This window comes from Monodelphis domestica, chromosome 2 (genome assembly GCF_027887165.1).
Source record: "Monodelphis domestica isolate mMonDom1 chromosome 2, mMonDom1.pri, whole genome shotgun sequence".
Taxonomy (NCBI): Eukaryota; Metazoa; Chordata; class Mammalia; order Didelphimorphia; family Didelphidae; genus Monodelphis; species Monodelphis domestica.
The window spans coordinates 514786900-514904184 of record NC_077228.1 but is presented as its reverse complement, the minus strand read 5'-3'; the positions used below and the strand labels follow the sequence as shown (position 1 = coordinate 514904184).

Genomic DNA, 117285 nt, shown 5'->3' with positions numbered 1-117285 from the left:
TGACCCTACTTAGGGTTTTCTCAGCACAGATACTGGATCAGTTTGTCATTTCCTTCCCCAGCTCATTTGACATATGGGGAAACTGAGGCAAACAGAATGACATGACCAACCCAGGATTCCACAGCTAGGAAGTATAATCCTTTCATAAAAATGTTAAACAACAGATCCCTGGGATACTTCACTGGAGACCTTTCAAGTTAATATTATGATTTCAAACATTTAACCAATTCTGAATCCACCCAACTGTGCTATGGTTGAGACCACATCTTATTTTTTCCACAAGCATAATATGAAAGACTTTGTTAAATGCTTCATTAAAATCTAGGTAAATCAAATCCAATTCTATCTCTAGCACTCTCTACCATTCTGGGACCCCCGTTAGAAAAGGAAATAAGCTTAGTCTGTTTTTGATTGAGCCCCTATGGTGTTCTGGGATCACTGTTTGCTTTCCTGAATGTTTTCTGACTGTTCCTTCCCTCCCTCCCTCTCTCCCTCCCTTCCTTCTGTAAGGATGGCAAGGAATCTTGACAGGCCCCTGTGTTAAGATCTTACCTTATTTCCCTCCAACAACAGGGTATACCAATCTCCTGACATCCCTGTTTCACTTGGTCCTCCCAGCCCTTTCACTGGTATTAAATCCTAACCAGTGAGACAAACCAACTGTCTCTCCAAGTTATAAAAAGAAGGAAAGCCTCCTTCTTTTTTATCCTTCCTTCCTTCCTTCCTTCCTTCCTTCCTTCCTTCCTTCCTTCCTTCCTTCCTTCCTTCCTTCTTCCTTCCTTCCTTCCTTCCTTCCTTCCTTCTTCCTTTCCTTCTCTCTCTCTCTCTCTCTCTCTCTCTCTCTCTCTCTCTCTCTCTCTCTCTCTCTCTCTCTCCTCTCTCTCTCTCTCTCTCTCTCTCTCTCTCCTCTGCAAGAACATAAACCCCATAAGCTAGGGGCCTTGTAATTTTTTTTAGAATTTACTTTGTTGTTCAGTTGTTTTCAATCATGTCTGACTCTTTTTGACTCCATTCTTATTCTCTTGGGAAAGATACTGGAATGGTTTGCCATTTCCTTTTCTTGCTCATTTTAAAGATGAGGAAACAGAGGCAAACAGAGTTAAGTGACTTCAAAAAGTAACTGAGCTCAATCTTGATATTCTTTTTTTTTTAAATCCTTACCTTCTTTCTGTATTGTTCCAAGGCAGAAGTGTGGTAAGGGCTAGGCACTGGCAGTTAAGTGACTTGCCCAAGGTCACCCATCTGGGAAGTGTCTGAGGTCAAATTTGAAACCAGGACCTCCTGTTTCTAGGCCTGACTCTCAATCCACTGAGCCACTCAGCTGCCTCTGATTGTTTTTTTTTTAACCAAAATTCTACCTTACTTCCACATTGTGGGATGGAAAGGCCTGAAGTTGAGTGTGAGAGGGATTCAGTGGCGTGTCCAGGATCTCACAGGGAGTTCATGGATCTGCAGAGGGATTAGAACCCAGGTATATTTTGAAAGCCTCGTCCTGGTCAACAAAGGCCACTTGTTGGGAAAGACAAGAAGGAAGACTTTCCACAAAATCCAGTCTCTAAGTTCTTCCAACTCAGCGTTAGCACAAACTCTAAAGTACAAAGTGCTGTCCTCAGTGACCTGCCTGCAAATGACCACCAGTCAATAACAGGGTACTTCGGGAGCGGCAGAGCGGACCAAAGGGCTCTCCCCATCCACACATCACCTCCCACACCCTTCCACGTGGTGGAGGAAAGAATGGTAGAACGGTGAGTCACCCGGAGCCCCGACACCACCCGGGACTCTCTCTGTCTCCCAGGCTCTGGCAAGAGGGAGCTTTTCCCATTGCCAAGACCGACTCCCTTCCTGCCCCCAAAGGGCGTCCCCTTTTCTCCCCTACAATCATTCTCTGCCCTTTCTCCAGGCTTCATCCTCTACCAACTGAGTCCTTCCCTACTGCCTTCAAGCACGCTTAAACTTCCCCCATCCTAAAACAGGTCTTCCCTAAACCATCTGCTCCCTTCAGCTATCAGTCTACATTATATCTCTCCTTCCTTCCCAGAGGAACCCTCACTAAAGGAATTGTCCAGACTCACTCCTAAGGCTGCAGGGCGGCCCTCAGCTGGAGCTCTCCAGTTAGGAGATTTCCTGATTGCCAAATATGGTGGTCTTTTCTAGTCCTCACACTCCCTTATGCCTGTGGTTTCTCACACCATTGACCCCTCAAGGATACTTGCTCCCTTCTGGGTCTTAGTGACACTCCTTTATCTGGTTTCCTTCATTCCTTTCTGACATCTTCTCAGCCTTCTTTGGAGGCTCATTATTTTTATCATGCCTCCTCCCTGTGGTGTTCTCCAAGGTTCTGTTATAGAACTTTCTCCCTCCCTCTCCCTCTCTCTCTCCCTCCCTCTCTGTCTCCCACTCTCTCTCTTTCCCTCCCTCCCTCCCTCTCTCTCCCTCTCTCTCTTCCCCCCTCTCTTTCCCCCCTCTCTCTCCCTTCCTCCTCTCTCTCTCTCCCTCCCTCCCTCTCTCTCTCCCTCTCTCTCTTCCCCCTCTCTCTCCCTCCCTCTCTCTCCTTCCTCTCTCTCTCTCTCTCTCTCTCTCTCTCTCTCTCCTCTCTCTCTCTCTCTCTCTCTCTCTCTCTTCCTCTCCCTCTCCCTCTCTCCCCCCTCTCTTTCCTTCTTTCCCTTCCTCTCTCTCTCTCCCTCCTTCCCTCTGTCTCTCTCTTTTTCCTCTCTCTGTCTGTCTCTTTCCCTCTTTCTGTCTCTCCTTTCTCTCTCTCTGTCTCTCCCTCTCTCTCTGTCTCTCTGTCTCTCCTTCTCTCTCTACCTTCTTCCCTCTCTCTGTCTCTCTCTTTTTTCCTCTCTCTGTCTATCTGTCTCTTTCCCTCTTTCTGTCTCTCCTTTCTCTCTCTCTTTCTCTGTCTCTCTCTCTGTCTCTCTCTTCTCTCTATCTCTCTCTCCCTCTCTCCCCCCTCTCTTTTCTTCTTTTCCTTCCTCTCTCTCTCTCCCTCCCGCTCTCTACCTCCTTCCCTCTCTCTGTCTCTCTCTTTTTTCCTCTCTCTGTCTATCTGTCTCTTTCCCTCTTTCTGTCTCTCCTTTCTCTCTCTCTCTGTCTCTCTCTCTGTCTCCCTCTGTCCCTCTCTCTCTGTCTCTCTCCTCTCTTTGTCTCTCTCTCCCTCTCTCTCTGTCTCCCTCTGTCCCTCTCTCTCTGTCTCTCTCCTCCCTCCCTCCCTCCCTCCCTCCCTCTGTCTCTGTCTCTCTCTCTCTCTCTCTCCCTCTCTCTCTGTCTCCCTCTGTCCCTCTCTCTCTGTCTCTCTCCTCCCTCCCTCCCTCCCTCTGTCTCTCTCTCTCCCTCTCTCCCTCCCCCCCCTCCCTCCCTCCCTCTCTTTTTCGGGGCACTCAACCTCCAATTTTATCAATTCTCACAGATCTAATAATTATTTCTATACTCCCAGATATACATGTCCACTCTTGGTCTCTCCAACAGCTGACTTGTTTTTCTTCTAATCAAAAAAGTTTTTTTTACCCATTACAAATTTCCACATGAGTTTTCCAATGTTACATGATCAAACATAGCTCCCTTCCTCCCTTCTCTTTCCCCTCCCAGAGCTGGCAAGTGATTCGATCTGGGTTATACAAGTATTATTGTTGTGGGGGACTTGAGGTGAGCTTCTGGGGTTCGGGAAGGGCACCCTTTACAAGAATGCAAGAATGCAAAACTTAGCTTAAAAATAAAGAGAAAAATGTATTCATTTGGAAGGCAATGTTGAATCTGGCCAGGAGGAAGTATAGGTGGAAGGCTGCCTCCTGGGAGGACAGCATGGATGGAAGGCTGTTTCCAGATAACATCAATTCTGGGGTTTTTATACTCTTTACAACAGTGAAGACATGACTCTAGAGTGGTAAGCACTGAAGCAAGGGTGGGGGAGGTTGGCCTGCAGGCATGGGGTGGCCCTCCTAGTTTGGAGGACTGATGGATGTCTGAGATACAGCTTGATGATATGGAGGCACAGCCTGGAGGTGTCTCTCTGTCCATCTCAAGTCTAAAGGATGATCCAAGGAGGAGAGTCCTCTCACGGTCAGATGTTTGGGGTTAGGAGTCACAAGGATAGAAGGGAGCAAAGGAATCCCTGCTTAACGTTTGCCTGAAACACTTCTATGTGTACAATGCCCATGCCATTATCATGCAAAACATTTCCACATGGTTCATTTATTTACTTTTTACCAATTACATGTAAAAACAATCTTCCACATAAGTTTTCCAAAGTTATAAATTCCAAATTGTCTCCTTCCCTCCCCCTTTCTGGGGCTGGCAAGCAATTCATTCTGGATTATACATGAATTATCACACAAAACACAGTTCCATTTTGTTCATTTTTGTAAGCAAATAATCATGTAAAACAAAACCCCTAAACATAAACCCAAATAAACAAGTGAAAAACGGTCTGCTTTCATCAGCATTCTGACTCCCACAATTCTTTCTCTGGAGGTGGATAGAATTCTTTGCCATAAGCCCCTCAGATTTGCCCTGAATCATTGTGTTGCTAAGAGAGTAGCTGGATTTATCACAGTTGATCATCCTGTAAATATTGCAGATACTGTATACATTGTTCTCCTGGTTTTGCTCCTTTCACTCTGCATCACTTCCTGGAGGTCGTCCCAGTTCACATGGAGTCCCTCCAGTTTATTATTCCTTTGAGCACAACAGTATTCCATCACCATCATATATCACAATTTGCTCAGCCATTCCCCAATTGAAGGGCATCCCCTCATTTTCCATTTCTTTGTTGCCACAAAAAGAGCTGTTACACATATTTTTGTACAAGTCAGTCCTTTCCCCCAATCTCCCCCCTTTTTTTAAATTAATAAAACCCTTACCTTCTGTCTTGGAGTCAATACTATGTGTTGGCTCCAAGGCAGAAGAGTGATAAGGGCTAGGCTATGGGGGTCAGGTGACTTGCCCAGGGTCACACAGCTGGGAAGTGTCTGAGGCCAGATTTGAACCCAGGACCTCTGGTCTCTAGGCATGGCTCTCAATCCACTGAGCTACCCAGCTGCCCCCAAATCATTGGGTTTTTTAACCTTAAAAATGATTCTCGGGTCAATCCTTGTCTCTCCACTCACACTGCCATCAGTCTCCTTCATTCCCTTCCTACCTCTTCCCTGGCCATGGCCACTACTCTGTCTCCCTTAACATTCTCCCCACTCAGGTCTGAGATCCCAGATCTGAGCATGGATTTCCTCCACAAAGCCAATTCTCGAATTCTTAGCCAAGCCTCAGGACGGTGGGGGGAGGAGGGCGGCCAACTAGGTGGCTCACTGGTTAGAGCACCAGGCCTGGGACCTGCAGAAGGAAAGAGGTTAAAAAAATAGCCTCTGGGATCACATGGAAATTCCTCAGTTTAGCTTTTAAAGCCCTAAATAGTCTTTCCAGGCCCAGGAGTCCTCCTGCATTCTGAGAATCAGCCAAACCGGCCTTGTCTGGGATAAGTGAGCAATCTCACTCTTATCTGGCTTCTTCCTCTAGGAATGCAGCACCTCCTCCCCTGGGCCAGTGCATTCTGCCCTGGCAGCAGCTCCCGGATCCCCCCCCTCCTGGGACCCTGGCCTGGGGCAGGCCCTCCGTCCTGCACTGGAGTGCAAACTCCAGGCCTCCCAGGCCTCTGGGGGAAAGGGGGAAGCCCTGCTTGGCCTTCAAAGCCCTTCCTCCTCGAACCTGAATCCTGGCCCTCCTTTCCTGTTTTTACACCTCATTCCCCAACACTTCTGGATCCAGAGACCTCTCTGTCTCTCTGCCTCTGGCCTCTAAGGCCCAGGGAGGATCTCAGCTCCCAACATCTCCTCCCTCCCGCGCCTTCCCGGTTTCCTTTATACCCTGTCTATGTGTGCCTAGACATACATGTAGGCACACACGTGTGCACAGAAGCACACATGTTACATACAAAATGTACCTATAAACATAGAATACAAATAGGTTTATATATGTATTTATATGTTATTGGATAACATGAATATATAGTGTTTATATGTACATATTCATATATAATATACAAATACATTTATATATGTATTCATATAGTACATGATATATACACAAATGTGTTTGTATGTGTTCATATATTATGTGATAATCTACAAATATATGTGTTTATTTATATATATGATAATATGAAAATGTATTAATATGTTTATACATATTTATATGTTATAACATACTAATTGTTACAAGGGAATCACTTTAAAAGACTGATATATATTAATTTAAGGTCGCCAAGGAATCAGCAATGTAAAAATATATTTGCATATTATATTATATTACGCAAATATATAAATGTGTTTGTTTATGCATGTTTATAACATATACATTTTATAAGCATATATGATAATATACAGCTATAGAAATGTGTTTATATGTGTTCGTATATTATACGATAACATGCAAATATATAAATGTGTTTGTTTATGCATATTCATATGCTAAACAAATATATAAACATGTTTGAATATATGTATTCACACATGATAATATAGATATAGAAATGTGTTTATGTATATGTGTTCATATATAATAATCTAAAAATAGAAACACGTTTATATATACATATTTATGTGTACATATACATATTTATATATACACACATGCACATATGTATATGTAATGTTTTCCAATAACTTGTAAGCTTTTTCTTGCTATTTAGTTGTTTTAGTCATGTTTGACTCTTCATGATCTCATTTGGGGTTTTCTTAGTGAAAAAAACCAAGGCTGGATTTGAATTCACGTCTTCTGACTACAAACCTGGCACTTTATCCACTGCACCATTTAGCTGCCCTGTAACTTTTTCTTTAAAGAAACAAAACAAAAAATCCTTTCCCTTCTATCTTAGAATCAATACTATCTACTAGTTCCCAGGCAAAAGAGGGGTAAGGGCTAGCAATGGGGGTTAAGTGACTTGTCCAGGGTCACACAGATGGAGAGTGTCTGGGACCAGATTTGAACTCAGGAGTTCCTGTCTCTAGACCTGAGGGACCTAGTTACTTCTCCTTCCTAGTTTTTTGAGCTGTGCCTTAAATAAAGAGAGGGACCCTATGAAGTAGAAGTGAGAAAGGAAAGCCTTCTAGGCAAGTGCAAAAGATCTCTTAGGTTTACAAAGTAAAGTAATTCATTTGATCCTCACTATGGAATGGGGGTGTGTAGGGGGCAGCTAGGTAGAGCAGTGGATAGAGCCGGGGGTGGGGAGGCTGGAGTCAGGAAGGCTTGAGTTCAAATCCAGCCTCAGACACTTTCCAGCTATGTGATCCTGGGCAAGAAACTTAATTTTATTTGCCTCAGTTTCCTCAACTGTAAAATGGACCAGAGAAGGGAATGGCAAACCATTCCAGTATCTGTGCCAAGGAAACCTCACATGGGGTCATGGAAAGTTAAGACACGACCGAACGACAGAACTACCCTGGGCATTTTTGTTCCTGCTGATTTCCTATGATCTGTTTCTTTATACATTTCATTTCCCATCTGGCATCAGTCTAAAGATCCTGATTCAGTATCTTCAAGCCCAGACCAACCTGGAGATAGCATGGCTAGAAGGGAAACCCAGAGCCAATGCAGTGTGGAGAACTGAGGGCGGATGGGCTGGACCCAAGGCGACGACAGCCATTGACCAAACGCAAGGTGGTAAGTGATGGCAGATGCCTGAAACAGGTGGAGAGGAGCACAAACGACTTCAGGCGTCCAGCTGGATTCCGTTCATCAGAGACAGACGCAGAGCTCCAGCTGAATTCCTCTTTTCAGTGGTTGGTGGTTTCTTCCAAACAAGGGCCCCAAGTTTCCTCCCATGTCGGGCTTTGGACAAAGGACGCCTTTCCTTGAACTAAAATGGGTGATGAAGAAAGACGCTCCGTATTGTCAAAGCATGTTGATGCATCCAGGACAGTAACTGCTCAATTCTTCTGGCTGTCCACTTTGCCTGAGTGGCTCCCCAGTCCATTCTGATGAGCCCCGCTTTTTTCAAAGGGAACAACGCAGGCAATAATAGCTGCGTTGGTTTGGACACTTGCATTTTCCTCAGGGAAAAGTTCAAAGTGGTGGCAGTGGCTTTGGGAGGATGAAGTGTTAGATCACTGCTTCCTTGCTGAGGAAACGTGGCAGGCCAAGAGGATGGGGCTCAGTGGGCACGAAGGAGCCTGAAATCTCCCAATGGAAACAAAGAAATGATGGAAGCAAGGACTGAGAAAGATACTGGACTCAAACGCAGAAATTGTCTTCCCCTTCTCCAAAGTGCTTTCTTGTGTTTTTTTTTTTTGCACCCTGGAAACCACAAGGAGTATGTGACAAGGAAATCACTTTAAAAGACTGATATATATTAATTTAAGGTCGCCAAGGAATTCAGCTATGTAATTACTTAATGAAAACTCAAGTCAGCAGTCAACCTTTTATGGAGTTTAATTACAAACAGGAGGAAGAAAGGTATTAGAGAGAGAGAGAGAGAGAGAGAGAGAGAGAGAGAGAGAGAGAGAGAGAGAGAGAGAGAGAGAGAGAGAAGGGGAGAGAAGGGAATAGGGCTTAAATACCCCCTCTGTTTAGGCTGGGCCAAAAGGCCCAAGCCCTTAGATAGCTGAGGCAAAGAAAAGAGATCAGTCCCTATCACTCACGTGACCAAAATGGAGAAACAGTCTCAGGGGCCTCCACCTCCAGCTTCCTTCAGAGCCAGCTTCTCAGAGCACAACCTCTCAGAGCAAAACCTCTCCAACCACAACCTCCTCTAGTCCCCAGACCCCGCTATCTTTAAGAAAACCATCCAAGTTCCCTTCCCTCAGTTCTCACATCTACCAATCACTGTCCATGTCTTCCCTGTGCCAATGGTGGCTCTAGCTTAACCCAGGACCGCCCAGAGGTCTGTGGCTTTGCACATGTCTGTTGAAGGTCATATTCTCAAATAATTAAATCTTGATCCTTTGCTGCAGCCCTTCCTAAATCCTGTTACCCTAAGTAGGGTGGAGATTGGAAGTTCCAAGACCTGGTTCTGTCATCCAAGTATCTCTATTGTATCAATTCTAAAATCAATCATGACTCAAAGAACTTCCTGTTCTATGCTTAAGCATAGGTCAAAGCCCTTTCCATTGTTTAGCAAAAGGTTTCTGTCCTAAAGTAGTCTTAGGTAGGGAGGAGAAGGACCCTCCCTACCTAATGTTGGAAATGGGGAAATTTCCAACATTCATAAGTCTAAGAAATTTTAAGGTTTACAAGTAGCATCAGAGTTTTTGTATTATTAACCAGGACTTCTTTTTTTTTTTCCAGAGTAGAACTAGACAAAAAAAAAATTACCTCCTAAAATCTCATCTCTCCTAACCCTGACTCCTTATTCTCTCTCCTCTTTTTTTCTCTCCCCCAAACCCTTACCTTGTCTTAGTGTCCATTCTAAGACAGAAAAGAGGTAAGGGCTAGACAATGGGAGTTAAGTGTCCAGGGTCACACAGCTATTAAGTGTCTGAAGCCAGATTTGAACCCACTTCCTCTCAACTCCAGGTCTGGCTCTCTTTCCATTTTGTTATCTAGCTGACCGAACTTCCTATTCTCTTGACATTTTTCTAGTGGAGCCACTCTGAGATAGATAGATGGATGGATAGATAGATAGATAGATAGATAGATAGATAGATAGATAGATAGATAGATGGATGGATAGATGGATGGATAGATAGATAGATGGATGGATGGATAGATAAATAGATGGATGGATGGATAGATAGACAGACAGATGGAAATACAGAAAGATAGATAGATAGATAGACAGATAGAGAGAGATAGATGGATAGAGAGATGGATAGAGAGATGGATGGATGGATGGATAGATAGATAGATAGATAGATAGATAGATAAATAGATAGATAGATGGATGGATAGATAGATAGATGGATGGATGGATAGATAAATAGATGGATAGATGGATAGATAGACAGACAGATAGAAATACAGAAAGAGATAGATAGATAGATAGACAGAGAGAGAGAGATGGATGAGAGATGGATGGATGGATGGATAGATGGATGGATGGATGGATGGATGGATGGATAGATAGACAGACAGATAGAAAGACAGAAAGATGGATAGATATACAGACATATATAGATGGATAGGTAAATAGATAGCTAGAGAATAAAAAGATAGACATAGATAGAGAGATAAATAGATGGATAGAGAGATGGATGGATGGATGGATAGATGGATGGATGGATGGATGGATAGATAGACAGATAGAAAGACAGAAAGATAGATAGATATACAGACATATATAGATAGATAGATAAATAGATAGCTAGAGAATAAAAAGATAGATGGATGGATAGATAGATAGATAGATAGCTATAACTAGCTAGAGCCTATTTATTAAACAGTCTATACTATGTGCCAGATACTGTGCTAAGTCCTGGGGAAACAAAATGAGCAAAGCAAGATGACCCCTGCTCTCAAGGATGTCACATTCTAATTTTTGTTCACTTGATTTCAGTTGAATCTAACTCTGTGGCCCCCTTGGGGTTTTCTTGGCAGAGATGCTGGGGTGGTTTACCATTTCCTTATCCAGCTCATTTGACTAATGAGGAAACTAAGGCAAACAGGGTTAAGTGAGTTGCCCAAGGTCACACAGATAGTAAGTGTCTGAGACCAAATTTGAACCCAGGAAGATGTCTTCTTGATTCCAAGCTCAGAGCTCTAGCCACTGTGCCACATAGCTGCCCCTTATTAGGAAAGACAAAACATAGAGGGGAGCTTAAAAAGTTGGAGAGGGGAAAAAGGAGACCCCAGGCAGCTGGTATGGAGGTGGGACAGATTGGAAGGTGAGCAGCATGCCTCAAGAAAAACAAAACAAAACACCACAGGGCAGAGTCTTCCTTTTGTGGGCAGGGTGCCAAGATGGAGCCAACTCAGAACAAATCAAAGGGCTGGCTTCCCTCTAGTCATCTTTTTTTCCAACAGGATCTTGGAGCCTTATTTTCTCTCTGGCAATGTCATACTTCCCTCCCCTCCCCTCCCCACCCAAGATTACCTTTTACATGAACCTTTCCTTCATATAAAGAATATAAGTTAGCCAATTGTGAAGTCTGGCTTCCTTCAAGTCTCAGCTAAAGTCCCAGCCTTTTCCAAGCTCCCTTAATACAAGTAATCTTCTCTGTCGATTATCTCATTTATCCTGCCCATAGCTTGTTTGTATGTAGTTGGTTTTATGTGGCCTTCCTCTGTTTTCCTAGAGCTCCTATCAGTCCAGTAGCCGAGGAAGTAAAGGAGAGACAACCAGAAGTGAACCTGGTGGTGGAGAGTGTTAGTAATCTGGGTCTGCTCTCCTAGAAGCCAAAAGGACCCTAGAGAGAGACCTCCTCATTGGGGAAGGTTCTTATTCTTTCATTCTTTTTATACCTCCTCAGTAAATATCACCTTGTAAAACCATTAGCTGCTAATTGATTAAATGCTATTGGGATAATACAAATGACTTATTATTGAGAGTGAAGACAAAATTATGTTGGGGCCATAATCAGTGATTAGCAAATATTAAAGAGAGACCAACTGGAGAAACGATTACTAGTGATTTCTATTGTAGGATATACTCTATGGGGGCTCGTGATCAATCTGAAGAACGGTTCTAATTTCCTCCGGATTATCCCAAAGGAGAGAAATAGGTAGACATGCTCTGGGGGTCTTACCCGATAGTGGGGATGAGGAGTGGGGATTGGTAGAGGGGAACCCAGAGCCTGTGAGATGTCGATGAGTATTTGTATATCTACATATGTGTCTGCCTATGTCCTGTAGACCTGCATATATATGTATATACACATATATAGGTTTAAAGTCATGCAACTAGTTAGTGAGAGAGCCACAATATCAGAGAAACTGAGGTTCCACTATGAGAATGAGAAGAAAGAAAGAGATGGAAAAACTGGGACCAAAGAGAGTCACGAGAGTGTCAGAACTCAAAAGGAATTTAGACGTCATCGAGCCCATCCCCCTTGCTTGTACAGAGGAGGAAACCCAGGAGTTTAGGACCTGGGCTAGGCCATTGGCAGCCTTTGCCCTCCAAAACAAACAAGAACGAATGGCCTGAGAGTTCCTTCATTAGATTACACTGCTAACGAGCTTATACAAGTAGAGAGTTGAGAAATGTGGCTGGCCAGGGTACAAAAGGCAAGGGACAAGCTAGTTGTCATCAGAGCTGAAGAAATAAATGACTGCTTTCTCTAGAGCTGTTCCATCTTGGACTATGCTCTCTAAAGTTGGCTGGATCAATGTGTTCCATTGGGGGCCTTTCATGATTGTGTAAGAAATGTATATTATTAAGGCATAAAATAGGGTTGTTGTTTTTTCATTCTTTTTTAAATAAAAAATTCATTCATTTATTTATTTAATTCATTTAGAATATTTTTCCATGGTTACATGATTCATGTTCATTCCCTCCCTTCCTCCCTCCCCCTTCCCATAGTTTTACATGTGTCATTGATCAAGACCTATTTCCATATTATTAATATTTGCAATAGGGTGTTTGTTCAGAGTCTACATCCCCAATCATGTTCCCATCAACCCATGTGATCAAGCAGTTGTTTTTCTTCTGTGTTTCTACTCCCACGGTTCTTTCTCTAGATGTGGAGAGCGTTCTTTCTCATAAGTTAGGGTTGTTTTTTTAAACAACCATACGTTTAAATAGTCACCCTCTTTAGACTATAAATTCTTTGAGAACAGTTTATGTTCTATCTCTCTTGACATATATCCCTAGTGTAGAAAGACCACAGGCTTTATTGGGATGAATTTTCAATGAGTTCTATTGTGTAATTAGAAATCTTGTCCCTCTGAACTACCTTTCCCAGGAGCCCATTGACTTTCTGTCATTAGGTGCTGACATAGATAGGAGATAAATTGGGTGGTCTTCTGTGGCTAGTTCTCTTTCCTTCCTATGGGCTTGTAGCTGTGAATGAGGGCTTTTTGAGCAGGTAGATTAGCCATGGGCACGTGGCTTTACTTTGTTACTTCTAGTGATTATTAATAAACCCTATAAAATAAAGTATTTTAATTTATTGTATATTAATTTTAATTTTTACACTATCTTTTGCATGAAAGTTATCCATGCAAATGTGTTACAGCCAGTTTACATCCATGGTATGTTTTTTTTTCTTTTTTTAAATATATTTTTCTTTTTTTTCCCCATGGTTACATGATTCAGGTTGTCTCCCTTCCCTCTTCCCTCACCCTCCTGAAGTTGACAAGCAATTTCACTGGGTTGTTCATATATTATCATTCAAAATCCATTTCCATATTATTCATTTTTGTAATAGAGTCACATTTTAAAACCTAAACCTCATATCATATATCCATATAAACAAGAGATAAGTCATATGTTTTCCTTATTCCACAGTTCTTTCTCTTGATATGGATGGCATTCTTTCTCATAAGTTTCTCAGAATTGTCCTATATCACTGCATTGCTATTAGTAGCAAAGTCTCTTACATTTGATCGTCCCACAATATTGCTGTTACTGTGTACAATGTTCTCCTGGTTCTGCTTACTTCACTCTGCATCAGTTTACGGAGGTCTTTCCAGTTCACATAGAAATCAAGCAGTTCATCATTCCTTATAGCATAATAATATTCCATCACCATCATATACTACAATTTGTTCAGCCATTTCCCAATGGTGGGACAACCCCTCATTTTCCAATTTTTTGTCACATGGTGTGTTTTTCCATGGTTCTTTGAGTTTATTATTATTACTAAGTATCAATTCTATTATTTAAGCCCTTACCTTTCATCTTAGAATCACTGCTGTGTATTTGTTCCAAGGCAGGAGAGTGGTAAGGGCTAGGCAATGGGAGTTAAGTGACTTGCCCAGGGTCACACAACTAGGAAGTTTCTGAGGCCAGATAGGACCTCCCATCTCTAGGCCTGGCTCTCAATCCACTAGTCACCCAGCTGCCTCCTGAGTTAATTATTTTGATTCATATTAGATTATGTTCTGGGGCAGCTAAGTGGCTCAATGGATAGGCAGCCAACTGTGGAATTTGGAAGATTTGGGTTCAAATGTGATGTCAGACACTCCCTAGCTGTGTGACTCTGGGCAAGTTACTTGACCATGTCTGCCTAACCCTTGCCCTTCTGCCTTAGAGTTGTTACTAAGACAAGAAAGTAAGAGCTAAAAAAATTATGTTCTGTGATTTTAAAAAAATCATGTGACTAAGAAAGTAGTAGTTTCTTGGTAACCGAGGATGACGATTGTCTTTGTGCGTTTTCATCTATGGTGTATAGATGAGTGTACACAAAGACACTTGTGCCTGAAGGAGATTTAAGTGGAAGAGTCGATGCACAGAGACAGTCCCACTTTCTTGGTGTTGGAAGCCTGGGTCCAGTGGTACGAAAGGTCTTTACACCTGGAGACTTCCTCAGCTGCATTGGATGGCCGTGTTGTCCTTTGTGCTCCAACACGCCCTAAGCACTCCACAGTGCTTTGCTGCATCGCCATCTCAGCCGTTGAACCTTCTTATTGGTTTCTTCCGTCTGTTCAGCCGAAGTAGTCTTCACATGCTGACTAAGAAAATTATGGAATTAAATCAATGGGCTTTTCCAGGAGTCTGGTGGAATCATTGTAGGCCCTGCCCTGCTTCAAGTCATCTGTGGCAAAGGAGTTGGAGTACCTTAGCCACAAAGTTAATGATAAACAACCCAAGAACCATCAGACTGATTTGTAAATAATTTCAAGATACAAAAAAAGAGTAGGAAGGCTGTCATCATTCTCTCTCTGCAGATTCTTAATGGTGGATTTAGGACAAACCATGGGAAGAATTATACAGAGTTTGGGGAGAGATTATCTATGTTGGAGGAAGTACCAAAGTGACAAAGCTGTTAGATTTTTCATCTTGTTGATGTCCTGTATCCCCTTGCCAGTAAGGGGAAGCCTGTGTACTCCTACTCAGAATGATATCTTTAAATACATCAAAGAAAATACATGGGATCATAACAGAAACCAATTCTATTGAAATGTACTCATCCATGTATTTATTTAAAATAACAAGTTTATAGACCCCAGATTAAGAAATCCTAATTTAGATGTAACAAATATACAACTAAACAAGGGTTGACCTCTTGGAGGTAGCCACCTCTGAAAGACTTCACACTTGTTCTAACTGTGCCTTTCGTGCAAACGTTATTTATTTTTAAAACTCTTACTTTTTGACCTAGTAACAACTTTAAGACAGAAGGGCAAGGGCTAGGCAAACCAGGTCAAGTGACTTGCCCAGGATCACACAGCTAGGAAGTGTCTGAGGTCAGATTTGAACCCAGGACTTCCCATCTATGGGCCTGGCTCTCAATTCATGGAACCATGTAGCTTCCCCTTTCACTGATGATTTTGATGTAAATCTTGGGTTTTAGGGATGAAACTAGAAACTCTGATTTCAATTTACAGGTCATACCAATGTTATCCATGGTGCAGGGGGTGCCCTCTCTCACAAGGGGTTTTGCTCTGGGAACCCATGAAGCAGATTTAGGCCTAACTTGTCTGACCCCAAATAAAGGGCATTATTAGGCTTTTCTCTCATAGTCTAGCTTCTACCTCCATATCAGAGTTCCAATAGACAAAGCTTAGGTATGTACCTTGTCCAAGGTCTCTCCTAGGAGAGATTAACAGAGTACTTTCTAGAAAAGGTTGTTCATCCTCCATTTTCCAGGGGACCAATGACATCATGTAAAGATTAAAATTTAGGGGAGACTGAGGCATCTGAGGCAGGTAGAAATTAGTTTCTCTCTGCAAGGAGTATTATATTTTTTAGAGGTTTATTAAAGTTAAGGATTAAAGAAAATACAGGATAAGCAAAACGTGCCTAGGCCAGAGAGGCCTAGACAAGACCTCATCTACATTATGGAAAGAGCCACGTCTGCTCCAAAACGGAAGTCCAAAAGAGACCACAAAAGCCTTTGCAATCAGCTTAAATTCCTTCTTCAATCTCGGCCCACGTGAGAATACAAAGCATTCTGGGGAAGTGGAGCAAGGGCTTCTGGGGATTGAAGTCCAGAGTTCGAGTCTATTTTTACAATCACAGAGTGATGACTTGGGTATGAATTAGATTTAAGGGAGGCAGAGTTGAACAAAGCCATCAACCTCACTCTCAGTCATCCAAGTCCAGTGACAACTGGTGATGGCCTGGGATGCAGTGGAAGACTGTGGTTTCTTCCATGTCTGGCCCATTTCTAAGTGCTCCATAGCACCTGCTTCAACTGCTTTTGTGACTGCTGGAACAAATTGTTCTCAGCTTCCCATTCCAAGGGAGGAAGTTTTCTCGTGCTTGGGGTAGACGTCCCCCCAACTCGCCACCAGACACATCTGAGGCGTGTCAGTTAATCTCAATCTGGTTTAGCCTGTCTGCCTAGATGGTTTGAACAGGGTGTGCTGCAGCTTCTTGGAGCCACAGGTGAGAGCTGGGTGGCACTAAAGGTGGAAAAACAACCCTGAAAAAGGCTTGGCAAGCCCTCACACCAGGTGCTCGTCCTTCCTGAAGACCCCGCACACCTCCTAAAAAAAATCAACTTAGGAAAGTTACTCAGGAGAGACAGCGAACACGAAAGAAATACTTACAATATAAACACTCATAGCATGAAGTAGCAAAACGAGAACCCTTCAAACTTCTTGTCCTGAAGTTGGAGGGGCTCTGTGGGGCTCTGAATTGGAGAATTCACTTTTATCTCAGATGGGTCTGCCTGAGCAGCTCCCAAGGTCTCCTGGCTGCCATCTATGACTTAGCGTCTAGCCCATGGCTGCAGAATCCTCCTGATGGTGGATTCTTCTCATCTTCTCAATCCTCCTCTTCTCATCGGAGCTGCTGTGAAAATCATCTCCTGATGGCCAAGCCACATCTTTCAAAAGAACTTCTAACCTCTCAAACTCCTGAGGTTACTGGAAAGGCTAGATGGGTAATACACACACACACACACACACACACACACACACACACACACACACACACACACACACACACTCGAAGAGTCTGTCATGGTCTCAAAACCTTGTCTTGGAGTCATTTAGACAAGCATATATTGACTGCCATTGACACAAGCTCATATCACAAGTTTCCAGGGATGCTGGGGTTGGGGGTGTAAGGGAAAGAAATGCAAGGAAGATCAGAGGAACAATATGTTCCAAAATAGTCAGAGCACAATGGCAAGACACCAGAGTGCCTCAGTTCCCTAACGGGAGTTGCATCCGTCTGTCAAGAGCCAGGGGCTTCTCTGCCAATTACCTCTGTTGAGAATATGAGAATACCATATTTTATAATTAATAATTAATATACAATCATTATATTATTTTTAATTAATTAAATTAATTTCTAATTTAAATTAACTTAATATAATAATATATAATATAATTAATAATATGATTTTTCTCCAAAATGTGTTAATTTCTTTGGAAAGATGGGAATAAATGTCAAGTTTCTCCTTTTTCTACATAAATCACTTGGGATTATATGGAATGATCTTTGAAGAAATATTGCTTATATTCAACTTACCTTTTAAATGAGTCAGAATATTTTTTTTTTTAAACCTTTACCTTCCGTCTTGGAGTCAATACTGTGTATTGGCTCCAAGGCAGAAGAGTGGTAAGGGCTAGGCAATGGGGGTCAAGTGACTTGCCCAGGGTCACACAGCTGGGAAGTGTCTGAGGCCAGATTTGAACCTAGGACCTCCCGTCTCTAGGCTTGGCTCTCAATCCACTGAGCTATCCAGCTTCCCCCTGAGTCAGAGTATTTCTTTATCTAAATTGACCTTTTTAGTCATTATTATCACAGTTAATAACAGATTTATTATTCCTGTGAGTAATTGATCAAATGATAACTTCATGGAACATTGTGGACACGTTTCCTAACTTCCTTTAAAAATTATTTTTATTATGAACAAATATGAAGTTTCAGTGTACAGAGGAACAAAAAAGAGGCTTGAATATGAAACCACAAAATTGTATTAAGTACAATTTTTTGAAAGTATATCTTATTTATTTAAAAACCAATAACCTTATCTTCTGCCTTAGAATGAACTAATATTGTGTATTGGTTCCAAGGCAGAAGAGTGGTAAGAGGTAGGCAAAGGGGATTAAGTGATTTCCCCAGGGTCACATAGCTAGGAAGTGTCTGGGGTCAGATTTGAACCCAGGACTTCCTATTTCAAAACCTGACTCTCTATCTATTGAGCCCCCTGCCTTCCCCTGAAAGTTTATTTTAAATTAAACATGTTCACTATCCTCCTCAAGCCATTTGTGCCAAGTGAAAACTCTCTTACCATTACTTCATCTTCATATGCTTCTGTTAATATTTAGAATGCTATATCTACAAGTATGAAAACTTATTTAAGGGGGAGAGCTAGGTGGCTCAGTGGACTGAGAGCCAGGCTTAGAGATGTGAGGTTCTGAATTCAAATCTGTCCTCAGACACTTCCTAGCTTTGTGACCTTGGGTAAGTCACTTGACTCCCATTGCTTAGCCCTTATCATTCTCCTACCTTGGAACCAGTACCACAGTACTGATTCTAAGACAGAAAGTAAGGGTTAAAAAAACAACACCACCTTATTTAATATCATGAGAAATTTGGTATTCATTGCTTTAAATAATGATAATTCATTATAAAATAACATTCATTTTTGTGTGTCATAGCTATTGGCACAAGGCTGACTAGATGACCTTAAAAATGATGCAGCTACAAGTGGAAACCTTGCAATATGTTTCTATTTTCTTTTCTTCTTTTACAAATCAATACAATTTTTGATAGCTGCTTTCTGACATTTTGTGATCCATGTTCTTTCTCTCCCTCCCATCTCTATGCCTCCCCAAGATGGCAGGTAATATGATATAGGTTGTACAAGTGTTATCGTACAATATATATTTTCATGTTAAATCTGTTGTGAAACAAGATGCACACGTCTCTACTATGAGCATTCTTCACATGTGCGTGCACGCATGCATGCACACAAAGGGAGTCTTTTGTAACTTTATGTTGACATCTCAGATGGTCTTTGACCTGCAACTCAGAATTGTCATTTTGAAAATCCAATGGGCCATCTCATCCTATTGATATTCTCTCCATTGTTCTATGCCTTCTCACTCTGTGTAGCACTTGTCTATTTCTTCCACTGGATCTGTTCCAGGAAGTCCATCCACCATCCTGGCAACTTTTGCTACCTTTCTTGACTCTTACTAGTACTGAAATACAAATGAGTGCACAGTCTATATCCACTGGTCACCCCAACACATGGTCATGTACATTTTCATTTTCATGGTTTCATGAATATAACCCTCTCATGAGGTCCCTTACACGGCTTCCTTCTCCTGTGAACAGTTTCAGTTATAACGAATCATGAAAGTATTAAAGATATATTCAGGGGGCAGCTGGGTGGCTCAGTGGTTGGAGAGCCAGGCCTAGAGATGGGAGGTCCTGGGTTCAAATCTGGCCTCAGAGACTTCCCAACTGTGTGACTCTGGGCAAGTCACTGGACCCCCATTGCCTAGCCCTTACCACTCTTCTGCCTTGGAGCCAATACATAGTATTGATTCCAAGTCGGAAGGTAAGAGTTTAAACAGCAACAAAAAAAGATATATTCACAAGCTGACTAATGAGCAAAGTGCTCATGGACCAGACTTCTAATGTTTCACATGATTGATTTCTGAATCCTTTTTTTTTTTAAAACCCTTACCTTCCGTCTTGGAGTCAATACTGTGTATTGGCTCCAAGGCAGAAGAGTGGTAAGGGCTAGGCAATGGGGGTCAAGTGACTTGCCCAGGGTCACACAGCTGGGAAGTGGCTGAGGCCAGATTTGAACCTAGGACCTCCCGTCTCTAGGCCTGGTTCTCAATCCACTGAGCTACCCAGCTGCCCCCTGATTTCTGAATCCTTAAATCAGATGGGACTTAAATTTTCATTGATCTTTAAAAAATTAAGCCTCTGTTACTATCTGCAGTCTGGAAACTAGCAGACAATTTGTAAAGATCCTTTGCGATGTCCAAGACCTACACATAACATATAAATAAGTTGGGTGCCAGTGGTCTGGGAAGGAGAAGGTTGGTCAAAGTTGGCAAGGACTTTGAAATGAGCTTCTTTCATGGGTACCCTGCTGCTGGAGGCTATTATACCCTGACTAGCTGACAAGGTCACAGTCTGAGGAAAGCAGACCCCAGAATGGGGGCCTCCTGCTGATCCCCCTCTGTGACTTCTCTCCCCCAATTTTCCCTACTAATGGACTTGTTATGATTATTATTCTCTCCCTAATACAGGAGAAATAATATGAGAGCAAATACTTATAGGATCAATATATATATATATATATATATATTTACATATATATGCATTTCTTTAAGCCCTCTAGATTAGTACCCCAAAAAGATTATAATTACAGAATCAAAGCCCAAAGATTACTGCCCATGACCCCTCCTTTCTCAAGCACAAGACACGCTCCAAGGCCCTACAATAAACACTGGCCAAAAGCTTGAGCACTAATAAATCTTTTCCTACAGTTATTACACTCCCATGAATTTGTTGATGAACAGTAGCCAAGCAGCATTGCTAGGCTTCAAAGTAACACAAGAAAAACAACTTGTAAATTGAGCAAAACCCCCAAACTGGTCTGCTTTAAGTCCTTACACTTATATACGAAGATGTTTTGTTGTTCATTTCTGAAGCAATTATGATGGATAGTGAAAGCTGACCAAAAAGCACAATGGTCCTCTCAGCAGGTCAAGGCGTACTAACCTACAAATGGCTTTATTCCCATTAATCATATTTGTCACAGAGTGTTGTAGAAACCTAGATCACAGAATTCTTTGTTGTAGTAACATCACAAGAGTGTTTTTTAGGTGATTGGATAATATTCAATCAAATTGTAGAATGTCACAGACGTAGAAGATTGATTGTGTGTCAAAGAAGCATGTACCAAAAAGCCTATATAATAAACAAACCACAATACTATGGCAGAGCACTGAGTGTGATGCCTGCATACGTGGGTTGAATGCACGGTGTATCTCATCTCCTTATTCTGACTGTGACGTCACATCTGGGCAGAGAAACCTTGGATCCTCCAAGAGGCTGCTGGACAGACCTCTATGCCCTACTGTACAATTGTGTTGATATCCGTTTCTTTATTGTATAATTGGTTGTCAATATTATGATAATACTTCTATTGTTTTACTTGTTTGATTGACATTCCCACAACCCTCTATCCCAGAATCCTGAATAAAAAAAGTTCGGCTCACTCATTCATTCACTCTCTCTTTGACCTTTTGAGGAGGAACTGACTGGCTGACATGATGATCTCTTTGTCTTATGTTTTCTTGATCTATGCCTTTCCTCCCTCAATCTTTAAACCTCACATCCATATTCTCCCAGCTTTTGGCTCTCCTTCCAGGTAATTAGACCCACAGAAGAACTCCGTGAAGGGGCTGGTACCCTTTACTCCTGTGCAGTTCTTCAGTGGGCTTATAATATAGTTCAGTGTTGGTGAAGGTTTTCAAGTTCGTGTGCCTAGATTGCAATTTCAAGCTGCCTGAGTGTCCCCCATTTTACCCCAAAGAGCAATGAATAGTTAACAAGGCACATATATGAAAGGCAAAAGGGAATTTTGGGATGAGGACAGAATGCTGGGAGATGAAGTCCAAAGGATACAAAATTTCCACTTGTACAGCAGGAGGAGGAAGGGCTCACTTTAGGCAAGTGGACAGAGGGGCAGGGCATGCCAAAAATGTTTGTGGGTGCTGGGAAGAGGAACTGAGCAGCTTTCCAAGCACCAGCTCTGCACGAGTGCCAATACTTTGCCAAGGCTGATATAGGTTATTCATGCCTGCTATTTCTCCATGGGTGATTCATAGCTTCAATTCTTCAGTGCCTATGATATATTCCATGCCTCAGAGTCATATAATATCACCTGTAGGGCAGAATTCATTAAAAATTAGGGCCAAATGTTGTCTGATCATGCTTCCCTTCAGGGTTGACTTTCACTGTTGATTTTTGCAGCCAAGTGTAGAATCCTCATCAGAAGTAAAGGTATATGTGTGGGGGCAGCTGGATGGCTCAGTGGATTGGGAGTCAGGCCCAATGATGGGAGATCCTGGGTTCAAATTTGACCTCAGATACCTCAGCTATGTGACCCTGGGCAAGTCACTTAACTCCCATTGTCTAGCCCTTACCACTCTTCTGCCTTAGAAGCAATATATAGTATTGATTCCAAGATGGAAGGTAAGGGCTTAAAAAAAAAAGTAAAGGTAGGGGGAAGATATGGCTGGTCAATAGTTTATGTAGCAAAAACCCAAATCTGGTGGTTTTAACAGATTGCAAGTCACATTATGAGTCAGCAGTGTGACATGGTAGCCAAAAGCTGAAGTTATTTTAAGAAAGGGAATTTTAACCTTTTTTTGCGTCATTGACCCTCCTTAATAGTCTGGTAAAACCAAGGTGATATTTTTATGCATAAAGTTAATTTCATAGAATGACAAAGGAAACCAATTCAAGTGAAAGTTACCGAAATATCTATTTTAAAATTCATAGGTCCCCTGACATCTCTCCGGGGTTCTTAGAGGACCCCAGTTCTAGGTCCATTGAGGGAACCAGTATGCAGAGAAGTAGTTCAAACATTTAAAAAAATTTTGCAAATGGCACAGAATTATTTGCAGAGAGGAATTATGGCATATTGAACATCTAAATTGGTAACACAATGGGGGCAGTTGGGAGATTCTTTAATGTGAATTTCTCTTTAGGAAAGGCATGTTTTACTGAGTTCTTCAGAAGTTCAAAGTCTGAGGTGGTTTGAGGTTCCCGTGAGCATTTAATAGATGAGTTTTATTTATCTTGCAAATACTATACTCCCTCTAATACAAATGCTTGTAAAATTTAGAGTAAACAAAACTACTCACACATTTTCTTACTCACAATGAGATCCAAAATTTCATGGCATGCTTAGTGAAACTCATGGCATGAGACACCTTTGAGATCCCCTTGTATAGAACACGGGAGGTGATAGTTGGGGTCCTCTGCCTGGAGAGCTGGATGTCACTTTTTTTTTTTAAACCCTTACCTTCCATCTTGGAGTCAATACTGTGTATTGGCTCCAAGGCAGAAGAGTGGTAAGGGCTAGGCAATGGGGGTCAAGTGACTTGTCCAGGGTCACACAGCTAGGAAGTGACTGAGGCCAGATTTGAACCTAGGACCTCCCATCTCTAGGCCTGGTTCTCAATCCACTGAGCTACCCAGCTGCCCCCCTGGGGCATCTTTCTTAGGTCTCCCAATCAGAGATAACGTGCCTTCCCTCCCTCCCTCTCCTCTGTCTCTGTCTCTGTCTGTCTGTCTCTTTCTGTCTCTCTCTGTCTCTCTCTCTGTCTCTCTATCTCTGTCTCTGTCTCCCTCTCAATAAAGCCTTATATTTTAAATGATTGATTTCCATGGTCATATATTTTTAATAGGTGGTAAAAAAGGGTGAACTTTGAAATTTCCAAGGGCCCCTCAATTTCCACCCCACACAGTTGGAATGCATTGGAATTATGATGGCCAAGATAGTAAGAGGATTGGAAAAACATGCCATACAAGAATCTATGAGATATTCAGCTTGGAAGGGTGAAGACAGGGTAACATGAGAGCATTTGAAGTATTGAAAAAAAAAGGACTTTGCATTCATATATGTATATATATATATATATATATATATATATATATACTTTCTCTCTCTCTTTCTGTCTCTCTCTCTCTGCCCTCCTCTCTCTCTCTGTCTCTCTCTCTGTCTCTCTCTGTCTCTCTCTCTCTCTCTCCTCTTCCTTTAGAGTGTAGGGCTTGGGGGCAGTGGGTCTAAATTGAAAAGAGACAGTTTTAGGGGAAATTTCCTAAAAATGAAAGATCCCAGAGAGGAAAAGGATTTCTTGAGGGAGTTCATCTCACTGGTGTTCCTTACGTTAAGCCTGAATAATGACTGAAATTGGTTCTTGATCACATGTGGATTGAATGTGATGGTCCCAAGGTCTCTTTCAAGAGAAATTCTTCAATTCTGTAATTTTGTTCAGGATAGTTGAAAGCAGTAGGGATATCTCTGTGATAACTCCTACATTTAGAGTCTTTTCTATATAGGACGATTAAAAATTCTCCTTGAGAATAATAAAGTGGAGGAATTCCATGGGAATTGGAACAACCTCCAGGAAGTGATGCAGAGCGAGAGGAGCAGAGCCAGGAGAACATTGTACACAGAGACTGAGACACTGGTACAATTGAAGGTAACAGACTTCTCCATTAGTGGCAATGCAGTGATAGAGGACAAATTTGAGGGACTTAGAAGAAAGAACTGTGGGAGTGGAAACACAGAAGAAAAACAACTGCTTGATTACATGGGTCAATGTAATCTAGAGAGACTCTAAATGAACATCCTAGAGTAAACAACAAGGAAATAGGTTCTGATCAAAGACATGTAATACCCAGTGGAACTGCACATTGGCTATGGGAGGGGGTGGAGGGAGGGGAGGGAGGGATAGAATATGATTTTTGTAACCAAGGAATAATGTTTGAAATTGACCCAACAAAATTAATTAATTAAAATTCTCCTTAAGGTTTTTCTTTGATTCATTGATCCATCTTTCTTTTTATTTTGTTAATAACCTTATTTTGTCTTAGAATTGATCCTAGGTACTGATTCTAAAGCAGTAAGGGCTAGGGAATTGGGATTATGTGACTTGCTTAGGTGTCACACAGCTAGGAAGTCTCTGAGGACATATTGAAACCAAGGCCTCCAGCCTCAAGGCCTGGCTCTCTATCCACTGGGCTACCTAGCTATCCCTTTTTGCTTTTTTTTTTTTTTTAAGACTAGTGGAAACACAGAATCAGAGTTAAGAGGAAACTTAACCAACTTCTTTCATGTTATTTTAAAATTTGATTAAAATTTAAAAAATTTAATGAACAAAAACTGATTTCCTCTACCTTTCTCCCTATCTCCATAAATATTTGTGGTTGAGAAAAACAAATTCCCACACTCGCTATGTCCAGTATGGACTCATTCTGCATCATGAGTTCAACACTCCTCTGTTAGGTTATAGGTAGCATGTTTCATTATTGGTCCTTTGGAATCCTCAGTCGTTTCATTTGATCTTCATCCATCCATCCATCCATCCATCCATCCATCCATCCATCCATCCATCCATCTATCTGTCCATCCATCCGTTCATCCAATCTATCAACTGGTCTCCTCATCTGGCTCAGACTAGAAGTACTGGAATTCCTAATGGGTCCCAACCCAGTATTGATCAGTAATAATACCTTTGACCTCCATTTTCAACCTGGGCCTACTGAGGCATGCTTGTGGTCACCCTCTGCCTTGCTCTTTGGGGCTGATCTTATTGATGCCAAACTTAGTGGAGAGGGGCAGCTAGGGGGCTCAATGGATAGAGCACCAAACCTGGAGACAGTAGGTCCTGGGTTCAAATGTGACCTCAGATACTTCCTGACTCTGTAACCCTGGGCAAGTCACTTAACCCCAGTTGCCTAGCTCTTACCTGGTTTCTGTCTTAGAAGTAATACTTAATATCTATTTTAAGTTAGAAGGTAAGGGTTTAAAACAAAACAAAACAAAATAAACTTAGTGGTGACTCCCATTCAGCAAGTCCACTATATCCAGCCAACAGTTTATTTTATAGATAAGGAAACAGGAGGTTCAGAGTGGTATGATATACAGCTTGCTAATGGCAGATCTTTTTTTTCTCAATTTAATTTAATTTTTTTTTTTTGCTATCAGAGCACATTACCTCTGTAATTAAAAAAAATTCTTACCTTATTTTTTTTACCCCTTACCTTCTGTCTTGGAATCAATTGATTCCAAGGCAGAAGAGCAATAAGGGGTAGGCAATGGGGGTCAAGTGACTTGCCCAGGGTCACACAGCTAGGAAGTGTCTGAGGTCATATTTGAACCCAGGACCTCCCAGCTCTAGGCCTGGCTCTCAATCCACTGAGCTACCCAGCTGCCCCTTTACCTTATGTTTTAATATCACTTCCAAGACAAAAGAGCAGCAAGAACTAGGCATTTAGAATGAAGTGATTTGCCCAGGGATGTACAGCTAGCAATTATATGAGGTCACATTTGAACCCAGGTCCTCCAGACCCCAGCACTGGTGCTCTATCCATTGGGCTACCTAGCTGCCCTGTCTCTGTAATTTTAAAAGTCCTTATATCCCAAATGACCAGTATCTTGATTTGGAAAAAGAAAGGGCACATCCCCATTGAGCCCTGGTTTGCTAACATGTGAACTCCCAGAGAGGTCTGGGTGCCGCGTCCATGTGAATGAGCTGAACAGACCTCCAGGGGCAGGCAAGTGGTTCACAAATAGAATTTTAGAGAAGCCCCATGGAATTGTTCATCCCCTGAGTCCTTGAGTGGCTTAATTATGTTCTGGAATAGATCTAAAGGGAAATGGTAACTGGGCTACTTCAATTCCCAAAGACATTTCTGGCATTAAGGAATCCACGGCATAACGTTTTCCTAAAAATCTGACATTTGGGGTAATTTGGGAGTGGCTTGTTGCATTATTCCTTGATTTTTTTTTTAACCCTTACCTTCCAAAGTCTTGGAGTCAATACTGTGTATTGGCTCCAAGGCAGAAGAGTGGTAAGGGCTAGGCAATGGGGGTCAAGTGACTTGCCCAGGGTCACACAGCTAAGAAGTGTCTGAGGCCAGATTTGAACCTAGGACCTCCCATCTCTAGGGCTAGCTCTCAATCCACTGAGCTACCCAGCTGCCCCCATTCCTTGATTTTTGAACCCAGTTGGATATACTGTGGGCAGGACCCTACCTATAACGTCTGGATTTAATGGGGCATCCAGTTAATTTGACCGAACGCCAATCAGCGGTAGAAATGTCCAGGTGACATTTTCTAGTTCCATCAAAGAGACCGGAGCCTTTGGGGACATTTAAGGAATTGGTCCAGCCTTGTCCTTGTTAAAGATGTCTTTGTGATTTCTTCCTCAAAGAGAAGAGCTGCTAGCACAGCCTGTGATGCCCGCACAGGAATCCAACGGGAGACACATCTGAGAAAACAAGTTTCAAGTGTAGTAACATTAACTGTCCATGGAAAAAGGATGAACTAGATTATAAAAGGAGACCAAGTATTTGTTAGTGAATTTTAGCCAACGTACTCTCAGGCCTTTTGTGAATTGTTGAGGAGTTAGATAGGCTTTCTAAGGAGAATTTCATTAGGATGTTGTTAAGACAAACAAAATGATGAAAAATTCATCGACGTTCTTTTGGCAGACAAATGTTTATAACACATTATCCCCAAAAGGAATTCGGTGTTTTGGAAGAATTTAATTTGGTTTGTGCTCTGCTTTATTTTTATTTTTTTTAATCCATATTTTCTGTCTTAAGATCCATACTAAGTGTTGATTCTAAGGCAGAATTCTAAGGCAGGAGCCAGGTAAGAAGTAGGCAATTGGGGGTAAGTGACTTGCCCAGGGCCACATAGCTAGGAACTATCTGAAGTCAGATTTGAACCCAGGTCCTTTGACTCCAGGCCTGGCATTCTATCTACTGTGCTCTTTACCTGCCCCACGTGTTCTACTTTATTTATTACTTTTTAAACTCTTACCTTCTGTCTTAGAATCAATACTGTGTATTAGTTCTATATCAATACTGTGTAATACTGTGTATTAGTTCTAAGGCAGAAGAGTGATAAGGGCTAGGCAATAGGGGTCAAGTGACTTGCCCAGGGTCACACAGCTAGGAAGTGTCTGAGGGCAGATTTGAACCTAGGACCTCCCAACTCTCGGCCTGGTTCTCAATTCACTGAGCCACCCAGCTGCCCCCTCCATGTGCTCTACTTTAAACACACTATGTTTTCTTTAGTTTAGATGTCCTTTTTTTTTTTAGAATAAAGTTCTTATTGTCTTAAAAACTCGAGAAACATCATTTTAAAAAATATCAACCTATCATAGCAACATTGTTTTAATTTTTCCATACAGTGAATCATTACTATTCTGTTTATTCTTTCATCAGAAGTTAGCACTTTTCTTAAACAAGAAGGATTGCTGAGGCATAGAAACATTTCCCCCCACTAGTGTGGAACCAAGAACCCAAGTGCTTACCCAAAGGCTGGAAAGAGCTGAGAATGAGCAAGTCTAGTTCTTTAGGGGCTCCCAAGACAGCCTAAAGACCTCCAAGACAAGGGCCACATAAGTGTACAAGGTGAGATACAAATGATGAAGGAAATAAAGTCAGGCACTTCAGTCAAAGCAAAATAAAGCAAAGCTCGAACCTCCAATCTTTTGAGGGATATTCTAGGATGTGTTCTTTGTGTGTGTGTTTTTTAAGTGTGTCAAAGAGTCTCATTTCTGTAGTATCTGAGATAGTGAGAACTGTAGTGAGCCTCCCAAGCTCAGAAGAGTCTCCCCAGCTTCATCATGGCAATTCCTGGCTTCAGTTGACAATCTACCAGTAGTGACCAGTGACAGGCAGAGCAAGCACACCAGTCTTTGAAATGGGTAATTTAGCAGACAGGATGATAAAGTGGGTCCTTAATGATGCTTCACTGAAACAGGAGATGCCCTGGAATATGAAGTATGATAATTAATGTTGTTCATGACTAGAATAGTAACAATGATGAAATCATTCATCTTTTTTTTTAACATATATTTTTTATTTTTTTTTTAAATATATTTTATTTGATCATTTCCAAGCATTATTCGTTAAAGACATAGATCATTTTCTTTTCCTCCCCCAGCCCCCCACCCCCCATAGCCGACGCGTGAGTCCACTGGGCATTAGATGTTTTCTTGATTTGAACCCATTGCTATGTTGATAATATTTGCATTAGAGTGTTCATTTAGAGTCTATCCTCTGTCAGGTCCCCTCAACCTCTGTATTCAGGCAGTTGCTTTTCCTCAGTGTTTCCACTCCCACAGTTTATCCTTTGCTTATGAATGGTGTTTTTTTCTCCTGGATCCCTGCAAGTTGTTCAGGGACATTACACTGCCACTAATGGAGAAGTCCATTACGTTCGATTATACCACAGTGTATCAGTCTCTGTGTACAATGTTCTCCTGGTTCTGCTCCTCTCGCTCTGCATCACTTCCTGGAGGTTGTTCCAGTCTCCATGGAACTTCTCCACTTTATTATTCCTTTTAGCACAATAGTACTCCATCACCAACATATACCACAGTTTGTTCAGCCATTCCCCAATTGATGGGCATCCCCTCGTTTTCCAGTTTTGGGCCACCACAAAGAGCGCAGCTATGTCATTCATCTTTTTAGACAATTTAGGGGATAGTTTGTTGGGCTGTCATTTCAGTCTTGTCTGATTCTTCATGACCCCATTTGGAGATTTTTAAAAAATTTTATAATATTTTATTTGATCATTTCCAAGCATTATTCATTAAAGACATAGATCATTTTCTTTTCCTCCCCCCACCCCCCATAGCCGATGCGTGATTCCACTGGGTATCACATGTGTTCTTGATTCAAACCCATTGCCATGTTAATATTTGCATTAGAGTGTTCGTTTAGAGTCTCTCCTCTGTCATGTCCCCTCAACCGCTGTAATCAGGCAGTTGCTTTTCCTCGGTGTTTCCACTCCCACAGTTTGTCCTCTGCTTATGAATAGTGTTTTTTCTCCTAGATCCCTGCAGATTGTTCAGGGACATTACACCGCCACTAATGGAGAAGTCCATTATGTTTGATTATACCACAGTGTATCAGTCTCTGTGTACAGTGTTCTCCTGGTTCTGCTCCTCTCGCTCTACATCACTTCCTGGAGGTTGTTCCAGTCTCCATGGAACTCCTCCACTTTATTATTCCTTTTAGCACAATAGTATTCCATCACCAACATATACCACAATTTGCTCAGCCATTCCCCAATTGATGGGCATCCCCTCGTTTTCCAGTTTTTGGCCACCACAAAGAGCACAGGTATGAATATTCTTGTACAAATCTTTTTCTCCATTATCTCTTTGGGGTACAGACCCAGCAGTGCTATGGCTGGACATTTGGAGATTTCTTGGCAAAATTACTGGAACAATTTGCCATTTCTTTCTCCAGTTCCTTTTATAAGTAAGGAAACAGAGGCAAATAGAGTTAAATGACTTGTCCAAGGTCACATAAGCTAGTATGTCTGAGCCTGAATTTGAACCTGGTTCTTCCTGACTCCAGTCCCATCTTGCTGCCATCTGACCAGCATCTATGAGGAAAAGAGAGGATCTTTCCTTTTCTTCTTCCTTCCTTCCTTCCTTCCTTCCTTCCTTCCTTCCTTCCTTCCTTCCTTCCTTCCTTCCTTCCTTCCTTTCTTTCTTTCTTTCTTTCTTTCTTTCTTTCTTTCTTTCTTTCTTTCTTTCTTTCTTTCTTTCTTTCTTTCTTTCTTTCTTTCTTTCTTTCTTTCTTTCTTTCTTTCTTTCTTTCTTTCTTTCTTTCTTTCTTTCTTTCTTTCTTTCTTTCTTTCTTTCTTTCTTTCTTTCCCTTTACCTTCTGTCTTGGAATCAATACTGACTTGGAATCAAGTGATTTGCCCAGGTTCACACACAGCCAGGAAGTGTCTGAGGCCACATTTGAACCCAGGACCTCCCATCTCTGGGCCTGACTCTCAATCCACTAAGCTACCTAGCTGCCCCCAGTATCTTTTAAAAGAGGATCTGGCTTTTAAACCAGAATATTGGTGGGGTGGGCAGGACAAGGAAACATCACCTGGATGACAGAAGACAGAACAACTGACCAGAATGAAGAGGGCTAACTTCCCTGCAGGTGTCCTACTTATCACAATTCAATCATAATTGTACCACTGGCCACCCTGCTCCCTAACAATGAAGGAACAAAAGTGGAATGTCTTTTCCTTGGCATGGGGAGATGCCATTTGGACCTACTGTCTGTGAGACCCCCATAGCCCTTTGCAGTTGGTGGCTGTCTATTTTCTAGGGCTATAGGTAGGAGGATTTTTCCATGGCTCTGTAGCCTCATAGGCATGTGGACAGGCAGCTGACAAGCCTCCAGCTGATTGCCACACCCTTAAGTTGACCCTTGCAGGCATTCTTAGTAGAAAATGCTTGGCAGGCAGCTTTCCCTAAAGGCCAAACCAATGGAACCAGAGGTCGTGGCTTCATTGTGAATTAGGGGAAGGGAACAGCATTTATTAATCATCTACTATTTTTTAGAAAAAGATTCTGACTTGTATACTCCTTTTCAGCCTCTCCCTCTATCTCTCTCTCTCTCTCTCTCTCTCTCTTCCTCTCTCTCTTCCTTTCCCTCTTTCTTCCTCTCTTTCTCTGTCTGTCTCTCTGTCTCTGTCTCTGTCTGTCTGTCTCTCTCCACCCCCCTTTCTAATAACTTTTCCTGTCCAAGCCTCATACATTCATTTATAGAGTGTCCCTAAATATGCTCTTGAAGATGGCAGTGGAACCTCAGAAAACTCCATTTGACATATAAATTAAAAAGTAGGACAGTTCTCCACTAAGCAAGCCCTCCAGATGGTAAGTTCCTCAAAGGAAAAAAAACCCAAGCCTGATTTCTGAGTCTTTGGTTGGGCTGCTGTGTTCAGGGAGCTCAAAGGCATTGATTGTGAATGCATGTTGTATGACCATTGTCTTCACGTTTCTCGCTTTAAAATGTGACCTCCTCCAAGTGTTTACCTTTCTCCAGACTTGGCCCAGTACTTGGCACACGGCAGGTGCCTAATAAATGCCCCTACTTCCCTGAGGTTGTTTGTGAGGATCGAGTGGGCTAGCCTGTAAAGCACGGCCAGGGAGGCGATCTCAGAGGGAAGGCACTAGGGCTAAGGGGATTGGGAAAGGCTTCGTCTTGTAGATGAGCTGAGACTTGAAGGGCAGTCAGGAAGGGGAATGATTGCCAGGCATGGGGCACAGCCAGGGCAAGGGCAAGGAGTAGAGGTCGTCTAGGAGCCTAGGGTCATTGGATCCTGGGGTCCGTGTAAGGTTTTGCAGGTGAGGAAGCTGAGGCTGAACAGGATTAAGCGGCTTTCTGGGAGTCGCTCAGATAGTGTCTGAGGCAGGGTCTGAATTCAGGGCTTCCCCACCGGCTTTCTAGCCCGCCCAGGAGCGAAGGTGCCTAAGAGACAGTGACTCGCCAAAGGCCGTACAGTAGAGGGTCAGTCCCAGGGGGAGGAGGCTTCCAGGCTCGAGGCTCTAAACCCTGGACGTGGGCTGCGGGGATGCTCTGGAGAGGGAGGATGCGGGTGGGGATAGGTGGTGGCTTGGGATGTTATGGAGGTGAGGATGGGGAAGGGGGGAGGTGTCAGGGATGCTCAAGAAGGATGGAGCGGTGGGGGAGGGGGTGGACTGGGATGCTATGTTAGTGAGCAATGGGATGGGGTGAGGGATACTCTGGAGGGGGAGGGGATACTTGGGAGGGAAGAAGGGTGCGCCTGCGGCCCCGAGGGTCCCCATTCATTTCTGGGTAAGGACACGGACTCCCGTGGGCGGGGAACAGCGAACTGTGTCGTCCTCTCCGGGGATTGGGTCCCGCAGCTGGGGTAGTGAAGTCGCGCGGGCATTGGTGCAGTACGGCCCCCGCCCTCGTCCCAGTACTGCCCGCCCCTCGGGCGCGCGCCCCCTAGCCGCAGCCCCTCCCAACGGCCTCTCCCTCTCTTGGGCGGAGCCGCGCTGGGCCAGAGCTGCAGGGCGGGGGCGGGCGCAGGGAGGAGCGAGGCGCGCGCTGCCCACTTCTTCCCCCTCCCATCTTTCTTCTTCCCTCCCTCCCCGCCCCGCGGGCCCGTCCCGTCCGCGCGCCGTCAGGGGGCGGGGCCCGGCGGCGGCGGCTGAGCCAATGGGGCGCGGCGGCGGCGGTGGCGGCGGCGTGCGGCGGCGGCGGCAACGGCGGCCGCGGAGGAGGCGGTAGAGGCGGCGGCGGCCGAGGAGGCGGCGGCGGCGGCTGGGGCGGGGGCTGGCGCTGGGGCTGAGGCTGGATCGGGCCCCGGCGGGCGGCGGCGGCGGCGGTGGCGGCGGCGGCTGAGACGGAGGGGAGCGGCGGCTGAGGCGGCCGAGGAGGATCGGGCGGCGGAAGATGGCGGCGCCCGTGCTGCGGGTGTCGGTGCCGCGCTGGGAGCGGGCGGCCCGGTGCGCCGTGTGCGCCGCCGGCATCCTGCTCTCCCTGTACGCCTACCACGTGGAGCGCGAGAAGGAGCAGGACCCCAAGGCGCAGGCCCTGTGCGACTTGGGGGCCTGGGTGCGCTGCTCCGCCGCTCTCTTGTCCAGGTATGCGGCCCGAGCTGGCGGGAGAGGAGGAGGAGGAGGAGGAGGAGGAGGCGGCGGCCCCTGGAGGGGGAGGGGAAGGGGCGACTGGATCGCGCCGTAAGGGGCCCCCTACCCGGACAGGTGGCCCCTCCCTGTGCCGCCGCAGGGGGCGCCGGGCCGTGGGTGGGGTGCGGGGCGCCGCGAGTATCCTAGGCTCTTCTTGTCTGAGGACGCCCCAAGAAGCTGAACCTGCCTCCCACCCGCGAGCGTGACCTTGCCCCTCCACGACACTCCCCTCATCTCCTGTAGTCGCGGTTGTCTTGGCAGGAGGGATCGAGGGAGACTATAGCGGCGGGGACCCCTGGGGTAGGGGCTCCCCTCTCATTTTCCCTACGTAGATTGTGAGCAAGTTCTCCTGATGGACAGTGAAGACGATACCAACTTGAGAGGAGGAGCCCAGGTGTGGGTGGTAAGGGTGGCACCGAAGCTGGCCCGGTCCCTGCTGGGATTCCTGGCTCCGATCTCCCTCTGAGCCACAGACATTGGGATCTGGGGTGGATCCTAACCTTCACACGAGTTTCAGTAGTATTCTCCAGCATTGCGTTCCCCATAACTGCTGGGCACCTACACTGTCTGGAGTACCCGAGAGGGGCCACGTAGAGAACTGAATTCTGACGTCCTGGGCGCTGGCTTTGTCTCGAGTTCTGCTCCACGGGAGTAGATTTAACTTCTCAGGAGAAGATTCCCTAGCAGGTTACTCTTTGGGAGAATTGGCTAAGGTGTCTAAAAGGAAATTAGCCAGCCTTTGCTTTTGCCCTTTTTTCCCCCATTTATTTTTTATTTTGTACTTACTAGGAATTGACCACTGAAAAGGAATGACCATATGTTGGAGGAGTGGTCTACTTCTAAGTGAAGGTGTATCCTTGGGAGAGAAAGGATGTGGGGCAGTGGAAGGAGGCAGCGCTTTGAGTTTGGGTTGGGGTTCTTCATCTATCAAATGGAATTGGACTGACTGGCTTTTGAGGGCCCTTCTGCCCTAAATCCAGAAAACTTTGGAATGTAGGTTTGTTGTGGCTGAAACTAAGGTTACAGAATTAGATGTATGGGAAAGATGAAGTTCTATGGGTTAAAGAATGAGTAAACCCTCTAGTAGGGAGAGGAATGTTTAGATCCAGGAAAGAGATGAATGTTGTTTTACTTGCCATAGAGATGATATAGGTTGTAAATAATTTCATTTTTTTTAACCCCTATTTTCTTGGTTCTAAGGCAGAAGCTTGGTTTTCAATCTACTGAGCCACCTAACTGCTTTCTATAAATAATTTCTAATAAAAAAGATTTATTAAAGGTCATGTATGATAGTCAGTGACTTGATATATAATTTTTCTTTGTAGTTAGTGTGGAGAATTTAGAAGCTTGAACCTAAGTTTTAATTATCTCTTAGTAGTTAATGTGGCTAAGAGTTTTGCCAAGGTAGAAATACATACAAACATCTGTTTCATACTTCCAGTTATATTTTTTTTTGTCATTTGATTCAGATATATTGTCACCCCGCAGAAGTATTAACAGTATTACTAGTATAGAAGAATAAGTTTGAGCTTTTATTAGACTAATAAAATTGGAGAATGAAGGTGAGGAAGAGTAAGATTTTTTTCTCTCTTAGACTCAAAATAATAACTTCATGACAGAAAGGCAAGGGCTAGGAAATGAGGTTAAGTGACTGGCTCAGGGTCACAGTCAGGAAGTGTCTGGGATCATATTTGAACCCAGGTCCTCTAAACTCCAGACCTGGAGGTCTATCCACTATGCTACTTAGCTGCCAGTAAGGGTAAGATTTTTTAAGAAGACTCAAGTTTTTTTCCCTTCTCCTATATTAACTCATGTGACCGAGTTGCTTAATCTCTTGAACCCAGTTTCTCAGTATATAGGTATACTAAGTTGAATAAGTATGATATAGGGATTAGAAAGATTCTTAGGATTATTATTTTTTAAACCTTACCTTTTGCTTTAGAATCAATACTGTGTATTGGTTCTAAGGCAGAAGAGTGATAAGGGTGAGGGAGTGGGAATTAGATGAACTGCTCAGAATTGTACAGCTAGAAGTATCAAGAGTCCAGATTTGAACTCAGAATCTTCTCTAGGCCTGGCCTTCTATCTGCTGAGCTACCTAGCTGCTCCTAAGATAATATTTTTTTAAACATCAAAATAGGTGGTCTGTAAAAGCCAGCCTTTCTGTAGAGGGCATAGAATGAATCATAGAATCTTCAGTTATTTAAGTTTTTTCTTCCTTAAGATGACAGGGCCTGCACATTGCATCAAAACTGTTCACATGCTGTTCAATTCCTACCCTTTGACACTAAATAAGAATTTAGCTAAAGGCCATTTAAAGCTATTTCTGAGGAGTGACAGGAGAAAAAAATGGGTGATACTGAAATCACTTTATATAAAAACAGTACCAAGTGATCTACCTCTTGAGAGAATATAGTTGTTATAGATCTGACAATTTTGCAGTGCTATGGGATAGTCTTGGGTTGCAAAATTTGTATTAGATTAGTCATCCCCTCCATATCTTGCCCAAACAAAGTAATTGGAAGAGAAAGTGTGATCCATGAAATTCCTTTTGGCCTTGGTGCCCTTTGGCCTTTGATGATCATGGTTAGAAAAGATTTTAAATCATCTAGCCCAGCCCCCTTATATGAGGAAACTAAGGCCTAAGGGAGTGAATAATAATAATAATAATAATAATAATAATAATAATAATAGTGATGATGATTGTGATTGTGTATTTGACAGATTTACCTAGCATTTATGGTTTAACAACACTGAATTTGCTCAGTGTCTCCCTTTGACTTGGTGGTACTCAGGACCAGAACTAACCAAACAGGACTTAAAATGTTGTAAACCCATATCCCTGTGGGATCTCTTCTACCAGTTCCTGGTAATAAATACACAAAAATGAAACATTCTTGTCCTCTAGGAACTTCTATTTTATCGTAGGGGAGGGAACAATAAGAACAAATGAAATACAAAGTAATTTCGGAGGGTGGAAGGTAGAGATAGGTAGAAACAGCTTGGGACACCAGGAATGGCCCTCCTGTGTAGAAGGCTTAGGATGAGCAGAGCCTGGAAGGAAGGCTGGGATCATGATGTGTCTGTGTCTGCTTAGATGTGAGCAGGGATCAGCATGGTGGCATGAATAGAAGAGCTGGCCTGGGAGGCCTGACAAGGGCTTCAAGTGTCACCTCTGCTACCTGCCCTGAGCAGCTGCAGCTAGAATTAAGGCACTGCTGCTCTGCAGTGAGAGACAGTGTTCCTGATACCAGTAAAGTCACAGAGCCAGATTTCTAAAAAAACCCGTGCTAGGGAATTCCAGCTTGGAGAAAGGATTTCTCTTTGATTTAACCATCAAAGTGGCATAGTGTAGCAGTCTGGTCGATGACCCCTTACTCAGGATAATGCTTATAGGCAATTGGAGGAGATACTACATTTCAGGAGAGGTTAGTCACAATTAAAATATTCTCCCCATCTGAGTTCATAGATTCTCTGAAATCTATGCATGGACTCCAGAGTAAGAATCTCAGAACTAGAGGCTGGAAGCCATAAATTCCAATCCTACCTCAGATATTAGCAGTGTGACCCTGGGTAGGTATTTAACCTTTGGGTGCTTCAGTTTCCTCGTCTGTAAATTGAAGGAATTTGAGTTCCTTCTATCTCTAAACCTGTGATCACATGGAAATGTGAATACTTGTTCTAGTTGTAACTTTGACAAAAATTAATTTAGATTATACATATGTATTGGGAAAGGAGAGCAGCTAGGTTGGAGCGGTGGACAGATTGCTGGACCTGGAGTCAGGAAAACTTCTCTTACTGAGCTGTGTGACCCTGGAAAACTCACTTCACCCCACTTGCCTCAGTTTCTCCAGCTGTCAAATGAGCTGGAGAAGGATATGACAATCTACTCCAGTATCTCTGCCAAGAAAAGCCCAAAGGGTGTCATAGACTGAAATGACTGAACAACATGTGTATATAGATACATATGTATGTCGGTATTATGCAACCCTTGTTTTTTGAAATGGAAACTAGAGGGGGAAAAACCTAAGGAATTCTACAATTTTAATGTTAGGAGACTTCAACATGAAGAAGGTCATACAATCAGATCTATAGCTGAAAGGGAACTTGGAGACAGTTAGACAGTTAAGAACTTAATCCTTTTTTTTGATTGATGAGGTCAAAGGATTTGCCCCAAGTTACCCAGGAGGCTGTTATTGTGAAAGGTGGGTTGGGAGAACCTGACCTCCAGCACACAAGCCAGTGCTCTTCCCACTGTGGGGTGTAATAATAGCTGAATTTTTTTACACTATTAGATTTAGAAAGCCTAATACACTGACTCCTGGATATAATGAAGAAATGCTGTGAATTAATGTTTCATTTCTTGGGTTCATTGCATTTCAGAACTTGTCTTTTAGGGAATTATTACTAAAAAATGTCAAACTAACATAATCTTAACATTGAAAGTAGAAGTTGAGGGTGGCTGGGTGGTTCAGTGGATTGAGAGCCAGGTCTAGAGATGGCAGGTCCTGGGTTCAAATGTAGCCTTAAGCACTTCCTAGTTGTGTGACCCTGGCCAAGGCACTTAATCCGCTCTTCTACCTTGGAACCTATAAATAGTGTTGATTCTAAGGCGGAAGGTAAGGGTTTAAAAAAGAAAGTAGAAGTTGTACTCTGCAGTTTATCATTTCTCCATACAGAATATAGCAATCCTGTTGCTTTCAAATTTTATTATAAGTAAAAGTGATAATCTTTACAGATACAGATATTTGAAACCTGAGTTAGTTTTTGTTTAATTTAAAAATATCTCTTCCATTTGTAGACCACATCTACACATCTAAGTATTTTACTTTACCCTTATAGTAACTCTGTGAGGTAGGTAGGACAAATACTATCCTTATTTTTTTACAGATGGGAAAATGAAGGTCCACAAATAAGTCAGAGTTACTGGCTCTTAGAACTAGAATCCAGGCCTCCTGACTCTTCAACCCAATATTCTTTCTACCCTATCACATTTTCCCCATGAATATATACAGTGAATAGAATAAGAATTATTAGTCGAAATAAGCTAATATTATATAGAATTGAATAATTGCCGTCCTGGCTCTTTCCAGCAATTCCTTTTTAGAACCATTTACTAGCCTAGATTTGGGCCATTTGGTACTTGATAAAGGTAGAATACATCGATTTTGAATGGTTCAGAACATCCTCATTGTTCCTGAATTTTCGGTGATCCTTGGTTTTCGTGACATTGCAGTAGTGTAGTATTAAGCAATATCTTTAATATCGGGATCGAAAGGAGATTCACTGGTAGCCTCTCTTGCCTGTTCCCTCCTAGCAGGAGAAATATATATTCTTCAGTTAATATTTATTAAGTGCTCATCAGCCTTGCAGGATTGAAAGGAACTTCATATGGGGACCAAGTTTGACAGGTGTGAGACATCTTTTGTATTTCAAGACCTAGGATAGTATCTTTCTGGTAATCTTAGTCTTATTTCTCTCCTAGGAGAATCAGTGCAGTTATTTCTTGCCTTTTAAAGAGGAGGAAACTAGGATTGAATGTCTACCCATTTCCCATACTTTGAATAAAAATCATAACCAGAGCTGTCAAACTCCAGTAGAAATCTATATATAAGGATCCTTGTCCTCAATATTGACTTAGTTTTTAAAAGGTAATGTTACCTATGAATTATTGTATTTATTTTGTTGACTATTTCCCAGTTACATTTTAATCTTGTTCAGCCTATAATTGAGTTGCCTGCTCTGTGTTGGTCCCTTCTAGACTAGGGGACCCAAGTGTATAAATAGGTCGTGGAGAGTGCAATGGACATTGGATTTGAAGGCAGAAAACTTGGGTTTGAATTTGGACCCTGTTACTTACAGTATGACCTTGGACATGCTGTTTATCATTATCTAGGCCAGTTTCCTTATCTTTAAAGTGCAGGTTGTTTGCAAATTAATATAGTGGAAGCTTCACCAGTACCCATCCAATTGGCCCACGTGATAAAATTAATGCTGGAGGGCAGTTAGAATACAGGAATACTAATATACAAGTAGGAGAACCATGAATGGGCCCAAACATTCTGGAAAACAGTTTGGCATTATGGGAAAAATAGTTGATAATATGTTTTGCTATATATTATCCATGCCATGTACATGGTAGGTACTTCAAGGAATTCAGTCAGGATAGGCTTCAGATATCAAAATATTCGCAGCAAAACATGGTAGCAAAAAACTGGAAGAAAAGGCAAATGCCGATTTTGGCAGGGAAGAGTAGAGAATGAACACATTGAAATGTGCATAGTTTGAAATATTATTGGGCCTTGAGAAATGGGGACTTAGAAACATATGGGCTGATTTTTAAGTGATAGAGACTACAGCAAAACCAGAAGATAATAGGCACAAGGATGACAGGTTCATCCTGTGAAAAGATCTTTAGGCACACCTATCTCTGATTAAATGCTTGTAATCACCATTGATTTCAAAGGATCTGGGAGTAATTAAGACCCTGACCCTCAAGTGTACAAGGAAGATCAGGGCTACAGGTGGGGAGTTCTGGTAGATTCTCACAGGGTTGTGTGTCTATGTGTATGTAACCTGTATCTGGAAATGATTAATTATATCTTTTTTAAACAAAAGTCTTCAATAAACTTTAAAAGCTTGAGGTGACTTCCAATTTCCTTTCCAGCTCTTTAGTCCTGTGATCCATTAAATTCTGTACTTTCCATACCACTTCTTCCATTATTAAACTGGACTTCCTGCTGTTCCTGGTTCTCAGCAGGCTATTATCTCCCACCCATGCATGGACACTAGTCTGGAATGTGCCCCCTTGCCAGCTTTACTAACTTCGTGATCTGTCTGCCTTCAAGGCTCTCAGCTCAGCTCAGTGCCACCACTTCCCTCCAGAAAGCCTTCCTTGAGAAAAAGTCTCTCCTCTGACTTGGGGAGAGGACTTGTCTGGAACTGTACTTCTGACCCATGGATTGTCTTGCATTAATACTATCTGTGCATAAATCTCTTCAAGTAAAGCAAGAGTAAGTTAAAATAAGACTGTGTGCAAAGTCTGGTCTCCAGGTTTAAAAGGCATTCCTTCCTTCCTTCCACCTTGTAGAATTCCTTGCTCTCTTTAAGTCTTATCTCCAGCGCAATCACTAAATGAGGCTCATACTATTAGCTCAATTGCCTGGTGCTTGCCAGAAGGCATCAATTTATTTTTAAGAACAAACTATTTAGTTTATGTATATTTTGAATATATGCATGTATACACACATATTTGTATATATTGTAGCATATCTACTTCTCTATTTTCTTGTTGATTCCTACCTCCCCAAAGTAAGCTCTTTGAGAGCAGGGATTCTTCTGTTTTTTCTTTGCATCTCCAGTATCTAGCAGTGTGCATGACACATAGTAGGTGCTTAATAAATGTTCCCTGAATGGACATTGTTAGTGAAATACAGTATTCATTGTGATTGACACCTATGAACATTTCATAATCTTGAAGAGTGATTTGGTTTTGATAGCACCTCTTTGGCACTCTCACTTGCCTCTTCCCTTTGACTTGGAGGGCGGAACAATATCTACTCTTACTTGAATTTTCATTGTCACTGAATGTATCCTCTAGTTCATGGCCCCCAGCTTCCTCTTTTGTGTTGTCCTTCCTTGTTAGATTGTGAGCACCTGAAGGGCAGGGACTGACTTTATTTTTCTAATCTGTAATACCAGTGCTTGAGTCCCATCACATAATAAGTACTTCTTCAATATTTATGATGACTGATTGACTGACTTCTAGAACATATTCCTAGATTTCTTAATTTAGTAATTGAAAAGTTGTTTCAATTACATCTAATTCAATTTTAAAAAATGAAATCAAAGATTATTTTGCCTACTGCCTTTGTAAATATTATTCTATATATGTGCTAATTTCCTGTGATTATTGATGACCTGATGTCATTCAGTATATCATTTTGAAAAGTAATTTTTTAGCACTTCAATATTGAGGTGACCTAAGTTGATACCTTTAAAACATTTTACTAGAGAGATTCCTAGGGAAGGACTCTGAAGGATTTAAAGAATCATGAGTTCTTGACTTTGGTTCAAGTCCTTGCTTTTCCACTTGTTGCTTTTGTGACCTTACACAATTCATTTACCTTTTCTGCATTCAGTTTCTATATCTGTAAAATAAAAGGTTGGACTAGAAAGAACTTGTGAGGTTCCTTTTTTTTTTAACCCATACCTTCCGTTTTAGAACCATGCTGTGTATTGGTTCTCAGGCAGAAGAGCGGTAAGGGCTGGCATTGGGGGTTAAGCAACTTGCCCAGGGTCACACAGCTAGGAACTCAGGACTTCCTGTCTCTAGGCCTGTTCTCTCTATCCACTGAGCCACCTTGGGTGAGGGGTCCTGCCCCCAACCTCCCCTGAGGTTCCTTTTGGCCTTAAATCATGAACTAAGCTCTTATTTCTGACCCACACTGGCTATGTGGCCTCAGATAAGTCACTTACCCACATAACCTTAGGCAGCAGGGGATGACTGTTAAGGTAGAGTTAGAGGCTCATGTTTTCCTCTAGGACAGTGATGGTGAACCTTTTAGAGATGGAATGCTGGGCCCTGCCCCATCCCACCCCCCAGATTGAGTATCTTGACCCCCTTCCCCTTCCCTCAGACAAGAGAGGGAGGAAGTACTCCCATTGGGCTGCTGGGCAGGGGGCAGGTGATAAGAGGTGTGCATGGAGAGGGGGAGGAGATTGGCCCCAGTGCTCTGCTCCCCTCCAGGTATATGCCACATTGGGAGCTCTGCTCCCCTCAAACCAAGATCCTTTCCAACCCCACCACAGGAATCATCTTCACCACAGACACAACAGGCTACCTTCTGCACTGCACCCTCATGCAGCATGTGAACTCTGTCCCCCTGTTCCCCCCCCCCCCCCCCCCCCCCCCCCAGTGCCTTACCCCAGATAGGAGAAGGAAGATGCTCTTCTATTGAGCTGCTGGGCAGAGGGGTGGGGGGAGTGAGGAATGTCCTCAGGAGCATGGAGAGGGATAGGGGAACAGCTCTGCCCCGAGTTCCTCTGGCTTTCTGTTAAGGAACTCTGGCCTCCCGTCTTTGGCCTTGCAAGAAGGGCCACTTCTTATAAGAGTTGTGGAAAGGAGGAGATAGTAGGGAATGCAGAGAGAAGATGGAGTTCATAGTAAATGGCTTGAATTTTTCTTAGTAAAGTTCTCTGCAGAAAGAGGAGGGGAGACGTCGAGGTAGAGGCCTAAGCATCTTTGAATGAGATTGGAGACAATTGGAGAGGATTAAAAAGGATCACCTTGCTGCAGTGAAGGCAGTTGTTTGGTATCCCAGTCATCATGGTTACAAGACTTGCTCTGGGTTTCATTCAGCAGTATGATGGTGGAAGTAAGACAGAGCTGAGACTTGACAAGGGATGAGTGCTAATAGGACAAGGGGATAAGAGTGACTCCAGGGGAGAGTGGAGTCATGCGGTTGAGTTGGTAACTGTTGACTTAAGATTGGAAATGGAGAAAAATACTCTTAAGGGATGGAGGAATTGTCTCTCTTGGTTGAAGGTGAAGAAGGCTTAGGAGGGATGAGGCCTCAGGAGAGGAGGATTGCAGGGAGAGTTTAGGCAGCCAGAGGAATAGCAAACAGTAGTGACATCTTCCTCTGACCATCCCTGTGCTTAGCTAAGGGAGAGTAGAAAAGCTGGCCCAAGATTTGAGGAAGGCAAAGTGTTGCAGCCAGCATCATTCAATGTGTATGGTTGCTGAATTTACGGTATTCAGGGCTAGAGAATACTCATAAAAAAAGAACCCCCAAATAAAACCAGAGATGAGCTAATATGGAGGGCAGTATGCTTTGGTCTGCATTCCGACTCCAGCAGTTCTTTCTCTTGAGGTAGATAGCATTGTCACAAGTCCCTCAGAATTGTCCTGGATCATTGTATTGCTGAGAATAGCTAAGTCCATCACAATTGATCATACCACAATATTGCTGTACCATGTTGTCCTGGTTTTGCTTATTTCACTCCGCATCAGTTCATGTAGGTCTTTCCAGTTCTTTCTGAAGTCCTCCTGTTCATCATCATATCACAATAGTATTCCATCACCACCCTATACCATAATTTGTTTAGCCATTCCCTAATTGATGGACATTCCTTCATTTCAATTCTTTGCCACCACAGAAAGCAGCTATAAATATTTTTGAACAGGTAGGTCCTTTTCTCTCTCTTTTTAATTAATTCTTTGGGATATAGACCCAGTAGTGGTATTACAGGATCAAAGGATATGCACAGTTCCATGCCCTTTGGATTTAGTTCTAAATTGCCCTCCAGAATGGTTGGATCAGCATTGTGACACATTTTCATAAATCCTGGTCTCTTGATTCTTCTCTTTCTCCCATACCGTGCGATTCTGTCTTGTTTGTTTTAACACCAGTCACTTGCAAGTTCACTTTGCATGATATATGGTGTCTGTCATTGACTATCCAAATCCAGACTGTTTGATTAGAATTAACTTAGTGGTCTTTTAGGCTGAAGTTATCAGGATACTTAGATCTCTTATAACTTTTTAAAAAGTTTTTTTAGTTAAAGCTAACTAAAATCATTTTCTCCCTTTAAAGTGGGTAGGGGCAGCTATGTAGCTTTGTGAATAGAGAGAGAATAGAGAACCAAGCTTGGAGTTGGGGAGTCTGGAGTTCAAATTTGATTCTAAGGCAGGGTTTTAAATGAATGAATGAAGTGAATGGAGATTACAAAAGCTTTTTTGGTTGAATACCTAGCCAGATATTTATAGGTTGCTTTCATTTCTATTCTAGGACAATTCTGTGGAATTTTGTTTAGTAAATTTGAGTCTAAATTAAGACCATTTGATGATAATTCTTTTATAAGCTTCCTATGTCAGTGGTTGTTGACTGGCTGTGTGACTGGCATTGTACCTTGGAAACTGACAGTATTTGTAAATAGTGCATATGAAGAGAAACCAGTAGTTGATAAAAGGGCTTTCAGAATAGGATATCTTGTGGCTCATTGAGAAGTTATCTTTATGCTGAGGTTTTGGAAGTTACTCAGTTTAGCAATCCCAGAACATTACTGTGAGCCAATGTACTTTAGACAAAGGGATCAGAACTTTACATTTTTATTTATTCTCTTTGGAACTAGATACTTAAAGACTTACCTTCTTACACAGGCTTTTGGGAGGAAAGTTGGAGTTTGCTTATGATCAGAGATACTACTAAAAATGTTGATGAAATAAATCAACATGGGCTAATCTGTCTACTGATCAATATGGGCTCTTTGTTCGCAGGCTGTGGTAGAGCCTTCTGAGCTTGTGGTCTGATCAGCCAAGATTGGACACTGTATGATGACCACGAAATAGTGATGTCATTTTAGACCTTTGAGTATGAAGGACAAACCCCAGCCAGCTGTTTACTAGACACTGAGAGTTAGTCCTTGCCCTTGAGGAACTTCCATTCCTCTTACGGGAAGACAGCTCATTCAGAGAGAAATAAAGATATCTAGGAAAGGATTTTGAGCAGTCATTAACAACTGAGAAAACCCGAAAAGGCTGCCTTTTGAAGAATGTGGCCTTTGAGCTAAATACTGAATTAGACCTAGGGGTTTGAAGATAAAGGGAGACTACCCTTTATCTTCAACACAGGTTGAAGACCTGACCACCTGTGCAAATGCACCCAGAGGGAGATGGAATATTATAGCTAGAGAACAGTAGCAAACGGTGCAGCTAGGGGGAGACATAATGCATAGGTTGCTGGGCCTGGGCTCTGAAAAGCCTTGCATTCAAATCCAGCACCAGCCACTTACTAGCAGTGTGGCTCAGGGCAAGTCATTTGCTTCAGTTTCCTGATCTGTCAAATGAGCTGAAGAAAGAGATGGCAAAATCTGCCAAGAAAACCCCAAATGGAGTCACAAGGAGTTGGATATGGCTGAACAACAAAGCAGATAGGCCAGTTTAATTGGATTTGGATCTAGAAAATAGATTTAGTCCTTATTCTTTAGGAATTTAAAGTATAGTATAAATTATCTTATATCCCTCTCATCCCCAATGCTAAATCCTATCCCTTCTGCCTTCATAATATACTCTTCTCTCCCTTCCCCTTGTCTCTACACTGATTATCTCACTCTGCTCCCTTTCCCAAACTCACCTTCTTTTGTATTTCTCTAATCTTGCTATTTCTTCTTCCCTAAGTGTCTCCTATCCAGTCCCTTCTCTCTAGGCAAATGGATTGTACCCTATTTCCTACCCTCATAATTTTGCTTTTGGACTATTTCAGTAGCCTAATTGTCTACACAACTGCTAAAATCATTTTCCTAAACTGGAGATCTGGTCCTATCACTCTTCTTGCTTCATAAATTCCAGTAGTTCTCTGTGCCTCTACATAAATAGTCCAGTATCTTCTGTTTGTAGCCATGTCCTGGTCCTAATTTATCTTTCTTCCCTAAGAGTCAAGCCATTGTTCCTCAAACTTGGGGTTTTGTCTTGGTTGTTGGATCCCTCCACTCTACCTCTCAGAATACTCTTTATTCCTTCAAGACATATTTAAGAGCATAGCCCTTTCTTTTATAAGATGAAGCTCAGAACCAGAGATTCAGGTGATTTTTCCATTGTCCACCTAGATCAAGGCTTAAAGGTTTTCCTTTGGCTCTAGGAATTGACCCCCACAGCTTTGTAGGAGGAGCCTGATCTATCTTCTGCCTCTTAAAGAGTGAAAACTCAAAACAGTGAAGGTTCACTGCAGTAAGCCACTGATTTCCAGTCTTAGTTGGAGATACAAATGAAGGTCACTGATGCTATACAGAAAGATCTGCTCCTGAAAAGGCTCCAAAAGGAACTTGAATATGTGGCCACAGGACCTCAGGCTTCTGTACTCCTCATCTCTCCTTTCCCCTTTGGGAAATTAGAGTCTGAACTGGACCAGGTGCCTTAGAATCTTTTTTTTTTTTACATATGAAATTAATAAGTTTTTGCACAAATGAAATCAATACAACCAAATTAGAATAAAAGCCAAAAGCCAGGGAAAATTTTATAGTAAGTATCTCTGACAAAGGCCCTACCTCTCAAATACATAAGAGAACTGAGTCAAACTAAGAATAAAAGTCATTACCCAGTTGACAAATGGCCAAAGGACATGATAAAGCAATTTTCAGATAAAGAAATCAAGGTAAGGGGGAAAAGGTGTTAATTTTTAAAGGGAAAAGACTTGATTATTTAAGAGTTTGGTCATCAGGAATTTTAATTAATTCCAAAGAGATTTTATTTACAATTTATATACAAAATGTAGAAAGAGTGAAGTAAGAAATCAGAGAGAGAGGATAAGGTAAGCCTAAACACTAAATAATTTACTCCCAGCCCCTGGCTCAAAACTAGGACCCAGAGAGTTGGTCCTTAGCTGGCCTCAACAAAGCCTAGGACTTGGGGAAGTCTCTCCTGAGGCTAGTCTCTTTAGAAAATATCCTGGAAAGAGCCAGCTTTTTCACTAGGTGCCTTGGAATCTTGAGAAGCCTTCCCTCCTCTCCCATATATGCATATCAAGATAACCTTTCCTGGGCTTTGGAATCACACTGCAGGGCATCTATCTAGTCTTTTGCTAACCAAGAATCCTCTCAAAAACAGGCTAGGAAGTTTTCCCAACTCTAGAGCCTAAAGCCTGGGTGGACACCTCATTGTTTCTAGTCTGAGTTAAGCAACCCTCTTCCACATGACAGCTCTTGGACACTTGGAGACTACTCTCATCTTCTCCCCAAGTTTCTTCTGCATGCTTCACATTCTCCATTCCTTATACATTCTCTTAACTGCATGGTCTTCTGTCCCCTCCCTGCCTTCTTGCTCTCTGTGCCCCTGGGAATGTAAAGGCAAACCAGTACCTTCCTTCCAAGAGTTTACATTCTGTGGGGGTGGGTGAGGGGACATGTACATAGAATATGAAATTAAAAATAGATGCAGGGGGCAGCTGGGTGGCTTAGTGGATTGAGGGCCAGGCCTAGAGAAAGGAGGTCCTAGGTTCAAACCTGACTTCAGAAACTTCCTAGCTGTGTGACCCTGGGCAAGTCACTTGACTCCCATTAACGTCCCTACCACACTTCTGCCTTGGAACCAATACATAGTATTGATTCCAAGATGGAAGGTAAAGGTTATTTAAAAAAAAAAGTAGATAACAATCTGATTTCTTGGAGGTAGAATCAGAGTAGACTTCCTCTAGGAGGTGGCACTGTAGAGGGGATTGAGGGAGCCCCCTCCATGTCTATGGAATAATCTAGGCAAGGATATGGAGGCTGGAGATAGAAGGTCACTTTTGGGAAGTAGCAAGCAGGGCCAGTGTGACTGGAATGTTAAATGTGGGAAGAGCAATAATGCACAGAGAACCTGGATACAGATTATGAAGGCCCTTTAAAGCCAAATAGGCGAACCTTCATTTTTTTTATCCTTGTGGAAAGATAGAGGGACTCCCCTGAGGCTTCTTGAGCAAGTCAAGGACCTGGTCAGACCCATGCTTTAGGCCTGTCTCCCTAGTAACTGTGTGGCCTGCATGCAAGGAGACCAATTAAAAGGCTCTTGCAGTAATTCAGGTCAGAGGTGATGAGAACTTGAACTAGAATGGTAGCCTTGTGTTGTGAATGGGGAGAAAGTGATCCACGAGACACACACTGTGGAGGTAGAATTAATCAGATTTGGCAAAGATGCAATGGAAGGGGGAAGGAAGGGCCAGTGTTGTGAACCTGGAAGAATGAAGATGTATTCATCAGTAAAGCAAAAATCAGGAAGAAGGCAGCTGGGGGGGGGGGGGGGAGGGGGAGATGATGTGTTCTCCAGGACATTCTGTTGGAGATGGGCTTTGGTAATACAAGGATGGAGGGAGATAAGCAGAGAGAGATGTAGGACCACTGCAGCCCATCAGTGCCCTTAAATTCTGGTGCTCCAAACTGAGTACACACCTATAGGTGTGGTCTGACAAGACTTTGTCATCACCATCTGGGAGCTATCACTTCCCTTGTTCTGGACAAATTACTTCTCTTAATGTCATCTCAGAGAGGCATTGGGCCTTGATAGAGACCTCACCTTATATATAGTCAAGAGGACCTGGGTTCAGGTTTGGCCTCCGACACTTCCTGTGATCCTGGACAGATTACTTAACTGCAATTACTTGGTCCTTGCTGTCTTAGAATTGAAACTAAGATAAAAGGTAAGGGTTTAAAGGGAAAAAAAGAGGAGCTGCCTCCCTTGGTGAGGAGGAGTTTCATCCCCCAGGATTCTGTCTGTTATTGAAATCCTAAACCTGTCTCTGCAATGGTCTGAGGTTTGAGGCTTTTCCTCTTTCCAGTTTCCTTGATGGTAAAGCAGAAGCATGCCTCAGTAGCTTTTGCTTCTGTAGTTCTTATAGGGAAGACCATCCAGAAAGTAATACACTTGGGGGCTGCTAGGTGACTGAGTGGCTAGGCCTAGAAACCAGAGGTCCTGGGTTCAAATGTGGCCTCAGACTCTTTCTAGCTGGGTGACCCTGGGCAAGTCAGTTAACCCACTTGTCTAGCTCTTACTACTGCTCTTCTGCCTTGGAATTGATAATATTGATTCTAAGACAGAAAGAAGGTAAGGGTTTAAAAAGAAAAAAGAAAGTAACACACTCTGTAATGATGTCCTGCTTCATCAGATAGTTTTTTGGTCATCACCTTACCTGGTCTTTACTGGGTGTTTATATTGAGAAGTGATAGAAAGTCCTTCCTTTACTCAGGGGAGAACATCTAATTTTGTCAGAGCCAGGCCTCCTGGCTGTTTAAAAACCAACCTTGGAGCTGATCGATTCTTTTTGATTTTTCTTTATTGATCAGCAATTGTTTTATTATGTTCCAGGAGAAGGTAAGGCAGTCTCTGCCCTCAAGGAACTTAACATTCAATTCCAGTTCCAATTTCCTTTGAGTTCCTCCTAGGCTTATTTATCACTTGCTCCTACTCTAAGGTTAGTAGATTATTGGGATACTTTGATTTAGAAATAGCTTTGTAGTGAAATAATTTTCATTTAAAAAAATTTTATTTAATTGATTAATTAAGAAAAATTTTCCATGGTTACATGATTCATGTTCTTCCCCTCCCTCTCCCACCTCCTTCCCCATAGCCAATGCTCAATTCCACTGGGTTTTACATGTGTCTTTGATCAAGACCTATTTCCATATTATTGACATTTGTACTAGGGTGATCATTTAGAGTCTACATCCCCAATTATTGTTTTTCTTCTCTGTTTCCGCTCCCACAGTTCTTTCTCTGGATGTGGATAGTATCCCTTCTCATAAGTCCCTCAGAATTGTCCTGGATCATTGCATTGCTGCTAGTAGAGAAGTCCATTACATTGGATTGTACCACAGTGTATCCATCTCTGGGTATAATATTCTCTTGGTTTAGTTGGTTTATTTTATTTTATTTATATATATATTTATATATATATTATATATAATTATTTAATTGGTCAATTTAGAACATTATTCCTTGGTTACAAGAATCCTATTCTTTCCCTTCCCTCCCCTATCCCCCTTCCCATAACTGACTCGCAATTCCACTGGATTTTACATGTATCTTTGGCCAAAAACTTTTTTCATGTTGTTGATGTTTACACTAGGATGATCATTTGGAGTCTACATCCCCAATCATATCCCCATCAATCCATGTAATCAAGCAGTTGTTTTCTTTTGTGTTTTTGCTCCCTTTTGTATTTTTCCTCTGAATGTGGATAGTGTTCTTTCTCGTAAATCCCTCTGAGTTGTTCAGGATCACTGCATTGTCACTAATGGAGAAGTCCATTACATTGGATTGTGCCACAGTGTATCAGTCTCTGTGTATAATAATGTTCTCCTGGTTTTGCTCCTTTCACTCTGCATCAATTCCTGGAGGTTGTTCCAGTCCACATGGGATTCCTCCAGTTCATTATTCCTTTGAGCATAATAGTATTCCATCACCAACATATACCATAGTTTGTTCAGCCATTCCCCAATTGGAGGGCATCCCCTCATTTTCCAATTTTTTGCTACCACAAAGAGCGCAGCTGTGAATATTCTATACAGGTCTTTTTCCTTATCTCTTTGGGGTATAAACCCAGCAGTGCTATGACTGGATCAAAAGGCAGACAGTCTTTTAGTACCCTTTGGGCATAGTTCCAAATTGCCCTCCAGAATGGTTGGATCAATTCACAACTCTACCAGCAATGCATTAATGTCCTAACTTTGCCACATCCTCTCCAGCATTCATTACTTCCATTTGCTGTCATGGTAGCCAATCTGCTAGGTGTGAAGTGGTACCTCAGAGTTGTTTTGATTTGCATTTCTCTAATTATAAGAGATTTAGAACACTTTTTCATGTGCTTATTGATAGTTTTGATTTCTTTATCTGAAAATTGCCCATTCATGTCCCTTGCCCATTTATCAATTGGGGAATGGCTTATTTTTTTGTACAATTGATTTAACTCTTTATATATTTGAGTAATTAGACCTTTGTCAGGTTTTTGCTATAAAGATCCCCCCCCCCCCCAATTTGTTGCTTCCCTTCTAATTTTGGTTGCATTGGTTTTGTTTGTACAAAAACGTTTTAACTTAATATAATCAAAATAATTTATTTTATATTTTGTAATTTTTTTTCTACCTCTTGCTTGGTCTTGAAATCTTTCCTTTCCCAAAGATCTGACAGGTATACTCTTCTGTGTTCACCTAATTTACTTAGAGAATAATTTTCATTTTTAAAAAATGAGCAGAACTATCTTTTGTAGCAGGTGTCGCAGGCATTTCAGACACATCTTCTGTTTCTTCTAATTTGAAAGTGAATGAGGCCAACCTTAGGCAAAGTTGGGAAGGTTTTTAAGTCAGTTTAGCTCCTTCTATACCCTTCTACTCCACAAAAAAAATCATTCAGATTCAAACTCTTTACTTTGTTTCTTTGTAAAACAAAAGAATCTGAAACCCATTTCTGGACTTGTTGCTTAATTGGCTGGTTGTGCTTTAATGGAACTCATTCATATTAATAATGTGCATTTTAAGGCTTTACTAACTTAATTTAGATATAAGAATGACAAATTTAAGCTTTTCCCTGTGGTAGAGGAATTTTGGGCTTCATATGTGGGTATTATAGAAGGGCCCAAAAAGTGTTACATACACACAAAAGTGTTCCACACACACACACACACACACTCTCTCTCTCTCTCTCTCTGTCTCTGTCTCTCTCTCTCTCTCTCTCTCTCTCTGTCTCTGTCTCTCTCTCTCTCTCTCTCTCTCTCATCTCATCTCATCTCATCTCATCTCATCTCATCTCATCTCATCTCATCTCATCTCATCTCATCTCATCTCATCTACAGTTGGCCTAGTGAGTGGCTGTCTGCAGCAGTACATTCCACATTTGCATACCTAGGAGGAGTTGAGATGGTTTTCCCCCTTTTATTAAGCCAAGATCAGCACCTGTACTTTCTTCTTCTTTTTTTCCCCCTTAGGCTGCCCTCTGGGATCATTGTAAACAAGATTTATTCTTCTCTGAAGTCTTCTCTCCAAGAGCTCATTTAGGTGTTTTTTTCTTTGGGGGGGGGGGTGTTTTCTCTTATCCTTTCTGTTTGACAAAGCATCTGGCACATAGCCATTTTAATAAAAACTTGTTGAATTGAATAGAATGGTGGCAGCTTTTCTAGCTCCTCCTCCACTTCGATTGGTCACCCTCCTCTGGACCTGTGGCCTTCCTAATAATTTCTTGCTTAGACCTGAACCCAGGAATCCAAATATGATCTGTCCAGGGTCTTCTCTCCTCCTTTTTTCTGGCCACATCTACTAGCAGACGCCAACATGCATTCTCTCTTTGGACTGCGCTGTCATAATGACATATCATATTAGCTCATCTTGGCAGACCCTGTGGGTAAAACTGCTGACAGTTCTTTGAGATATGTCATCCTAGTGGGGCTAGGATAATGCAATGGATTCCAAGCTATCCGTAAGATGATGTTGGAAATGGATGAATCTGTGTTCCTTACTCACTAGCTTGATCTTTTTCCATAACCTGGAATTATCTCTGCCCTTTTCCTCTTCCTTCTCTCCCATTACTCCCTCCAGAGTTTCCTTCATTTTGCCCTGACCCAAAGTTTTCCTGCCTCTCTCCAGGCTCAGTTTCTGCCCTTCCTCTTTCATGAACCTAACTCAACCTTCCTCTCCATTTGCTGTAAGCCTCTGATTCATGATGAATGTTTTGGGCACATTTCAGTTTAGCTTGTTTTTCTTAATATTTTTTTGTAGAGATGCGATGTCAAAAGATCATAGAGTTAGAAAGGGACCTTAGAGCTCATCTGGTAGGTCTTTTCATTTTACCAGTGATGAACCTAATAAGGGGCTTGTCCAAGGACCTAGAATTTGGAGCAAACACCAACCCAAATTGCTTCCCTGTTTCTATTTATCTCTAAGTCACTTCTTTGAGTGATTAGGAAAGTTCTGATGAAGTGTATCACTGGAATGATTGCATCTTTTTTCTTTAATAGAGTAGTTACTGGACATATATTTCTTTGGACTTTGGTTTCTTTTGGCTCAGGTTGTAATGCTTTAAATTATTTAATAAACTCATAAAAATTATTTTGAGATAGGTATCCCTTGATTTAAGCACAATTCCATATAAAACAAAATAAAATCCTATATATTCAACCATACACTTTTAAAAGTCATGTTGAAATAGGCTTAACACCACCTGCTTCACAGGGAGTAGGAGGCTGTGTTTCATGGCCTTAGCTCTAGGCTCTTCTGCCCAGAGTTTTGATGGTTACAGCAGAAAATGCCATGGGGTCACTTAACTACCAGGACAAATGATCCCTGACTGCAGACTCAGTAGACCTGACTACCTGTCTCCTTCTATAGCACTGAAATAATTGGGAAGGTTGCAGCTCCAACCTACTGATACAGAAAAGGTCTACTCTGGGAATTTGGATCTTAGGGGGTTAGTTAAGCAAGGAATTGAAGTCAGATTGTAATAAATACAATGGAATTATGTTTTGGGATCTTTTCACTTAGGCTGTTTTGTGAGTTGCAGCAGGCTGGATCTGGAGATAAGAGGAGCAATCAGGATTGAAATTTTAGAGACAGGCTGTTTGGAGGTGGCTGGTCATTTGTATTAACTCACTTGGACTTCATTTCTAAAAACGTTCACCTCTAAGCACCCCTTTAGCTCTAAATCTTTGATCCTTTTTATTTCCTGTTTAAATTCAGATTCTTAGGTTTAGGTTGCCTAAATCTTGAGGGGCAGTAGACATTAAAATCATTGGCTAATTTTGCAGCATTTTAAGAGGTTGTTTTCAATAACTAGATTCTGAAAATATATGTGTAATGGTTCTCCCCCCAGCCCCCCAATAGTTTAAGCCATTCAGTATTGATTGGTTTTAGATTACATACATGTGGCATTCTCATTGTTTTTCCACCTTGTTCTTTTCAAATATAAAACTGTCATTGATAGCTTTTGGTTCTATATCACCTTTATTTACCATTTTCCTCCCTTTGTTGGCCCCCATCCAGGGTACCTTCCCTTATATAGCAAAGAAAATCATTCAGCAAATCTGTCAAGTGCCTCCTAAATGCAGTGTTCCATCATCATTTCCCCATTTAATCAAAGCAGAATTGAGGTGCTTCTTTCTAGGTCTTTGAAGCCAAGCTAGGTCACTGTAATTTCACAGAGTTCAGTTTTAAGTTATGATTGTTTATGTTGTTTGCCTGGTTTTGCTGACTTGATTTTGCAGAAATTCATAAAAATTTTCACATGCTTTTCTATAGACTTTCATATTCATCATTTCTTATGATGCAGTAATATTCCATTATGCTTCAGAATATTCAGGTATGAAAAAAAGAATATTCACTTATACCACAATTTGTTTAGTTATGATGGACATCTACTTTATTTCCAGTTTTTTGCTACAATAAAAAAAAAGCCTGCTATGAATATTTTGTTTAAATATGGGTTACTTTCTTTGACTTCTTTGCCTAGGAGTGGAACAACTGAGTCAAAAGGCCATGGATCCTCTTAATTGCTTGCTTTAGTATAATTGCTTTTCAGAGTGGTTGGATCAGATTAATGTATTATTGGGTCTTTCTTTCCACCCTTAACTCCACACATGGACCTCTCTCATCTTTTGTCCTGAAATCTTTGATTCATCTGTTTTTTATTCATTCCTCTTCATGTTGACTAGGAGAGGTCTTTGGTGTGATGGCCTATAGTAGGCATTTCTTTTGAGGACTGTTCATATCCTTTGACTTCTTTACCATTGGGTAATGGCTTTTTTTTTTTAACCCTTACCTACCATCTTGGTGTCAATACTGTGTATTGGCTCCAAGGCCAGAAGAGTGGTAAGGGCTAGGCAATGGGGGTTAAGTGACTTGCCCAGGGTCACACAGCTGGGAAGTGTCTGAAGCCAGATTTGAACCTAAGACCTCCCATCTCTAGGCCTAGCTCTCAATCCACTGAGCTACCCAGCTGCCCCCTGGGTAATGGCTTTTGGTCTTGTCTATTTGTGTTGTTTCCTGGTGACTGTTTGAACATAGGTCCTGGAATTAGCTCAAATTCTTGGCTTTTTCTGATGTAAGCCATTTATAACTGACTCTTTAATAATTAAATTATGTTGCTATTGAGAAACCTTGGAATCATGCTTTGTAACCACTCTTACATGGCAGATCCATTCTGTAATCAACTTGAGTGTTAACTCCATTTTTTATAATCAACTGGTAGTATAAATTAAATCCTTCTAGCACAAGTTAGTTTTACAAGCAAAATGAAGCTGTGTAACTTATTGCTAAAAGATGGACCCCCGAATAAACCACCTGCTATGGTGGATTGACTTTTTGTAATTTGGAGAATATATTACTGTTGTTAAATTCTTTGAAAGTATGTAGTTAGTATTATAGAGAAATGTACGGGTTCTTTGGCTACTAGGTGGTTCAGTGGATAAAGTGCCAGGTCTGAAATTGGGAAGAGTCATTTTCCTGGCTTAAATCTGGCCTCAGACACTCACTAGCTATGTGACTTTAGGCAAGTCACTCCTGATTGCCTTAGTTTCCTCATCTGTAAAATGAGTTAGAGAAGGAAATGGCAAATCACTCCAGTATCTTTGCCAAGAAAATCCCATATGGGGTCATGAAGAGTGGGAATGGACTGAAAGGACTCAGACCTATCAACAACTAAGAATTCTTTCTTTTTTTGAAAAATTTTATTTAATAATTAATTTAGAATATTTTTCCATGGTTACATGATTCATGTTCTTTCTCTCCCCTCCCCTGCCTCCCTCCCCTAGCTGACTCACCAATTCCACTTCGTTTTACATGTGTCATTGATCAAGATAAGGGTTCTTTCTTGTCTACATTTCCAGGTTTATTAGTGTTCACAACTTACAAACAGTGTAATAGACCCCTTTATCTTTTGATAAGAGGAAATTTGGGGTTGGTGTAAATCAGTTTCCATCAGGATCAATACTGATTCTTGAACTTTCCATTTATTCTTTATTTTAAGACCTTCTGAACCCCCAATTTATCTTAGTATTCTAAATGGATACTGATCTTCTGATTTTTAATCGGTAGAAAAAGTTCTACATCCTTGAGGTTTGAAGATGATTCTTGTGCATTTTGCAAGTTTTTTTTTTTTAAGTGTCCCTGATATACTTTGGGAAGTAGATGTATTTTTAGCATACTTATTTTTACTACTATTACTAGTTCTACTACTACTACTACTACTACTACTACTACTACTACTACTACTACTACTACTACTACTACTACTACTACTACTACTGATGATGATGATGATAATTCATAGTGTTTTCCCTTTTAAAAAATAAACTATCTTTAAAAATATCCTTAGCCAATATCCTCATGAGAAAGGTAGGGCAGGTGTTATCCCTATTTTACATATGAGGAAACTGAAGCATGCAGATGTTAAATGACCTCAACAAAGTTAAGGTGCTATCAGTATAGGCTTAACAAAGACTGCAGCAGTCATCATGAAATATTTAAAGATTTAATAGTAGCTTACATCTTTGTGGTTGTCATCTGTTAGTGAAATAACAGATCTCAAAGCATTTATTAAGTTAAATAGGATTAGAGTTTATGTTAGAAGGTCAGGTTTTTTTTTTTTAATAACTTCGTGTTTTTAGGAAGAGAGGTGACTTTGACCAAAGATTTAATAAGAGTTTGTGTTTCTACTATTAAAGTCTCACATTTATTGAGGTCATAGGGCACTTGTCATTGGGAGACAATGAAAGTCTTTTCCTTGTTTGAAAGGATTTGATAGACTTAAAAATCTATAGGAATTTTGTGGTCCCTTTGCGTTGTTCAGAAGTATGGGTTCTTTTTGGAAATCTTGCAGTGCTCCTCTTCTTTCTTTTCATGCTAATGCACATCATTCGGGATTGCTGGGCCTCCTCCTCTAGATTTGTAGTTATGAAGCAAAAGGATTCTCTGCATACTTTCTCTGTGCTCTGCTGAATTGTTGTAAAGACATTTCATATTAATCAGAAGTGGGAAGTGTAACAAGCACTCTTTTCCCATCTAAGGTTACTTGGAAGCTAGATGGCTGGAACGTGAGAGTTATTGATGGTGCTTCATCCCAAAGAGAGATGAGGCCAAAATATGTGGCAGTTGGGGTGTGTGTGTGGTGATTTCAGTTTATTTATTTTACTTGTTGCTCATTTCAGATTTAGCTCTCCCTGGAATGAGCAATTACAGTGAGCATGTTGTTCAAAACAAAGGTAGAAATATAGATATTGTTTAAAGAAATCTTAAATGCTTGTAAGCAACATAAGCAGAAGTAGAAGAGCTCCATTGAAACAAAGGTGGTACATTATTCTCTTACACCAATACAGAGAATATCATCATCTAAATTGGGAAGATCTTTTTTTTTTCTGCTACATTTAATGAAGTTTCCCATGATCAAGGCAGCAGAACACTAGGTCGGGAGTCAGAAAGACCTGAATTCAATTGTGACCTCAGACACTTATTAGTGGTGTGATCTTGAGCAATGCGACTTAATCACTGTCTGCCTCAATTTCCTTAACTGTAAAATGGAGATAATAGCATCTCTTCTGCAGGGTGGATAAGATAAAGTGAGATGATATTTGTAAGGACTTTACAAACTTAAAGTGCTCTTTTGCTGTTATCATAAACTAATATAAAAATAGCATGGTTAAATATGGGACTAAATAAAATTTTTGCTGAAAGACCTTGAGATATAATCATTTTTAACTCTTTAACTTTGGGAAAGTCACATGTCCTTTTCTAAGCTTCATTTTCCCTCCCCATCTAATAAGGGGTTTGATCTGATAAAGTGGTGATTCAAGTCAAGATACTGAATGAGGCAGTCATTTGTAGACTTGGTCAATTTGAGGATTTGTGTTGCTTAATGAAAATTGTTATAAGGGTTTTGTTGTTAATTTCTTCTAATTGGTGGGGGTGGGAGGAGTGAGAGGGAAAGAAAATAATTGTTAACTGAAAAATTTTAAAGGGGGGGGTATGATTAAAAGGATTTTTGTTTGTTAGGGACCTTACTATTCAGGGTTATTCCTAAAACTTACTAAGAAAAATGTGAAGTAGAATTAGAAGGTACTGTCAGTCAAGATGAACAGAAGTTTGTGCCCCTAAGGAATAAAATATTAAGTTGTTTGGGTTTTGAACATTGAAAATTTGACTTAGAAGCATCAGAGCCCCTCCACTCTCCCACCCCCCCCCCTTTTAGTTTCATGTGCAGGTGGTTTATAGTGTAATTGCCTATAATTGTGTTTTAAACTGCTTAAAGTATACTTCTCCTCCTTATTTCTCCTCTCCCCCCTCCCCCCTTTCTTTTCCCCTTATTCCTCCTCTCTGGGTTCGAGGACTAGTCTATCTACTACTTTTTGACTACATAGCCTTGGACTCATTTTCTTATCTATGAAATGCATGACATCTCTTCTGCAGAGAGTTGTGAAGATCAAATTAAAATGCTTTTGAAATTATAAAATTCTGTTTTAAATAAATTTTTATTGATTACCCTTAAACAGCATTTAAAAAGGTAAATAACACTTATTGATTTTTAAAAAAATATTGTTTCTACAACTGATTCAAGAGAATGTTTTCTTATAATAAAGAAATATCCTTTAACAAAATAGATGAACAGTGAACAGCAAAAGGCCAGTTTGACTGAAATATATAGCAAGTGGGGGGGAATACATACTGAGTCTGGTAATGGAGTCTTCAACCATACAGATGGTAAAGGACTTTAAATATCCAACAGAAAAATTCTTATTTTATTTATTTTTTTATTTAGAGAGAGGCTAGAAGAGCCACTGGAGTTTCTAAAATAGGGAAGTAGCACCACACCTTCTTGGGCCTTAATAGTGCCCATTCTGAAATTCTGGAGGATAGATTAGAAAAGGGAAAGGTTAGTGGCAAAGAGAATTTTTTAAAGAGGTCTATGAGAGCAGAAAGGAGGGAGTCTCTTGGAAAGATGGTAGAGAAGTCAATTGACAAGACATAGCTACTGACTGTCTCTTTGGGCTGGGGAAGTATGACAATTCAAAGCTGTTCAATGATGGTGAAATTTTTGCCTTCCTCCTCTTGAGAGGTGATACATTACAGGTGAGAAAGAAAGCATACAGAGCCAATTTGGTTGATTAGAGGCAACCCAGCTGAACTCTCAACATTCTTCTCCAAATAACTTGAAAGTAACACCTCAAATCAAAGTGGCAGAATCAACAAAAAAGCTCAGGGTAAGAAAATTTTCCAGCCTAAGAAAATTTATGAAATTGGCAGAAATTTGTGACACTGGGGTGGACACTTGTCCAGAGCCCACATATGTGGCATCAGTGATAGGGGCTGAAGCAGCAGCATTGAGAGCTGTTAGCTAAGTGATGTCAAGGGGGTTGGATAGCTGGTCAGAAAGAGATTACAGGGGACCCTTTTCTGGTACTGGGTACAACTGACACTGATTGGAAACTCTATTACCCATACATAGTCTGGGTGGCAGTTCCAGGGTGGAGACTTGGGGGTTGGTCACAAGTGAACAAGGGTCCTAGTTGGAATTCTGAGGCAGAAAGTGTTAGGACTCAGGGCTACAGTAAATTGGGGGCCCTTCCTGGGTAAAGCCAGAATGTATACCAGGAGAGCAGTGACCAAACCTCTCTCAGGATCATACCACCTTGGAAGCATCAAAAAGTTACAGACCCCTAGAACTAGCTCTAAAAACAGCCTGAAAAAGCCCAAAGCTTGAGACAATGACTCCCCACCCCCACCAGATGAGTGGATCCCAAGTTTTAACATAAAGGTTAAAGTCAAGAAATAGGAACTTTGGAAAATAGGAAAATGTGCAAACAAATAGAATTTGATCATAAAAAGCTACTGTGGTAGCAGGGGAGAAACCAAGATATAAACTAGACAACAGGGTGAAAACAGCTACAAATATATTCTCAAAAAAAAAAATGCTAGTTGGACCCAAGCTCATTAAGAATTCTTGAAAGAGTTAAGAGTGAAGAGTGGTAAACTAAAAAAATTTCAATAAGAGAATTAACAGCTTGGTAAAAGAGGCACCAAAATAACTGAAGAAAATAACATCTTAAAAAATAGAATTGGCCTAACAGGAAAAGTGATACAAAACTCACTGAAGAAAATAATTTCTTAAAAATTAAAATTGGGTAAATGGGAAGTAATGACTCAATGAGTCATCAAGAAACAAAGCTAAGACAAAAGAATTTTTAAAAATAGAAAAAATGAAATATCTCATTGCAAAATTAACTGATCTAGAAAAAAGATTGAGGAGAAATAATTTAAGAATTATTGAACTACCTGAAAAACATGGTCAAAGAAAGAACCTAGACCTTTCTGGAAATTACCAAGGAAAACTGCTCCAATATCTTCAGTCCAGAGAGTAAAATAGAAATGGAAAGAATCTACTGATCATCTCCTGAAAGAAATCCCAGAGTGAAAACTCCCGGGAATATTATAGCCAAATTCTGGAACTCCTAGGCCAAAGAAAGAATACTTCAAGCAGCCAGAAAGAAACAATTTAAATATTGTCACAGTTAGTATCATACAAGATTCAATGACTTCTACATTAAAGGAATGGAAGGTTTGGAATATGGTATTCTAAAAGAATATCCAAAATAATCCAAAATAACTGGGATTATAACCACAAATAGGCTATCCAACAACAAAACTGAATGTTTCTTTTATCAGTAACAAATTAATAAATTAATGAGAATCTTTTTTAAAAAAGCATATATTCAGGGGGCAGCTGGGTAGCTCAGTGGATTGAGAGCCAGGCCTAGAGATGGGAGGTCCTAGGTTCAAATCTGACCTCAGGCACTTCCCAGCTGTGTGACCCTGGGCAAGTCACTTGACCCCCATTGCCTAGCCCTTACCACTCTTCTGCTTTGGAGCCAATACACAGTATTGACTCCAAGATGGTAGGTAAGGGTTTAAAAAAAAAAAAAAGCATACATTGTTGGATGTTTTGGTTTGTTTTGCTTAATTGCATTTCTTTAAGAAAGCCTTCTCTAAAGGACATGGCAACAATGTGGAAAGAACCAATGAGATAAGTTTTGTTTAAGGGAAATTACCAGTCTTATATGCAACAAATTATATTTCTAAATTCCCTTTTCACCCACCCCATGTGGGTTATAACTAAAATTTCCATGAGATCACAGAATTCAAATGCACTTCTGGGCATAAAAATAGTTTCAACTCTGTTCCTTTTCTTTTTAAAGAAGTCTGATCTTTGCCTCTGAGAAGTCATATTTTATGGAAATAAATCAATACATCAACCACAATATTCTTGAAATATTCAATGTTGCTTTTCTTTTATTAGGGGACTTAAATTTACATAGTTCTTTAAGATTTACCAAGTGCCTTGTATACATGATCTCATCTGATAATTATAATTTCATGTATGGGGTAATTCCTGTCTTGCCCTATAAACTCATAGGAAATATCTTCATTCTTAGTTGAAGAAATTGAGTCTAGAGAAAAGTTAACGTGAACAATGATACAATGGAAGCCAGTGCAAGAACCAGGCCTAGAACTAAGCTCTCCTGTCCTCACAACCAGATTCAATCCAGTGTGCCATCAGATTTTCCATGGAGGAAGAGAGCAACTTTGAAACTGTCTTCTACTATTCACTATCCTCCAGAGTTTCCTGAATCCTTTCTCTTCTCTCAGTATTCATAAGTCTCCCCTCTCTTGTGTTTCTTCCCAACTGATTGCACCTCATTATATTTTTAGAGCATCTTCCCCCATGATATTCCTCCTAAACATGAGTCTGCCCCAAGCACCCTGCCTTGAGCTTTCTTCTCTATGTGCTCTCACTTGATATTTCCATGGTTTGAGTTCTCTCTAAGAAAATGACTCCTAGATCTATACATCCTCCCCTAGTCTCTTTCCCGAGTTCTAGTTTCACTAACTGCCTGTTAAATCATTTAAACTAGATGTCCTAGAAATGGCTCAAACGCAGATATTTAACATGGACCTAGTTATCTTTTCTGTAAACCTTCCCTTCTGGTCTCCCAGGTTCACCAACTTGGGCGCCTTACTTTACTCTTCCTGTTCCATAGCACTACTGTGCTGATCTGCTTGCTATTTTTCACATAAGCTCCCTTCTCTGTCCCTTCATGTAAACTGCTGTCAGTATTCTCCTTCCTCACCTTCCCTTCCTTAGAATCCTTTCAGATTCTATTCAAATCCCACCTACTACTAGTGCCATCTGTGCTACAAGTACTCGTGTGTGTGTGTGTGTGTGTGTGTGTGTGTGTGTGTGTGTGTGTGTGTATGCGAATATATATATATAACTGTCCTACAGAGTAAAGGACCAAGAGAAACTGATACTACTTGGAGGCACATATAATTTTAAAGAGAGAAAAATAGCAGGTTAGCAAGATATCAACAGTGGCTTATAGTAAATTCATTCTTCCACAATAAAAATTTTTCACCTCTACAAAGATGGGAGGGAGGTACATTTTCTCAGCTTCTTTCTGGGGCCGAAGTTTGTTTATTATAGTGACAAAGCTTTCAGCTTTGTTTTTTTGTTCTTTCTTTTGGCACACTTTTAAAGGCTTTTCTAAAATAGAAAATTACACTAGGGAAAAAGTCTCCAGCAGAAATGTGGGACAGTCACCCAATTAACACAAAGAGATAGTTGTATTACATAAAAAGAAGAAGCCGTGATAACATTAGAAGGTGGGTCTTATGCATAGATAAGTTTTGTAAATTTTCATTTATAGGGTTTATAGACCTAGAACTACTGGAAGGGCTCTCAGAAACCTTCTGATCCAACCCCTTAGAATGGGGGGTGGGGAACCAGAGATGGAAAGTACTGAAGTACCTCACTAAGTTACTTTAGCTTCCTAAATAGCTAACAAATGTTATTTATAAAATATCTAGATAATAAGTACAAAACTGTAAAAGATCGCTAATTCACTAAATTGCAGAGGATTAGGCCAAAACTATGAAGCTAATTAAACAAGATTAAATTTAACAAGGAAAAATAGAAATTCCTAAATTCAAGTTTTAAAATCTAATTATCAGAAATAACTTGTGAGAAAACACATCAACATAACAGGTTATCCTATAGAAATAGCAAATAACAATCTTATAAAAAAACATTTTTTTTTGAAGTTACAGATTTACAGAGAAATTTTTTTATAATTCTGAAAGGCAGGTATTGCCAACAATCCTTACTTTTCATTGATAAGGTCAAGTGATTTCCCCAAATGTCACAACTTCTTTCTCCAGAATTTTAACTTGAGATTCTGACTCCATTTCCACAGAGGAAAGAATACAAAGAAATATGGAAATATTTATGGACATAGCTGAATAGCACAGAAAATAAAATTAGACGACTATGCATATTGGCTATAATTAATTTTTTAAAACAACAACAGAAACAAAATGTTTCTAGTTATACCAAAAAGATATTGAAAGAAGTCACAAACCAGATAGATGTCACAAGCCGAATTTCTATTTTCTGAAGATTTATTTAGTGCAAAAAAAAAAAAAAAAGAATTCTTTGAAGTAATTGTATTATTTGAATTCCCACTGCATATTTCCATGGGGCTGGATCTAGTTATGCTTTTACATAGTTTTAAGTTTGAATATTTGTAATAAGTTCAGGAGATCCATGATTCTAACTGGGTCCTGGCTGTATGTGGTTTTATTTGGAATTTTAGTCCCTTCCTGTCCCTGGTGTGCCCCCTAACCACCCCCCCCCCCCCATTTGTTGATTACCTGTATGTGCAAAATAGAGACAACAGCTTCTGTGGGAAAAAAAGTTTGGGAGTTTTAGCTGAACAGAAAGACAAAATTTGGTAGAGTTGCCAAGAAAGCCGAAACAATTGTTTATCAATCAATAGTCAGTAAGTCTAGGGCACGATGGTGAACCTATGGCATGTATGTCAAAGATGGCACACAGACCTCTCTGTGGGCACATGCCATCCACTATAATTGGTTACTAGAGGGGGCAGCTGGGTAGCTCAGTGGATTGAAAGCCAGGCCTAGAGATGGGAGGTCCTGGGTTCAAATTTAGCCTCAGACACTTCCCAGCTGTGTGACCCTGGGCAAGTCACTTAACCCCCATTGTCTAGCCCTTACCACTCTTCTGCCTTGGAGCCAATATACAATACTGGTTCCAAGACAGAAGGTAAAGGTTTAAAAAAAAAAAAAGAATCAGTTACTAGAAATGCAGAGGGACTCCATGGAGCTTCTTCCTGCCTCCTCTCCACCCTTCTGCTCAGCTTACTCCCTCCCCTGAGCAGAGTGCCTGAACCACTCCCTTTCTCCCTCCCTTGTCTGGGGTAAGGTGGTGAGCCCAGGGGTGGGGGGTAGGCATGGCATGCAGTCTCTTTTAGATTCTAAAAGGGTTGCCATCGCTGGTCTGTGGGTTCTGTGTGGCCTATAAAGGCCATGTCAGACGATCTAAGTCTTTTTCTCACCTGGAATTTCTCACCTTTCAAATGGAGGAAGAAAATGCTTTGCCATACTGAATAGTGTTGACCCTTCATTGTTCCTCAGGCACAGGGATAGTCAATAGCTGTGTCTTGTCAAAGCAACCTCCCTACCATCTCCCCAGTCAACCCCCTCCTCTCTACTCACACGTACCTCTTCACTTTTGCTATGGTTTATAAAACCTTTCCTCCTACCATTTCTAATTTCCAATCCATCCTCTACAAAGCTTCATAATGGGCACTGCTAAAGCCCAAGATGGGTGGTGCCACTTCCCTCTTCTAGAAACTCCAGTGGCTCTTCTGGCCTCTTTCTAGGATAAAATAGACTTTTCTGTTGAGTATTCAAAGCCCGTTACCATCCATATGACTGTAGATACCCTTTCTGGGTTCAGTACCCATTTCTCCCCTTTTCCACTCTTATACTTCAGCCAAAGGGACCTATTGCTATTTTCCATGCATAGTTTTCCTTCTGCCACTTTTGGGACTTTGTACTGGCTATGCTACATGCCAAGGATGCTTTCTCTCCTTGGCTTCTCTCACTTTGGAACCTTTATCTCCCTTCAAGGCTCAGCCCAAGTCCCAATTTTCTACCTCTTAGTACCCCTTTTCAGATCACTAGATTTATTTCATTTATATCTATATCTGTTCACCATCTCCCTAATTTAAATGTAAGTGAAAGCTCTTTGAGGGTAAAGTCTATTTAATTTTCTTCTATTTATCCCTAGTGCTCAACATTGTACCTGATACTATAAAATTTAAATTAATATGCAATAATATATTTTGAGAGATTTATTAATGATCATTAGAAATACAGGAATAAAAGAGATACAAATAAAAAAGACCACATGCCCATGGCTATTTAGCCTGTTGAAAATCCTGCTCACTGCCATTGTGCCAAGATGCCAAAGCCACCTGAGAGGACCCCCCACTCGCTAATATTCTCTGTCTACAGGAAGTACATAACGACAGGAAGTCAGTGGGCTCCCTGGAAATGTGGTTCTTTTTTAGGGTAACAGATGTTCAATTATACATTCCCCCTGAGATCCACTGGAAGACAGGTCTCTCCAATGGTTGGGGATAAAAGGAAAAGGACAAAACCCATGATTTCTAGGCGCATTTACAAAAAGCCAGTTAGGGGGCAGCCCCCTTCGGCATAAGAGTATACATACAAAACAAATGCATTCAACCTCACACAGTTCAAATCACCACATCCCAAAGTTCACTCTGGATCTTCTGGTGCAGTGTGTGGTCTGTCTAGGCATCTTAATGGTGCCTACTCCAAACATTTCACTCTCTGGATTCAGAGAGGTAGCATTTCGGAGAGGTAGTTCCTTATCCTAAAATTACTCTCAAGGGGGCAGCTGGGTAGCTCAGTGGATTGAGAACCAGGCCTAGAGACGGGAGGTCCTGGGTTCAAATCCGGCCTCAGCCACTTCCTAGCTGTGTGACCCTGGGCAAGTCACTTGACCCCCATTGCCTAGCCCTTACCACTCTTCTGCCTTGGAGCCAATACACAGTATTGACTCCAAGACGGAAGGTAAGGGTTTAAAAAAAAATTACTCTCAAAAAGAAACATATGCTTCAATAAATGCTAATTTATTTATTCTATTGGTCAGAGTACTGATGTTTATTTTGAACACTTAAACACTTATTTTTTAATTAAAAAATTTTTTATTGATTAATTAATTTAGAATATTTTTCCATGGTTACATGATTCATGTTCTTTCCCTCCCCTTTTTGCCCCCCCCCCCCCACAACGAGAAATTCCACTGGGTTTTATGTGTATCATTGTTCAAAGTTAGTATCCCCAATCATATACCTATTGAACCATGTGATCAATCATGTTTTTCTTCTGCATTAAACATTTATTCTGAGGAAGGAACTTTCTTACTCATTTGCTGTAGTCATTCATCATATATTTAGTCTTTTTTAGGGATGGGCTGGTTAATGGAGAAAAAATTTTAAGATGAAAAGAGGGTGAAATTTTTTGTTGCTGAAATCTATTACATTTTCTTGGACATTGATACTATTCATCTTTCAGTTCACTTGTATATGACTTATCTTTAAAGAATATTTGGGGGGCAGCTGGGTGACTCAGTGGATTGAGAGTCAGGCGTAGAGACGGGAGGTCCTAGGTTCAAAGGTGGCCTCAGACACTTCCTAGCTGTGTGACCCTGGGCAAGTCCCTTAACCCCCATTGCCTAGTCCTTACTGCTCTTCTGCCTTGGAGCCAATACACAGTATTGACTCCAAGATGGAAGGTCAGGGTTTATAAAAAAAAAAGAATGTAAGAATATAAAAAGTTGCTAAAATATCCATACTTCTGGGTTTATTAACCCCTAAAAGGTCACAAACAGAAAGAGAAAAGTCCCATACATACCACAATATTAATCAAGGCACTTTTTGTAGTAGCAAAGAACTAGACAAAAGTAGATGCTCACCGATTAGAGGGAATAGGCCAAACAAATAATGATACACACATGTAATGGACTATTACAGCACTGTAAGAATGATGAATATGAAGAATTCAGGGAATTCTTGTATGGACCGATTTAGAATAAAGTAAGTAGAACCAGGGAACTCCACACAATGACCACAACAATATAAATGGAAAGAACAGAAAAATGCAGTGGAAGTTTGTGTAATTAAAATAGCTGCACTCAATCTCAGAGAAATACTGAAGAAATTAATCTCCTTCCTTTCATTACAGAAGTGGGGAGACTGGGTATGGAATATTTCCTATATGGTCAGACACGATCGGTTTGTGAGTTAATTTTGATGACCAGCTTTTCTCATTTAAAAACCTGTTTTTATTAGGAATGTATTGCTGGGTGAAAAGGGATATATTTTGAAAGAATGTATTATGAGAACAAAAGGCATCATTAAAATTAAGTTAATTTTTTTTTTGAAGTACAGAAGGACTGTAACAAAACCCAAGTTATTTTGAATGTAGCCAACTGGCTAATTAAGCTTTGGATTTTATTGTTAAGGAGAAAGGGTCACATAGAGTATGCATATTGAAAAATGTCCTAGCAGCCAGTAGAAGCAAGATGTAATCTTTTCCCTTTAGTTTCAGGCCTGGATAAAGAAGCTTTTCTCTGTCTGTCTGTCTGTCTGTCTGTCTGTCTGTCTGTCTGTCTGTCTCTCTGTCTGTCTGTCTCTCTGTCTCTCTGTCTCTCTCTCTCCCCGTCTCTCCTCCCCCCCGCTTTTATCCAACTTAATTGACTCCTACCACAATTCATAATTAAAAAAAACCCCAAAACATTGGGAAGAGTCACTGTAAATTACATTATATCAAGCCACTAACTTCTCCCCTAGTTCACTTTTTAAAATGAAATTTATGAAAATGTGCTTTATGCAGCTTTTCAGTGTGGTGTCATTTAATCACATGACTTCATACGGTTTGAATACATTAAATACATTAAAATTGAATATGTTTCATGAAAGCCACCCCTTCTTCTAATGCCTGAATTCTCCATCTGTGGTAGGGATGAGGGCTTTGCAGTGGGGCCATGGGGTAGGGGAAGGACGACCCTTCAGATAGTGTGGTCAGAATCTTGGCCTTGGAGTCAGACAAACTTGGGTTTGACTCAGTGCCATGGGAAAGTCATGACACCTCTGTGAGCCTCAACTTTCTTATCTCTAAAGTGGGAACAAGACTACCCATTTACCTCGTGTTTTATCCAGGCTCAAATTAGATAATATATGTCAAGGGTTTTTCAAATATCAACTATTATTAGTAGGTTTATTTATGCCTCTTAAGTATCTGAACCCTATTTGGGCACTTGAAGGCTAGAGTCCCTACATTTTGTTCTTATCTGCTATAACTTCACTTAAGGACCCTAATTCTCCCCTCTACCGAATAATTATCTTTTTCACCTTGTAAGAAATGCAAATATATTATTCAACTTGCTTGCAATTGCTAGGATTCTTAGGATCTTTTGTTCCCATGTAAAAGAGGCAATTTATTCTAATCTGTAGAATGTGGGGTCTGGAAGTCAAGAACCCTGAGTTCAGATCATGCCTTTGACAAATACTGGCCTAGCTGTGTGACCCTGGGCAAGTCAATGAACTTTCAAGTGTTCTAAGCACTTCTCCCAAGACTCTTAAAACCTCTTTCTTAATATCAGTTCTAGAGAGTGTCTGAGGCCAGATTTGACTCCCAAGACTTCTTATCTCTGTGCCTGGTTCTCTGTCCCCTTTGCTGCCTAGCTGCCCCTGAGATCTGGATTCTCGTTGCAGTGGCCACATTAAGCAGATTCTAGTGAGGCCTGGATGAAGTGCCTGAACTCTTTGGTTTCTCCATATATAAAGTGGGAGACACAAGGCCTGCTTGCCCCACCACCCAAGGTTGTTAATGGGATCAAGTGAATCCATGTGTATGAATGGGACCAAAAAGTAGCAGCCCTGGTTGTACTTAATAGTCAAAAACTGATTTATACCTCTGTGCCTTTTTAAAAGAATTATTATTTATTTCTACATTTTTATTTCACCTTAATCTGCCTGGCAAAGACTATTTAGTACTTGTTAGCATGACTTTTGAAACAGATCTAGGTACAAAAATCATGTTAGAAATAGGCACTAGGCCTGTGTTTTTAGTATCTTGAGGATATTCCATTCCCTCTAGTAATGCATGCAGTTGCATCCTTTCAGCAATTTATAGGTTTCAGTGATCTGGCCAAGGTCACAGGAGCGTCTGTATCATAACTGATCCCAGGACTTGCTGGCTTTATATCTGCCTCTTGGAAGTCGTTTCTCATGTGTTCATTGTGGGTAGAGCATAGCTCAGTGCAGCATTTTCAGCAAATTTCCATAAAATCGTAATGATGGGGGCCGTGAGCTACTTTAGAAAAGAGCTCAAAGTGTGCAATAACTGGCTCATACTGGACACTTGTTGGAAGTAATCCTGATTCTTTTCCTTTGCCATTGGGAAGGGCTGAAGTTGTAATTTGTGCAGGGGGCTAGCCGTGCTTGGTAGCAGTTTGAGGGTGTGAATTTCTGGGGCAGAGATCAAGTTGTATTCTCCATAATGTGACTATTTAGATTGAGTCTATGATCAAACTGTCAGTTTATAGGTGGCTGTTGGGTCTGGCTCCCATGCCATCATGGGAAATGTCTTCTACTCTATTTGTAAATAAAAGCTACCACCCAAGTGTGATTCATAAAGCAGACTTTCCATCATAAGACTGAGAGTTGGAAAGGACCTTGAAAATCAGCAAACTCCTTTAGGAAAACTATTGCCCCATTTTTATCTTTGTTTCCCCAGTGCATGGAGCATGGAAGAAGCATTTCATAAATTCTTGTTGGTGGAGTGATCATCTGGTTCAGTCCCATCACTTTTTATATAAAGGAACTGAGAACTAGAAAGGTTAACCTACCCGAGGCCACTAACTGAGATACACTCTGGTGCCCTGACTCTAAATTCTGGACTGGTTTCCCTTATACCACATTGCTACCTTTTTTTGACATTATCTGTGTTTAGGGCCACATTTAGGTTTTAAAATGTTTGAATACTGATTTATGATCTTTTCTGATTGGTGTTAGCAAAGAGGGAATTTGCACGCAGTTACAGAGTCCTTTTATTCAACATAATTTTTGAGTTTGAAGATTATTAAAAAAATGCAGTCAGGTTAGATCAAGCTTAAGGTCAGATTATACTGTATCAAAAATTCAATATCTCTTTTCCTTCCAAAATGAGATAATATTAAAGGATTTAATTCAAGTCTTAAAATAATCATTAAACTGTCTAGCATACCAAAGATAGATGAATGGGTGAATGAAGAGTATGTAATAGTTTTGCCTTTTAAAATTATACTTTAAAAAGTAGTCATTTCTATTTTATCTCTTGAGAACCCAGAAGTTTCTATGCTTGTTTTCTTTATGAAGAGATCATAGTGGGGGGAGCTGGGTGGTTCAGTGGATTGAGAGCCAGGCCTAGAGATGAGAGGTCCTAGGTTCAAATTTGGCCTCAGGCACTTCCTAGCTGTGTAACTCTGGGCAAGTCATTTGACTCCCATTGACTAGCCCTTACCACTCTTCTGCCTTGGAGGTAATATATAGTATTGATTCTAAGATGAAAGGTAAGGACTTAAAATAAAATATGAGAGAGAGAGAGAGGAAGAGGGAGAGGGAGGGAGACAGACAGACCGAGAGAGGGAGAAACTTTGAAGCTCAAAGAGATTAAAATGACTTATCCAGGGTCCTACAACTAGCAGTCATCAGAAGCAAGTCTTCTGCCTCCCAAGTCCAACATACTATCCATTAGGCAATAGTGTTTTTCCTACATTCTAATATACATCATATTGACACCAACAATGAGGAAGCTTTATAAGCTTAGAACCACAAATGCATTATGGTATTTGACCCATTTATCAGTTTTCAGTGTACAACCTTGGATGAGTTTAGTTAGTGTAACTGGAGAAAAGATTTCACTAATAATATTGATAATGAAAATGACATCCCCATCAAGAAATTACTTTGTTCCTGCTATTAGACGGCAAGAGATGCTGAAGTTAGCATAACACAGTTTCAAAACTCAGTGTGTCTAGTGTGTCATCCAGGTATGTCTACAGATTGGCATTTTTAAGTGTATTAATTTTCAAGATTAGATTTAAACTGGTGCTCCCATTTAGTATTATACTAATTTATTTGGCACAAAACTTAAAAAATAATTTTCCTCTTGTGGATAGATGACTCAGCTTTTAAAAATAGTCAGTGCACAAACATTTATAACAAGAATGTGATTAAATAGTTGTTGGTTTTTAAAAATAAAATGGTGTTTGGAGATTATTTTAGATGAAAACTATGTGGAAATTAAAATATGGTATTATTGATGTTCCTTCTTTTACAGATGGGGTCAAGGATTTGGTCTTTTGGGGTCCATCTTTGGAAAGGACAGTGCAATAAACCAGCCAAACAGTGTTTTTGGACTTACATTTTATATACTACAGCTGTTACTTGGTAAGTATTTAATCAGTACTATAAAATCCATTTGTTGTCACTTAGTGTGTTGGGCCAGAAAACTACTTTTAATGTATGAAAACGAGTGATTTACTAAACAGTGCTTTATTACTAACAACCCACATTTTGCAACGCCTTAAGGCAGTTATTAAACCTTGGAATTAGTTCAGTCAGCATCTGATATGAATATAGCAGAACTCATATATATTTAAACTAAATAAGGGTTTTCAGATTCTAATATCTAGCGTAATCTTTCCAAAGTTATAGAAAATCTTCCTAATACCATAAATAATGACATAATACTAGAAACTGTTCCCCAAAACTGTTATTTTACAGTGTACATTTCAGAATTTGATTATTTTGTTTTATAAGATGGTTGACATGAAGTTATCATTTCAAATGAAAAAATGATTCTCTAGAAGATTGTAGGACCTTGCCACCAAGAGGCAGTATATATGTTAGTACCTGTATCTAGCACGGTTCATCTCTTGCAACCTGAATGAGGCTTTTTCCTTTTGGAGTGATAATGCTCTTCCTGGTTATTGATTGGCCCAGAGAACCCTAGCTCAAATTTCTCCTCCCTGATGCTGCTTCCTAGTGGGCCATGTTGACAAGGACTTCATGGAAGGGCCCACCCGTGGGGTTATAGGCCCCTTCAAACTATGTACTGGAGTATGCTTATTGAATATTTATTCTGTGTTGTGGCTAAGTCCTTATAGTAATCTTTTTAAAATAAACATGCCATAATTCCAGATTTTTTTTTGCTTATTAGGTGGTAGATTCCTTATGATTTATCTAGATTAGATTGTAGTTGGTAGCACACTGGACACAGAATCCCTGTTCCATATTGGGGTTTTTGGTTTGTTTTGGTTTTTGACCTGAAGCTGTGATTTCAGAACTCCCCATTAGAAAGCTTCCTTTAAATAATAAAGATTGGCAACTGTTCACAAATTGGAATAATACACCATTGAAGCAGGTGTAATTTGAGCCTTAGCCCTTGGATCTATCAGATCCTAGGAGCAGCTTTGTCACCTTATGGGCTGGGGGTGAGGGTGGGGCCCTGAGATTAGTTAACTTGCCCAGGGAAAGATCACCTATATGTGTCTGAGGAGAGACTTCAACCAGGAGTGTCTGACTCAATCATAGTTTCTTATCTGCTGCTTGCTCTTGGCTGCCTTTCACTTCATTAACTACTAGTTGACTAATCTTATGCTCGTGGGAAGCAGTAGTGTAGAATGCAAGAGTATAAGCAATGTAAGAATTTCTACACTGGATTAAAACTACATCTGACAAGTACTATCTTCAGAAAGGTCATGAGTATTTGATTATGCTTTTGACCTCTTGGGGCTTCAGTTCCCACATCTATAAAATGAGGGGCTTACATGCATAGACCTCAAAGGAACCCACGACGTCTAGCTTTAAGTTTTTGATAATGTGCTTTTGCTAAGACCTCGACCTTCAGAAATCGGGGACAGACCCCAAATTATCTGTTATTTCTCTTACTAACTTGCAGTGGATCTTGCCTCCATGACTTCATCTAGATGTTCTTTGTGCACATTTGTTTTCAGTCTATCCCTTCTTTTAGGAAAACTTCTAGGACTTGATTATTCGCAGTATAAATGAATACTTGCATTTATTGTTCAAGAATGAACTCCTTAAAGCTTCCTTGGATGCTCCCTAGTTATCTAGTGTTCCAAGAGTTGTTGGGGAAGAAAATCTGTTTACCCTTACTTACTGATTTAGATCTTACTTTCTTTTATATTTCCCTTCTCATAAGGAAGTGTTTTGATCCTTTTAGCTTGTCCTCTATAGCCTCTTTTATCTCCTTTAGGTGTAGTACTTGTGAACTACACTGATTTTGGCTGTAGACACACTATGAGTGTGTATAAAGATGGATGTTTTTAGACCTTTCTATGGTAATTGACCAGTCAGTGGCAAGCCTTCTGGCCACCATAGTGCACTAAAGAGATCTCTGAAGGGGGCAGACTACAGTGACCCCAGGTCCCTTTCCTGTGCCCTCGATAAACTAGATTCATTGTCTTTGAAGCATATCTTTCCCCAGACCCCATGACCTTTTTTGTTTGGGCTGGGGGATGTGTTACTTTTGTGTCCATGCCTACAGCAAGGGGATTTCTCTTCTCTATATCTGTTTTGTCTTCAGAAGAGCTTATTATTGCCTATAAGCATATACATTTATTTTTTTCACACACTGTTCCACATGATACATCATAGTTTCAGTCGTTCAAGTTCTTGTACCATTTTTAACATTTTTGGTCTGCTTTACACACTTCTTTATCTGGAAATGTAACTGTTCATTAGACTCTCTACGACACTTCTTATCCATAGGAATCATAGAATTTTTAGAGATGCAAGGAAGCCATTTAACTTAACTCTCCCATTTTATAGATGAAGAAAATAGGCCCAGAAAGGGTGAGAGTACTTTGACCAAGATCAAACATTTATACCACGACTTTGATCTTCTTCTTAAGCCATTGCTGTTTCCTGCATATATGCCTGCCATCCCTGCCAATCAGGTTGTTTTTAATCATCTTTGGTGTATTGAGCATTAGTCAGGGCTTTTTCAGAGTTTCAGTAGACTACATCCACCTTGTTCCTGTTTGGCCCCTTTCTTACTTTACTTTCAAAAGAATTCTACGTGAGGCAGGCACAATTCCTCCCAGCTGACATCGAGGTGCCTCTCTCCCAAGTCAGCTAGTGCTGAGGAAAGCTGCCAGCTGGCTATGATACCCTCTCTCTTCTAATGTTTATGTTGTAATATATTAAAAGTGCCTGGGATAGATGACAGTTGCCCAGTGATATGAGATGACAGTGTGTGCGTTAGGCTGCATTTTGGAGCTTTGAGGGCATGTGCTGCATGAGAGACCCCTTGAGTGCTACATTGGTAAGTCACATCCCATAAACCTCAAGCTTTTGGTTACCACAGATAGATTTCCTACACGATTCCCCCAACTTCACATTCAGGTTCATGGGGATGGGTTGATATCATTGAAAGCATATTAAGATGCTAACCATCTCTTGGCATGTCAGTCCTCTAAATACTATGATTTCATATAAAACATTGGCACCATAACAGCTCACATGGGCTTGTTGGCCCAGAGGAGGCTGAACCCTTGTTACCTAACGCAAGTTATCAGTACTAATATACTGGTGCTACTGTATGCCTTTCTTCTGTCTCTTCCTTCCCCAGATCTATTCCTTTCTTATTTTATTCCCTGTCTCTGAGCTTTGTTCTGCTAAAGAATTTCTCAATGTAAAAGGTGATTAATTGGAAGTCCTGTTATTCAAAGAGGACTACACGGCATGATGACTTGTTTATGAATTGGATTTAAGTGGGGCAGACTTGCGTAAGGTCATCTGCCCCATTTCCTCTTCTGGAGTCATTGAAATCCTTTGGCAAGTCAAAAGTCAGTATGGCTGTTCATGGCCTAGGATGCAATGGGCGACTTTGGCATCTTTGATGTCTGCTCAAGCTCTAGGTGCCCCACAGTGCCAGCTTCACTTGCCTTCATGGCCAGTCTGTTCCATTGAGGGAACTCTTCACTTCTGTGGCGGACATCTCCCCAAGTCACAGCAGGTTAGACGTCTGTCTCCTCAACCTGGTTTAGTCCAACTGCTGAGATGGCTTTTACTGGGGTGTGGCTATAGCCTCTTGGAACCACAAGTGAGAGCTGGGTGACAGGTAGACACCAAAGGTGAATGAGTAGCCCTGAAAGGACCGCACGAGAGGCCTTCCTTCACATCCTGTACACTCCAGTGAGGGCCTGGAAACGATGTGTATATAACTTGTAGAAATCTGGCCATATTAGAAATGTGAAAGGCCAGTGAGGCATAGTAAATAGAGTTGGCTTCACAGCTGCGGCGATGTGGGCTCCAGGCCTGGTTTTGACACATCCTGAGCAAGTGACTAAACCTCTCTGTGACCCAAGCGTAACTTTCTAAAAGTAGAAGTTGTAGGGCAGGTGCAGGGTTCACTACATTGGTAGAGATGGCTTCCTTCCCTGGGGACCTCCCATGAAATCCCAGGCCTGGTCTCCTTTTATATTCTATTGGAAATTCATTGAAAGGTTTTCTATTACAGGGAATCTTGTAGTGATTTCATTAAATAATCACCCTTTATTTTTCCTTGAATTTTCATATATTGTGCTTCATCAAAAATAGAAAATATCTATTATAGATAGTAGGCCGTCTCCCAGAGTTCTGTGAGATTTAGATTTCCTGTAATGTATTTGAGACACTTGTTTTTGTCTTGATGCTACCCGTGTCTTTTGGAAAGAGTGCTTTGATTTAAAAAAAGATGGGGGTAGGTGGGAACATTATTAATATATGAAGAATGAGGTGGACAGTATAGCCTATATAGTATATTGCCTTGAAGAACCTCATTAAAACTTAATGGCCATCCATGGATTCCTAGCAGAAGAGTTCCTGAAGATCCTCACCCTGAGAAAATGATTGCTAGACTATGGAGAGTTCACTATCACTATTTTTCTTGCCAAGTGACTTACCTATGCTAAAAATGCAGCAAAAGAGAGTAAGAGCAAAGTAAGGAAGTGATCTTGGCAACCCCTGAGCTAAAAAAGTAAAATACAAAATGGCTGTTTTCTCAACTCTAGATTGAGTGTTCTGTTCTTTGTCATTCTGGAAAACAAAAGCATCTGGAAGCAGGTATGGGTTTGGGAAAAGGGAAATGGAAGGCATTTTGAAGTTACTTTCCCTGCAAAATTGACAGCCCCCAAAGGGAGTGGTGTAAATGGGGATGGTATGTGCAGAAGCAGCTCCATTTGACCAGCCTACTCTGTGGTTTGTGTGCTGATGGTTTTAAATGGCAAACTGCCAAGCTCATGGTCATCTCCATGTCCTCTGTATAAAGCCCGGGGCCTGGGCAGCTGCTTTCTCAGGGGGACCTGAAGGCACCATTGATTGACTGACTGGTACTGCTCTCTCTCTCTCTTGCAGGCATGACGGCCAGTGCAGTGGCAGCTTTAATCCTCATGACATCCTCCATAGTGTCTGTGTTAGGGTCCCTATACCTGGCCTACATTCTGTACTTTGTGCTGAAGGAAATTTGCATTCTCTCTTTTGTCACATACCTGCTGAACTTCATTCTCCTTATCGTCAACTACAAACGACTCGTTTACTTGAACGAAGCCTGGAAACGGCAGCTGCATGTGAAACAGCACTGACCCAGCCTGGCGAGCTCTGAACGGACTGTCTGGAGACCCTTTGTCCATTCAGTTTATTTTGCAGTCATTTTTTTTTATTCTTCACATCAGACACTTTCCCTAAGAATCTTCAACTGATTTTTAAAAAATCCTGTCAATTAGAAGGGGCCCTATCTATTTTCTGTGTCAATCTTCCGTTTAAATATGGAAACAAAAGAGGATACTCCGAGCCAATCAAAGACAAGCTTTAACTTTCCTTTGAAGATGTTTCTGAAATAACAAAGTATAGTTTTTTCCCCCCAATCCCCTATTGTCAAGTGAAGCAACAGTTGCTAGTAATTCTCTTACATGTATAAATTCAGTTTCAGGTATTAAAAATGTGATCATGACATGAAAATATTTTAGAATAGAGATACTGTATTAAATATTGCCATGTTTACAGTATGTAATACATTTTTAGCCGATGGATTGAAACATGTAGATTCAACTAGAATCCATTTATGTGATATTGTCAATAAAGGTAGAAATATTGGATCCATCCCTGCAGAGCTCACTCTACAGTTTAGTTTAAAGTGTAGCAATGAAGAATTTTCAGCTCATAGTTGACTAACGAAATAGTGGAAGGAGTCAGGAAGCCCAGCCACGTAGGTAGCATCTCAACAAAAGCACTAGTAGCTGTGGCTGCAGGGTGAATTAGCCAGCATATGGACCCTAGGGGTGTTGGGCCCCTTCCCTGCACCTCTTCTTTAAGGAAGAAACTGAAGTTGAAAGAAAGCCCCATTCAAGCTTGTACGAAGTCATGAAATGGGACCGATTGTTACCTACACAGGATGAGTGACAGAACTTGGCCACAAGGAAGGTGTCTCTGGGACATGAAGGATGATGGCAAGGGGAGTGGGGCAGCAGGGCTCCTTTAAGAAAGGTCGAAGGTATTAACTTCTTAGGGGTCCTTAGGGGCTTTGTTTCTCCCAAAGGTTGAGTTTTCCTGCAGACATTTTTCATTTGATTTGGTGCCAGACAGCCAAGCAGTGTTATGACTCACTGGTGACAGGTATATGGGTAAGCCCAAGGACTGCAGAGGAGAATGACAGAGGAGAAGCTCATGTGGCTTCAGAGTGATTTCCTGAGTGGCTGAGTTCTGCACTAACTAAAGAGCCCCAGAGTTGATCTGGTTTAGAATCTCAGATTTGTGCTATATTTAGAAGTGAACTTTGGGCCCGACACCCTGCACTTCACAGGAGACTCAGTCTACTTAGTAGGGGAAAGAAAGTTCTGTAGGTAATGAAGGGAGGGAGGCTTCAGAAGTGCTGGCATGGCTCTAGGAGCCATGAAAAGTGCAGGGTGAAGAAGTTTTTAAAAAGCTGATTTGAATAAATCCAATGGAAATTGTGACAGTGTGTTTCTATGGTCAACATCCTAAAACAATATTAAAAGTGCCTTCTGTCTTCAATCCTTAAACCAAATATTTTGTGTGTTGAACTCGGCAGGCAGAAGTGTCCTTGCTTCCCCCTCCCCCCCACCCCCATGAATGGATTAGAAAAACTCGGAAGTATGTAGAGAAGCATTCCAGGTGGTCATTCTGGTCCTTAGGCTGAATGGTAGCAATAGCATTGGTTCTAGTTCCATTAGCCATCACGTCCAAGTGGAGCTGACCAGCCTTGGGGAATTAATGCATGATGACTTGATTTGCTCTCTCAGTGAAGGGAGGGCAGACAGCAGGCTTAGGAAGCCAAAATCTGGAGAGTCAGCAACAATGTGGTTGGTTGGCTTTTTGTGTGTTTGTTTTCAACTAAAATCTCAAAGTTCATAAAAACCTATAGCGTTTTCTTCCCTACAAGCAGATATATTAGGGATCTGGATGGTATACTCTAAATTACTAACCATTTTATTTTAAAGTGGCCCTAATCCAGTTGAAACAGAAACTTCCTTTTCCTGTGAATGTGAATGTTGAAAGAACAAGTATCATATATAAGTTTCTTGTACTCTAATGGTTTAAGAACACTAGAAGACAACGATGCTTGAATGTCAACGATATTTTTTTGGGAGGAGAGTATTGATCAATTTGTGGGAAATCGTTCCAGTTTACTAAGGCAATTCATTAGTTCTCTTATCTGAGATTTGGGCGATGGTCTAATGCTTGAGAGTGCTGCGGTGAAAGTGGCATCACTTAGGAAGCATTCTGAAGGTTCTTGTCCCAACTTTTTCCATCTCCTTTTGTATGAACCAACAGCATACAGTTCAAGCTTGTCTTGATTTTAGTTCTCTCTCAGACACCTTGAACTTTGCCAAGAGGACGTGAGTCTAACATCAACTGGGACCCTTACGGCTTTCCTTTCTTCTCATAAGCCTTAGGGGCAACACCACTGGTTAATATGTTGTATAGAAGTTATTTTGATACATTCCTGTGACTAGTAGACTTAATGTACTTTTTTTCTCCACAAAAGAGATGAATATGTGCTGCCTGGTGTGTGAGCTTAGCCTTCATTGTAACTGTCCTCATAAACACCTATACTCAGAGTAAGAATCTTGATTTTGTGATTTTTATTTTTTGCCCTCAGTTGCCTGCCCTACACACTGCTCCCCCAAAGGCCGCTGTATTTGTCAAATTTAAATGTTGCTGTAGACTGAAAAAGCATTTTGGATTCGGTATAATGTTTTAGCCTGCTAACTCATTTTGCCAACAGCTTTGAAGAATGGGTTAGGGAAAAGATAATTTTAAAAACTTTCTTAGTTTTTTTTTTTTAGCAAGATCTTTTATAGTTCTTTATTGGTGAATTGACTCAGAACAAATGAAGTTCTCTTACACACTTTTTGTAAGTCTTGAATGTAATTTGATGAAATGATAAAACCAAGTTGAGGTTGGATTACAAATTCTAGGGGGGCTGGGGGAGGTTTGGGATTATTTTGTTTTCCTTTCTGTTTGTGTCATCTGATGTCGTCTGGGGTGAAAACCTTTTCTCTTCTGGTGAAATAGCTCAGGGTTAACCAGTTGTGTGCCAGGAATTGTACTTGTATTTCATGCAACTTCTCATTAAATCCGTTATTACTAAGAGTCCCAAAGTGTGTGGACTTGACTATTTTCAGACAGAAGAGCAAAAAATTAATCAAAAATCAGCTGCCAGAAATCTTTGGATTTCATGGGCCACAGGCACATAGGAGAAGGCAGAGAGGTGGGAAATGATGAAGACTATACCCTGACCATCTTCATCTCTTGTGGCTTTCTGTTTCACATGGATGAGCAACAACAAAAAGCTTCAAGAGTGTCTTCAGTTCTTTTAGAATCTTGAATTTGTTCTTTGAGCTTGTGGTGGAATAGGAAGGGTTTGGGGGAAATTTCCAGACTGACAGTTACTGTTGGCTGGACAAGTTCCAGCTGAAGATCAGTGTTAGACTAATCCCGACAGATTTGAAAGGAACAGACACTCTCCCTCCTTCCACCTTCGATGCCTCTTTAAGGGATCTACTCACACCTGGAAGAGGCAACATAAAGATGGACCTCTACTGACCGTCAGAATTGTCCCATTTGATGCTTCAGCCAACCATGGGGGCTTTGAACTTCAATAAATCGTCTGATAATACTTGACTCTGATTTGGCCAACCTTGTTTAATTACACACGATCCTGACACATTAGTCCAGAGAAGGCGAAAAGTTCCGTTTCTATAAAACAGGCTTAAAGCATGGCCTCTCAATATTAGGCATGGGTTGATTTGTATAGTGTGTTCCATCTGAAATATTTATTACTAGTGCTTTATTCTCCAAAGTAAACATTCAAAGTGGAGTCACTGGGCAGATATTCCTTTGAGCAACATTGATTTCTAATATTCCAAGAAAAGAGATTTGGGACACAATTTTTCTAACTGGTAGAAAAAAAACAGCAACCCTGTAAATATGTAAGAATGTTTATTTGTTGCACAGAACTTTTTGGTATAAAATAAATGTAGACATTTCCTGTGGAAGTCTTTGCTGCAATCATTCTTAGCCTGTAGTTTTGCATTTCATATCTGGCGCTTGAATGAACCCAAACACAGAAGCCTTTGGGGCCTCCAGCTGAGCCTTAGAGACTTTTAAAGAAATGTCGATACTTTTCTAGAAGCGTACTGAATTGTGGTTATTCATAAAAAAATTAATTTGTATGTATTCAAGTTCCTGGAATTCCTGTGATTTTTTTATGTGGGTATTTGGTTGTCTAGAATCAAGAATCAATGACTTCAATGGTTTAACTTTACAATACTTCAAGCCTACAAAAATGTGTTAATTGCTTTTCTATTTTTAGTTTCATAGCTTTGGTTTCATGCAACTTGTATAGTATTACAGTCTTCTAAAGTGGTAATGTAGTAAAAAATGCTGTGGCATTTCAGCAAGGAAAAAAAAACGCATTTTGAAACCTATGCTAAAAACATTCATCCTCAGGAGGTGGAATGGTTGTGGGTTTTACTCCTGATGGATGCTTCAGGTCCAATGAAATGGGCCAACTTCTTAATTTATAAAACATTCATCATATCCGTTGTAAGTGGAGTCATTTTTGATGTGGCTCTTGTAGGCTAATGGTTTTATGTGTGACCTTGTCCGTGTTGATGCTCTTTGAGAATCTTAAAGCCATTATGTCACCGTTGACAGAAGAAATGGATGGTTCACTAGGGGACCAATTAAGTGCCATTTGAATGGGGCTGATTTGATGGGGGCAGGGCGCTTTGTTTAGAAGGGCTAGACAGCAGAGTAAATAGGTCACTGCTTTGGTAAGAGCTGGAAAGCAAGGCTAAGTGGGTATCCAGGAAGACTGGCTTCATTCGCCATGTCACTTTTCGTTCTGAATGTTACTTCACTGTCTTTTTGACGATCTGGGGGAAGCGAGGCCCATCCTTCATCTAGTCAGAGCCCCTCAGTGTATAGATGAGCAGACTGAGGCCTCTTGCCGTGTCTCCTTAAAGACTGGAGTTGGGGCAAGTAGCCCCCATCCAGCAGATTATTCTACATGAGCGAGTCAGTCATCCTGGATACAGACTGAAGCCTTAGGCTCATCTTCTGATCTTCCTCCCAATCACTAAATAGAGCAGTGCTGGTGATGACCATAGAGGCTTCTGTGTACTAAAGGAGGCCAGTGAAGAGGCGTCCAGGAATCAAAAGGCAGGTGGAAGGGAAGGATGGTGTGGAGCCCACCATTGGGAAGATGTGAGTTCACGACTTACCTTAGACCCTTGCTAGCTTTGTGACTTTAGGCAGGACACTTATCCTGTCTGGGTCTGTTTCTTCATCTGAAATGTTGGGCTCTGGACTTCCAGCTCTAAATCTATGGTCTTATAACTGTGGAGAATCCCCTTTCCAATCCTCATTTTCCCTAATCTGTAAAAAGAAGATAATAATCACCTCCTGTAGTTGTTGCGAGGAAGAGTGATTCTAATTCAACACTCTTCTGTTACTGGCCTTCAAGAGGGACAGAACGGGCGGCTTTTACTGCTGAGTAATTCTAGTAAGGAGGCTGGGGCCTCATTAACTACAATGTGAAATCAGTGTTCCCCTTCACATTATACATTTGGAGGGGCAGCTGGGTAGCTCAGTGGATTGAGAACCAGGCCCAGAGATAGGAGGTCCTGGGTTCAAATCTGGCCTCAGACACATCCTAGCTGTGTGACCCTGGGCAAGTCACTTAACCCCCACTGCCTAGCCCTTACTACTCTTCTGCCTTAGAACCAATACACAGTATTCATTCTAAGGTGGAAGGTCAGGGTTCTTAAAAAAAAAATAGTTCTTATATATGTTTGGGGGTGTTAGTCCTCATGAAGCCATTGTCTCCTGTGTTACTTTGATTCTCACTTCATCCTGGCTGCTCTGGTGCTGTCCAGGGTGGAAGAAAAGGCACTACCTCTGTGTTAAGGAACTAGACTGTGCTTGTTAGTACAGGGCTATTGTTGGGAAAGCATACAACTTTGTAACCACTGTAATATGATTTATTGTGTAGTCATGAAAACACCCAGATTTAAAGAGGCTGATTGAACGAGGGACACAAGGCACATTCATCTGTCCAAATAGTTTCCAATTCTTTTCAGGCATATTTTTTCATGTCGGTCCTCCGGCTTAGGGATAGCCAATTCTTACAACTTGCATTCTTCTGCTGGAAAAAGGTCTCGTTTCACATTTGACAGTATCTCATTTTGCAGAACCTTCCCCAAAGCTCTGCAGCTCCTCTATCCCGTCCTCCCGGGTAAATCAAGCAGCCATCACACATACTTCTTGGGAGGTTTCTTCCCCTGATCCATGGAAACCGTCCTTATCCTTAGTTCAAGGAATAAAAAAGCTGGTTTTCCACACACTGTGTAACCATGGCTAAATGAGGGTGCCTGGTTTCGTTGGCAATTCTCCAGTATCTTTCTCTCAGAAGGAATGCTGAACCTTTGGGTTGTCGCTGCCGGGTGAAGATTCCCTTCTTGTTCCCCATTACTCTCATTACGGCTGAAAACAAGGCAGAAAGAGCAGAGTGAAGTGCTTTTAGTTGATTCCCCGTTGTTTCGTACGCGGGGAGCCACCAGACTTAGAACTGAATGGGGTAGGGACCCTTTCAAGCTTAGAAAAGGGTCTAGACATGCAATGCCTAAGAAGTCTACCAAGTTAGGTCGTGTTGAGATCAACTGTAGGCCTAGTTATGTGAGGGCCCCCAAATCAGCACAAGAGTAGCACATTCTAATCTGGTCCCTTGGGCAGAAACTTCCGATCTCCCAGGGGGCACTGCTCCATGCACCACCCTCAGGATTTTTGTTGTGAACGGAGTAAACTGGCACTACTCAGATGTGAGACTGTGAGCATCAGCTTGAGAATCAATTCATTGAAAAGCGGCTGCTCTCCATCAAAAGGCCGGGGACTAATGATTGATCCAGAAGCTACTTAAGCTGGGATCCTTTTCTATCTTTTCCCTCTCTGTTCTCCTGGCCGTTTTGTATCCTTCCTTCATCTCCCCTTCCTCTCTTAGCTGAGCTTGAATATTTAAAATGTGCTTTGTCTACTCTGTGATAGATCATAGAATATCCGAGCTAGAAATATCCAAGGAATTGGCAAGTAGGAGTGACTTTCCCAGAATATTTAACCAAAACTCCAATTTTATACCCTTGCTAGGGAAAAACATGCGGATATAGTCATGGGTACATACTCCGTTCTCTTTGTTTTGAACAGGGTCTATTCAGCTGAAAAGAAGACATTTCTTTGAAAACACATCTTTGTCAAACACGTGACTAGCCCTTCCGTTAAGCTTTGGGGAATGGACTGATATATTTTTCCAAACTCATAGTATTCCAAGACATAAGAGCAATAAAGACTAAGCATTTGGGGTTGTCACTTGGGTGTCAGATTCGAACCCAAATGCTCCTGAATCCTGTTCTCCATCTCCTGTGCTACCTAACTGCCCCTGCACTGCCTATTTTCCATGCAGTGTTGAACACTGGTGTATCTTAGAGGAGAGGAGTGTGTTCTAGTGTATAGTCAGCCAAGGCAACATCTAGGTTCAAAGCCTGCCTTTGACTGGCCGTGTAACCCTTGGCAAGCACTTAGCTCTCCCTCCCCAGGCAGAACAGGATATGCGCTAGGAAGAGGGGGTTTCCATACTATGTTACATTGGTAGAGATTTTCTTTTTCTTTTTTGATTTGAAAAATTATATTCCCATGGTTCCATGATTCATGCTCTTTCCCTCCCCTTCTGTTGCCGATGTGCAATGCCACTGGGTTTTACTTGAGTCATTGATCAAGATCTATTTCCATATTATTGATATTTGCACCAGGGTGATCATTTAGAGTCTCCATCCCCAACCATATCCCCCTCGACCCATGTGATCAAGCAGTCTTCTGTGTTTCTACTCTCACAGTTGAGAGATTTTCTAAAATAAAAGATTATAGCCCCCCCCCCCCCCCAAGTCCCCCCAAAACCCCGAACTGGAGCTTGTAGTAGAAAGGATGCTATTCCAGGTAACCTCTGACTCATTTCTCCCACGCCATATCTGCTTCCCACCAAAAAAGGGGGGAAAGTCAGCGGGATGTGTTGGCTTCTGAATTTGGTTTCATTGTTAAAGCGTTGGGACGATGGGTGTGTTCTAAAAAGTATGTTAAATGACAGCTGAATTTAGTAATGACTCACATTAGTGTCACTGAATGACGGACTGTGACTAATACTTGCTTTTTCTACCCTTAAATGGGTTTGAGCTTAGTTAAAGGTTTACAGTCCCAGTTACAGAGAAAGTGTCTCCGATTCCCAGCTCTTCCTAGCAACTTCTTGCAGTCAAATGGGTCATCGTCCCCTCCCATGACTTGTCAGCACCCTGTGCTAAGGAAAGGCAGAGGTCACAAAAGCCAGGCAGGGCCACTTACACTGGTCCGTCATGAAGTCGGCGAAATTCCAAATGAGCTCTCCAATCACGTAGTCCTTGCGTTTTTGGTCCAGAGCCAAATGATACTGCTGCAGCACTACTTTCTGGTATTCTTCACTAAACATTTTAGGAGGGTCCTAAATAGTGGAACCAGAGAGAGAGGAAGGAAGAACGTGGAGGTTATTGGAGAGAGCTGGCAAGGCCTCTCAGTATGTGTGAAAGTTGGTGGGGCTGCATCAGTGGCGAGGCTTCAGCCTTGGCCAGGCTGGCCACCAGGATCTGGGGTGCAGAGGCATTCCTTTGGATGCTGGGCCATCCCTCTCTCCATGGGCCTCACCCCTAAGGCTCCATTCAGTTTTCTGGTTCTGCTCAGAAGGTATATGTGAAAGCAGGAAGAATGTCCAAATGTACCCAACTAGTGTTTGTGTCAGAATTCAAGGCATCCATCACCACTTGACAAACTGAGAAAGTCTGGACTTCAGACTGCCTGTCTGCCATGAATTGACCGACTTTAAGAAGTATGGGCAAGTTAACCCCAGCAATGGTTCCTCTAGGGCCACTTTGGAGAATCTATGGCCCACATGCCAGAGCCTGCTGGACGGAGCTGCTCTCTCCTTCACACCCCTGAGCACATTTCTCTCATCACCTGCTCCCTCTGCCCAGCTGCCCAGTAGGAGCTCTTCCTCCCATTTGGGGTAAGAGGGAGGGTGTCACATGCTGCATGAGGGTTGCAGTTTGGGCACTTGGTCTCTAAAAGGTTCGCCATTACTGCTCTAGGGTGTTGGTTGCCAGGGTATTTCCTGGAAATATGTGACTGCTGTCAATGGGTGAAGAGCAGCTGTCTGCAAGCAGACCAGGGAAGGTGGTGGTCCTCCATAAAACAACTTGCTCAACCATGACTATGGATGGTTTTCAGGAGATTGTTGGGGTTTCCCAGAACTATTATAACCTCTTAGGTCCTGATGGTGAGGGAGCCAGATGCATTTGCTAAGAGAAATGCTGGAATGCCAAGATCCTAACTAACTTGGCTTCCTGGCAGCCAACAGTGTTGACTGTCTGCTACCCCTCTGCCCATATATCTAGACATGTCTAGACAATTCTCTAGCCCCCCAAATGACAAAAGCTGCAAACCTGTATTGGCAGAGGGAGTTTCTGTGCCTGGGAGTTCTCAAGACAATAAACAAAAAGCATAGGTTGGGCCAGTGGCCTAATCTCAGAAACAAAATCTAACTGGATTATTCAATGGAATTATGTGTGGTAAGGCAGCAAAATGGGTCCGAGTTTAGAGGAAGAAATTTTAGAGAACCCTATTTTCTACATCATTTCTTCCCTTCCCTCATCCCCCCAAAGGGCAGATGGAAAACGAGATGCTAAGCAAAAGCCAAAAGAGCCTGTGGAGAATAGAGAATTCTTCATCTGAGATCCAAGAGTGCCAAGATTTTGGGGGAACTCGGAGAACTTAGATGGGACAAGAATTACATCTTTACGCTAATCTTTGGTTTCTTCTGTAATACCATGTAATTAGGCATTTTAAAACATTCTGAGAAGGGGTCCATGACTAAAAAGGTTGAGACCCACACTCCCTCCTCTGCCACGAGGGAAAATTGTAGGCTTTAGTTCCTGGAACACTGCTATTTGGGGGCCACATGGTCACAGGGATGGGTACCTTGGTGCATCACCATCACGTGTTTACAGGGCTGGATAAATGGGAGGTGTTAGACGTGGTCCATATGAACACTGGAGGTATTTTTAAAAATCCCCATCGGAAATAGGGTCTGCCTGTCTCTCGGTGTAGGGATGCTAGCTTGAAAAGAAGGGAATCTCTTCTCAGTTATCAATCCTAAGGGTGTTCAGAGGGAGAACTGCAGGGATGCCATCATTGTAGCCAAAGGAGGAATTCCCTGACCTTTGGGTAGGGTCTTTGAGGGAGAGAAGGAGGAGAATCGTGGGCTGGACCCCAACAACTGTCATCATAAGAGACTCGACAGAAGAGGCCACCTCGTGCTGGGGTTGGGACACGACAGCGCTCACTGGAGAGAAGGAAAGTTGGCGACGAGCCCTCGCCCCGATACAAAGAAGGAGCCCAGGAGGGCTTCCCCCCCAAGACTGCCACTGACTCACCTGGTGAAACCCAGGGATGGTGTCTGCTCCGTACTCACTTTGGATAATCGGCTTCTGGTATAACTGATTCCAGTTCTCAAATGTAGTGCTGACCTGCAGCTGAATCACTTCAAGGTGCCCGGAATCGTGGTACCAGGAGTAATAACTGTTTATACAGATCACATCCACGTATGGAGCCTACAAGAGATTGTGAAAGCTCACTTGTAGCTGGGGCGTTGGGGTGCGCCCGGAGCCTCAGCTCCCAAGGAGGCTGAGGAGGGAGCTGGCAGGCCTGTCGAGGCAAGGAGGTCAGAGTTGGACTGGGCAGGCCAAGGTGCCTCAGACAATCAGCCTCCAGCGGGGAGACCCAGTCTTTAAAGAGCAAAACAAGAAAGGTCATTGCTTTCAAACCCACAAAGTGTGAGGTGGGTTCAGAGTTCCTTTAGCGCTAAATCCACCCCTCCACACAGAAGATGGGCAGTTTGGCCAGGTGACTTGAGCCAAGTAGTTTTCCTTCCCAAATTCTACTCCGAAAGACCTGCCCGAGTGGGTAGCAAATATCAATGAAGGGCTAAAATTAACCTCACTCGTTCTTCCCCCTTGGGCTGGCCATCGAGCCATCCTTGACCTTGGGGAGGGTCAGGCCAGGAGGAGCAGTGGCAGGATTTAGGAGGTGTTCAGGCCCAGTTTCACCGGCAGGATTTTCTCCAGGGAATGCCAACAAGGCAGCCCACCTTTCTCTGGGGATAGTGTTCCACGTTGGAGCTTGGTAAGGTTTCTGAGCTGGGAGTCTGATGCACTTGTGAACGGAAGGGGGGAACCCTGGGGAGATGGGCAGGAGGGAAAAACCAAGCGGAAATGGTGTCCTGAGGAGGAACGCTTGATGGGTGACCATCCAGTGTCATCTCTTTGTAATAAAAATCCTCTCTGACCCTATTTGTCCCGACGTGATGTTTGCTCCAAACGATTGCGGTTCTTCCCTGACTTCTCGTGGCAAGGTGGTGGGAAGGGTTTAGGGGAGCCCGAGGTGTTTGGGGGGGCTACTAGCGCTGAAGCCCAAGTGCCTTTGGAATCAGGCGACGTTAGGAGGGCCAGCTTGGAACCAGGCTACCCTCTTCATGAGAATGTTTGACTAGGAAGGGCCTGAGAAGGAGCGAGACACGGAATCGGGCATTTTCGGTGCATTCTCAACAGAGCACGTCTCTGTGGTCCCTTCGACTCTGCACTCTGGGCCATACGTAGGCACGAGAAATGGACAAACGACTTTCTCCTTAGAGAGATACACAAAACGAGGACTTGGCAACGGGCGTGACTTCTGCTGTCTGACCTCCTCCTAACTTGAGTGACCTTTCAGGGGGCGACACCGTACAGGAGGGAGGTTTCTATCCCCTTCTCCAGAAAGGCTGGCTTGTATGCAGGGTGGAAGAAGCAAATGGCGATCCAGTCCAATATCATTGTCAAGAGAACCCCAGATAGGATCACAGAGTCAGACAGGACTGAAAAAAATGACTCGACAACACCAAACGCAGGATCAATGAGGGACCATCTTCCCCACCCTGCTTTTATGGGTAGGTAGCTGCAGTGAGCGAGCAGGAAATACTGGTGGACTTTTAGGCAAGAAGCAAGACATCAAGTTGTGGCTCCGTCACTGGCCAGTTGTGTGACTGGCAACTCACTGTCTGCTTCCTCTTAAAATGCAGGGACAGGCCAGGTGGTTTGTCCCTTTCAGCCAAACATTCTATGAATGGGCTCAGCATAGGAACTGGGTGGCCTTGGACTAGGCTAGGTCTCCCAGTGCCCAGTTTGAGTCCTGGTCATTTGGATCCACTCTAAACCATGGGCTAATTGGAGAATAAGCCCACCACAATGGAAGAACCAGAGCTGTTCCTTAGACTTCAATTGGGTGGGGTGTCAATGAGCTGACATGTCCAGGCTGGCAGTTGGATTTTAGCCCATGCCACCAAGCAAAGAGGAGCAAGAAGCAGAAAAAAATGAAGACATCCCAGCACTTACCCCATTATCTGCTTCAGGCCTGGAGTTAGATACAAAGGTCACAGGTCGGGTGGGGTCCAGAGCTTTGGTGTGGGCAATCAGGGTCCTATATATAGCAGAATACACATGGCCCATCAGAAAGGGGAAGGGCTATGGGTCACTGCTCCCCTATATGCCTTTTTGAGGGTGAGTCAACAGTCCTTGCTCCTTTGTTCCCCTCCTTTGCTTCCAGGAGTAGGCAAAGACCTTCCTCCTGGAACAGATTCTAGTGCTGTGTTGGCGAGCCTATGGCACGCATGCTGGAGGGGGCTGCTCCCTTTTTTCTCTCCATGCCCACATGATGCCATTTCTCACATTACCTGCCCCTCTGCCCAGCAGCCCAATGGGAGCACTTCCTTCCTCCCCTGTCTGGGGTAATGTGAGGGGCTCCCATGCGGCATGAGGCAGTTTGGGCACTCAGTCTAAAACACTGAGGTTTGCCATCACTGTTCTAGTGCATGTGTTGGTTGGGGAGGGGAAAAAAGAGGATGTTCTGATTTCTTAGAGTGGAAGCATGGCTTATGGAGGTGAGCCAAAAGAGAAAAGTGGTCCCAGGGTTGGCTAGGTTCTAGGAAAAATCAAATTTGGAATTTTTCAAAATTCCTCTGATTTGGTATTATTCTCTGCTTGATGCTGCTTGGTCCTCATAGATAGAGCCTAATCAGTGGACTTTGATCAGCAGTTCTGACAAAGGGAGCTGCTCCTGCTCCCCTTGGGCCAACAACCACCTCCCTCCTTCCTCTGACTGGCCTTCAGTCTCCTGTGTCTCTTTGCTGATCATGTAGTGTCTGGCCTAGGAGTTTTTAGGGAGCCTCTGGTCCATCCCCCTGCATTTTTGCATAAGGTGATGCCTGCCTGCCTGCTTGCCTGTCTGCCTTCCTTCCTTCCTACCTCCCTCCCTTCCTTCCCTCCTTCCTCTCTTCCTACCTCCCTCCCTTCCTTCCCTCCTTCCTCTCTTCCTACCTCCCTCCCTTCCTTCCCTCCTTCCTCTCTTCCCTCCTTCATTTTATTTTTATTGATAGCTTTTGTTTTTCCATCATATTTATTTTCCAAATACATCCCTTTCTTACCCCATAAGTCCACCTTTGTAACAAGGAATAAAAACAAGCAGAGGCCCTTGAGAGGCAGTGTGATCAAGTGGGAAGAGTTCTGGCTCTGGAGCTACAGCCTGGGTTCAAATCCTGCAAGTCCAAGGCCAGTCCCTTCCCCTCTTTGGATCAGTTTCCTTTTCTCCCAAATGAGAGGACAACTTGATGACCTCTGGGGGCCCCTCGTCATTTCCCTCTGTGAAATGAGTTAGACCAGTTACCTTGGGAGGCCCTTTGCCCTTGGAATCTGTGATCCTGACTTAACCACGGCGTCTTGGTACTCACTTGAAATAGTAGGCAGCAGGTGGCAGCCAGGAAGCGGGCTCATTGGCCACAGACCACATGACCACTGATGGGTGGTTCTTGTCCCTCTGGACTAGCTCCTCCATCACCTCTAGATGGTGATTCAGAGAGATATTCCCAAAGCTCTCCCTGGGGGCAGAAGAAGAGAGAGACGTCCGCATCGGCCTTACTCTTATCCTTGGATCACAGATGCAGAACGCAAGGACCTCAATTCACTTTACAGATGAGGAAGCAGACCCAGGGAGGTTAAATAAGGGACTCGTCTCAGGTGCCAGGGCTGGGAGGGAGCAGAGGCTGCCGCTGGGCCGAGTAGCTCGGGAGAGACTCACCACTGCACAATCCCCACGCCGGGCGCCTCGTCGATGACCACGATCCCGTAGCGGTCACACAGCTGCATCACCTCCTCGGCGTAGGGGTAGTGGCTCGTCCGGAAGGAGTTTGCCCCCAGCCATCGGAGCAGGTTGAAATCCTTGACCAGTAGCGCCCAGTCGAACCCTTTCCCGCGGATCTAGGGACGAAAAGGGTGGGAGAAGTCTACGTCCTTTCCGGGAAGGGGACGTGGTGGGGAAGTTAAGGAAACGGCCCTCGTCTTCCTTTTCCACGGAGGTGGGAGGACGTGGAGCCTTCTGTGCTCTCCCAGATGTCCCCCGACCTCAGCTCGTCCCAGACACTGGCCTCCCTGCACATCTGCTCAGCATGGATGGTCCTGGCTGCGCTGTGGCCCCCCACGGCATGCGCTCCGGGCTTCGCGCTTGCTCCCAGGGCTCTCTCTGGGCTCTTCTCCCAGCCTCCTAATTGGGCTCCCGGCCTCTCATCCGTCCCTCCACACCACTCCCCAAAGGCTCTCCCTAAAGCAATGAGACGGGCAGCCTTCATTCCGTCCCCACTGCGTGCCAGGCACCGGGCTAAGCTCTGAACACACAAAGAAGGGGGAAGGCCCTTGACTACGTGAGGGGAAGTCAGGCAGGCCGAGTCGGGAACGCGGCGTGGAGCTGGGTGGCGGAGAGCGCGGCGGCAGAGGGAGTGACGGGGCGAGGCTCAGCTCTACGGAGGAAGGCTTGGAGAGGGGAGAGTCATCTGCAGGGCGATGCTCATCCCCCAAACGCGTCCTTCCTGGCTTGGGATCGCATCTAGGATAGGAGGGCCGTAAGGGCTTGGCAGCTGGTGCAGGGCTCGTCACACCGCGAGGACGTATCCGAGGCCACAGCTGAGCCCAGATCCTCCACGGCCAGGCCGAGCCCTCGGGCCACCGGGCTGCCCCTCCAGAGCTGATGAGGTCACAGGGAGTGGAGAGAGGACGGGGCACAGCTCTGACCTGTCCCTCACGTCCTCAGCCTGGCTCAAGGCCCTCCGCCGGCTGGCTCCCACCCGCCCTGGGCCTCGGAGGCACCCTCCTCTCTGCCCGCCCTCTTGGCGAAGGCTTTCCTTCCGCCTCGGATCCCGGGCCGACGTCTCCTTTGCCCCTTCCTCTCTGGGGTCCGCCTGACAGGAGAAGGGAAGCCCCGCGGGGGCAGGGCCTGGGTGTGTCGGGTGGGTGGGCCACAGCCCGGGGGACAGACAGATGGCTCTGCTGCCAGACTGACCCCCCGCCTGGCCCGGAGCCGGCGCTTACGTCCGAGTCCTCGTGCTTGTTGACCCCGTGGAAATAGAAGGGTTTCCCGTTGATGAGGAACTGGTTGTGCGTGACCGTCACGGTGCGGATGCCCACGGGGAGGGTGTAGACGTCGGACACGGTCCCGGCTCCCGTCTGGACCACCAGAGTCACCTGCCATCCCCAAGCACAGGACACGAGGGTCAGCGGGCCCCCCCGGGCAGCGTCGCCCACTACAAGGAGGCCCAGCCCCGGCCCTGGGCCCCAAAGGCCAGGCTTTGGTGGGCCTCCCAGGCCAGATGCAAAGGAATCAGACAACCGTGCTCTTCCCCTGCTCTGATCCTGGCGCCATCTTGGGCACGCGGTGCCCAAGGGCAAAGGAGGGAGACAGGCAGCATGGCCTGCTGAGAAGCTGGATGGATGTCGAGTCAGGAGAGACCCGGGTTCAAATTCTGGCTCTGATATTTGCTGGCTGGGTAACCGTGGACGAGTCACTTAGGCTTTAGCCTCAGTTTTCTCAACCATCAAATGAAGGGGTTGGACATGCACCCCAGCAACAGGGTTAAACGCGAGTCCCAGAGGCCCTCGCTAGAACCTCCAGAACCAGATGAAAATGTTACTGGTGGCGGGGCAGCTGGGTAGCTCGGTGGATGGGGAGCCAGACCCAGAGATGGAAGGTCCTGGGTTCAAATCTGGCCTCAGACACTTCCCAGCTGGGTGACCCTGGGCAAGTCACTAAACCCCCACTGCCCAGCCCTTCCTGCTTTTCTGCCTTGGAACCAATATACAATGGGAACAATATACAATCAATTCTAAGACGGAAGGTAAAGGTTTAACATGTTTTAAATAAAATAACTATGAAATAAAAAATAAAAAATGAAGTAGGAAATAAAATAAAAACTTAAATAAAGAAGCTGGTCTAGACAACCTCTGCCTCCGAAAGGATCATCTGGTGACTAACCTGCCTGTCTTCAGTTTCCTCCCCTGGGGTAGGAATATGCCGAATTTCTTAGATTTTGGCATGAGAGATGCGTGTGTGTGCGTGAGAGTGTGTGTGCATGCATGCGTGTATGTGCATGTGTGCATGTGCGTGTGTGCATGTGTATGTGCGTGTATGCGTGCGTGTGGGGGGGCCATCGCTGTCACATGTCTTCCGTGACCCGTCTAGGCTGGGGGTTGTTGGCCAGAAGGCCTCCCTGAGGGCCTCCCTTCTCTAGGGAGCCTCTTCCCGGGCCTCAGACTGGCCTCCTCACCTCCAGGGAGTACAGGTAGGCGGGCTGCTCGTGCATCAGGTAGGGCCACCAGAGCTGGGCGTCGGGCACTTGCAGCTGGCCCCGGGCCCCCGTGCCCTTGGCCACGGCTCTCCCCTCCTTGTCCCAGAGGAGGACGTCCAGCTCGAAGTTCTCGCTGCCGTGGACGACGATCTCGTAGTTCACCAGCCCTGGAGGAGGCGGAGACGCAGATGGAGTCCTGTCAGCCTCGGAGGGGGGGTGACGGCCCCGACGCCCGGGCCGCCAGCAGACAAAGCAAGACGCCTTTCCGGGTCTGCCTCTGGCCTCGGACCTTAGCAGGGGAGCCCGGGCGGCCTCGGACCGTCTTAGCGGGGGAGCCCGGGCGGCCTCGGACCGTCTTAGCGGGGGAGCCCGGGCGGCCTCGGACCGTCTCGGGGGGGCCCGGGCGGCCTCGGACCGTCTTAGCGGGGGAGCCCGGGCGGCCTCGGACCGTCTTAGCGGGGGGGCCCGGGCGGCCTCGGACCGTCTTAGCGGGGGGGCCCGGGCGGCCTCGGACCGTCTTAGCGGGGGGGCCCGGGCGGCCTCGGACCGTCTTAGCGGGGGGGCCCGGGCGGCCTCGGACCGTCTTAGCGGGGGGGCCCGGGCGGCCTCGGACCGTCTTAGCGGGGGGGGCCCGGGCGGCCTCGGACCGTCTTAGCGGGGGGGCCCGGGCGGCCTCGGACCGTCTTAGCGGGGGGGCCCGGGCGGCCTCGGACCGTCTTAGCGGGGGGGCCCGGGCGGCCTCGGACCGTCTTAGCGGGGGGGCCCGGGCGGCCTCGGACCGTCTTAGCGGGGGGGCCCGGGCGGCCTCGGACCGTCTTAGCGGGGGGGCCCGGGCGGCCTCGGACCGTCTTAGCGGGGGGGCCCGGGCGGCCTCGGACCGTCTTAGCGGGGGGGCCCGGGCGGCCTCGGACCGTCTTAGCGGGGGGGCCCGGGCGGCCTCGGACCGTCTTAGCGGGGGGGGCCCGGGCGGCCTCGGACCGTCTTAGCGGGGGGGCCCGGGCGGCCTCGGACCGTCTTAGCGGGGGGGCCCGGGCGGCCTCGGACCGTCTTAGCGGGGGGGCCCGGGCGGCCTCGGACCGTCTCGGGGGGGCCCGGGCGGCCTCGGACCGTCTCGGGGGGGCCCGGGCGGCCTCGGACCGTCTCGGGGAGCCTGGGCGGCCTCGGACCGTCTCGGGGGGGCCCGGGAGGCCTCGGACCGTCTTAGCGGGGGGGCCCGGGAGGCCTCGGACCGTCTTAGCGGGGGGGCCCGGGCGGCCTCGGACCGTCTCGGGGGGGCCCGGGCGGCCTCGGACTGTCTCGGGGGGGCCCGGGCGGCCTCGGACCGTCTCGGGGAGCCTGGGCGGCCTCGGACCGTCTCGGGGGGGCCCGGGAGGCCTCGGACCGTCTTAGCGGGGGAGCCCGGGCGAGTCGCTCCGCCCCACGAGCCGGAGAAGGAAACCGTCCCTGGATGCTTGTCAGTAAGCCCCGAAGCGGGCCGTGCGGGGGCGCCAGACGAGCCCCCCCGCCCCCTCACCCGTGCTCTGGGCCACCTCGGGGGTGACGCTGATGTCCTCGATGTAGGAGGCCGGCGTGGTGTAGAGGAAGACGGGACGGTGCAGCCCGGCGTAGTTGAAGAAGTCGAAGTGGGTCAGCTGAATGAAGTAGTTCTTGGGGTACCTGCTCGAGGGGACGCGCAGAGCAGCTCTCAGGAGGGGCCTCCCAGCCGGCCCCGGGCGCCCGCCCTCCCCGCGGGTTGGCTGCCTACGTCCCTCGGGCGAGTCCCCGGACCAGGCGGCCCCGCTTACCGCAGTCGGTCGGTCTTGTACTCGATCTGGCCTGGAGGCAGCGTGTGGGGGGTCAGCGTGTTGTTGATGGCGACGGTGACCCGACACGGCTCCCCGGCATCGGATCGCAGCAGCCTGCTGATGTCCGCCTCGAAGGGGAGGTGGCCGCCCTCGTGCTCGGCCACGTGGACCCCATTCACCCACTGCAAGCAACCGGGGAGGGGAGAGGCTGAGCGGGGCAAGGACACGGGAGGGGCCTGGACGCAGGGGGTCCCGCTCTGGGCACGCACAGGCCCGTCTGGCGGCCATAACCACACCGACCGAAGAGGGGCGAAGCGGCGGGACAGGAACATTTCCGTCCTGGTCAGGGCAGCGCGGGGAGGCTCAGGGACCCCGAGGCACCCCGAGGGAGGACGCGCTGCTCAGGCGGGCTCCCCTCTTTGTGCCCTCTCGGGGGCTGGCTTTTCTTTTCTTATATCATTACCAATTACATGGAATAACACATTTCCACGTTTTCCCAAGTTATGGGATCAAACTTATCTCCCTCCCTTCCCCCTCCCAGTGCGGCAGGCAATTCGATCTGGATTATACGCGTGCTGCCACGCAAAGCATATTTCCAGAGTGTTCATTTTTGTAAGGAGTAAACTTATAAAACCAAAATTCCAAAACAGAAACCAGGGTTTTGCTTTTTTTTGGCAGAGATGGCTTACATTTCCTTCTCAAGCTCATTTAATAGAAAAGGAAACTGAGGCAGACAGAAGTGTCTGAGGCCTGATCTAAACCAAAGTATGGCTCTCCATCCACTCAGCCACCCAGCTGCTCCCAGATCCTTTCTTACAAGGGACAACTCCCAGGATGGGAGAAAAGGAGGGACATATTTGAAAATTAAAGAGATGTAAAAATAGAAGCTATTTATGTATCTATCCTGTCTGTTGTCTGTCCATCCATCTATCCATCTTTCTCTCTATCTCGCTCTGTCCATCCATCTATTCATCTATCTATCTATCCATCCATCCATCTATCCATTGATCCATCTATTCGTCTATCTATCTGTCTGTCTGTCCATCTATCCATTGATCCATCTATTTATCTGTCTATCCATCTATCTATCCATCCATCTGTCTGTCTATCCATCCATCTGTCTGTTTGTCTGTCTGTCCATCCATCCATCTATTCATTGACCCATCTATTTATCTGTATGTCCATCCATCTATCCATCTATCTATCTGTCTGTCTATCTATTTGTCTATCCATCCATCTATCCGTCTATCTATCTGTCTATCCATCCATTTATCCATCCACTACCTACCCATCTATCTGTCTATCTATGTATCTGTCTGTCTATCCATTCATCTATCCATCCATCCATCCATCCACCATCTATCTATCTATCCATCTACCCATCCTTCTATCCATCCTTCTATCATCTATCCATCCGTCCATCCATCCATCCATCCATCTATCATCTGTCTATCTGCCCGTCTGTCCATCCATCTATCATCTATCTATCCATCTATCCATCCATCCAGCTATCCATCCATCCATCTATCATCTATCTATCCGTCTATCCATCCATCCATCCACCATCTATCTATCTATCCATCTACCCATCCTTCTATCTATCCATCTATTCATCCATCCATCTATCATTTATCTATCCATCTATCTATCCATCCATCTATCTATCCATCCATCCCTCTATCATCTCTCTATCCATCTGTCTGTCTGCCCATCCGTCCATCCATCCATCTATCATCTATCCATCCATCCATCTATCATCTATCTATCCATCCATCCATCTATCTGTCTATCTATCCATCTATCCATCCATCTATCTATCATCTATCTATCCATCCATCCATCTATCTATCATCTATCTATCCATTTATCTATCCATCCATCCATCTATCTATCATCTATCTATCCATCTATCTATCTATCCATCTATCTGTCTGTCTGCCCGTCCGTCCATCCATCTATCCATCTATCTACCTATCTATCTATCTATTTGTCTATCCATCCATCTATCCGTCTATCTATCTGTCTATCCATCCATTTATCCATCTACTACCTACCCATCTATCTGTCTATCTATGTATCTGTCTGTCTATCCATCCATCCATCCACCATCTATCTATCCATCTACCCATCCTTCTATCCATCCTTTTATCCATCTATCCATCCATCCATCTATCTATCATCTATCTATCCATCTATCTATCTGTCTGTCTGCCCGTCCGTCCATCCATCTATCCATCCATCTATCTATCTATCCATCCCCTCTTATCTCTCTCTCTAGGACACAGTAACTCACCCCTTCAGGAATTTAAGGGCTCCCCAAAGATTCTCCTGCCCAGCGTGACTTTCCAGAGTTTCTTACATTCAACGACTCTTTAAGGGGAAGGTGGGTCTGGGGGGAGGCCTAGGCGAGGGGAGACCCTGAGCTCAGAGCAGGTCCTGGGGAGCGGCAGGATTCCGGTGTGAGGGATTCGCCCAGGGAGGCCAGGGTGGGCCCCTGGGCAGCTAGACGGGAGTGCTCTGAGGCTCTGAGGTAGTTAAAAAAAAGACAAGACCTGGGAGTGAAAGCCAAACCCGGTGCCCTTCCCACTCTTGCCCCTGGGCAGCATTAGAAACCTCTGCCTTGGAAGCCTTGCAATGGAGAGACTTGCTTAGAGTCCCTCGGCTAGTAGGTGCCAGGAGTAGGACGGACACGCACGCACAGCTGGTACCATCACCGCTGTGGCCAGCTGTCCTGGCATTCAGTGCTCCCTCACATAGCCCTCATTCCCCTGCCCCCACCCCTGGTACTGACCACAATCGCATAGTAGTGGGCGCTGCCAATTCTTAGCATCACTCTGGTGCCCGGGTCCCGGGCCCAGCTCTGAGGCACCATCACTTGCCGCTCATACCACACCCAGCCGATGAAGTTCTGAAGTTTGGCATCCTGGCCCACGTCGTTAAAGCTGGCAGGGACTGGCATATCCAGGACAGGGCCCGTCTGGTGGGAGGCAGAGAGGAAGAAAGAGATTCTGATGACTCTCTTTGTCCAGGAGGAGTAGCCCGAGACTCAAAAGGCCTCCTGGATTAATGTCAAAAGATCTGGGTTCAAATCCTCTATTTTGCTACCTTGGGGACTCTCTCAATAAAGGTTCTGAACTTTTGGGCAGCAGTTTGGGGAGACTCGCAGAACAGCTGCTCAGAATCTGAGTTTTAAATGCATAAAATAAAACTGTAACCAACTGTATTGAAATATAGCTTTCAAAAAGATATTTTTTTAAAGTTCATGGAGCCACACCCAGGGATGGAAGGTCCTGGGTTCGAATTTGACCACAGACACTTTCTACTTGAGTGACACTGAGCTGGTCCCTTAACCACCATTGCCTAGCCCTTGCCACATGGCACAGTCTTGATTCCAAGAGGGAAGGTATGGATTTAAATAAAAAAAGTTCCCAGAACCTCAGGTTAAAACCCCAGGGCTAGAGGATCTCTAAGCTCCCTTCCAGCCCTCTGTTTTACAGGGTAATCTATCTGGGAGATCTGACCCCAGTCCTGAGGCTAGATTTCTATCTGTCCCCCCTAAGGGTCTTTCCATGAACCTAGAGCTTACAGCCTGGGGAAAAGGTTCAGGAGGGGCCAATTGAGATAAGGCACCCCAGATGCAGATGCAGATGGGCCCTTTAGGATGCTGGGATCCCAGCTCAGCTGGCCAGTCTGGGAAGGAAATCAAGGCAGCCAGGCTCGGGGGAGCAAGCTGGGGCTTGCCCTGAGGTAGTAACAGAAGAGAACCAGGCCATGGAAGGCAGCCCCGAGGGGAGGCGGGTAGCTCCACTGCTGAAACTAAGGCGGAGGCCAAAGACATTTTCTTGGCCCAGTTACATGCCAGAAAGGTTCCTGCAATGGACCGAGCACTGGGTTTGGAGCCAGGAAGATCAGGATTAGAATTCTGCCCCACATTATTGGCTGTGTACACTTCTGTGGGCCCATAATAACGCTCTCGTGAGTATCACTTGCCTAGCCCTTGCCACTCTTCTAGAACCGATACTAAGACAGAAGGTTAAGAAGACAAAAAACCCCAGACTGCCTTACAGGCATGAATCAGCCACCCAGAAGAGTCTTGGACTTGTTTCAGGCACTCTGTGCCTAGTCCTATGCCTAGAATTTTGGACTTCAGCTTCCTCTTTTATTAGGAGAAATTGGAAGGAGAAAATATCAAAAGTCCTTCTAGGTCCAATATTCTGTACTTCTCTGGCTAATGGCTTCCTGGCACACAGTAGGCCTTTCATGTTGTCTTCTGGTTGGAATCGGACCAATGATATCATGGAATGTTTACTGACTGACTGTAAACCTCAAAATTGATTTCCTTGTCACATGACCGACTGGCCTCCCTGTCCGAGAGAGGGGGGGTTACAGAGCAGATGGGGTTTTCTACTGCAACTCTCAAAGCTGGTCTCTGGAAATAACGAGCAGTAAATAGGACTGAGTCAGGAAGGAAGACTTCCTCTCCTCCAGCACACACCATCCCCTCCTTCCTCTCTTCGTCATCAAGGACAAGTGGAAGGAAAAGCCTCACTGGAGCCAGTGAGTGTGCTAAAAAGTACCATCCTAGGGAAGGTCCTGGAGGTAAAACCTGGGCAGTCCTTGGCAAGTGCTCTGGGCTTCCCCTCCTCCCCTGTAAAATGCCAGAAGAGCAAACTCTGCTTCTGATCTGGGCCTCAGTTTCCTCCTCTGTGAGATGGCTAAGGTGGCCTCTAAGGCACATCCTGGCTCTGACATTCTAAGGCTCTCTGTGGAAATTCCATGCTCTGCCTCCCATCTTGGGGGAAAGGATGCCGGGCTCCTGGGAGTCCAAAGGGCAGTCTCTTGACTTTTTTCTGGGTTCCTCAGCCTCCTTCACTCCCATCTCATCTTTGTTTCTACCCCTCTCATGCTCTCTTCCTCCTCTCACTTCCTCTTTCTTCCTTCCTTCCTTCTCTGCCATCTGCCTCCCCTACAGACCCTGCTCTCATGATTCATCTCTCCAAGGCTCCTAGAGATAACCAAGTCCATTTTAAAGAGAAGAAAAGGGAGACCAAGGAAGCAGTGGCCCAGTTGGAAGCAGAAGTCCTGGATCCCGGGCAAGGTCTCCTTTGGTGGTATCCCACCTATAGAGCATGGGGGGCTTTTTACAGGAAGCTGGGGTGGGAGCCAGAAAAGGGGCCGACCCTGGAGAGGACGGAAAGTCAGCAATGGGCATGCAGTTTCTGGAAAGCAGGGCCCAGCGGCTCCATGCCAAATGCCAACCCAGGGAGTGGGGCCCTTCCCACTGTGCGCAGGCGTCTCTAGATTGTCTAAGCTTGTTGGAAACATCTGATAGGAGCTTCTCTGGGAAACCTAGTGGATCAAAGATCACAGAATCATAATGTGGAGATGAAAGGCACTTCCACTGCCATCTAGCTCAACTCCCTCATTTGCCAGAGGAGAAAACTAGGTTCATTCAGATGGCAAGATTCGAACTCAAACTCTGGGACTCCACATTCAGAGCCATGCCAAGCGCTCAGATTTGGAAGGAAATAAAATCTGGCCAAACCAAGGCAAAGGGGGGGCGCTTAGGACCCTCTGGCGCTGGAGGCTCTAGCTGGTCTATCTACTGTCCAGCATGGCGTGGAGAGAGCCCGGGCCCTTAGGATCTCAATAGCCACAGGACTTCCTGCTTCCCTAGGGCTGGCATCTCCCAGGAGTGGCAGAGAAGCTCCCCCTCCCTTCCCCGGCATCCCAGGTGCCTGCCAGCCCCGCTCCCCAGAGAGCTCGGCTCCCCCTCCCCCCTCCGCGCTCCGGCCGCCGGTGCCCAGGCGTCAGGAGAGGGAGTCACCTCCCGCAGAGGGCTCTGGTACCACCGCTCCCGAAAGCCCTGGTTCCTGTCCTCAGAGAAGTCAGCTCGGAAGTCCCAGAGGCCGCTGAGGTCCTTGCGCTCCCGGCTCGGGGTCTCCTGGGGGTAGAGCATCCCTCCCGCCAGGACCAGTGCCCGGCTGCCGAGTGCCGCTACCCATGCCACCCAGAGCCAACAAGCCATGACTTCCAAGACTCCGCAGGCTCCCGCTCCCACATTCAGCCCCAAGTCCGTCCTCCTTATTTGCTTGGGGAGGAGGAGGAGGAGCCACGGCGGGAGGGCGAGGAGGGTCACGTGGACCGCTGGCGGGCCATCTTGGTTAAGGGCAGCCGTCTGGCCCAGGGAGAGCTGGCCTCCGGGAGATGCCTCCTCTGGCCACTAGAGGGGGCAGCGGCCGCAGAGCCAGACTCACAGGGCCTGAACTGGCCAAGACGGGCTCCGCAGACCCTGCCTATAACGGAGGAGCACCTCCTCCCGGCCTTGGCAGTGTGGGTCCCTCCATGAACGAGTCCGTCCCTGGCATGTCCCCCGGCCCCGGGGACACAGTGCCTGGTCTCAGTGGAGGCGCCAGCTGGAAAGAGGAAATAGCGACCAGCGGGAAGGCTGGAATTCCTGGGGGAGCCGGGATTTCAGCTGGGCCCTAACAGAACCAGGGAGGTCGGGAGGCAGAGCCTTCGAGGCCGGAGGAGAGCCAGAGAGAATGCCGGGAGCTAGAGAGTCGAGGGTCTTGGTGGAGCAGCTGGGAGGTCAGTCCCTGGATCTGAGAGCAGAAATTGGGGAGAGGCATCGGAAGGCGGTCCGGGCAGGAGCGCTGGGTAGTGAAGGGCTGCATTGCCCCGGGGCGATGGGGGGCCATTAGAGTTTACTGGCTGGGCTAGCAAGACGGGACCTGAGATGGGGGAAATCGCTTTAGTGACTGAGCCGGCGAGACACCTGGGGAGGAGATGAGAATCTGCCCCAAGAGAGCGGCTCTGTTAGAGGAGGGAAGGGAGTGTCATCGAGAGTGGGGCTTGAGTGAATCCAGGAGGATCCCTAGCTTGGGAGCCTGAGGCATTGCTGGGTGAGCAGGCCGGCTAAATATCCCGCTGGTGATAGCCGAAAGAGTGGCAGATGGGAGATTGCAGTCGGGTAGGCAGTTCTGAGAATCAGCAACGGAGAGCTGGTAATTAAGTCCGTGGCCCTGATGAGATGGAGGGGTTGTAGTCCCCAGGGAGAAGAAGGGTCCGGAAAGGGACACCTGTGGCTAGAAGGCTTGGTCTGGAGGAGGATCTGATAAGGGAGACAGAGAGGTGGAGATCCAGGAAAGAGTGGAGCCCTGAAAGCCCAAGAGAGCGCCGACGAGGCTCCAGATCCCATCGACACTGGCCCGGGTAGAGGAGAATCAGGATGGAGAAAAGGCCATTGGCATTGGCAGCGGAGGAGGTCAGCAGGCTGACTCTCAGGGGTTCTGAAGAAAGAGGGAAAGAGAGGACGTGGAGGCACCCTACAAAAGGCAAAAGATGGCAGCCATGGAAAGGTGGAGGTTAGGGTGGGGGGCTCAGCATAGGAGACCCATCGGCATGTTTGTGGGCAGTAAAGAACGAGCCAGGAAGAGATTGAAAGGAGAAACAGAGGGGATGACAGAGGGAAGCCTGATAGAGGAGACAGGATGAATGGGGGGGGGGGAGTTGAGAGGCAGAGGGGTCAACCTTGGTAAGGATTAAAGCCAACCTCATCACTTGTGAGAGACCTTGTGAAGGAGGAGGCATCTGAGTGACAGGAGATAAGGAAGAAGGAAGAGAGAGTTCACAGCGAATGGCCTTGGTTTTTTCCTCTAAAATACAAGACTCAGTGGAGTGAGCTGGAGAAGGGAGAACCCTGGGAGGTTTGAAAAGGAATGAGGAGTTCCTAGCTGTGTGACCCTGGGCAAGTCACTTAACCCTCATTGCCTAGCCCTTCCCACTCTTCTGCCTTAAAACCAATATTAGTTCTAAGACAGAAAGTAAGGGTTATTAAAAAAAAAAAAGGATCAGGAGGTTTAGAAGAACCTCTGTGGAGAGTGGGAGGGTCAGTTGATAGGGGAGGCATAGCAGGACTGCCAGGCAGCAGCGAGGACCCAGTCAGAGTGCCCATATGATTCCTCCATCTTCATTCTATGTAGGACTGAAATGTGGTGAATGGTGGGAGTGATCTGAAGCTGAGGGATTTGTGGGAGGAGAACTGGGTGAAGTTGAATTGGTTCATCAGGGAGTCAAGATGGGAACAGGAGGAGTGCATGGGAGATGGGCTGGGAGAGAATTGAGGGGTCACAGTGCAGATAAAGACTAGGGTTATATAAGGAAAGGGAGAGCTTTGATCTTTGCCACCCCTTATCATTACGTAAATGTGTTACATAACAATTCTTATTATTTTTTAGAAGATGGAGCTTACTTGAGAACTAAAGGAAAACAAATACCAAGAGGCAGAGGTGGGAGGGGAATGTATCCCAAATATGTGAGATCTCCTCCACAAAAGCACATAGTAGGCATTAATACATGCTTGTGTTCCGACTATCTGGAGACATAAAATGCAAGGCCATGTGTTAGGAAAAGCAAGATCAGATGGAACAAACCATTGAGTTCCGTAATAGAAATATGAACCTAGGAAGGGGCCAGGGTATTAAAGGTATTACTAATGTATTTGATTCTAGAGACAAAAGGGACCATGGAAATTTCTTGAACAGGGAAACAATGTGAAGGATAGATTGGAGAAAAGAGAAATTTGAGGCAGGATGTCTGGAGTAGAGAATTCAACCACAAAGTGAATTGAGACTCCCATTTGTTGGCGAATGTTCAACAAATATTTATTCAGCCAATTATGGGTGGTGCACTGTGTGCCCAAGACGGTTAATATTCCGTGACTCTCTTAATCTATCTCACAAATTATTTTCAAGGTATAATTTATATCTTTAAACAATAGACAATTACATATTAAAGTAAATTATAGTTGTTGTTATTGTTCAATGTTCAATTGTGTTTGACCCTTCCTAACCCCCAGGTGTTCTTGGCAGAGATACTAGAGTGGTTTGCCATTTCCACCTGCAGCTCATTTTACAGGTGAGGAAACTGAGACAAACAGGACTAAGTGATTTGCCCTGTGTCATATACTTTAATAAGTGTCTGAGGCTGAGTTTTGTTTTGTTGGGATTTGGGGTGAGGAAAGAAGAAGAAGGAACATTTAAATAAAATCAAATTTATTGGTTGGGAAGGGTAGGAAGGAACAAGGTTTTAGGATTAAACTATACCTATATTTATCTTAAAAGCTAATATCTATAACTAACTAAACTATCTAATTAAACTAAGCATTAACTTCCCAATATCCAAGTTTCACACCAGGAGACCAATCAAATAGGGTCAGGATCTTAAGTTGGTAGATGTCCACGTAGGTCCAGAGATCTTCCCACTGATGCTGCCAGCAGCCAGATCCAGAAAACCCCTTTCCTCTGTTGGTCACAGGAGAAAACCTCTTAAAGCCTTAGGTCCTTCCAGGAGAGCAGACTCTGAGATGAAGCACCATTGGTCATAGAATTTTCCCAGATCCCAAGGCTCAGGCTCCCATGTGACCCTTAGTCACATGCTCCTGTCAATCATTTTCTGAGGTTTGCATCTCTAAGTTTTTGCAAACCTTTTATCCTTTATCACAGTTTGAACATAGATCTTCCTGACTCCAGGCCCAGTGCTCTATCCACTGCACCACTTAGTTGCCGCTTTTGTGACATGACCACTGTCTTATCTCTCCTTCTTACAACTCCTAGTAAAAGCTAGATATACTAATTCTGTTTTTCCTCTCTCTTTTCTAAAATCTTTTGCAGACTGGCTTCTGATCACTCACTCAAGAGAAACTGCTCTCTCTCCATAGTTGCCAACAATCTTTTAATTGCCCAATCTGTTGGTATTTCCTCAACTCTCATGCTTTTTTTGATCTCTGTCATATTTGACTTGGTTGACTCATCAATTCAAGAAACTTTTTTTAAGGACTTACTTTGTCCTAGACACCTCCAAACTCTGGAAATACAAACAAGAAAAAGAAAGACAGTTCTTTCCCTCAAGGAGCTTACGGTCTAATGGGGAAGTTTATAATTAGAATCTGCTCCCCAGAACTTCAATTCCCAGCATCCCACTTTCAGTCTCACATTATGTTCTTACATTTTGGAGATAAAGTTTGTGTGTGACTATGCCTCTTTTTTTTCCCCATGAACTCGGGTGGGAAAACTTTACTCAAGGTTTTTACTTTTGCCCTTTTATTTCTTCTATTTCAAGTGATTATTAATAAATATTATAAAATATAATACGTGGCATTATAGGATATTAATTTTAATCTTACAGAAGACAATTCACAAAAGGAAGCTAAAAAGGGTTGGGGAGTGGGGTACCAAGTGGTAACTAGTACAGTGGCATGATGTTCCGTGGAATGGAGCCCAGAGCCTTGAGTAGAAAATGGAGAGTTACCAGCAAAGTTCTGAACCTTCTATTAAGGAAGCCTTTGGGGAGATAGTTGAGGGACTTGAAGTGTTAAGTATAGCATGGTGATGAAGCAAAAGACAGTTCCTGTCCTCAAGGAGCTTAGAATCTAATGGAAGAATTGACAGGCAAACAAATATATACAAAGCAAGCTTTATGTTGTCGTTCCCCAGAGGGAAGACACTGGAATTAAGATGAGTTGGGGAAGGTCTTCCTCTATACTCTCTCCTCCATGGGTCCCCTAAAGGACACCCTCTTTGTAGAGAAAGCAAAGAATTAAATCTTCTTTGCCATGTTCCCCTCCCCTCTAGCATTCGTGAGTAAGGTCAGGCAAGGGATACAACCTCAGAGAAGAGCAAGTTTGAGATAGGGTGACTGAGGTAACCAAGGTCTTTGCTCAAGATGTCCATCTGTTTACTGTAAGAAGAAAATAACGAGTTTCTAGAATCCTAAGAAAACACTTCTCAGAATCCATTTTCATTATTGCTTAGTTTCTCATTCTTGGTAGGTTTGAGTTCTTATGGGTCAAAAACTTTATCTTGGCTACTGTGGCTGCTGGGTAGGAGAGTGGGTGGATTAAATCATGAAATGCTGAACTTCTAAGAGTGAGTGCTTTCATTTCCCAATTGCGGTATCTTGCCCGAGAGATGCTTCTGCTCCCAATACCTCTTGTCTGATGCTTCTCTTGTCTCCACAGACCTTCTTTCAAAATCCTAGCTTCTAATTGTGCATGTTCCCCAAGTCTCTCTCTTGGGCTCGCTTCCCTTCTCTCTCTCTCTCTCTCTCTCTCTCTCTCTCTCTCACTCTCTCTCTCTCTCTCTCTCTCTCTCTCTCTCTCTCTCTCTCTCTCTCTCTCTCACTCACTCTCTCTCTCTCTCAGGTCTTATTCTGGGGTCTCTTTTAAGATAACTGTTTTGGGGCAACAAGGTAGCACAGTGGATAGAGCTCCAGGCCTGGAGTCCAGAGGACATGGGTTCAGATCTGGCCTCAGACACTTACTAGCTGGGTAACCCTAAGCAAGTCACTTAAACCCAAATGCCTAGCCCTTATGGCCCTTCTGCATTAGACTCAAATACTTAGTATATTCTGAAACAGAAGGTAAGGATTTGGTGTGTGGGGGGGGAAGATCATTATTTCAAAATGATTGGCTTCCTTTGTAAGATTTTATTTGATGCCTTTAAAAACATCATCCTGAGAAGTTGTCCATTAGTTTCATGAGACTGTCAAATAAATCATTTAACATCCAAAAGGCTGAGAATTCCTGTTCTAAACCCTCCCTCCTCGTCTTACTCACTTCTAAGGTTCAATTAGCATGACAGATGACAGATGGCACCCAAAACTCTTTACTGAGCCTTAGTTTCTTTCCTGAATTCCATTCCTATATTTCTTCCTGGAATGTTCCATTGGCATCCTAAACTCAACATACCCCAAAGAGAATCCCTTATCTCCCCATCCTACCCCACAAACCCACTCCTTTTTCTTTCAAGACAATGACCAGTCCTCAGTCAACCTCAGCTTTTATATCCACCCAGATACCAAGTCTTATTGATTCTATCTCCTTAACATGTCTTGGTTTGTATTCCCTGGTTTCCATTAAAATACAGTCACGACCCTAGTTCAGGACCTTCATCACTTGCCACCTAAACTTTTTTTTTTTCAAATCCTTACCTTCCATCTTAGAATCAATATTGTCTATTGGTTCCAAGGCAGAAGAGTGGTAAGAGTGAGGCAATAGGAGTTAAGTGACTTGCCCAGGGTCACACAGCCAGGAAGTATCTGAGGCCAAATTTGAACCTAGGACCTCCCATCTCTAGGCCTGGCTCTCAATCCACTGAGAGATCCAGCTTCCCCTATATTTACTTTTTGTAAAGGCTACCTTCCATGCCTGGTATTTATTTACTCATCTCTGTCTCTTTGAATCCTTAAAAGCTCTTAAAATATCCTAGTTACTGTCTCTTAGAATTCTTAAAAATTGTTAAAAACAAACAAAACTCTCACTTCTATCTCTTAGAATTCTTGAAAACTCTTAAAAAATCCTTAGAACCTCTGATCAAGGGGTAGCTAGGTGACTAAGTGGACAGAATGCCAGGTATGGAGTCAGAGGGACCTGGGTTTAGATGTGACCTCAGATACATCTCAGCTGGGTGACCCTGGACAAGTGTAAGAGTTAAAAAATTAAGTTTGGACTAAATATATGAGAATGTGATTGCCAAAATGAATATATCTCAAGTGAAATGACTTTTTAGCAGTATTTATTTATAAAATAGAGGGAAAGAATGAAAGTAGATAAATGAGAAAGAGGGTAGAGAAAGTATCTATCCTATCACACTAGATAATTACTCTGGCCCACTTCGAACTGGACAGGGCCTGTTAAGCCTCTACCAGAGGACCATGAGTTAGAGGGGCCAGTGGTGAATAAAGCAAGGGTTCTAGCTATGAGGCCTCCTCCAAGACAGGGACCTCTCTGGAAGCTAGTCCCTCCAGGAGCCAGGAAAGGAGTCAGCTTTTTCACTCACCCACGTGATAGTCCAAAGAGAAGATCTTAAGAGCAGTCTTACCAGAAACAGTCTGAGGTCCCAAGCCAGAACTCTTCCAAGGCCAAGTTCAAAGGAGAAAAACCTGGTCACAGGAAGTTGCAACTACTTTTAAAGACCCCTTCTTTGTGTTACTTCCTGTGCCTTCCTACCACTTTATGGGGACCAGTCACAGTTTTAGAATTTTCTTGGGCCTGCCCAGGGGGCAGTCAGTCATTTCTGAGTTGTCACCCATTTTAGCATGTGGGTTGTGGACCTCCCCTCACTAAAGGAAATGTGGGGGTACATACACCTTCTGGTGATTAAATCTAAAAGTGTGTGGGTGAGAGTTAATCCCATCTTCCTACAAGTCACTTAAACCCAAATGCCTATCCCTTAGCACTCTTCTGTCTTAGAACCAATACTCTATCAATTCTAAGAAGATGGTAAGGATTTTTTTTAACCTTTACTTTATGTCTTAGAATCAATACTGTATAATGGTTCCAAGGAAGAAGAGCAGTTAGGGCTAGGCAATGGGGATTAAGTGACTGTGCCAGGGTCACACAGTCAGGAAGTCTCTGAGTTCAGACCTGAACTCAGGACCTACCTTCTGTAGGCCTGGCTCTTAATCCTCTGAACTCTCTAGCTGCCCTAGAAAGTAAGGCTTTTTAAAAAAACAAACAAAAAAACTCACTCTGATCAATTCAATGACCAGCCATAATTCCAGAGAACCAGTAATGAAGGACGCTACTCACCACCTAACAGAGAAGATGCTGGACTCAAGATGAAGAAGGAAACATATTATTTGCAGACATGGACAGCATAGAAATGTGTTTTGCCTGAATGCATATTCATTATAAGGATTTTATTTTTGTTTTTAATTTTCAATTGGATGGAGGAAGAGAAAATAAAATTTTATTATTTAAAAAATTAAGTTAAATTAAAAAAAGATTAGTTCCAATATCACTTTCTATATGCTTTTTGAGATCTCCTCAATTTACTCTATTTTGTATTTATGTATAAATACACATTGCTGAATATATGTACATATATAATATATACACATATAAAGTAGATATCTTGTTCCTTACTTCCCTCCTAGAGACTATAAGCTCCTTGAGGATCAGGTTTGTTTTTGTCTTTGTACCCTTCCACCTTCCCAGCATATAGTAAGTACATCACAAATGCTTGATGATTGGTTGATTTGTCTTGTAAACTATGGGAAGACAGGGCTTATGTCCCATGAGAAACCTAGGACATTGCACAGTGTATGGCTTCAAATAAGTGTTGGTTGAATGAGTGAATGGATAAATGGATTAATGGATATATAATATATATATATATTATATATGTATAATATATATATAGACACTAGTAATTAAGTAAAAGAAGATAAAAGAATATTTTAGAGGACAGTAAGACTGTAGAAATCTTTGAAGTACTTTTTTCCACTTTGGATCACAATACTTGGAGGTAGATTTAGAGGACCTCTTTGAACTTCCCAAGGCTGGTTCTTGGACAACAGACATGTTCTTTCCCTGGCTCTCTGTTGGGAGGCTTGCTGGGACTAGCCAGGGCTTGAATTCCATATTCATGTTCCAGTCTTGGAGAATTCAAGGTCCCCCAAATCACAAAGTCTCAGAGGGAGAAGGGGCTCTCTGTTCTAACCTATCTCTGATCAGGAGTCATTCAACTTCCATTTGAAAGCCCACAGTGAGGGGGAGCTCACCATCTCCAATGGCAGTCCATTGTTGGGAAGTTTTTTCTGACATCAGGAGTAAATCTTCCTCTTTGCAACCTCCACCCATTGCTCTTGGGGATTCTCTGCGACCAAGCAAACACACACCTAATTCCTTTTTCATAAAAGAGTCATTCAAATATTTGAGGACAGCCATGAAATTCTGCCTATGTCCTCTTCTCCAGGCTAAATATGCTCAGCACTTTAATTCAATCTTCATATGACTTGATCTCAAGATCCTTCTCTATGTTGGTTCATCTGCAGCTTATCAATGTCTTTCCTAAAATATCACACCTAGGACTGAACTTAATCCTTTAGGGAGATCTGACCAGGGCAGAGTAAAGAGGAGGCCCCTTCCCTTTCCTTGGACACTCTAGCTATCTAAATATCAGGAGCAATTAGCTTTTTCAGCTACCATATCCAAGTATTGACTCATCAAGCCATGTCTTCCCTTTCTTCTACTAGTGAGATTGATTTTTTGGACTTTTCCATTTCCTCTCTATCTACTGTTCTACCCTAGAGAAGTCTCCACCCTGAGGCCCTCTCTCTATATTCTAGACCATCATTTCATTAGACCAGATTGGGGAACTTCCTCTATGAGCTTGTCTCATTCCTAAGGACTTCACTTCCTCAATTGCAGCCTTGCTTCCATTAGGGTACTTTTCTCTCCCTTTCCAACTCATCTTTTTGTGTTGTCTACCTTTTTTAGATTGCAAACTCTTTAAAGGTAGGCACTATCTTTTTGTCTTATTTGTGTCTTCAGTATTATAAGGAATACACTAAGTCAATCAACCAATAAACACAGTGCCTACTACATGTCAGGCACTGTATTAAGTTCTGTGAGTACAAAAAAGGCAAAATACAGTTCCTGCCCTCAAGGAACTTACAGTCTAGTGCAGTGATGGTGAACCTTTTAGAGACTGAGTGTCCAAACTATAACCCTCACTTTATGGCATGTGAGCCACCCCCTTACCCCAGACAGGGGAAGGAGGAAGCATTCCCATTGGGCTGCTGGACAGAGAATCTTGTGATGAGAGATATAGCCTCTGGTGAACATGGAGATGGGGAAGGGAGCAACCGCCTCTGGCACATGTGCCTTAAGTTCACCAAAATGAGTTTAGTAGAAAAATATAGTCTTATTTTATCCTGTTTTAAGTGCTCAGTAAACACTCTATCTGCCTGGTTGTCTAAGTTTAGCTTTATTTTTATCCCCATTAGTCTCATCTTATTTCAGCCCAATGTGTTTGCCCATTGAGATCCTTTTGAGTCTAGATACTTGAAATCTTATACTTAAACTAGGTGATCCCCATACCGTAATGAGACATTGTGAAAGAATGTGAATGGAGTATACATAATCAAAATATAATTACACAATTTATGTGCCTTTGTGATCTCAATGGTATGGGAATTCCATTCCCAGGGACAGAGCTTTGTATCTTCAGAGCTTCCCCTTCTATGGGATTCTCTTCTCCTATGCATGCATGCATGCCCTTCTATGAATCCAAATGTTAATAGTTAATAATTATAATAGCACACACACTTTGTAATTTAGGTAATAACTGTTACCTAAGAGAGTTTTTCTTAATTTCTCCCTTTTTTATATTTTAGAGGCAAGGAAGCAATACGATTTCTAAATAAAAGCCCCACTGCTATGCAAACTGTCAGTTAGTGACAGTTAGAAGGGTGTGGTTGAGTTAGTGAGTTACAGTGGACAGTTGGAAAGAGACTTTGGTCTCTAGGTCCTCTGGGGAGAGGAGTGTGTGGCTCACTCTCTGAAACCGATAGTTGGAGACAGAGAAACGGATTTAAGGCCTTAACAGTCTTATTGATTATTGGTTATCTTGAGTAGATAGGTAGATAGATAGTGGGTAAATTATTAGATAGTCAGAGTAGAAAAGTTAGGCCAGAGCCTGGCTCTAGCAGAAGATACTACCCTCAAAGGCAGATAGATTTAGGGTTTTCTAGAAGAATTTTAGTTAGGATTGAGTTCTCATGTATAGTTATAAGCTATTATAAGATTTCTCTCACTTTCCTCCTCTCTATTTCCCAACTGTATTTTCCTAATAATAAACTAAGTATTTTGTGTTTAAGAAGCTGCTTTCCTGACTTTTGTTCAAACTCCTACCCCCAAAATTTAACCCTTCACATAACTAAACTACAAAGTATGTGTGCTATTTATAGTTTAAATTATATTTGTTTGTTCCTCCTCCTTGGGGCGGTTCCTCCAAGCAATCCTTAGTGGTTGTATTCATCATGTTAAAGACAATGGGGCAAGGGAGGCATCTCCTTAATCTCTTCATATAATCTCTAGGATTTGCTAAGGACCTGGTATTGGGTGTGGCTGCAGGAATAGAAAGAGGAATAAATTAAGAGGACAGAGATTTATGATAAATTGTCCTAGTAATTCCAAGAAAAGACAAGTCTTAAGCCATTTCCTCCCAAATCCATCATTTCTCTTCTTTGCCCTCTAGTGTTCCTTATACAGCAATATAACTTGCCAAGCAAAACACATTGAATCTCTTTTCTATAGAGCAGTCATTCAAATATTGACAGCTAGTGTGTTCCACCTACATCCTCTCTTCTTGGAGGATGCAAAAAAAGAGGACCATATTTGAAGTCAGAGTCAGAAGATGTAGGTTCAAATGTCACCTGTGTGACCATGGGTAACTAGGTGACAGAGTGGATAAAGCACTAGCTTTTGAAAGAGGAAGACCTTTGTCCCTTAAAACTTTAATCTTAGGTCTTAAGTCTAGGTTCAAATAGGTCCTAAGTCATAGGTGCAAATTGAGGTTCTAAGTCACTTCACTTGGCTTCAGTTTCCTCAACTGCAGAATGAAGGGGTTGCACTAGATGGTCTCTGAGGAACTTTTAGATCCAAATCTATGATCTATAATGGGGTGATTGGGGTGGTCTGATTTCCAACCTGCCCTACAATACTCTGATTAAATCTACTCAGGCTTACAAAAAGAAAAACAAACCCTGTCCTCAAGAACATCTACTGAGACCCTAATCAAGGGATTCTCCTGATGATACCTATTATAATGGTATGTTTTCTTTGGCCAATCAGTTGCCTAGGGCTTAAATCTTGGGATAATTGTAAATCCCTCATAGTAGTGATTTTTTTCCTTCCTTCCTTCGTTCATTCCTTCTTTCTTACGTTCGTTCATTTGTCCGTTCGTTTGTTCGTTCCTTCCTTTGTTCCTTCTTTCCTTCCTTTGTACCTTCCTTCTTTTCCTTGGAGTGGTATCCTAGTAAGTCAAGAGGAAGGAACATTTTGGCAATTTTCTTGCATGATTCCAAATTGATTAGCTCTCTGATGTCTTAAACAGAGTGAGATGAAGAAATACAAACTTTTCTCGATGATTTTTCATTATAAATGTTCAGTTACTCTACTGACCTGCAATATAGCAATGGTTTCAGGGCCTGTTGTTTTAAAGTCTGTTTGTGCCTTAGTAAATGGCCCCAGATTGATTTGGGTTCCGGGTTCTTACATCTACTTTTCAAGGGATTTCTGTCTCCTTGCCATCAGTTGCCATTTCTTATAGTGAGTAGACGTCTGTTGTGCCTCTTCCAACTTCCAGATTTATAATACTTTGTTAGGACCAAAATAAATAGATTCTGATTGAAGGCCTGAGAAGCTTCCCCAAGAGCAGAGTCCACAAACCTTGCATTATTGGTTTGGGCTTCTCAAGGGCTGTCAACCTGATTCTTGGCCATGTTCTAAATAGCTGAGATGGTCATACGGTAGAGTTCATGACATGAAAACGTCATTGAGGTATTAATGTGAATTTGTTCATCAGTAACAAAGAGATTGATGCATGGGCAAAGTGTATCAATGTATTCATTTGATGCAAATCCTGAATATGAGAGAGTGACTTCCTGGAAAGGTTCAGTGTCTTGTAATGGAATTGTTTTGGAGAGACACTGGAGCATACAGAGGCAACCCATTGTAAAAAATAGACTCGAATACAGGACAACAATCCCCACAAGCCTTTGCTCCACTTCCCCAAAATGCTTTGTAATGTCACGGGAATTCTGAGGTGGGCCGAGATCGAGGAAGGATTTAAGCTGGTGGCAAAGGTTTTTGGTCTTTTTTTGGACTTCCGTTTTGGAGCAGATGCATCTCTTCTGTGATGTGAGGTTATCTGGCCTAGGCCTCTGGCCTAGGCACGTGTTTTTTCTTATTCTGTATTTTCTTTAATCTTTAACCTTTAATAAACCTCTAAAAAAATATAATACTCCTTGCAGAGTGTTACAAGGGAATCACTTTAAAAGACTGATATATATTAATTTAAGGTCGCCAAGGAATTCAGCTATGTAATTCCTAAATGAAAACTCAAGTCAGCCGTCAGCCTTTTTTGGAGTTTAATTACAATAGGAGCAAGAAAGGAATTAGAGATAGAGAGAAAGAAAAAGGGAGAGAAGGGAATAGGGCTTAAATACCCCTTCTGTTTAGGCTGGGCCAAAAGGCCCAAGCCCTTAGATAGCTGGGGCAAAGAAAAGAGATCAGTCCCTATCACTCACGTGACCAAAATGGAGAAACAGTCTCAGAGGCCCCCACCTTCAGCTTCCTTCAGCACAAGCTTCTCCGAGTCCACCGCAATCACCCCGACCAAACTCCTCCACCCCCCTCAAGTCTCCAGACCCTCCTATCTTTAAGGAAACCATCCAAGTTCCTCCTCTCAGTTCTCCCATCTACCAATCACTGTTCATCAATTTCCCTGTGCCAATGGAGGCTCTAGCTTAACCCAGGACCGCCCAGAGGTTTCTGGCTTTTGCACATGTCTGTTGAAGGTCATATTTTCAAATGATTAAATCTTTGATCTAGGCTGCAGCCCTTACTCAATCCTGTTAGGACTGAATAGGGTGGAGATTGATTCCAAGTATCTCCATTGTATCAATTCTAAAATCAATCATGATTCAAAGAAATTCCTGTTCTATGCTTAAGCATAGGTCAAAGTCCTTTCCATTGTTCAGCAAAAGGTTTCTGTCCTAAAGTAATCTGAAGAAGGGAAGAGAAGGAACCTCCCATGCCAATGGGGTTCCCATTCCAATAGACTATCAGTAAGAAATTTTCCAAGTATGAAATATCCCAATGGTGAAATTTCCAACATTTATAAGTCTAAGGAATTTTGAGGTTTACAAGAGAGAAACTAATTTCTACCTGCCTCAGTCTCCCCATATTCCTACATTTTAATCTTAACACCATAACTGGTTCCAACCTGCTAAACATGTGGTACATGACTCCCACTTTGATTGTTCAGAGAGCCAGAACTGAAGAGTACCTTCAAAATGACACCATGGACTAGAGCTTTGGCCATATTTCCTATGGGTCCTCTCTCTTGATTTCTTTGCCTATCAATGTCTGGGAGAGGACTTGGGTCTCCTCCCTCCTAAGGCTACAGGTCTAGGTTCTTTGTCCATTTCCTTTCTGTTTTTCACAAAGATTAATCTGGAGGCTCTGGCCTATGAATCAATATGACAGTTTCCCTGAAAATTCAAAAACTAGTTTTAAGGAAATACAATGTACATGGTTGGCTAACTTTTGGAAATGAAGAACCAAAACAATTAATCATTGCCTTGCAATACAAATTGGGCCAAATAGAAATTAATTATGTGGAATTAATGAAAGCAAATGGAATGATGCCAGAAATAAAGCAACAGGAGCTAGTTAAGCTTGGAGGGGCTTCCAAACAGAATGTTCCCAGGAGGAGGAGGCAGTTGATGAAGGACCCTTGGGGGGCTGGCTTGGCTTTGGGCTCTGACCAAAGGAGGAACTGATTCTGTCTCTCTGTGGGAGTTGAAGCTGACCAGGGGAGAAACTGGCACTTCTGACTCTGTCTCTCTCTCTCTGGGGTTTACTGAACTGAGGAGACCTTGGCTTTGGGCTCTCTGACCAAAGAACGATCTGATTCTGTCTCTCTGGGTTTGACTGACCAGGAGACTTTGGCTCTCTGAGTTTTACTGATCAAGAAAGGAGACAAGCCTGGCTGTAGGGGGGAAGAAGCTGAGAACTATTATTTAGTTTCTGACCCAGCCTGAAGGACCCTTGAGGGGGGCTTCTGGAGTTAAGCTGAGAGACTTTGGCGGCTTTGTGAAGAAGAAAGAAGATTTTAAACAGTTGTCCTCCATCTCTCTAACTGTCCCTCTGTCACAGTTGTTACTGGACTGATTTCCCAAACTCAACTTCTTATTATAGATAAGGGAAACCCTCATTCCTCTTATCTCAGTTTCCCATTCTGTTGTTTCCCAATAAATCCTTTACCTGAGAAAGAAAAAAGAGTCTCCTTATAGTCCACTCAGGGGGGATGGAGGAAGCCAAAAGGCTTCAAGAAGTGGGTGGTTAAGGGAGGGAGTGAAGGAGAAAGAGGTTAGGAAATAGATTGATCCACTAGTCATCAGTAGGGATCAGTAGGCAAACCCCAGAGCATTCCCCTGTAGAAACATCCCTGTAGCAGTATCTCTCTATCTCTCAATCTCTCCCTCCATTGTAACTAGGTAGTCTCAAGTGTCCCCATACTACTAGCAGCAGCTCTTTACAGTTACAGCAAGAAGAAATAGTTTCCTCACAGATTAACATATTCTATTACATTTGGCATTTCAAGTCTGACTACCCATGATCCTCACAGGCAGGGTAGTTAAGGAACAAAGTCAAGATGTTCAGACAAGTGGTTTTTGGCCATTGCCTGCTTTTGGGTATATCACTTACTATATAGCAAACTAACCCATATGGCAGTGGAAACTCTGGATTATGTAGGCCACATTACAATGTCTATTTTGCAATTGCCATTTCAATATGAACTGGTACTCTGGCAAGTCCTGGCACAAGTATATGTACTCTTTATGGCTGTATTGCAGACTCTAACCCAAGTGAAGAAAGTATTTAGATTCATGGTTCCCCTTAAGGCAGAGAAGATTATGGCTGTTGATAACAACTTAGAGGTCATGATTAAGGCTGTGTTTGAACAACTGATTAAGGAAAAAGGGCTAGATCTAGTTTTGGGCAAAGATGATGGGCAAACAGATCATGGACCTCAGGAAAGTGAAGGTGGCAGTGACAATGAGAACCAGGCTGCTAGTGACCCTGAGAAAATCTGTCCTTTGAAAGAGGTCACTAAGCTAACTGCTAATGCTGGTGTGATACACTCAAAAGCCCATAGACAATTCTCCACCCAGGAACTGGAATCCATAAAGCGCCATTTCCCAAAATTTGTGGACAATCCTTTTTAAACCCCAAAGGAGCTGAAATGTGCATTCAGGATCTTTGATCCAGATTTCGAAGATGTCAAGATCCTATTGTCTGAACTGTTCAGCGCCCCATGTACAGAGACAATTTTTGGAGAAAACTAGATCTGACAGCAATTTGACTAGCTGGCCAACTGTAGAGCAAAGGGTGGATATGGACTTTGCCAATCCAAATAGCATGTCATACCTTAGAAGGTGCAGGGAGGTCTTTCTGCAGGCCATTAAGCAATGCTGTTCAAAACCAAATGCATGGGCCAAGTTTGACAAGATCAGGCAGGATAAAGGGGAACATCGTGCCACATACATAGACCATCTGTCAGAGATGGCAGAGTCAATCTTAGGTCTAGAAGCCGATACTGAAGAGACAGCGAGCCATGTCCATAGACAATTTCTAAGGGGATGCACACCAAATTTGAAAACATTTTTCAAAAACTATTTCCCTAAGTATGACTCAGTTTCCCTGATTGAATTGAGAGACACAGCAAGTTACTAGATTGGCATATTTATTGCCATACAATTGGACAAAATAGTTTTTAATGATTGCCTTAATTTCCTCTTCATCGGAGGTGAGTCCTCCCTTTCCATACATGATACTGTCAATTTGGCTTTCTTCTTTCCTCTTTTTTTTATTAGATTGACCAATATTTTGTCTATTTTGTTT

The 117285-nt window shown here is 43.3% G+C and overlaps 2 protein-coding genes and 1 long non-coding RNA gene across 3 annotated transcripts; 2 read left to right on the top strand and 1 right to left on the bottom strand.

Moving 5' to 3' along the window:
• The first annotated feature begins 32831 nt into the window (after positions 1–32831).
• On the top strand, positions 32832–80245 carry VKORC1L1 (vitamin K epoxide reductase complex subunit 1 like 1). Its single transcript, XM_001362399.4, has 3 exons — positions 32832–33177; positions 70999–71108; positions 76083–80245. Exons 1-3 carry the CDS (start codon positions 32987–32989, stop codon positions 76307–76309), a joined length of 528 nt encoding a protein of 175 aa, XP_001362436.1. The 5' UTR covers positions 32832–32986; the 3' UTR covers positions 76310–80245.
• Positions 80246–82212: 1967 nt separating this feature from the next.
• On the bottom strand, positions 82213–101007 carry GUSB (glucuronidase beta). The gene is made up of 12 exons (XM_001363053.4): positions 100633–101007; positions 97597–97782; positions 94806–94987; positions 94535–94677; positions 93001–93188; positions 91769–91921; positions 90486–90664; positions 90139–90285; positions 88748–88832; positions 86756–86932; positions 84636–84771; positions 82213–82736 (listed from the first exon to the last, which is right to left on the bottom strand). The coding sequence occupies exons 1-12, from the start codon at positions 100831–100833 to the stop codon at positions 82561–82563; spliced, it is 1953 nt and encodes a 650-aa protein (XP_001363090.2). The 5' UTR covers positions 100834–101007; the 3' UTR covers positions 82213–82560.
• On the top strand, positions 100969–104923 carry LOC130457550 (uncharacterized). Its single transcript, XR_008916856.1, has 3 exons — positions 100969–101396; positions 103666–103724; positions 104480–104923. It is a non-coding gene; the product is annotated as an uncharacterized LOC130457550 (long non-coding RNA).
• Positions 104924–117285: the final 12362 nt, after the last annotated feature.

Coding starts and splice junctions, on each gene's coding strand:
- VKORC1L1 (XM_001362399.4), top strand. CDS start 32,987: ATGGCGGCGCCCGTGCTGCGGGTGTCGGTGCCGCGCTGGGAGCGGGCG. Junction 33,178..70,998: donor TCCGCCGCTCTCTTGTCCAG/GTATGCGGCCCG, acceptor CTTCTTTTACAG/ATGGGGTCAAGGATTTGGTC. Junction 71,109..76,082: donor TATACTACAGCTGTTACTTG/GTAAGTATTTAA, acceptor TCTCTCTTGCAG/GCATGACGGCCAGTGCAGTG.
- GUSB (XM_001363053.4), bottom strand. CDS start 100,833: ATGGCTTGTTGGCTCTGGGTGGCATGGGTAGCGGCACTCGGCAGCCGG. Junction 90,286..90,485: donor GGCGTGGGGATTGTGCAGTG/GTGAGTCTCTCC, acceptor TTCTGCCCCCAG/GGAGAGCTTTGGGAATATCT. Junction 86,933..88,747: donor GGCCTGAAGCAGATAATGGG/GTAAGTGCTGGG, acceptor AATCTCTTGTAG/GCTCCATACGTGGATGTGAT.